This window comes from Salvelinus fontinalis, chromosome 19 (assembly GCF_029448725.1).
Source record: "Salvelinus fontinalis isolate EN_2023a chromosome 19, ASM2944872v1, whole genome shotgun sequence".
In the NCBI taxonomy this organism is placed as follows: Eukaryota; Metazoa; Chordata; class Actinopteri; order Salmoniformes; family Salmonidae; genus Salvelinus; species Salvelinus fontinalis.
In genome coordinates this window covers 42,571,955-42,716,133 of record NC_074683.1, presented here as the reverse complement: position 1 = coordinate 42,716,133, position 144,179 = coordinate 42,571,955, and the positions used below count along the sequence as shown (strand labels likewise).

The 144,179-nt window shown below is 43.6% G+C and overlaps 4 protein-coding genes across 9 annotated transcripts in view; 1 reads left to right on the top strand and 3 right to left on the bottom strand.

The window, feature by feature from the left end:
* The window catches only part of LOC129816771 (cytoplasmic protein NCK2-like), a 46,242-nt gene extending 32,550 nt beyond the window's left edge, over positions 1-13,692 (bottom strand). Inside the window, exon 1 of the mRNA XM_055871648.1 lies at positions 13,453-13,692. The gene's annotated coding sequence lies outside the window, so the exon portion shown is untranslated. The remainder of the gene's footprint in view (positions 1-13,452) is intronic.
* Positions 13,693-46,454: 32,762 nt separating this feature from the next.
* Positions 46,455-69,855, top strand: LOC129816773 (four and a half LIM domains protein 2-like). 3 transcript variants are annotated; one of them, XM_055871655.1, is made up of 6 exons: positions 46,455-46,520; positions 63,253-63,437; positions 63,559-63,733; positions 64,536-64,705; positions 64,794-64,980; positions 68,822-69,855. In XM_055871655.1, the coding sequence occupies exons 2-6, from the start codon at positions 63,282-63,284 to the stop codon at positions 68,971-68,973; spliced, it is 840 nt and encodes a 279-aa protein (XP_055727630.1). In that variant the 5' UTR covers positions 46,455-46,520; positions 63,253-63,281; the 3' UTR covers positions 68,974-69,855. The 3 variants fall into 3 exon arrangements, with proteins under 3 accessions (XP_055727630.1, XP_055727629.1, XP_055727628.1); XM_055871654.1 differs by lacking the exon at positions 46,455-46,520 and adding an exon at positions 50,611-50,842; XM_055871653.1 differs by lacking the exon at positions 46,455-46,520 and adding an exon at positions 62,033-62,442.
* Positions 69,856-74,745: 4,890 nt separating this feature from the next.
* On the bottom strand, positions 74,746-106,549 carry LOC129816772 (high-affinity lysophosphatidic acid receptor-like). Of its 4 annotated transcripts, none has more exons than XR_008753605.1 (3): positions 105,806-106,549; positions 78,203-78,490; positions 74,746-75,777 (listed from the first exon to the last, which is right to left on the bottom strand). XR_008753605.1 is itself a non-coding variant. In XM_055871651.1 (3 exons), exon 3 carries the CDS (start codon positions 92,324-92,326, stop codon positions 91,139-91,141), a length of 1,188 nt encoding a protein of 395 aa, XP_055727626.1. In that variant the 5' UTR covers positions 92,327-92,456; positions 93,194-93,386; positions 105,806-106,549; the 3' UTR covers positions 90,288-91,138. The 4 variants fall into 4 exon arrangements, 2 of the variants coding, with proteins under 2 accessions (XP_055727626.1, XP_055727627.1); XR_008753604.1 differs by having other exon boundaries at positions 74,747-75,777; positions 78,226-78,490; XM_055871651.1 differs by lacking the exons at positions 74,746-75,777; positions 78,203-78,490 and adding exons at positions 90,288-92,456; positions 93,194-93,386.
* Positions 106,550-116,599: 10,050 nt separating this feature from the next.
* LOC129816770 (POU domain, class 3, transcription factor 3-A-like) lies at positions 116,600-120,114 on the bottom strand. Its single transcript, XM_055871647.1, has one exon. The coding sequence runs from the start codon at positions 119,380-119,382 to the stop codon at positions 118,099-118,101; it is 1,284 nt and encodes a 427-aa protein (XP_055727622.1). The 5' UTR covers positions 119,383-120,114; the 3' UTR covers positions 116,600-118,098.
* Positions 120,115-144,179: the final 24,065 nt, after the last annotated feature.

The window sequence follows — 144,179 nt, the reverse complement described above, 5'->3', positions numbered from 1 at the left end:
CCACATGAGAAAGGTTGGAGAGTAACGGCAGGATCTGCAATAACCAGTAGGAGGGTATATTTCCTGGCTATCTTGATCTCTGGCTCCCTCAAGTCATTTGTGTCTGATGTCATCAAACAGTGCCCTTAAATTGTATTTATGTATTTTATTTAACCTTTATTTAACTAGGCAAGTCAGTTAAGAACAAATTATTATTTACAATGAAGGTCTACCGGGGAACAGTGGGTTAACTGCCTTTCTCAGGGGCAGAATGACAGATTTTTACTTTGTTAGCTTGGGGATTCGATCCAGCAACCTTTCGGTTACTGACCCAACGCTCTAACCATTAGGCTTCCTGCATCAGACAAGCTCAATGCATATATAATTGATTTTATTAAAAAACATAGGGTGTGTCCATGAAAAAATACAAGTTTTATCATTTAGACCATTAGATTGGTCGATACAAGATACGACTTTCGTTCGACCAAGTTATTTTTTAGTCGGGGACAGCCCTACCTCTATTACAGTAAAATAATGTCTCAATGTGTTTGTTTCAGTGTCTATATGACTGATTCTGTTGGGCCAAACCTCAAATGCAAATGTCAGAGAGGAAGAAGTGATCTCTCAACTTAAATTGGTGTGAGTGGCAGGGGGAGGGGCTTGGTGTGTGTGTATAAACAGAGAGGAAGAGGTGAAGAGAGAGGTTTCTCTCACCAAAATCGATCCAAAAGAAGCCCAATGCATTTCCATGGGCTTATTTTGGACCTAAGCTTGTCGCCTGCCTTCCCGACTTAGGGACAACGACTCCCATTGTTAAGGCAGAGAAATTAGCATCTCGTCATTATATGCAGATTTCTGGTGTAAATGGGAATGTGCACACAGCACAGAAGGAGACAAGACTAAAAAGACGACATGAGAACAAGCGGACAAGAAACGCACATAAAAACGAATACAAAAAAAAAACGTGATTCTTGTGATACAGGCATTTGGAATATCGTGCAAAAACATGAATTCAATATATCTCCCAGCCCTCCGTCTGACTACACAAGGCATTCGTGTACCCTTGCAACTGTACTTCAAGCCCTGAGGAAGATGCTCATTGCTAATAGCCATTGGGTTTTTCAACTTTTTCAGCACGGGACCCAAGCTTAGGAAAACATGCAACTATACGTAAATATGGGTACATAACATTGCCCTTATGCCTAAAACTAAAGCAATATAGACAATAACAATGTAATGAGATACCATATGAATAGCTATTGATGTTTATTGTTCCCCATTAAAAACACTGTTACATATTTGTCTAGGTTGGAACTGTTGCTGTTAAAATACAATAAGTAATTTTCATTCTGAACTGGAAGAATCTGATCGCAACACACAGATATCTAACAGAACACACACAGGCTCCGTTTGATCGTGCAACCCTAAGTAACAGTACAGATGAAAATGGTCAGGCCTATTGTACATCTTACTGTAGACATGATTGTTGGAACTGTGACTTAAAATACAATACATCATTGTTATTATGAACTAGAATAAACTGATCACATCACACAGATGTAGACCAGAAAACAAACAAACAAACACACTCCTAATAAGAGGTGTGTGGCTGGTTGAAGTTTTCAACAAGCAGGTCTATTCTGGGCTTCGTTTTTTAGGTCTGTTTCTGTACTTGTTCTTTTAAGTACGTCAGAGTTAAGAACCCTGACTCGCATAGGTATGTGGTGCCAAAACTGGATCAGAATATCTACTGCTTTCTCAGTCAGGCGGTAGACCGCTTTCTGCTGCAGATGAGCAACCCAGAACTGTGTGTGTGTGTGTGTGTGCCTCAAAAAGCATCTTGCTTCAATCAGTTTATTCCAGTTCAGAATAAAAAAGATTACTTGTATTTTAACAGCAACAGTTCCAACATATACTTGTTTTCAACAATAATACCGTAGGTAGGGATGCACCGATATGACATTTTTGGCCGATACCGATTTCCGATATTTTCCTTGGCAAAAAAAAAACGACACCGATACTTATAATATTTAGCGGCCTTTTAAGCATTTTAGTACAATTAAATAGTTAACACACACACAGACACAGTGGTCTAAGGCACTGCATGTCAGTGCAAGAGGCGTCACTACAGTCCCTGGTTCGAATCCAGGCTGCATCACATTCGGCCGTGATTGGGAGTCCCATAGGGCAGCGCACAATTGGCCCAGCGTCGTCCAGGTTTGGCCGGGGAAGGCCGTCATTGTAACTAAGAATTTGTTCTTGTATACGGCCATAAGCAAACAGGAAAACGCTCAACCAGAGGCGGCGCTCCTAGTAGCCAGGGACTTTAACTTTTTAGGGATAGGGGGCAGTATTTTCACTTTGGATGAATAGCGTGCCCAGAGTGAACTGCCTCCTACTCTGTCCCAGATGCTAATATATGCAAATTATTATTACTATTGGATATAAAACACTCTGAAGTTTCTAAAACTGTTTGAATGATGTCTGTGAGTATAACAGAACTCGTATGGCAGGCAAACACCTGAGAAAAAATCGTAACAGGAAGTGAGAATTCTGAGGCTGGTCGATTTTCAACTCATCGCCTATTGAAATCCGAGTGGGATATGGATCTGTTTGCACTTCCTACGCGTTCCACTAGATGTCACCAGTCTGTAGAACGTTGAATGAAGCTTCTACTGTGATGTTGAGCCGGATGGGAGCTGTTTGAGTCAGTGGTCTGGCAGAGTGCCAGGTCCTGGTCACGCGCATTCCACATGATATCGACTTGCATTCCATTACTTCTATAGACACAAAGGAATTCTCCGGTTGGAACGTTATTTCATATTCATGATAACAACATCCTAAAGATTGATTTTATAGTTAGTTTGACAAGTTTATTCGACCTGTAATATAACTTTTTGAAGTTTTCGTCCGAAGTCCGCCTGGACTTGCACGAGCGTTTTGGATATGCTTACTAAACGTGCTAACAAAAGTAGCTACTTGGACATAAATAATGGACATTATCGAACAAACCAACAATTTATTGTGGAACTAGGATTCCTGGGAGTGCATTCTGATGAAGATCATCAAAGGTAAGGGAATATTTATCATGTAATTTCTGTTGACTCCAACATGGCGGAGAAATGTTGTTTCTATCTGAGCGCCGTCTCAGATTATTGCATGGTTTTGGTTTTTCCGTAATGTGTTTTTGGAAAACTGACAGAGCGGGTGCATTATGAACAAGTGAATCTTTAATTCTATGTAAGATATGTATCTTTCATCAAAGTTTATGATGAGTATTTCTGTTATTTGATGTGGCTCTCTGGAATTTCTCTGGATATTTTGGAGGCATTTCTGAACATGGCGCCAATGTAAACTGAGATTTTTGGATATAAATATGCACATTATCAAACAAAACATATATGTATTGTGTAACATGATGTCCTATGAGTGTCATCTGATGAAGATCATCAAAGGTTAGTGATTCATTTTATCTCTATTTCTGCTTTTTGTGACTCCTATATTTGGCTGGGAAAATGGCTGTGTGTTTTTTGGACTTGGCGGTGATCTAACATATGTTGTGTTTTCGCTGTAAAGCATTGTTTTAAATCGGACACGATGGGTAGATTAACAAGATGTTTATCTTTCATTTGCTGTATTGGACTTGTTAATGTGTGAAAGTTACATATTTCCCAAAAATATTTTTGAATTTCCCGCGCTGCCTTTTCAGCGGAATGTTGTCAGGGGTTCCGCTAGCGGAACGTGTGTCCTAGAAAGGTTTGCAGGGAAACTTAAATCCGTTTTACCTCATTTCTACCAGCATGTTAAATGTGCAACCAGAGGGCAAAACACTCTGGACCACCTTTACTCCACACACAGAGATGCATACAAACCTCTCCCTCGCCCTCCATTTGGCAAATCTGACCATAATTCTATTCTCCTGATTTCTGCTTACAAGCAAAAACTAAAGCAGGAAGCGCCAGTGACTCAGTCAACAAGAAAGTGGTCAGATGAAGCAGATGCTAAGTTACAGGACTGTTTTGCTAGCACAGACTGGAACATGTTCCGGGATTCTTCCGATGGTATTGAGGAGTACACCACATCAGTCACTGGCTTTATCAATAAGTGCATCGATGACGTCGTCCCCCACAGTGACTGTATGTACCCCAACCAGAAGCCATGGATTATAGGCAACATCTGCACTGAGCTAAAGGGTAGAGCTGCCGCTTTCAAGGAGTGGGATTCTAAACCAGAAGCTTAAGAAATCCCGCTATGCACTCCGACGAACCATCAAACAGGCAAAAATAGAATCGTACTACACCGGCTCTGACGCTCGTCGGATGTGGCAGGGTTTGCAAACTATTACACACTACAAAGGGAAGCACAGCCGCGAGCTGCCCAGTGACACGAGCCTACCAGACGAGCAAATTTACTTCTATGCTCGTGTTGATGCAAGTAACACTGAAACATGCATGAGAGCATCAGCTGTTCCGGACAACTGTGTGATCACGCTCTCCATAGCCGATGTGAGTAAGACCTTTAAGCAGGTCAACATTCACAAGGCCGCCGTGCCAGACAGATTACCAGGACATGCGCTGACCAAATGGCAAGTGTCTCCACTGACATTTTCAACTTGTCCCTGACTGAGTCTGTAATACCAACATGTTTCAAGCAGACCACCATAGTCCTTGGGCTACCGCACAGCAAGCGGTACCAGGGCGCCAAGTCTAAGTCCAAAAGGCTTCTTAACAGCTTCTACCCCCAAGCCATAAGCCTACTGAACAGCTAATCAAAGGGCTACCCAGACACCTCTTTTATGCCGCTGCTACGCTGTGTGTATTATCTATGCAGACACTTTTACTCTAACTACATGTACATACAGTATTACCTCAATTACCTCGACAAACCGGTGCCCCCGCAAATTGACTCTGTACCCCCTATATATAGCCTCACTATTGTTATGTTACCTCTGCTGTTTAATTATTTGGTTATTTTATTTTCTATTTTTTACTTAACACTTTTTTTTAAACTTCTTAAAGCATTGTTGGTTGTAAGTAAGCGCATGTGACAAATAACATTTGATTTATTTTCTATTTGATTGAAGAGATCTCTTTGTGTGAGTGAGTGAGTGAATGAGTGAATGAGTGAATGAGTGAGTGACTGAGTGAGTGAGTAAGTGAGTGAGTCTGTCATGGCCTTTGCCCTGGTGAGCAGCGAGTATGTGCTGGGGGTGAGTCACTGCTGTCCTGCTTGCCTTGCCCAAGCGTGTGTGTGTTATATATACCGAAGCCCTGCTCTGACGTTGTGACAATGCCCTCAGACCCAGGGAGTAAGTCTGACGCACAATCAGAGAGAGAAACGGAAGCAGTCTGTGTGTGGTGGAACATCTCTGGACCAGGACAAAATAAATAAATGTCACGACTTGCTGCATCAACCTGTGTGTGTGTGTGTGTGTGTGTGTGTGTGTGTGTGTGTGTGTGTGTGTGTGTGTGTGTGTGTGTGTGTGTGTGTGTGTGTGTGTGTGTGTCGAGCTTGACATTTTTTGGTCAGGACAAACTTCTGGCATTACACAATAACAAGTTGTCACAGAATAACACCCCATGAAACAGATTCCCCCTGAAAATGACATGCTAAACAACCCAGTTCTTGACAACAGAAGTGTTTCTATTTTTTGTATTACCAGGCAGAATGGTGATGTCTCCTTCCACAGAAACCCTGTCACACAAAACACTGAACAGCCACATTCAACAGGCATCTGTGTGTCCACTGTGTATTTGTTTGGCCCTGGTAATCCCGAGGAACCTGTCACTCTTAAACCATCCATCTCATAAATAGTGGTTTCGTAATGCATCCTCAACATGTGTGAGTGTGTACGCAAAGGAGGCCATATTACACCTACAACATGTGTGTCAATTTACACTGCAGCACACAGCAGCTTGTTAGGCTATAGAGGCATACCAACAGAGGGAAGAAAGGGTGTAAGGGGCGTTTGACACAAACCCATTGAGACCAACGAAGAGGAAGTGTGATAAATAAGGAATCGTTTTCGTCCACTATGAACTCTGCAGGTGGACACTCCCAACACAGAAGGCTTTTCATATTACTTGATTGATTCATTGACTGTTGAAGTTAAAAGGTAAACTCCACGAAACAACACCGCAGATATTGAGATGAGTGAGACGCCAGACTTCGCTCTCACACAGTATCTGCGCATATGGATGGGTTCGCTGCACGCTATTCATAGTGTGGTAGCAAGGGCACCAAAACAGCAGAGAAACAGCTTTCAGTTGTTGTGGAAATTGACCGACTACGCCATTTACTTTCTGCATCTATGTCATGTCGCCGAGTCTACCTTTATATAAATAACCCATCACAGCTCCAGGCATGCTGTGTAGATAGAGTGATGGGTGGTCGGGTAGTTCAGTCACAACTTCCTCCAAACATTACCCATCAGCCCTAAGCTGCAGAGCATGCAATGACGTGAGGGAGACATTTGAATCTGTAAGAAGTCCAGTTCCTGTTGGTGGAAATCATTAGGGGCTCTATTATTTTTTAAGTATTTGAATACTGTGTATTGTAGTGCTATAGGGTAGTTCTACCAGTCTTACTGGAGAGGGGTAAGGGTCAGGGATAGGGTATAGCAGCCACGTCTAACCCTGACAGCTGTCTCATCATCAGGGTTATGGCTATGTGATCCATACACAGCCAGCGGGACAGAGGATCACATCCAACACAGTAATGGGGAGGTAAGAAGAGAAGAGGAGAGAAAAAAACTCTCCCTTTTCATGAGAGGAGAAATGCCATTTGCACCCCCAGAGACAGAGAGGCAGTTGGACAGGTGTGAGCCACTCATGAAAGCATTCTCCATCATTTTGGGACTGAGCCAAACTGATGTCCTGCAGCAAATCCATTAAAATATCACAACACGTGTGTGTGTGTGTGTGTGTGTGTGTGTGTGTGTGTGTGTGTGTGTATGTGTATGTGTATGTGTATGTGTATGTGTATGTGTATGTGTATGTGTGTATGTGTATGTGTATGTGTATGTGTATGTGTATGTGTATGTGTATGTGTGTGTGTGTGTGTGTGTGTGTGTGTGTGTGTGTGTGTGTGTGTATGAGAGAGAGAGAAAGAGAGGATTGCAATGTCCACTTAGAGCATGAAGGGCCTTCCAACATATCTACTAACTAAAGCAAAATGACAAACATCCCTCTTCTACCAGTTACTGCTGTGTTCATGGACCGTCCCTCCCTTCCCTCACTATTTAAATTTCAAGGACCTTGTCCTCTATCCTCCCTCCTTTAGCATGACCTTTTCCATTCCTTGTACCCTCCATCATCTTTCCCCTGTCTCCCCCCCCCCCCCATCTCTTTACCCTTCACTCGGTCTTCCCCCTCTCTCCGTAATGGCGGTCCAGCTCCTTGAGGGTTTGACCTCTCCTCAGGACACACGGGGGATCTGGGTTGTTATCTGAACATGACTGAAGCCAGGAGGCAGAGGGGGAAAATCACAGCTCCATGATACTTCTGGCAACCTGCCTTCTCTTTGTGACTGGCTGCTTTAAGCTGGCAGCAGCATATGACTGCTGCCTCTGGGGGGAGTCACACTAGTACCCCAGTGTTCAAGTTGAAAGGATGTTTTTCACAACTTTCACAGAACGGCACTGGCACGAGTTGCCAGGGAGAGTGCACAAGTTGCACGGAACTAAATTATGTTGTCTTTGTATTTCAGTTTTAGCTCACATGTTTTTTTTCGTCGTTTTTTTACCTTTATTTAACGAGGCAAGTCGGTTAAGAACAAATTATTATTTACAATGACGGCCTACACAGGCCAAACCCGGACGACGCTGGGCCAATTATGCGCTGCCCTATGGGACCCCCAATCACCACCTCCTCTCCAGACACCCTGGATTCGAACCAGGGTGTCTGTAGTGACGCCTCAAGCACTGAGATGCAGTCCCTTAGACCGCTGCGCCACTAGGCAGCCCTACAATCAGGCTGCACCTAGGGTGGCAAGTGCACACACACAGAATCCCGCCACCCACTGTATTTCCTTTGACTAGATAGCAAGCCAAGTAAATCCAGACCTTGATGCAGCGATTACCTAACTGTGTGTGTGTGGAGGTCCTGAATTGAGGACTCTTTCTTTCTTTCTCTCTCTCAGGGAGTGTTGGGTTTCGCTGCTAGCTCCGTCTTGCTCCACGGCCCAAAGTGGCAATTTTCACCGGGGTAATTCGAAGCCAGCCATGCAAACTGGGAGAGGGCACGGGAGTGCTTTCGACCCTTAATTACTCTTTAACGAGCACTTCTGAGGGTGTTTATGAATTAATGGCCTCTTGTCTGTCAGGGGGTGGAGAGGAGGTGGTGACATCAGTTCGAGGGGGACAAATAGGGAGAGTGGTGGTGGTGTGAAATCCTTCCCCCCGTCCCACCCCTGTGGAGTTTCTAAAGCTCTTGGACTTACACACTGACAGTCTGTATACTGTCTGTATGTAATGTCTTCATGATGCACCAAGTTTACAGATTTTCTTCAGTGACCCCCAAGCATGTTCAATTTCTTTTCCCTGTCCTCCAGCATCCATGGGAGAGGTCAGTCTTTTTAAGGGCCTATTTTAAGGGGCTGGGGGCAGGGGTTGTGGATAGGTAGTGAGAGAGACATACCAGTGCCATCTCCCCCTCCCTATATCAATCCCATTCCCTCTATCTGTCCCCCTCTCTGTCCATATATGCATCCCAGAACAGGATTAGGCTGGGTGCCCAGTGGTGACACAAGGCCATTGGAGGTTCAGGTGGATGCAAGCAGAGTGAGGGCCTGAGAGAGAGGCCAAAGAGGGAGTGAAGGATGGGAGTGGGAGCATTGAGACAGAAGTTAGATAAACAGCTTAAAATCATTAATGGGAGAATGAGTGAGAGAGCGAGCCAGGGAGAGTGAGTGAGCAACAAAGAGAGACGAAGAGGGAGAGCTGGTACACTGTGTAATGAAATAGAGGAAAGGTGAAGGCTGTGAAACCATAATTGATGAGAGGGCAGAATTAGAAGGTTCAGCCAAAGGCCAAAGACTCCTGGAACTGTCTGTGTCCGGAGAACTCTTAAAGAGCTCCAAGCTTGAAGGGCCGGTTCTTATGAGATCATGTATTGGGTGCCTATAATGACATGAATCTCTTCAACATTTGCTCTCACTATGTTATCATTAGGCTTGTGATGTGTGTGTGCACAGATCGATATGGCATACAGAACAAAACACACTAACACCACTGTTGATTGCCGTCCCTGTGTCTTGTCTTCTCAATGGAACAACAAATCCTCTTTCTCTTCCTGGGTCACAGTGTGTTCAGTTCCATTATTACTGTATCTGCTGCCACGGTTAACAGCTGCCCTGCTCTGACTGCCATGCTCCAGATTACCACAATGACTAGAGAATAACAATGAGAACCATTGGGCTCCCATCTCTCTCTGCCCGTATGAAATATTCTCTCTCTATGTCTGCTGATGATCCATTCATCTGAGTCTGTGCCCATCTAGTCCTCCCCTTTTGGGAAGATGAACATGTTTCAGTGGGAGAAAGAGGTCATAGAAAGACATTTTCAGCATTGGCTACTTTGCTACCAAATCAGTTGTGTTGTGATGCAGTGGTTTTCCAACATGACTTCTGATGTGGAGCTCGTTGATTTTCTCTCTAACAAGCACAACAGATGAGGTTTCTTTACCATTGCATGTAGCCTATATTTAAAAAATGTAAGAATCCGGTAGCTCGGACATGGAGACCGCCGCATTAGAGGTTTATATGTCTAGAAGCCTGAAAGAGCCCATGTCGTCAAGGGACAAATAGTGGTTTCTCTCACAGTGAGGTCAATACACCCTCTCTACAAACACACAGAGCAAGTGGGAGCTCCATACAGCTCTTTTGTGTAAAATCAGATAATGGCACTGAAGGGGCACAGTGTGTACACAACAAATTCCAGAGCTCAGTAGGATGGTGGGTTGTGATAGCATTAGGCCTAAATGTTCTGGCTATTTAAGAAAGAACACTGTCCCATAGTTGGTTTGATATTACAAAGCAGGTTTAAGGCGTCAGCATGCTTCAGTTTGGCTGACGCCCAGCCGAACCGAACGAGTGTGCTCACATACTCCCTTGAAACACCTTCCCTTGAAAAACTAAAATAAGGGACAATAGTGCTGTTTGTCCATTTTGAGACACCGTAGCCAGTAGACTTCCTCAAAATAGTCTGAATTAATCTAAGATAATTATTGACAGATTTGAGTTAAGTTTTTGCTGATGAGATCTTATTTGCACTATTTTATATCTATTTTTTAAATGAAAAATGTGCATGAAAACGAGTCGTCTCTGGTTGAATGACAAAGACTTTATTGAAGAATCCCTACTGTTGACCAATCACCGATGAAGGGGCATAATGTAAAGGCAGTCAATGTTGTTCTCCTCCTCAAACGAGGAGGAGCATGGATAGGACCAAGATGCGGATTGAGGGAAATAAGCCATCTTTTAATGAAAACAGCAAACAAGACACTACAAAACTACAAAACAACAAACGTGACTAACCTTCAACCGTCCATGTGTGGACACAGGAACAAACACCCACAAAACACCAGTGAAACCCTGGCTGCCTTTGTATGACTCTCAATTAGAGACAAACAATACACACCTGTCTCTAATTGAGAATCATACCAGGCCGAACACAAAACCCCACATAGAAATACAAACATAGACAAACCCACCCAACTCACGCCCTGACCAACTAAAATGAATACAAAACAAAGGAAAACAGGTCAGGAACGTGACACATAAACTAAATTTTAAAGCCGAAGTCTATCTCCAGAAAAAAATGTGTTCCCAAAAAGCCGAAAAAACCCTCATCAAAGTCTGAACAAAAACGGCACAAAATGTCGTAATATATGCATGAACTCTAACGAACTGTTTCGTATGGGAAGCATGCGGACGCCTTTATCCAGAGAGTCTTTCGTTTCACCGGACGCACATGACGTGGACGTCGATTAAGGTGGGTTGGGTTAAATGATGAAGACACATTTCGGTTGATTGCATTCAGTTGTGCAACTGACAACGTATCCCCTTTATCAGACCTGACGTGATTGAGTTTAAGACTGTTGTGTCGGCCTTTCTTAAACAGTTGAGTCAGCCATAGAAAACCAAACTGGGCTAGGCTACTGTTCGGTCTCGCTAACAAACTAATGATTTCTACTGTCAGCACTAAATGATTTAGCACCTTGATTTCCAATCAGGTTGTACAGTAGTGTTGCTCAATCTGTTTCTGTATTGTAAGTTTTAAAGGGATACTTTGGGATTTTGTCAATGAGGCCCTTTATCCACTTCCCCAGAGGTCAGGTGAACTGGTGGATAGCATTTTTGTCTCTGTGTCCAGTATACGAAAGAAGAGGTAGTTTCACGTGCACGCTAGCAGACACCCGTAAACTTCCAATCCCTGAGCTAACACTAGTTAACATTGACTCGCGAAACTACCTATAACTTCCTTCATACTGGACACAAAGAAATACAAAATGCTATCCACGAGTTCACCTGACTCTGGGGAAGTAGATAAAGGCCCTCGTTGACAAAATCCCGAAGTCTCCCTTTAACCCGGCACTAACACACCCCTTCAACTAATCAAGAGCTTGGTGAGTCGTTGATCATTTTAGGCGTGGATTGAGGGTAATGGTTGTGTGCTGAGAAGACTCTGTGGTAGTTTCTGACTTCTGTCCTTTAGGCCACGTTTCACCCCAACCAAAAACACAAGTGCAGGCCACACAGAGCAGCGGAATGGCTTGCCCTTCCTCAGTCAGCAAACAGTAGTTTACATAATGCCAAAATCAAACTGTTCCCCTCCCAAATTTAATAACAGGACTACAGAGAACGCCAAACCCTGCATTCCACATACATACCTGTCATTGCAACAACGGCAGCAAACCGTGTACCATAAAAACGGGGTTGCCATGGTGACCTACCTTAACACAGGGGTGTGGCGGCGCTGTAGGTGCGGCCTGAAACTACACCTTACCCCTGAGCGTCCGTACTGTCTGACTGTCCCAGATAGCCTACAGTACCTTGATCCGGCATCACATAAAACTATCTGATAAGGAGAAGAACACTGATGAACTCAGTTTCCATATAGGTCTCTTAATCACTAGAACATGTTCATGCTATTGTCCACATCTAGGAGCGAAATGTGGTAGTTTTGGCATTTATGCGACATTTGCAGTATAATGTGAGTAAAATAGGATTAGGGCCTGACTGTAAAGTACAGTATCTCTCAGCTGGAACCACTTCACACATCCGGAAGCCTAATGGAAGGAATAACATAAGAGAACTGTGGGGTGTAGGTGTTGCAAAGGGAGTGGATAAAAACTGGAAGCTACATTAGGCAACTCAAAACCATGTGTATTTCAGGCTATGAAACCGCACATTAGTTTTCAGAAATATCACAAATCGGCCTTGGGCTGAATGACAGTTTTTAAACTGTAGTAGACAAAAGAGTGGACACACCATGGTGGATTCTAATGGGATTTACTTACACATTGCTGTCATTGCTCTTTTGTCTGGGCTGTGGGTGAGAGCAGTTTATGAACTGCTCTGCCAGACTGCAAAACAGGCTACTGTATGTAAACCCTGTCGGCTACAGTAGCCTACAATGTGAAGCTCTTTTATTCTGGTAAAAAAACATCACTTTCTGCAATGTGTGAAAAAAAGTGTGCTATGAAGAGTGTTTAAATGTCCATCTAAGCGCAGCTGTTAAAGCAACAGTGTAACAACCAGCGATACAATAGGCTAACAATACTCATCCCAGCGAATATGAGCTGTGTGCGGGAATTTGATCTTTGGATCGTAGACCCATTGTGGAACAAGCCAATAGGCTATGGGATAGCATTTAGCAATTCCCCAATTGATTTAAGCACAAAACAAATTGAAACAAAGGGAAAAACTGGGAAGCAATTAGAATGATTTAAAGAAAACAGATAGCCTACGATGTAAACCAAACACGACGGTTTCAAACAGTGGAAGCACAAGAGACGTTAATGAATGAGTCGAAGGCTAGACTACTCGGTTTATTGTAGCATAATAACATATTCGAGCCTACTTAATATAATAAGTGCATTATTTAATGTAAAAGGAAAACATTACATTTGTATTTTAACCATATTTTCCTGGAAATCTGTAATAACGCACATATAGCCCATCAACTGCACCGTGTGGAGTGTGGACACAAAGACAGTGCCCTAAAGAATCAGAAAGTGGCGGTCTACTCTAGTGAACAGACAACATGGTCCATGGATATTGTCCACGTCTAGTAGGCCTTGTACCAAACAATGGATAGGCTACTTTGTATGTTTGTACCCACTGACGTGTCATAGTTTGCATTACTACATTTGTGAAAAGAAAACACAGCTGCTATAAGCCTATAGTTCACGCCACAAACATCAAGCCTGGTCGACCACACCAACTTTACGCTCAGTTGAAAATTGTCCTTACCTTGGTATTCACTCCAAGAACGGGCAACGGGGACTGGAGAGCCACACACACTGGGGAAGAAACAGAAAACCTTTTCACAAACCAACCGAGTCGTGATCAAAAGCGCAACAAAACTAAATTCACGTATTTTGTTCGGTTTCTCAGAACGATTCCTCTCTCTGGCCCAGCTATTCCACTCGCTGCTTGCTAGTTCTCTCCCGCTCTAGCACAAGCTTCCTCCACCACAATCCACTCGTTCGACTAGTGACGTCACCGCCGAGGGGGGAGACGAGGGACAATGCGTGGTATGACATGGAGATTGATTATTTCTACTAATCATACAATATACGTTGTTGAATGACTGGTTGTTTTGCATTCGGAAGTTGCCTTCATAATCAAGGAGGAAATTGAAATAGCCTACTTTAAAGGTATTTACCTCAATTTACACAGTGATATAACAAGTAATCAGCTTTATTCTGTTTTTATTTGCATTTGTGTGACATGTTGAGTTTCCAGGTTGCTGCGTAAAGGGCAAATTGCTGCTTTGGACTGGAAGCTAGGACAAACACTCCAATCTGACCTTTGTTCAATGTTTATTCTGCAGCACTGTTTCCTCATGAAAACATTATTTTTATTGTACCTTTATTTAACTAGGCAAGTCAGTTAATAAGAACAAATTCTTATTTACAATTACGGCCTACCCCAGTCAAACCCTAATCTAGCCCGAAAAATTATCAATTGTTATTTTGAGGAAGTCTGACTTTAACCAAACAAACAAATTAAATGGAGTTTGTGACCACTGAATGCAACCCACTGTGATGTTCAGTATTATTTTGTACAGAATTTCCTGTTTCACCCCATTTCAAAACATTTTTGTCACTACTGAACATGACCCATGTCTCAGGGAATAAAAATAAACATCACTGTGGAGGGCCAAAGCTAGATGTATGTTAAGAGAAGTTCAATATTATCATGTTAGGAGATCTGTACTTGCAATGTGGAGGAGGTCGAAGAGAGTGAGGGAGGTAGAGGGTGAGCTTGAATCGGTTGAAGATGGCAGAAAAAAATGAGTCACATTTTTGGAGAAAGTGGACCCCTGCCTTTTGGCTGATCCATATGTGGTTTCAGGGTGGGTGATAATGGAATTGGATGCTGTGGAATCGGTGAAGGTAATACGAAGTGATCTTGTGATAGGTCTTGTAGCTGTACATGAAAAAGTGGACCAACTGAAGGGGAAGATTCCAGGTATTTGTGAATCTCATTGTTTGGTGCGACGCAGACAGGGTGGCGTGAGTGGTTGAACAGAAGAGTAATTGTCTGTTCTTTTGAGTTGATGTTGCGTCTTTGCTCGTTATCTCGTACAAGCTTTTCTGTTATCCCATACGAGCTTTTGTGCCGAATCCATTACGTTGTTACAGGTGTCAAGCATATGGGCATGTGGCAGCAGTGTGTAGGAGGGAGCTAGGTGTGCAGAAGGGCATGAGACAAAGGAATGTGTAGTATTGGGGAAAGAAGTGGTATGTGTTAATTGTAGGGGTGCCCATGGGGTTAGGGATCAGAAGTGTACAGTATGAGAGAGGCAGTTTGAGGTTACCAGTGTTAGAGTAGTGCAGAGGGTGTCATATGATGAGGCAGTGAAGAAAGTTATATATGAGAACTTGTTCTTAACTGACCTACCTGGTTAAATAAAGGTGAAATAAAAAAATAAAAAATTAAAGTAGAGGAAGATGGGTCAATGGGGAGGGATCCTGAGAGGATTCGTGTGAGCAGTAGATCTGTGCCAGCACAGAGGGATAGGACCTTGAGTGATATATGCTTCAGTAAGATTTACTTTATAACGTTCATAGCAATAGTTATCAACTGTATCGCAGGGATGGAACGTAAGTTGCAGAAAATAGAGGTCGTGCGGTGGCAGCTGCAGAGAACAATTTGAGTGTAGGAGATTTGATGTCAGAAGAGTTACAGGGTGTGTTGAGTGGTTGAATCCCGTCTTCCCAGGCCATTGGCCTGAGCTAGGACCAGATAGGTTTAAATAGTGGAATAGGGTGGTGGGTTTTTAATGAGTGCAGGGTTAGATGGCAGGGTATTATTTCTATGTTTGTTATTTTTTCCCTTTCCCCTTTTTTCACGCAAAGTATAAGGGATTTATAACCCAGTCTAGTTGGTGGCGGCAATGCAACATGTATTGGATGCCAACCACCGTTAAACCTCATCAAAGAAGAAGAGGGCCAACCCTGCCTTTGACCAGCTCTTAATTCCAGTAAGGAAACCTTGCTCTCTGTGTAATTACAGAACAACTAGTCTGGTGTAGCCAGACCTACAAAATTAGGTCGTTGTCCCCCCTCCGTATAGGTAAGCCTGGTTCTCGACGAGGCTAAAGAACAACAAACTACTAGAAATAATCTCTCTGTTGCACTTCCATTTGTCTCCCTGGTCTGGTTTGGCTTTGCTTCTTTAGAAGTAAATAATTGCATTACATGCTCCATTTAATAGCATAGTGTAAACAAACATGACAACGATACAATGCAAGGAAGGAGACAATGTGAATTCCTCTAATGGAGATAATTTGAATGCAGTCATTGCAAAACGGGAGAACAATTAATTGGGTAATGGGTTCAATTAGACTGAATCGGCTCTCTCCTTAATGAGTGGTCCATACTGTGGCAACATAGGGCCAACAGATAATCAGTGATTTGAAGAATGACTGAGGAGACAATTACATTTGGAGAGCGCTGCAGACTTCGTTATTACTGTTACTATCCCCAACAGATGGAAGAACACTCTATGATGGTAACTGATCGACTGGCATAGCTGTGGGAAGTTGTGTGGGGGTGCTGTGAATATTTTGCGCGGGGGGGGGGGGGGGGGGGTTATGGGAGAAAAAGTTTTTTCCCCGCACTGCAGAAAGCTGTGTCAATCCAGATTTAAAAAAAATGCGCTGCAGAAGACCGCGATTAGTCTGCTAATACAGGCAAGGCTGACCCGCTCATTAGGCAGGATTAGGCGGTTTGAAGAGGGCGTCATTTTCTGAGCTAAACTGAGCAAGACGCACATCCAACAACACAAATCTCACAGAATTCTGCCCCAAAACAATGACAACCAGTGGCAAATGGGCTTTTTATGTGAACACTGATGCCGCCCTATGATAAGCAGTTCACACTTTATCAAAGGCAAAGGTGCAAAATATTTATCTTGTCCATTCCCAGCGTGCCTCTCCAGGGTGCTGCTGTAGGAGAGACGGTGGCGTGAAAGCTGGCGATGGTGTGAAATAGGCTTTTAGAAGTGCCGTCTTTATTTTTTGAACTTATCGTTAATGCCGTCTTTGGTGTGCTCACCAATGCACAATAACATTTTTACCCACTTCTATCACTCCTTATATCTGTGGAACAGCTTGTTGTGTTGCGGCCATAGACATATAATTCATAGAATTTTGGAACCTCTAAACCTGGCAACTTGACTGTTATCAATGTCATTTTCAGCCATTCCTGAACCTGAGACCAGAAACAGGCTACCTGAGAGCAATACCAAAACTAATGGTCTAATGATTCTGTATCCTCACAACAAAATCTGCAGAGCAGCGATGATTGTATGCCCCAAATATTCAACATTTTGTTGGTGGCAAGAATTCTGTACAATAATTTTTGATGAAAAGCACGAAGTCTTGAATCTTGTGTCATTTTAAATATCAATTCATACACCCTGTACCATGGAATCAGTACATCAAATATCTCTTCCCAACTATTTTGCAATCTTACGGCACAGCTGTCAACATCCTGGTCCTCAAATGAAACTGGTATACTTTCCTATTTATGCTATTTTTATTCCTCCGCCAGTTTTGATCCTTTATATTGGGCAGATAGACCAGTTCCCAACCTCCTCCCGCTGCCACCTGCCTCCTCCATTTTTGGGGTAATGCTGTTATCAATTGGTTGTAATCTTGGATTGAGCAGTCCTTCCTTTACAATTCTGATAACATGAAAGACATAACTCTACCATTCCAATTTGAAATAGAATTTAAAAACAAAATACCCTTTTCAAACAACATTTTTTATTTTCCATAAATACAGGTATTTTATCAACCAACACATTTGAGTTTAGCCATAATATTTGTTGTAATATTTGTTCTATCTTTTCAGGGGGATGATATTGAAATCGTAGCCAGCTCTGCAATGCTTGTTGGAAAAAGAGAGATACTTTGAAAAAAGTTTCATTTTCAATTCATCAAAAATGGGACATGGCAATCTGCATAAAGGCAAAAGGGACATTTTTAAACAATGGATGAGCTTTTCTTAGTAATCTACTTGAGAACCATTTAGGGTTCAAGTAAAACTTTTGGATAAGTTAAGTTTTTAGAGAGAGGTTTAGTGCTTTTATATTTAATAATCTCAACCAACCCAGTTCATATAATTATATAGATAGGCACACTTTATCTTGTCTGGTTTAGCATCCCATATAAAGCTAAATGTTTGTTGCTCATATGATTTGAAAAACTAATCATCAGGAGTAGGCAGGTCCATAAGTGAGTAAACTGAGATATGACTAAGGAGTTAATCAGGGCAATTTCTCCATAAATAGACAGGTATTTACCTCTTCATGATTGCAGGATCTTGTCTATTTTTACACATTTTTTATTGAAATTGAATGTGGGGAGCTCATTTATATATTTTGTAATATGAATACCAAGTATATCTACTTCACCATCAGCCCATTATATAGGTAAACTGCAGGGTAATGTAAAAGTTAGATTTTTTAAAAGATCCAATACATCATATTTTACACTTATCATAATGATGTTTTAGTCCAGAGAGTCCAGAAAAGTTATCTAGATCTTCAATGAGACATTGCAGGGATCTAGCTTGCAGACTTAATATAACACTTGAGTCATCAGCATACATGGACACCTTTGTTTTTAAGTCTTGGATTTCTAATCATTTGTTGTTATTTGATGGCTAGCATTTCAATGGCCATAATGAATAGATATGGTGACAGCAGACACCCTTTTTAACTCCTCTTGACAAATCAAAACTCTCTGAGCAGTAGTCGCTATTTACTATTTTACACCTGGGCTTGCTATACATTACTTTTACCCATTTTATAAGAGAATCACTGAAATTGAAACAATCCAGGAATTTATAAATAAAATGTGGTCTTACTTTATCGAAGGCCTTTTCAAAATCCGCTATAAATACCAGGCCTGGCTTCTTAGATGTTTCATGGTGTTCTATTATTTCTAGCAGTTATCGTATACAAGGATGGTACAATGATTCTTTACACTATACTATCTTATTTTGTCACATAAACTGAAATTAGGCGAACTATTAGAGTTTTAGCAACTAGGAAATGGTGGAACAATTTTCTGCAAAGTGCAACTCTAAATTAAGACCAAAAAGCACATTCTTATGATAAACCATTTTGACTTTGTAGCTGTAATAACTAGTATCTGCTCTCTCATTAGCTAGAATGGTCCCACCTGATCTTGCCTCCTTCCGACTGCCTTCCATAATCTATGTCACAGGTGTCAAACTCATTCCACGGAGGGCCGAGTGTCTGCGGGTTTTCGCTCCACCCTTGTACTTGATTGATGAATTAACATCACTAATTAGTTAGGAACTCCCCACACCTGGTTGTCTAGGGCTTTATTGAAAGGAAAGACCAAAAACCTGCAGACACAAGGCCCTCCGTGGAATGAGTTTGACACCCCTGATCTATGTCTATGGTTGATTGCCGCTGTCATTTGTCTTTTGCAAATTTCAAAATACCAATTGTGCGAAAAACATAGTTTGGGGGAAAAAATTGTCATTAAATGTGTCATGTGATAGGTATTATTATTTATATTGCAGATAGATTGTGGCTTCGATCAATGTAATTGTCTGCATCATTTCCAATCCCCCATATTTTATTTTGTCAACATTCCATCCTTCAGCTCTACTCAACGCCTCCCATCTATCTCTAAATACCAGTTTTGATTTCTATTTGCCATATATTTTCTAACTGTGCTGTGACGTTTCACAAAAGTTCTGAACCTTTGTATTCTCATAGATTCTACATATTGTAAATTAAATAAACATTTTTGCTAATGTAGCGTGGTTCATTCTGCGTTGTGTACTTTTAATTAGGACGCTGCCACAACTGACGGTCTGCTAGTTGAAATCTTTTTATTTGCCCTGCACACGAGGGAGACAACACACATTATGTTAACCCTTGGCTCAGTCCTAGCTCTCAGGCACCTGCGCAAGCACATGGACACTCACTCAAACACCGTCCCAAGTACTCACAAGTTACAATAGATACCCTAGTTAGCGAGCTTTGTGAAACTTGTTAACATAAATCTTTATATTATCCACATTGTAACAAACGTATGGTTGCATAACAGTACATTGTGTAACATGATGACGGTTTTATATTAAACAATTTCGGAGCCTTGCTAGCCGAAGGTCAGGCAAAAGAGAACAATAAGGGGGTACGGAAATACAGATAACCCGCGATGGGCCAAACCAAAATATACAAAACTTTTACAATCACATGTATGTACAATATTGATATGAAAAAGTGTTTGTACACCAAATAAAAACATTAGCTATGCAGCTGTAATTAAATAAAAAAATACACTGAATTATTATTATCAAATTATTAACACCCCCTCTTGACCTAGCCTATTTGAATTGGTCCTTGTGTGCAACTTGGTGCATAATCTAGGGGAACAACATCACACTGCTACATTCACCCCCACTGTTTTATACTAGATTATAGGCACAAAACAAAACACATTACCCTGAAGATAACAAAGCAAAGAAAGAAAAAAAACATTTCACACCCACAGGGCGACATAGTGACCCATTGTAGGCCCTTAATTCTAGACCCACAAATGGTCGATCAGCTGAAAAGCTATCCCGCGAAGGATTAGGAAAAATAAGGGGTAGCTAATCCCTTATTCAACCGTTTACGAAAAATGCAATATACATTTTATGCCGATGGACTACACACAAAGTTACATGAATTGTCAAATATATTAGACAAACCCACAAATCATTCTAAGACACGCTTAGATTACTACATACATGTATATATACATATATAAAAAGAAAATGTAGGCAATATCCTACCGTCACTGAGAAACCAAGAACTGTTTCATTTCCTGTGTAGACATAGTTTGGATTAGCCTATCCACTGGATTAATAAATCTACCTAGTCTAGTCCGAACACCCTCACCCAAAAACCTAGCAGGAATGTCACAGACATCACTAACCCTGCTCAGGGGTCTGACCTCAGGATGGGGAGTACTACAGATCCGCATATCCGGAGCCAGCACACTTTCAGTTACCGACTCAACACTAGTAGTGTCAGACGACTGATCAGAATCCTGGTAGATTGTCACAGACCACACTGACGAAGCATCTTCAACCAAGGTAACATCATCTGTCACAGCATCATCCACACTGAATGGAGTTTCGCAAACAGAACTCTTGTAGGCTTCGGGGATATCTCTCTGGTCCACTTCTGCTGAACACACCTCACTTAAGGGGACTTCATACGGTTGTTCCACCTCACTTCCATCAGCTGGGACTTCACCATCCTCTTGGAGTATCCTCCCAGAAGACTCAGGAAGGCCTGCTACTCAGTGGACAGTCCTGGCGTCACTCCCATCCATTTGGCTGGACTTTGCAGACATCTCAGAGATCACGTCACCTCTTGATAGAGATCTGTGACCCTCAGGTTCCTCCCACGAAGGCAAAGGCAGAAAGTTGACTGGCATAATCAGGTTCCTATGCAAAGTTTTGATGCGTCCAGTGGTAGGGTGTTGGATACGATATGTGTTCAGTGAGCTGTTCTTCGCAACCACTATGTACACCACACTCTCCCCGCGATCAGCCAGTTTCTTCTTGCCCCTCTCCCCCTTGTTAGCAAGTAGAACGCTATCTCCCTTCTGCACCGAGTGACCCTTAGACCGTCTGTTGTAGACCTCGGCTTGTCTCTTTTGTTGCTTACTGGCATGCTGCTGGGCCAATGTCATGGCCTCTCTCAGATCCTCACCCAGAGACTGGACATACTTATCCACATCTACTGTGTCCCCATCCAACAGCACACTTTCAAACATAACATCTACCGGCAACCTAGGGGTGCGTCCGAACATCAAGAAGAAGTGTGGAAACCCAGTAGTCTCATGAACAGTGCAGTTATAGGAGGATGTCAATGTGTTCAACATCTGAGGCCATTTAGCCTTGGACCTAGCTGGCAGAGCTCTAATCATCCCACCCAGTGTGCGATTCAGACGTTCTGCTTGACCGTTACCCATGGGATGATAAGGTGTGGTGTGGGACTTTTCAACACCAGATAACTGAAGTAATTCTGCAATAAGTAAACTCTCAAAGTTAGCACCCCTGTCAGAATGGATGCAATCAGCGAACCCATAAATGCAGAATAAATTATTCCAGAGAACACGAGCAACAGTCTTAGCAGACTGGTTTGGACATGGATACGCACAGGCCAGCTTAGTAAAGTGATCAGTCACTACTAACACATCAATAGACTTGTTGTTTGAATCTTCTGCAGTCCAGAAATCAATACACACAAGTTCTAAAGGTGCCGTTGTCACAATGGAGACAAGTGGAGTTTTTGCTTCAGGCTCAGGTGCTTTACTCAACACACATCTCTTACAGTGGGCCACGTATTCCTTAACATCCTTCTCCATAGATTCCCAGTAAAACTGCTGTCTCGTGAGCCACAATGTGCGCTGCTGACCCTGATGACCAGCATCATCATGAACTCTCTTCAACACAAGGCCTCTCAAAGACACAAGTACGACATACTGAAATATTTTCTTCTTACTCGCTGGGTATTTCGAGACACGATACAGAATCCCTAACCGCGTGGTGAGTTTTCCCCACTGTCTTAGAGTATAAACTGTTTCTTTAGCTTCAAAGACTCGCTCTCTCCTAGATGGGTGCCGGCCTCTATCTACAAAGAACATGACTCTGCTGATGATAGGATCCTGTGACTGGTTATTATACAGCTCTTTGTGTGTAAGGACAGGTAAAGGACTCTGACACATGGACATCAACTTCTCAAGGTGCTGCACATGTGAAACGGCCCTCACTGTGGCACCATCATCCCATCGGCGATGGGCATGGAGGACAGCAGACACCTCTTCACAGGAAACCAACCCACTGACATCGTCTCCAGCTCTACTCAACTCACTCCCAGGAGCCATAGACGTTCCACAGCCAGCCTCGGGCTGCTCACAGGAGAGACGGAACATGTCTTGTACATCATCCACTCGAAGACCTCTGGCTTCCTCCAGCAGCACATCATATGGAATTCTTGTCAGTCGGTGCAGAACTTTGGAGCGGACAAATGGCTCTCTGCTCAAAGCATCAGCAACGACAATCTTGGGCCCCGGTATGTACTGGATATCAAAATCAAAGGGTGCCAGCTTTGCAACCCATCTCTGCTCGCATGCATCAAGTCTTGGCTTTGTAAGAATATATTTGAGTGGATTGTTGTTGGTCCACACAGTAAACTTATGCCCTCGCAGCCAATGGCTGAACTTATCATGAATGGCCCATTTCATGGCTAGAAATTCCAGCCGGTGAGCAGGATACTTGGATTGTGCATGATTAAGAGATTTACTAGCAAAAGCTATTGGCCTGGCTATGGCCTTCCCATCTTGCACTTGGGATAGTACAGCTCTCAAACCACTAGTATATGCATCAACAGAAAGTAAAAATGGCTGAGAAAAATCTGGATGAGCCAGCAGTGCCTGGTCAACTAGTGCTGCTTTCAAAGCTTCAAAAGCGAGTTGACATTCAGCAGTCCAGTCTACAGCAGTGAGCCTGCGAGAGGGACCAGGCCTCTTTCTGCCCTTGCCTCTCCTAGGCTTCTTCTGACCTGTAGTCAGCTGAAAAAATGGCCTAGCAACCATGGAACAATTCTCAATGTAGTGTTGATAGTATACTACCATACCAAGGAAACAGATTTTGCTAGGAGACGGAGTGACACCATCAGCTTCCATCATCTCACTCTCAGTCACATTTAAAATGGTTTGAACCTTAGCAGGATCAGTGGCTACGCCCTCCTGAGAAATGATGTGGCCCAAAAACTTAACAGACCTTAGACGGAGACAGTTTAAGATTGTGCTCCTGCAACCGCTGAAAAACCATCTCAAGTCTCTACATACTCTCTTCCTCCGTCTTAGCAAAAACCATCAGATCATCCAAATAGCAAAGGAGACTTAGAAAGTTTTGGTCCCCAAAGATGGTCAGCATCATTCTCATAAAAGTAGCTGGGCTGTTGCAAAGGCCTTGAGGTAAATGATTGTACTCGTGCAGACCTAAAGGAGAGGAAAAGGCAGTGTATTTCTTATCCTCTTCATGCAGTGGCACATTGTAGTACCCTGATGTCAAGTCCATTGTGCTGAAGAAGGCATTACCTCCCAGCGCAGCCAGTACATCAGCCTGATGAGGCAGGGGATGAGCATCCTTTACTGTGCGGGCGTTTAACCACCTGAAGTCAGTACATAGACGCAAGTCCCCATTCTTTTTCCATACCAGCACCAATGGTGAGGCATACTCGCTGCTGGAATTTCTGACGATTTCCTTTTCCTCCATATCATCCAGTGTTTCCCTGAGTTTTTGGTAATGAGCTGAAGAAAGCCTACGATAAGGTCATCGAAATTGCCGGTCATCAGTCAGCCGTATGCGATGGCAGAACTCTTTTGCCTCTCCACAATCCAGGCTATGTCTAGAGAACACTGTGTCATACTTCTCAATTAAACCGACAAGTTTGTCTTTCCAGAACTGTGAAACTGGACACTCCTCAACAGACAGGCCTTGAAGTCCAAGATTGCTCAGTGTACTGTTGCCATTAACTACACTGCCACCAACTGAACTCTTAGCTGTAAGACTGCCACGTTCTGGTAAGCAGCTTGCTGCTTGACATCATCAAAATCCTCCAATGCAATACAAGGGTACACATCTGCCACTTTAGCATTTCGTCTCAGGGTAACTGGCGAAGTTGTTGGATTCACAATCTTCACAGGGAGCCATCCATCCCCCCACAGAGGCGTAACTACTCTCCCTACTAGTATGTGTCGATTCACACAACGAGACGTGCTGGGCTCGACAACAACAGTACTGCCCACAGAGAGTTTTGTCTTTGGGGGTAAGCGGCCCCACACCAGATGCTCACTCATGGGTTGGAGCGTTACTGCCCTCTTCAACTTAATGGTGCCCACTTTATCTGGGATGGAGTCTCCTCTCCATCTCTCCAGATTTGATAGGAGACCCAGGAACTGGCTGTCCTCACACTGGCCAGAGGGACCTGGCGTACCCACCACCCGCCAGTAGCTGTCATTTGATTTGAACTGTCTAATCAGAGACTTCAACACGTTAGTGCCCACCTTGAGTTCATCAACCTGCCCATCTACAATAAGCACTGGGACGACATAACTGAAGCCATGAAGCTGTAGTTTTAAGTCACACATGCCCACTGGGCTAGTTTGCTTCCCACCACAACCCACCAGAATGATGTCTGAAGGAGCTAGAAAGTTCCCCTCTACCACTCCCGCCTCCCTCAACCGAGGTACAATATCTGCGCGCAGAGTGGTAGCCATGGACCCACTATCTAACATCCCCTTCAGCTCAACTTTATCCTGTACTAGCACGGTAGTGTAAAACAAACTGTCATTCTGAGTAATTCTCATTGTGTTCTGAAAAAGTACTGTGTTGTTCTTGGGTACTGACTCACAAAAATAAGAATAAACAGATTGGATATCATCATCAGTGGAGGAAAAATTAGACTGCCCCACATTGCCCTCCTCAGAATGGAGGCTTTCTAGTTTTCCAGACCCATTAGTCTTTTGGCTGTTTTCACTGCCAATTCCACTTTCCCATTACTTTGCGGGTATCCTGGAGACTATGTTTTGTGTTTAAAGTCCCAAGCCTTGCTGAAACTTTGGAACTTGTCTGAAGAGTACTGGGGGCCAGTCTGAGTAAAGAATTGTAGGTATCCCATAGCGTGCAAAGTGTGTCTTCAGTTTTTGAATGACCGTTTTCAAATGTGTGTTCTCCAAATGGTCCACTTACCAGAAGTTTGAGAGATAATCAACTGTGACCATATAGTCTCTGTCGTTGAACTGGAACAGGTCAGTCCCTTTTTCCCAGGGATGCTTTGGTTTTTCGTGTGGCCTTGGCGTCTCTTTCTGCTGCTTCACACCCCATGCAGTGCAGGTGCTGCATTGTTCTATGTGTGTTCTCAGCTGTGCATTCATGCCCGGCCAGTAGACACACTCACAAGCTCTTCTCAGACATCCCTCGATTCCTATGTGTCAGGAATGGATTCTCTGCATTATGGGCAGTATGGATGATGACTTTCCTTCCTCTGAAGATTTTGCACACTCAGCTCATCTTTATCGTGAAAATACATGGCTACTTCCAAGGGTACATTCACTTCAGGCCACCCCTGCAGGATCACATTTTTCAATGTCTGGAGCTCCTGGTCCAGCTCAGTTGCTGGACTGGATGGCCTTTTGTCTCTCGCTTGACACAAACAGGTAGTGTACCATGTTGATTGATTCCACTTCTACCTCTACAGGGCCTCTGTTATCTTGTTCTGTGAGATACGCCCTTCTCAGAGTGTCGGCCAGCACCACATGTTTTCCAGGAACGTATCGGAAACTGACCTCATAGTTTTGAAGTCTCATGAGCATGCACTGTAGTCGCAGTAGCTGAGGAGAGGCTGTGTCATGTGATCTGACTGCACTTCAACAGGTCATCCATATGTGAATTGGTGGAACCTCTCCTTGCCAAACACCACTCCAAGCAGCTCCTTCTCTATCTGTGCATACTCTTTTTCAGTCTCTGTCAGAGCTCTGCTGGCGTATGCTATTGGTTGTCCTCCCTGCATCACGGCTGCTCCTAACCCACTTTCTGAAGCATCAATTGTAGTACAAGCTGCTCTGTTGGGTTGTAGTATTTCAGTACCGGGGTCTGTGCAATGGTATCCCAGATTTTATTGAAAGCCAGCTCATGTCTCTCTGACCACTCCCACAGTGAGTCCTTGTGTGTTAGCTGTCACAGTGTCATCTGCAAAGATTTTGACTCCTGGAAGACCTTCCATTGCCTGGTTCAACTTCCTTTGAAAGATCTATGGGGTTGGACTGATTCCCATGGGAGTAGAGAATGTGGTGAGATAGCTGGACTCCTCTTCCAGTTCTACATGCCAAAATCTGTTTTTTACATCACAAACAGAGAACACGCATGCTCTGTTCAGGTCTGGCAGAACCCCTGGTCATGAACGCTGCCAGACTGAAACCCTGGTCATCAACGCTGCCAGACTGAACCCTGGTCATGAACGCTGCCAGACTGATCCCCTGGTCATGAACGCTGCCAGACTGAACCCCTGGTCATGAACGCTGCCAGACTGAACCACTGGTCATGAACGCTGCCAGACTGAAACCCTGGTCATGAACGCTGCCAGACTGAAACCCTGGTCATCAACGCTGCCAGACTGAACCCTGGTCATGAACGCTGCCAGACTGAAACCCCTGGTCATGAACGCTGCCAGACTGAACCCCTGGTCATGAACGCTGCCAGACTGAACCCCTGGTCATGAACGCTGCCAGACTGAAACCCTGGTCATGAATGCTGCCAGACTGAAACCCTGGTCATGAACGCTGCCAGACTGAAACCCTGGTCATGAACGCTGCCAGACTGAAACCCTGGTCATGAACGCTGCCAGACTGAAACCCTGGTCATGAACGCTGCCAGACTGAAACCATGGTCATGAACGCTGCCAGACTGAACCCCTGGTCATGAACGCTGCCAGACTGAACCCCTGGTCATGAACGCTGCCAGACTGAACCCCTGGTCATGAACGCTGCCAGACTGAAACCCTGGTCATGAACACTGCCAGACTGAAACCCTGGTCATCAACGCTGCCAGACTGAAACCCTGGTCATCAACGCTGCCAGACTGAACCCTGGTCATCAACGCTGCCAGACTGAACCCCTGGTCATGAACGCTGCCAGACTGAACCCCTGCAATGCTGCTGGGTTTTTCATGATCAAGTTTCCCGTGTGTATCAAGAATGGTCCATCACCCAAAGAACATCCAGTCAACTTGACATAATGGTGGGAAGCATTGGAGTCAACATGGGCCAGCATCCCTGTGGAACGCTTTCGACACCTTGTAGAGTCCATGTCTTGCCGAATTGAGGCTGTTCGGAGGGCAAAAGGGGTGCAACTCAATATTAGGAAGGCGTTCCTAATGTTTTGTACACTCAGTGTAGTATGTCACTGTCAGAGGCCCTCCCAGTCAACACCACCTCATAAGATGGCCTGCTGCAGTTCTAGAGATGTCCAGTTTGCATGCAGCATAGAGAAGACCAGCAAGTGGGTCCTCATCATCTTTATGCAGACATGTCCTTGCTGTGAGCCTTCCTATGAATGGAACTGTATCCGGCCAGCAACCTTCCTCTGTCAGCGACAACAGCTTTCACAAGTTTATCAGTTGTACAAATACAAAAGGTAACCCACTTCATTACTTTGATAACCCAATTGCAAAACATAATTTATGCAAACTGACATTTGTTGCTTATTTTAGATACATATAATGTGCAGGGAATTACCTAGTCTGGTGGAACCAACCTGATCGCTGTGTTCACCATTCTATTTAACTTTTTATGATATCTGAAGTGAAATATGACGGTGAACGCAGCGATCAGGTTGGTTCCACCAGGCTAATCATAACCACCATTGATAATGTAATCAGTGTGTGTGTGTGTGTGTGTGTGTGTGTGTGTGTGTGTGTGTGTGTGTGTGTGTGTGTGTGTGTGTGTGTGTGTGTGTGTGTGTGTGTGTGTGTGTGTGTGTGTGTGTGTGTGTGTGTGTGTGTGTGTGTGTGTGTGTGTGTGACCGACCAGTACCTTTGTTGAGAGGCCAGGAGCTGATCTATACTGGTATGTCCATCAATGGGGCTCTGGCAAAAACCTCACCTCCAGCCTCACCTCTTGCCTGATCACCAATGGTTGTCGATGGGGAGAACAGAATTAAGTGGGTTTAATCTGACATGTACAAACTTCAACACAGTATATGTTTTTGTGTCGTATCACCCATGGCACACAGTGGGGGGTGCTGAGGAAGATAACTAACGAAGAGGCAACTCAAATTACATTTTATTTCAATTTTATTTACATATTCTTTTCAGGCCATGAGAGGTACTGGATCTGGCAAAATATGTCCCGGAACTAAACAGTCCAAAAAGAGGTGCCAGATCCTGTTCTGGCAGGATCCGGCATAAATTAAGCACTGGTTATGACCACTGACATGTTTACCAAGGTAGCCCCATTACCACCAGACAAAATGCCGATAGGCACAATATCTGTATTGGCTCGGAATGACAATGAAAGATGATTGGTGCACCCCCCTATCCACATCGATGGGACCGCAGTGGAGAAGGTGGAAAGCTTTGAGTTCCTTGGCGTACACATCACTGACAAAATAAAATGGACCACCCACACATACAGTGTAGTGAAAAAGTCGCAACAGAGCCTCTTCAACCTCAGGAGGCTAAAGCAATTTGACTTGTCACCTAAAACCCTCACAAACCTTTACAGATGCACAATTGAAAGCATCCTGTCGGGCTGTATCACCACCTGGTACGGCAACTGCACCGCACGCAACCGCAAGGCTCTCCAGAGGGTGGTGCGGTCTGCCCAATGCATTACCAGGGGCAAACTACCTGCCCTCCAGGACACCTACAGCACCCGATGTTACAGGAAGGCCAAAAAGATCATCAAGGACATCAACCACCCGAGCCACTGCCTGTTCACCCCGCTATCATCCAGAAGGCGAGGTCAGTACAGGTGCATCAAAGCCGAGAGACTGAAAAAAAGCTTCTATCTCAAGGCCATCAGACTGTTAAACAGCCATCAGATGCTGCTGGCTATAGGCATAGACTATAATCACTGGCCACTTTAAGGAATGGAACACTAGTCACTTTAATAATGTTTACATATCTGGCATTACTCATCTGGTGTATATACTGTATTCTATACTATTCTACAGTATCTTAGTCACTTTAATAATGTTTACACATCTTGCATTACTCATCTCATATGTATATACTGTATTCTATACTATTCCACTGTATCGTAGTCCGTTCCGCTCTTACATCGCTCGGCCATATATGTATATAGTCTTAATTCATTCCTACTTAGATGTGTGTATTGGGTTTACGCTGTGTAATTTCTTAGATATTACTTGTTAGATATTACTGCACTGTCGGAGCTAGAAGCACAAGCATTTCTCTACACCTGGAATAACATCTGATAATCACGTGTATGTGATCAATAAGATTTGATTTGACTGTTATATTAGCAGAACACTGCTTCTATGGTATTATGTAAAGGGTTGTTTATTCTACATTGACCTGTTACTACATTTGAAAGTTATCAAAACAATAAATTCAGCAATTGCATTCTTCTCATATTATTCTGTACGTTACTGGCCTATTCAAAGTTCCTCTGGCATCTCACCATACATCTGCAAGGAGTTATTGAACTCAACCTGCAGGAGGTTTGTTTGTTGTGACTGAGTGGGGGGAAACAGCTGCGGGCAAGGTTCTGACAGATGGGCGTGTCTATTGGTGCTAAGGACACACTCAAGAAACACCCACATCAAACCACACCCCCAACTCATCTCTTCTGCACTCTAAAAAATTAGGGGTTCAACAAGTGTTTTTCTGAGATACTCAAAGGTCTTCGAAGAACCTTAGGGTTCTTGGCACTAAAATGGCCCCCAAAAGGTTCTTCCAAGAACCCCATACGAGGTGGGCTTCATCGAGGAACCTCCTTAGTTGGTGGAGGTTCATGCAGGAACCTAAATGCCTAACAGAAACATTTGAATTTGAAAGAACAGCAGGTGAAGGCACTTAACTGAAAAATGTAAAGATCTCCTCAATTTAAGGTAAGGTTTGTCCCTTGTATGATCTAAATTGTTATTGTTTTATGATGATACCATCTATCTTTTCATATTTGTGCAAATCTTTCTAAAGCAGAGAATGGACACAGTTCAGGGGATATCAATCAACAAAGAGGTAAGAATATGCAGGCTATAAGAATATGTTGAAGGATAGCTGTATTGGGTGCAGATGACTGAACTGCTCTCTTTTGTGTCTGTGTCTGCAGGTATACAGACGAGGAGGCGTACAAAGGTATGTCTATTGGTATGTTATGCAGATCACATTTACCATCCTCCTACCTTACCTCTTCAATAAATATCCCATAGGCCTCTATATTATGGACAAAGTATGTGTATGAAAACCATTATCAAAACAGTTTTTTTCATTCACATTCACCACAAAAACCAATGTATGAATACTGTCATGTGGATATTTTGTTAATCATCTGTATAATGACAATTTTTGGGATTCACAGACTTTACCCTCCCTACACCTCTGATGAATAAAACAGGAAACCTGTTCAATTACCATCACTGCAAAGTCATTCTGGCTATGGATACAGAGAACATCAACACATTAACATCAACACGCCAGAGGATAAACCCAGTGGACTTGGGGCTCTACTGAGAGTTTACCTCATATTTAGATTTTTTTTATTCTGCTTTTCCACTAAAATCCTAATAAACACTGAGAACTAAAATATTGTTTTATTGTTGTTATGCATATTATTATTATTATTATCATTATTAATAATAATAATAATAACAGGATGGGGGTAGTTAAAAAATTAACCCCAAAAGGTTCTTCAAAAGGTTCTTTGAGGATCCATTAAAAGGGGTTCTTTGAAGAGTTTATAGGGGTTCCCCCCACAGATTAAATTTGAAGAACCCCTAAAGGATACTCCAGGAACCTTTTCTTTTCAGATTGTGTCATGGCCACCAGCGTTTCTTGATGAGCAAGCCAGAAAACGAGGCAAAATCAGCGGGACCAGTTCCCCTTTAAGTTATTCCATAAGATGATCTAATGACAGCATTATCACCACATGTAATACAATAACACAACAGCAGTAGGCCTACATTGAGAAAGAGGTGAGTTTTCAAACCTGTCAACTCACACACTGGTATGTTTCTTGTCCAAAAGCGTCCCCATGTGTTTGTCTTTAATACTCACACTCAGCGGTTTTTCTAGGTCAGGTCATGTGATCAGGAAAACTCCTGGATTGTAGTTGTAGTACATCTTTACACCAGAAGAGGGGACTGGATGACTGGAGGAATACCAGACGTTTTCCTTAATCGCATTCAAGCATTTCTTGGATCAATCAATTTTCAAAACAGAGTCGACAACACATAGAGCTCTTCCCTAGTTAATTAAAAAATGTAACTAGGGAAGTCTGTTAAAAAAAAATTCTTGTTTACAATGACAGTCTAGGAACAGTGTGTTAACTGCCTTGTTCAGATTTTTTTACTTGTCAGCTCGGGGATTCGATCAAGCAACTTTTCAGTTACTGGCCCAATGCTCTAACCACTAGGCTACCTGCCACCCCACTAAATCATGATGATCCAAATTGGAAGTACAACTATCCAAGGTGCAGAATATTGGCAATTACTCTCCTTTTATGAATGTTTCACCAAACCGATTCCTACATATCAAATATGATAAAATATAAAAGCACATTGTGTGCAGGATTCATTCATCGGTAGCTTCACAATAAAATTCCATATATTAAATACGTAGGCTGGTTTGCTCATAGTTTCGTAGACTTTCCATTGGCGCACAGAAACCCAATCCACAATAGAAATAAGGCAGGTTGAATACAATGGAGGAACAGAAGTGATATGAATGTATAGGCCTCAATCCACACCAAAGGAAAGCTCTATAATGGAAGGTCACAATGCTGGAGATGATGACTTAACCTAACTAGAAGAAAACCCAACTTCATTCTCTGCATCTTTGCATATCAGCAATATCATAAAAATTCTAGTCTAATTCTAATCTTTCCCTATATTGTACATGGTATTACACTGATGGGGTGATTTAGACTTTTGTGCACTAGTATTTACTGATTGCTGGAAACAGTGAATACAATTGCACACATTTCTCTTCCAATGAAAACCATGTGCTAATTTTCTGTGAACAAACACTTAACAGTGATTTATTTTGTTCATGGATGACATTTGTATTTCAAGTTCAGCAAAAGGGGGTCTAAGATATGCTACTCAAGCACAAAGGCAAGAAAATGATCAGAAGTTCGGTAGATGTATTTGAACATTCGATCATTGCTGTAGATACATTTCAGCACAGATCCCCGAAATGCTTGTACGCAATTGAGAAAAACTTTACTGCATTTAAATGATAAAAAAATCAACACTTTGTTTTCATTGCACCTCAATGCAATTCACTCAGCACCTTTGACAAATATTGATGATTGTATTGTCTCTGCAGAATACACACTAATAATACATATACCCTGACAGAGCATTTAGAATATTTTGTGTAATGTACACCAATGCCTACAGAGTGCACTATACTCTAACTATAATCCAAGATTCTATTTGTGCTGGACTCCAATTATTTGGACTCCAATTATTTGCTTTAGTTGACAGGGAGGTAAAAAAAAAATATTAAATCCTAACAAAGCCAAATTGGGCACAGCTTACTCTGCTTGCTCTTCCCTCTCGTGATGCACCTCAACAAGGAAGGATAGGATGATTAGATCTTGTGGTTAATATTGGGCCATTCCTATGCCTTAATACATTCTAGTGGCAATGAGGCATAATTACAAAACGTTTTACTGCATTAGTTTAATATATGGACAACTAAAGCAAATAATTGGTTGATTGATCAAATTCATATTGGTGTAATTGGGGTGCGTGTGTTCATGCATGCATGGGTGGGTGTGCGTGGGTGTGCGTGACATGCGTGCTTTCACCTGTATGTGCATCAGTCATAGATGTGGCCCCTCTCAACCTCAAGCCCCTCTGCCCTTGGGGAACCTGATAGGGATCGACCAATTAATCATAGTTAAGTAACTAATTTTAACTAATAACTAACACCTGCCCTCCCATGGCTGTATCCTAGTGGGAGATCTTCCATTTCATACCAACGCTCCACCCATCCACCACTGAGCAGCTTCTCCAAATCACCTCACTGAGTGACTTCTGGGAGTCCAGGGGCTAACTGCAGCTATACTTATGGTTTGGCCAGGCTGGACACCTGCTTTGGCACCAAGGAGCCCATAAGTCTTTGGGTGGTGACATACACCCTGTCCCAATGGGAATGACTGACTGGAAATGATACAATCTACTGCACTGGAGGAGATTCCCTCTCCAGTTACCAGTTATGGCAAATGCTATTTGGCTGAATATTTGACAGTATGCATAGGGGAGGGCACTCTCATACATTAGAGTTCTGGGCTGACAAAGATGACAAAGTGTCCAGTAAGAAGTTAAAGTCTATAAGCAGAAATCAGAACTTAACTAGCAGCACTCTGGAATCCATGACAAAATCATCAAGAGAGACTCATCCTTCTCTCTTACTGTATGTCAACGTCTTTACCCCCTCTGCCCCTTCCTTTGTATTCTTGTCCTGGAGTACCTTTTGTGAACTTGTCCTATTTAGGAAAAGGGCCTGTTGCATTATAGTAACAATAGAGGAGGGAAAGTGAGTTAGGAATTAACATGTGTTCGTGTGAGATTCAGTTATCTGTGTATCTAAGCGTACTGGTATGTGGGAATCAACACTGAGTGTACAAAACATTCCGAACATCTTCCTAATATTGAGTTACACCCCGTTTTCCCCTCAGAACAGCCTTAATTCGTCACGGCATGGATTCTTCAAGGTGTTGAAAGCGTTCCACAGGGATGGTGGCCCATGTTGACTCCAATGCTTCCCACAGTTGTGTCAAGTTGGCTGGATGTCCTTTGGGTGGTGGAACATTCTTGATACACACGGGAAACGTTTGAGCATGAAAAACCCAGCAACGTTGCAGTTCTTGACACATTCAAAACAGTGCGCCTGGTACCTACTACAACACCCCATTCAAAGGCACATAAATATTTTGTCTTGCCCATTCACCCTCTGTACAGCACAAATATACAATCCATGTCTCAGTTGTCTCAAGGCTTAAAAATCCTTCTTTAACCTGTCTCCTCCCCTTCATCTACACTGATTGAAGTGGATTTAACAACTGACATCAATAAGGGATCACAGCTTTCACCTGGATTCACCTAGTCATTCTATGTAATGACAAGAGCAGGTGTTCCTAATGTGTTGTACAGTCAGTGTATATGTACAGTCAGTGTTTCTTGTCACAATTACTTGAAACTGCAGTTCTCTGAATAGTTTGTTTTGGAATGGCTGGGTAAAATTGACTTTATTCAATTACCAAATTAAATCTTGATATAGTGTTCCAACTAATGATTATCTAGTGGCAGGTCACAAAGTTAATTCCCCGGGATAAGGTTTCGCACCACATCTATGGGCTCGGCCAAAATACATACAAACAACACAGGAAAGAAAACCATACAACCGGGTACTTCCAATTCCTTAAGAAAAATGATCGAAACATATTACTGGGTTAAGCATTATTTAGTTACATACTTGGTTTCTCTGATTTAGACATTTAGAACCTCTCCTTTATCAGTCCAGTGGACTCATGATCAATGCACCGCCTCGGGACTGTGGTGATTTTTGATAGTGTACACTAAATAGAAGCATGCCACTATTAGGAGCAGTTAAAGTTTGTCATTGAAAAATTGCACATGACAGAGTTTGCACTTAACCTACATACAATCCACTGTGTGTATCTATAGGATTGTTTCGTTCTGTCCTAAGGTAGGAGAGGACCATTAGCATGGCTCTACGTGCACAGCCTGAACCTTGACTACAATATCCACTATTAACTACACATACAAATATATTCTGTAACTCCATACTTACCTACCTACCCTCAGGCCTGTCGTCACTCTCTACTTATCCGTAAAGCGAGACCGAGAGGGTGATGAATATGGAGGAGCATGAAATGGTGTGAAATCCCCCCCCCCCCCCCTGTCTAGCTCACAGTACCACCATAGCAGAGGTCTTCGGTGGTATATGGGTCTACCCTGGTCCTATTCCTGTTTTGGGGTACTAGTAAGATCTCCTAAGATCCTTTTACTATGCCAGAAGCCACAGAGAAGGGACAGGGGTATATCCCTGCCTCTATGCCCTACTTAGGAGACTCAACTCACACAGCAAGGTTACAGTTATGACGCAAAGGGATCCAACCCTCCAAATCCCATCCATCAGTACCCCACCCACTCCACACACCGTCCCATAGCCTCTCCAGGGATGGCCTCAAATGATCGCCTCCCGTCTCCACCACTCTGTGGATGAGCAGGTGGGGATCTTGTAGCTGGCCTTGTGTATATGGAAAATACTAGTTCAATTTGGCCTCTAGTGTCAGTGAGCTCCTCTGGTTGCAGAAGTTATTCAACCATATGGTGTGGCTGTGATAGTCTGTCTGGTGATAGGCTACACAAGAGAAACCTCCAATAGGATCATGCATGTAGGAGTTTGGCTCGGCTCCAGAGAACAAGGGAAGAGGCTCTGTAGTGAGTCTAGCTGCTTACTCAGACTAAACGCTTATTCATGTAAGTCTGCTGGTTATCTTTATGTCATTTTGCTCCTCAAGGATGGATAATATTGCATCTAATTACATCAAGATATATTTCCGCAAAGAACAAGGTATTCATTCATTCATCAAATCGAAAAGATCTGATTGGAGCCAATTTACCAACGGAATAAAAGTGAAGTTGATATACCCCACTGGATGTGTGTGCGTGGGTGCGTCTGATGCTTCTGGCTCAATTACATCATTTGTTAAGGTGGTGTTTGTCTTTTCAATGTCTAAACCTTGTCTGTCCACCACACGACTACATGCCAAGGTAAATGTACTTTGACCTGGTCCAGTTTATTAGATGTAGGGCACACTAATTAGATTGCCCTAGATTATGTTGACACAGTCACCTGAGACTTGTAAAATTACTCTCAAGACTAGGCCAGACTTGGTGGCCATACTGAAACATGAGATCAAAATAAGTGCACCTGAGTGGTAAAGTTAGTTTGTTAGGAAGAGCAGTGTCATGTCTTGGTTATGCTTCTAGTGGCACAATTGAGACATTCATGGAAATCATTCATCGACATCTAGGGGAGACGTTGAATAACTTTTTAGTTAGTGAGTGCGGCCCATTAAACAAAATAAACCATCAAACAAATACAGCATTATATAAATAGTGCATTGAATAAACTAGTCAACACGCACACACAAACACCTATACATAACTTCAAAGACAGTCTCAATACCAACGTTTGAGGCCGCCTCTTCTTTGAAAGCGATAGCAAATTGGTAAAATGTGATGGTGCTTTTGCTTCAAGAAAAAAAGTATAATTAGCTGATGAGTTAGGTGGTAGGGTTCTTTTTCCGCAAACCTGTCTAGATCTTGAATTAATTTGGGCAGGCCCTTGAAAGAACCGTATTCAGGTGCACTTGCACATTAAATGCCCTGTTCTGAAGAGGAGAGCAATAGTAACATAGTGATTAGGTCCAGTCTGAAATCTCCTGGAATTTCCTGGAAATCAGATGTTCTCTGCTGAATGTGCTACAATCTATTTTCTTGAAAGAAAAAAGTGCTTTCTGGAGGCCAAGGTTTGAGTCCCAAAACTACTGTCATGAACACTATGTATTGGCATCCTTGCTTACAACTCTTCAATCATGTTGGATCAGTATAGCAAGGAGGGGAGCAAGATTATCACGATCGTTGTATGAGTGAGATCAAGGTGCAGCGTGAGTAGAGTTCCACATATTTTTAATAAACTGAAAACTCACCAAAACAAGAAAGCACAAACGAAACGTGAAGCTATACAAAATAGTGGAGACAGGCAACTTAACATAGTCAAGATCCCACAACTAACAATGGGGAAAATGGCTACCTAAATATGATCTCCCATCAGAGACAACGATAAACAGCTGTCTCTGATTGGGAACCATATCAGGCCGACATACAAAAACCTAGATGACCCACCCTAGTCACTATCACGCCCCAACCAACACAGAGAAAAACAGCTTACTATGGTCGGGGCGTGACAGTACCCCCCCCCCCCCCCCAACGGTGCGGACTCCGACTGTAAAACCTGACTCAATAGGGGAGGGTCCGGGTGGGCATCTATGATGGATGACGCAGGGCTCCGGGGCGCATCGCTGGAAGCTCCGGACCGTGGGTCGTCGCTGGAGGCCCCGGACCGCGGATCGTCGCCGGAGGAACCGGACCGTGGATCGTCGCAGGAGGCTCTGGACTGAGAACCCCTGCTGAAGGCTCTGGACCACCGACCCTCGCTGGAGGCTCTGGACCGCCGACCGCCGCTGGAGGCTCTGGACCGCCGACTGTCTCAGGAGGTTCCCGGACCGTAGACCGTCTCAGGAGGTTCCCGGACCGTAGACCGTCTCAGGAGGTTCCGGACTGTGGCCCGTCTCAGGAGGTTCCGGACTGTGAACCGTTGCCGGAAGCTCTGGACTGGGAACTGTCGCCGGAAGCTCTGGACTGGGAACTGTCGCCGGAAGCTCTGGACTGTGGAGGCACACTAGAGGCCTGATGCGTGGGAATGGTACCGCTGGCACCGGGCTGATGACACGCACCTCAGGGCGAGTGCGGGAAAGAGGCACAGGACGTACTGGACTGTGGAGGCGCACTGGAGATCTGATGTGTGGGACCGGTGTAGGTGGCACCTGGCTGATGACACGCACTTCAGGGCGAGTGCGGAGATGAGGCACAGGACGTACTGAACTGTGGAGGCGCACTGGAGGTCTAGAGGGCAGAGCTGGCACAACCCTTCCTGACTGGATGCTCACTCCAGCCCGGCAAGTGCGGGAAGCTAGCACAGGACGCACTGGGCTGTGAAGGTGCACTGGACACCTGATGCGTGGGACCGGTACAGGTGGCACCGGGCTGATGACACGCACCTCAGCACACCCGCTCTGCAGCGCTCTCAACGCCAGCACCTCTCTCCGAAATCTTCGGTCAAGCTCCTCACTCGACTCCCTGACTGGCTCTGGTTCACTCCTCGGCTCCGCCGACTGCTCCATGTGCCCCCCCAAAAAATGATTGGGGTTGCCTCTCATGCTTGCTCTGTTGAGCTCCGTTGAGCCTCTATCTCCTCCTTAGGACGGCGATACTCCCCGGCCTGCGTCCAGGGTCCTTTTCCATCCGGGATCTCCTCCCAAGTCCACTCCTCCTGTACACGCTGCTTGGTCCATTTTTGGTGGGATCTTCTGTCACAATCGTTGTATGAGTGAGACCAAGGCGCAGCGTGAGTAGAGTTCCACATATTTTTAATAAACTGAAAACAATAAGGCAGAAACGAAACGTGAAGCTATACAAAATAGTGCAGACAGGCAACTTAACATAGTCAAGATCCCACAACTAACAATGGGGGAAATGGCTACCTAAATATGATCCCCAATCAGAGACAACGATAAACAGCTGTCTCTGATTGGGAACCATATCAGACCAACATAGACATACAAAAACCTAGATGACCCACCCACTAGATGACCCACTAGTCACTATCACGCCCCAACCAACACAGAGAAAAACAGCTTACTATGGTCAGAGCGTGACAAAGATAGAGAAAATGACCTCTGTAAGTTCTGAAACATGGCTGAATACTATATGGATGGCCCTCTCCTTAGCCCATATAAATACTACACAACAGCCCCTACACTGGGTCAATGTAATATAATGGTAACACTATAATCAATGCCGTGCAGCTAGAGGTTGCGTCCACACTAGTAGCAGTACAATTGGAGAAGCGTGGGGTATGTTTGGTGAGAGGGGGATGGGGATAGGATAAGGACTTGACCAAAAGGGGAAGGAATGCTATGCTACTGCATGTGAACTTTACATTCCTCCCCCCTCATGACTGACCAATAATTAGGGTGGTGATCCTAATCAATGGTGACCTTTATGGTGCTGTTTCACTCAATGTGATCAGGAGCAGACGCCTCGGACCACAGACTACTCTGTCATTGATTATCTGTGGGTAAGACTCAAATAACAACCGTATGGTGGCTCTTATGTTTCAGTCTCCAATGATGTGCTGATACCACATCACAAGAACACAAACAAACCCATTATCATGATGAGGGGTGGTCTAAGGCCAAAACTATCCTTCCATCACTAACCCCCCCAACTCTTCCACACTCTCCACTAAAATAGTAGGGGGTACAGAGGGGCAGTCAAATAGCCTTTTGGTACTAGACTTGGCGCTCCGGTACTGCTTGCCATGGGGTAACAGAGAAAACAGTCTATGACTTGGGTGACTGGAGTCTCTGACATTTTTTTGTGCTTTCCTCTGACACAGCCTAGAATATACGTCCTGGATGGCAGGAAGCTTGGCCTCAGTGATGTACTGGGCCGTACACATTACCCTCTGTAGAGCGTAACGATCAGATGCCGAGCAGTTACCATACCAGGCGGTGATGCAACCAGTCAGGATGCTCTCGATGGTGCAGCTGCAGAACTTTGAGGATCTGCGGACCCATGCCAAATCTTTTCAGTCTCCTGAGGGGGAAAAGGTGTTGTCGTGCCCTCTTCACGACTGTCTTGGTGTGTTTGGACCATGATAGTTTGTTGGTGATGTGGACACCAAGGAACTTGAAACTCTCAACCCGCTCCACTACAGCCACGTCGATGTAAATGGAGCCTGTTCGGCCCGCCTTTTCCTGTAGTCCACGATCCGCTCCTTTGTCTTGCTCACATTGAGGGAGAGGTTGTTGTCCTGGCACCACACTGACAGGTTTCTGACCTCCTCCCTATAGGCTGTCTCATCGTTGTCGGTGATCAGGCCTACCACTGTTGTGTCGTCAGCAAGCTGTGTTTGGCCACGCAGTCGTAGGTGAACAGGGAGTACAGGAGGGGACTCCCTGTTCACCCCTGAGGGGCTCCGGTGTACCACCTGGGGGCAGCCTGTCAGGAAGTTCAGGATCCAGTTGCAGTGGGAGGTGTTGAGTCCCAGGCTCATTAGCTTAGTGATGAGATTTGTGGGCACTATGGTGTTGAACGCTGAGCTCTAATCAATGAACAGCATTCTCACATAGGTGTTCCTTTTTTCTAGGTGGGAAAGGGCGGTGTGGAGTGCGATTAGATTGTGTTTTATGTGGATCTGTTGGGGCAGTATGCGAATTGGAGTGGGTCTAGGGTATCCGGGAGGATGCTGTTGATGTGAGCCATGACCAGCCTTTCAAAGCACTTCATGGCTACCAACGTGAGTGCTACGGGGCGGTAATCATTTAGGCAAGTTATCTTCGCTTCCTTGGGTACAGGGACTATGGTGGTCTGCTTGAAACATGTAGGTATTACAGACTCGGTCAGGGAGAGGTTGAAAATGTCAGTGAAGACACTTGCCAGTTGGTCTGTGCATGCACACGTCCTGGTAATCTGTCTGGCCCCGCCGCTTTGTCGTTTGATGTCAGGCACAAGAGGGCCCTCCACCCCCCCCATCCATCCCCCTACATCTCTCTCATCCACCCCTCCTCTCACTTCTCTCCTCCCCATCTTCTTACCCTCCTCCTCTCATCTCCGCCCCTCCTCCTCCCCTTCTCTAACCACTGCTAGCTTTGGGGCATCCATGTCCTCTGCGTTGGACCTTGTTCCCAGTGTGTCACCGCCCCAGCTGTCCTCGCCTCCCAGCAGACAGAATTAGTAAGATAAACGCAGGCTGAGACGGAGGGGCCTGGCTACCCTCTGGGCCAGACGTGTCAAATGGCCCAGACAGAAGGTTAGGGACTGGGATCTGGGGCAGGGGAGAGACAGAGACTAGGGGAAGGGAGAGAGAAAACTGGGATCTGGGGTAGGGGAGAGACAGAGAGACTAGGGGAAGGGAGAGAGAGAACTGGGGTCTGGGGCAGCAGGGAAGAGGGATAGAGAGAGGGAGAGGGAAAGACAGGAGAAGAGGGGAAAGGAGAAGAGAGCGGATACAGGAAGATAGGGAGAGACAGAGAAGAGAGAGAGATGTCTTAATATGTGTGGGCCTCTTCTTTGTGTCTGATAAAGGGAACAGCATCTACAGTAATTGGCAGCACTGTGTGTTTTAAATAAAGCATCCAACCAGCTGCAGAACCATTCCACCAATCTGTCCAGGGATTTAACAGGCAGGGAACACAATGCTGGGTTAAATGACCAGGGCTTTTCTCCTTCATTTATAGACCTCCATCACTTTACTGCAGCATCACAACGACAGAAAAAGAAAGGAGATTTGACTAGAAAGAGATATGGAGATGTGTGTACAGTCGAGGGCAAAAGTGAGAATGACACAAATAGTAATTTCCACAAAGTTTGCTGCTTCAGTGTCTTTAGATAGCAAAAGTTTTTGTCAGATGTTACTATGGAATACTGAAGTATAATTACAAGCATTTCATAAGTGTCAAAGGCTTTTATTGACAATTGCATGAAGTTGATGCAAAGAGTCAATATGAGGCAGTGTTGACCCTTCTTTTTCAAGACCTCTGCAATCCGCCCTGGCATGCTGTCAATTAACTTCTGGGCCACATCCTGACTGATGGCAGCCCATTCTTGCATAATCAATGCTTGGAGTTTGTCAGATTTTCTGGGTTTTTGTTTGTCCACCCGCCTCTTGAGGATTGACCACAAGTTCTCAATGGGATTAAGGTCTGGGGAGTTTCCTGGCCATGGACCCAAAATATCGATGTTTTGTTCCCCGATCCACTTAGTTATCACTTTTTCCTTATGGCAAGGTGCTCCATCATGCTAGAAAGGGCATTGTTCGTCACCAAACTGTTCCTGGATAGTTGGGAGAAGTTGCTCTCGGAGGATGTGTTGGTACCATTCTTTATTCATGGCTGTGTTCTTAGGCGAAATTGTGAGTAAGCCCACTCCCTTGGCTGAGAAGCAAACCCACACATGAATGGTATCAGGATGCTTTACTGTTGGCATGACACAGGACTGATGGTAGCGCTCACCTTGTCTTCTCCGGACAAGCTTTTTTCCGAATGCCCCAAATAATGGGGATTCAATAAGGGGATTCATCAGAGAAAATGACTTTACCCAGTCCTCAGCAGTCCAATCCCTGTACCTTTTGCAGAATATCAGTCTGTCCCTAATGTTTTTCCTGGAGAGAAGTGGCTTCTTTGCTGCCCTTCTTGACACCGGGCCATCCTCCAAAAGTCTTCACCTCACTGTGTGTGCAGATGCACTCACACCTGCCTGCTCCCATTCCTGAGCAAGCTCTGTACTGGTGGTGCCCCGATCCCGTAGCTGAATCTACTTTAGGAGATCCAAGCACCACCCTCCTTTTGAAGCTTCCAGTCTGTTATTCGAACTCAATCAGCATGACAGAGTGATCTCCAGCCTTGTCCTCGTCAACACTCACACCTGTGTTAAAGAGAGAATCACTGACATGATGTCAGCTGATCCTTTTGTGGCAAGGCTGAAATGCAGTGGAAATGTTTTCTGGGGATTCAGTTCATTTCATGGCAAATTCATTTAAATTCATCTGATCACTCTTCATAACATTCTGGAGTATATGCAAATTGGCATCATACAAACTGAGGCAGCAGACTTGTGAAAATGAATATTTGTGTCATTCTCAAAACTTTTGGCCACAACTGTGTATGATATACGAGTATCCTGTTAGGTATCCCTGTTTCAGGGTTGATGTCCTCTCTGTTGTGCTCAAACCTGATAGCATCCTGAAAGCATTCATACAAACACCCATTCACTAATAGGGATCTAATTCAAATCTAAAGTTAGGGAATTTCTATTAGGGACTTTCATAGCTGGGTCGTTCCACAAAAAGATTGCCTTTTGCGTCATTTTGATATTATAAGTCGAAATTGTGCACCAATATTGAATTTTAAAAGCCTGTTATATTAAATTACGTGCCCTCTACTAGACCACACGGAGAATTCAATAAATCTTATTTTTTATATGAAAAAAGGCTTGCTGAAGTGCCAAAATGAAGCATTTGGACATCTCCCTCCATCAACCCTTTGTCACCTCTAGGAAGATGAACTGAATCCCAAAATGTCTCCACATTTCACCATCATTGTAAAGCCACAGTTATTTTTAAGTAATTTCTGAAGATGGTTCTTTATTTAATGTAATTAGTGATTTATTTACATCTGTCCCTCATTTTAAGGTCAACCCTGTTACGTGAACAGAACTCTCATTTTAATATGGTGAAACTATTCCTTTTTAAATATTTTTTTCAAAAGAAACATTGAACATCTAACAGTCAAATCATAATGTAAAAGCAGGCGTGCTGGTTCTACTCTTTTGGCCATTTTATGTTTTTTTTTGTGGTGGAAAACTGACCGGGTTGTGGATAATCTCCAACGTAGGAGTCAAGTTTAATCCTTCTCTGTCCTTCGATGCCCAAATAAAACAAATTTGTAAAACATTTTTCAGTCTTAAAAACATCACTCTCCCAGGATGACGCAGAGAAACTCATCCACGCCTTCATCTTCTATCGGATTGACTACGACAATGCGCTGTTTGAGGGCCACCCAGCCAAATCACTACAGAGGCTCCAACTAATCCAGAACAGCGCTGTCAGGGTCCTAACCAGGACCAAGAAGTCAAACCACATCACCCCGATCCTGGCCCAACTCCACTGGCTACCGGTCAACTACAGGATTGACTTCAAAATCCTCATGCTTGTATTTAAAGCCCCACCTACATTAGCAACCTCATCTCAATCAGCGAGCCCCCTCGCACTCTCCACTCAAGCCACTCTGTACTGATTCAAGTCCCCAAGACACGTTTCCGAACTATGGACAGAGCCTTCTGCTTCCAATGCTCTCCCTGACCATCTGAGAGCCACTCCTTCACTCTGAACTTTAAAATGGGACTTAAAACCCCCTTCAACAGACTCTTTTTCATAGTCCTAGTCCCAATCTAAAATGTATTTACCACCTAGCCCACTATTGCTATTTTACCCACCTTGATTCTAAATGCATGTCCTTTTATTGTATATAATGTTTGTTTTTTCCTCAGAGCTTTGAGAACTCTGTAATGAAAAGCTCCTCTACAAATTAAATGTATTATTATAATACGTCAACCCTGTTACCCGTAGATAGACAGGCTAGAAATGTTTTAGCAATTTGTTTTTGTGAAGCTTGCATTCAATTGCTTCTCCTTGTTGCACACAACAAGCTTCCATTCCCCCTGTCACGAGGGGATTTATAGCTGATTTCAGATGAAATCGTCAACCCTGTTACTTTATTTGGCACTTAATAGACACTTAGTATTGTAACGTTCATTCTCCTCCTCGTCTGAGGAGGAGCAAGGATCGGACCAAAATGCAGCGTGGGTTGAATACATAATCCGTTTAATAAAGAAAGACGAACACGAAGCACAACAACTATAAAATAACAAACGACGTAAACAGACCTGAACATGAGAACTTACAGACAACGAAGTACGCACGAACAGGAACAAACGAAACAGTCCCGTGTGGCACAAACACTGACACAGGAACAATCACCCACAAACAAACAGTGTGAACAGCCTACCTTAATGTGGTTCTCAATCAGAGGAAACGTAAAACACCTGCCCCTGATTGAGAACCATATCAGGCTAATTGAAAAGAACCCAACATAGAAACACATAACATAGAATGCCCACCCAGCTCATGTCCTGACCATACTAAACAAAGGCAAATGAAAGGAAATAAGGTCAGGAACGTGACAAGTATAGTATTGTTTTTCTTTTTTAAACCTATTGAGATAGGAAAAGGTGTTTTTTTATGAAGTTGAACATGGGCTTTTTATGACAGAATGTTAAAATGAGGAGAAATCAAACTTTTCTTCATACCAAGTCGCACTTCTGAATGAATTGCCACATTACTTTGTTTGTGTTGTGGCTGTAGGAGGAGCTCCCCTTCCAACAAGGTGATTCAATTATTTATATCCGGCATAAATTCTTACGGAAAAAACTAAATCAAGTTACATTAAATTATGCCAGTCATATGGTGGCCATATTATGAGGTAGCCTGTCCTGTTTAGACTTGACCACTTCTATCGTGACAAATCTAATGTCAAAGCCATTATGTGTTTGTTACCCGTAGCCTGATGTAAATGATTTAATTTAATCTATGTTTTTAAGAGACACATTTGTACAGAGAGAACACCATGTTAACTTGGCATGAAGCTAGAATGTGATACAATGCTGAGTATACATTGATACCCCTGATCACGAGGGACTGTTTTGTAGCTTGCAAGCTAACTAGCATGCAACATGTTTAGCCTTTGTTACATGTAGCCTTATATACTGACGAGCATGACAGATTCAAGAGGGCAACCTTACTCTGTTAGGGCTGGTGTAGGTACAGGCTTGATGAAGGTGAGGGCTTGGGGTGGGTGCAAACTTTTGCTTCAGCCAAGTAGTAGTACATCTGATTCTACTCAACTTTAATAAAAGGCTCAGGCCTGGAACAAAGGCCCACACCCACCCCAAGCCTGCACCCACACTGGCCCTCTCAAGGTCATGTTCTCCAAAATGAGTCCCTCAATATTCATCACCTCTGATTGCTCATTTTGCCCCTCCTCCTTGTGACACAACAGGACCATCAAAGCCATCTCTGGGAAAGGATCCATGTCAGTGTGGTGGAACTCTGGACCTGACGCCGGTTCAAAGGTTCTCTCCTTCCAGAGGATCAGCTGGGCTCTGGTGTGACCCGTAGAGGGTCCGGGGAGGGTCCGGCTCCATGGGCCTGTTGGTGGGAAATGATTAATGGTGGGCTGGTGATGACGGTGGCTGGGTGACCTGACCTTTCTGTCCTGGTTGTATTTGTGGGGGCGGTAAGCGCCAGGCTTTAAGAGCACTGTAGACCCTGGTAGTGCCCAGACAGCTGCAGCGGCTTATCGGCTGGGCTGGAAGCCCAGGGACGTGGGCCGGAAGCCCAGGGACGTGGGCCAGCGATGGGATGGGGTGATGGGTGATGGGTAGCATAGGGGTTAGAGGAAGGAGAGGGAGGCAATGAGGGCTGGGACGAGGATGTATTGGGCTGGGGACTAGCGAAGAGAGCGGTGGGGAGTTGAGGGGTTGGGAAGAAGATGGGTGGACTGGACCTGGGGTTACGGTAAGGGCAGCCAAGGACTGGGGCTGGGGCTGGGACTTAGGGGTTCAGGGTTGACATTTGGGAGTGATGGTGAGAATGTGGTAGGCATGCAACGAGAGCCACAATGCTACACTCGTGCTTTGAGCGTTAACTTACAGCTACACCATGTGAATTATGTCCTGTTAATATAATACAAGCATGCTGGTACTGGCAGCAATAAAACATGCCATAAAATCTATTTGTGAGTGTTGCAATTGGTTTGACTTTAATTCACATTTATCTAACTACTGCTTGTGTGACTAGACCCATAGTTCTTTATTGATGTACATTGAGTGATCCATGTGTGGGTAATTGGGTACAATCAGATGAATAAGATTAAATCCCAGCCCCCCTGAGCTGTGACTCCTAACATGACAACAGTACTGGAGGTAAAGACTATCATCTGACTTTCTGACATTCCCTCTCCCATTCCTTTCCACACAACAGTGATTCTCATCATAGTTGTCTAATTCAAACAGGGGCAGATTGGCCATCTGGCAATTCTGGCAAATGCCAGATGGGCTAGACTATTTTTTAAGTTGGGTGGGTTGGTTGAAATTGACACACACAAACAAACAAAAAACATTATGGATGGCGCTCATGGTGTTTTGGCATTTTATTAGGATCCCCATTAGCTGTTGCGACAGCAGCAGCTACTCTTCCTGGGGTCCACACAAACATGAAACATTACATTATACAGAACATTAATAGACAAGAACAGCTCAAGGACATAACTACATACATGTAAAATGGCACACATAGCCTTCATATCAATACATACAAACAGTATCTAGGTCAAATAGGGGAGAGGCGTTGTGCCGTGAGGACAAAACACACATCACAACAAGAGAGACAACACAACACTACATAAAGAGAGACCTAAGACAACAACATAGCAAGGCAGCAACACATGACAACACACCATGGTAGCAGCATAAAACATGGTACAAACATTATTGGGCACAGACAACAGCACAAAGGGCAAGAAGGTAGAGACAACAATACATCACACAAAGCAGCCACAACTGTCAGTAAGAGTGTCCATGATTGAGTCTTTGAATGAAGAGATTGAGAAAACTGTCCAGTTTGAGAGTTTGTTGCAGCTCGTTCCAGTCGCTAGCTGCAGTAAACTGAAACGGAAGCGACCCAGGGATGTGTGTGCTTTGGGGATCTTTAACAGAATGTGACTGGCAGAATGGGTGTTGTATGTGGAGGATGAGGGCTGCAGTAGATATCTCAGATAGAGGGAAATGAGGCCTAAGAGGGTTTTATAAATAAGCATCAACCAGTGGGTCTTGCGATGGGTATACAGAGATGATCCGTTTACAGACGAGTATAGAGTGCAGTGATGTGTCCTATAAGGAGCATTGGTGGCAAATCTGATGGCTGAATGGTAAATGAATGCTTCTACACCTGCATTGCTTGCTTTTTACGGTTTTTGGCTCAGTTTCTGTATAAGCACTTTGTGAAAACTGCTTATGTAAAAATGGCTTTATAAATCAATCTGATTGATTGATGATTTCAGTCCGACCAAATCATGGGCTCACCAACTGTAATAGATAGTGGCACTATCACTACACTATCACTACACACTACTTATGGTAGGTGTTGATTCAGGGGAACACATATGACAGGCACTAATTTGCAATATATCCTAAGTTGTTAGCTTGGCTTTGAAGTATAAGACTTAAGCAGACAGACAGACAGTGAACAAGAAGCACAGAGTGACAACAGAGAACATGCTGAGACAAATGGACAGCACAACAGGGAGGCAAACAGTTATAGTGGTGAGGTGTATCTCCAGTGGTTTTACATATTGTATAGGTTTTAAACAGGTTAAAAAAGAGGAGTCACTGGTACGGCAATAGTTGAGAAACGCTGTAGTGTACTGCCAATGTTATACGTCAGCATTACTGCCTGAGTCTAAGTAGGGTTAGTGTGTAGGGGTGTATGTGCGGGGATGTGGTGCGTGTGTATGGCTGGTAGCCTGCCATGGGGGTGATATGGTGGGGGAAGTGAATTGGCGGCGCTCGCAGTGATGTGCACTGGTGTGGATAAAATGCCAGGGCTGAATTCTTGTCCCAGTCCGCCCCTAAATTCAAAGATGAACCTTAGCACAAGCACACACACACACCACGTTACCTCTAGGATACGCTCCCATTTTCAATCAGTGATACTGTGGGCCACTCTTAACACACACACACCTGTTGATTACCATGTCTATAAGCACCACACTCTTTACGGCAGTCTACAAATAGAGCACTTGAGTCATACAAGGGGGTCTCTGACACATTCCCTCCCTTCTGGACAGTGTCCAGGGGCCTTCAGGACAGGAAAACCAACTAGCATCACGGGGAGAGAGAGAGAGGGGTCCGGGGTCAGATGTGGGTACTCCAGTGGTACCTGTCAAATTGGGAGGTGGCAGATTTGGATTGCAGAATAGGTATAGGGTGGGGAAAAGGGAAGGGGTGCTGCTAAGTAAACAAATATAATTAATCTCAAGCCAATCAAACAACAGGTTAAAGGTCCAATGCAGTGGACAGGAGAGTGTGAAGGTGCGAAACATAGCGCTACAATTTTCGTAGAAACCAAGCGGGTGGCTATCATTACCAGTCAGGCCTGGGGGAGAGAGAAGGACTGGCAGAGAACGTGAGAGAGGGTGAGCGAGGTGGGATGGATAGGGAGAGACGGCAAGAGCGAGACAGATTCCGTGAAAGCTATCTCAGAGGAGGAGGGTGCTCTATGACATTTAACCCAAGGCATACTTTCCATCCTAGCCTCACATCAAACAGCCACAATGTCATGGAGTATAATTTATGCAAACTGACATTTGTTGCTTATTTTAGATACATATCATGTGCAGGGAATTACCTAGTCTTGGAACCAACCTGATCGCTGTGTTCACCATTCTATTTCACTTTTTATGATATCTGAAGTGAAATATGACGGTGAACGCAGCGATCAGGTTGGTTAATCATAACCACCATTGATAATGTAATCAGTCTGTGTGTGTGTGTGTGTGTGTGTGTGTGTGTGTGTGTGTGTGTGTGTGTGTGTGTGTGTGTGTGTGTGTGTGTGTGTGTGTGTGTGTGTGTGTGTGTGTGTGCGTGCGTGCGTGCGTGCGTGCGTGCGTGCGTGCGTGCGTGCGTGCGTGCGTGCGTGTGTGTGTGTGTGTGTGAGGACAAGGCCTTGGTAATATTACACAACATTATGTACTTGGGGATAGAACAAAATACTAAACTGTTTAAATGAGTGTACTGTTGCAATCTGGACTCAAATCTAATGAAAAACCTCTCATGACAGGAATGTTCTCTGTGAAAACAAACACTAAAACAAAGTAAAAGTGGAGGGAGGTCTGTGAACTGGGATTCCGAAGCTAGTCCTGGGATATTTGTTATTTCTGGCTTTCCTCTTTGTGAAAAGGGTATACCGAGTTAGTGGGGGATGTTAGAATTAGGATGAGGCAGGGTTACTGGATCAGAATATTGAAAAGTGGAAGGAATGCTGGGAAGGGCTGGATCTGATAGCAGAAGGATACAGGGATCGAGGGAGAGAGAGGGGGATGCGGGGTTAGAGGGAGAGAGAGGGGCATGCAGGGAGAGAGGTGAATGTGATACATTTCAGCACCAGAGGGGTGTTAATAAACTATAGACCAGGACTCTCCAACCCGGTTCCTGGAGAGCTACCATCCTGTAGGTTTTTGCTCCCAACCCTAATCTATCACACCTGATTCTAATAATTAGCTGGTTGATAAGCTGAATCAGGTTAGTTACACCTGGGATTGGAGAGAAAACCTACAGGAGGGTAGTTCTCTAGGAACAGGGTTGGAGAGCCCTGCAATAGACACTGAATATCCTGAGCAGTTGATCTCATCTGTGTGTGTGTGTGTGTGTGTGTGTGTGTGTGTGTGTGTGTGTGTGTGTGTGTGTGTGTGTGTGTGTGTGTGTGTGTGTGTGTGTGTGTGTGTGGTTAGTTAACATCAATGCAATGCCTTACAAGGCCACAGGGCTGTTGGTGTGGCTGAGTGACTGTGTGTGTGTGTGTGTGTGTGTGTGTGTGTGTGTGTGTGTGTGTGTGTGTGTGTGTGTGTGTGTGAGGGTTTTATCTCTGTAGGGCCAGTGTATTTATAGCCCATTGAAAAAGAAAAGAGACCCCTGTCCCCTCCTACCCCCCTCCTCACCCACTCCCCAATTAGTCGTCTATTGGTGGGGTAATCCAATCAGGAGTGACTACAGCTCGCCCTCCGTCGCCCGTCTCAGTCTGAGCAGACTCCTCAAAGACACACACCCTCCACAGACAGAAAGGTAAGACTCAGCACTGTCCACTCATCCATCCATCCCTTCTTCACTCCTATTCCACTTCTCCAGCACTCCCTCTCTGGCATCCTCTTCCATGTCCCTTCTCTCTCTGCACCTGCACTCTTACCTCTACTTAATAATGTTCTTTCTTTCTTTCCACTGTTCAACTCAGCCCGTCTCCGTCCATTCCATTACCTCTTCTTCTCTACCACTGGAAACTATCCCCCTCACCTCAGCCCAAACAATATCACTCACCCTCCTCCTAAAACTCCACATCTCTCTCTCTGTTTATGGTTCTTCAGACTTTTATCACCTTGCACACGATGACAGAATTTTGGCATTTAAGCGTGACATGTGACCTAATTTCTCCACTGACTAACTCAACTGTGGCTTGATTGATAAAGGTAAATCAATTGTATGTCATCCAGAGTTGACTTAGCTGTCTTTATTTACTATTTTTGAAACCAAATTGTCACTTTGAATCAAAGGTAATCAGTTGAGCTTTGGTAGGGAACATTTATTTTCCCATGATACAGATTACATGATCAAAGGAGATATAACAATTGTTCTTGTGCCCTCAGAAAGCCTGACTCTATTGGCCTACATTCACCGTGCCTCTGAGAGAAAATGATTGGGGTTTTAGTGGACTTTATTTTAAATGCTCAAAGTGATCCTTTCAGCAGGTTAACATTGTCACAGTGCAGATCCAAGATCCATCCGTCATAGTGTGCGTGGATGTGTGTGTGTGTGTTGAACTTTAAACATAGACAGTGTGTATGCTGGGGGAAGGCTGTCTATGCTATGTTGTGATATCTAATCGATGATTTATATATACACTAGATGACTGACAGGGGCCCTGTGTTGAAGCCATCGTGCCCCCATCTTGGTACTCCCTCACCGTTGTAAAAATGTATTCATTTATTCTATTTCAGAGACCTTAGTGCATACTTTTAAATTACATGATGTGATCTAAACATACAAATATATATATATATATATATATATATATATATATATATTTCCTTAAAGTATAAGTACTAATGTTACTATCTCCACTACAACAGAAAAATACTTAAGACATTTAATTTTATCCTTACTGTAGAATTCCATTCATTCCTATGGAGGGCTGCTTCTTAAATATGACCGACCGGTGGCTTCAAAGCCTCTCATTGACAAATACATATCAAACCAGGTTTTATATACATCATTGTATCTAATGCTGGAGGACAAGTGGAGGTGTTTTCAGTGTGTCTGGATAAAGTGCTGATGGACAGGGCAGATAGGTTATATTCTCTGTGCCTTTGTTTCCAAGTATCTACACTCTATTGTTAGGGAAGAAGTGGGGAGTGGTGTGGGAAATGGGGGGTACATTCAGGGGAACAAAGTTCCACCCCTTTAGGCTAGGAGGTAGCATTAAGTGCAGTCATGGCGTGATGGAGCCAATGAAATAGTCCCAAAAGTACAAACCCTGCCACCCGGCTTATCTGGAAGACTATATGTGTATGTGTGATGGACTGTGCATGTCTGTAGTAGTTTGACATTGAGCTATTTTGAACCTGTCTAAACCCCTCTGTCGTGGCTCTTGAAAGCATTCCAGTTTTCTGGGAGGGCACTAGCTATCATTAGAGATGCATGTCACTGTGGGCCACTTCTGTCATTGTGGCTCAAGCCTAGTGCGATAGATCCCCTGTCAGCACTGACAGAGAGAGAATACCTGACCACTGTGACTGACTCAAAATTAAGGAAATATTTGACTACGTACAGATTCAGTGAGCATAGACTCGATGTAGGTAGATCTGGCTCTCAAAAAAAGACAGGCTACAGTATGTGCACACTGCCCACAAAATGAGGTGGAAACTGAGCTGCACTTCCTAATCTCCTGCCAAATGTATGACCATATTAGAGACACATATTTCCCTCAGATCACACAGACCCACAAAGAATTTGAAAACAAATCAAATTTTGATAAACTCCCATGTCTATTCTGTGAAATACCACAGTGTGCCATCACAGCAGGAAGATTTGTGACCTGTTGTCACAAGAAAAGGGCAACCAGTGAAGAACAAACACCATTGTCAATACAACCCATATTTATGTTTATTTATTTTATTTTATTGTACTTTAACTATTTGCACATCGTTACAACACTGTATATAGACATAATATGACATTTGAAATGTCTCTTTTCCTTTGGAACTGCCCCCGGGGTCAGATGTGGGTACTCCAGTGGTTCCTGCCAAATTGGGGAAGAGGGGAGGGGTGTAGGGTCTTTTTCTTGCTAAGTAAAGAAATATAATTTATCTCAAGTCAATCTAACAACAGGTTAAAGATCCAATGTAGCCACTTTTTATTGCAATATCAAGTCATTTCTGGGTCAAATTGAAGTACCTTAATGTGATTGTTTTGAATTAAAATGGTCCAAAAAAATTACTTCTTAGCAAAGAGGGGAAAACTAGCTGTTATTGGTAGACAGACAAAAAAGACAAATGTCCAACCTATTAACACATGTTTGTGTGATGTCACCAGGCAGGCCAAAACTCCATCTGAACCAGTTCTGGACTGCACTGGGCCTTTAAAGTATGCAGATGAAAAACAAAATAAGACTTAATCTTGTAAGGGGATGCATTCTGGACCATTTATAACACTTGCCTGGCTGTTTGTCAGTACCCCATACAGTTTTTAGGTCCAAGTTCTGGCAGGTTGGATGGTGGGCATCGCTGCACGGCTATTTTCAGGTCTAGAGATGTTAGATCGGGTTCATGTCCAGGCTCAGGCTGGAACACTCAAGGACATTCCGAGACTTGTCCCAAAGCCACTCCTGCATTGTCTTGGCTGTATGCTTAGGGTTGTTGTCCTGTTGGAAGGTGAACCTTCGCTCCAGTCTGAGGTCCTGAGATCTCTGGAGCAGGTTTTCATCAAGGATCTCTCTGTACTTTGCTCCGTTCATCTTTCCCTCGATCCTGACTAGTGTCCCAGTCCCTGCCACTGAAAAACATCCCCACAGCATGATGCTGCCACCACCAAGCTTTACCGTAGGGATGGTGCCAGGTTCAATCCAGACGTGACGCTTGGCATTCAAGACAAAGAGATCAATCTTGGTTTCATCAGGCCAGAGAATCTTGTTTCTCATGGTCTGAGACTCCTTCAGGTGCCTATTGGCAAACTCCAAGCGGGCTGTCAAGTGCCTTTTACTGAGGAGTGGCTTCCGTCTGGCCACTCTACCATAAAGGCCTGATTGGTGGAGTGTTGCAGAGATGATTGTTCTCTTTGAAGGTTCACCCATCTCCACATAGGAACTCTGGAGCTCTGTCAGAGTGACCATTTGGTTCTTGGTCACCACCCTGACCAAGGCCCTTCCCCCCTGTTCCTCCACTCATGCCTCCTCCAATAATTTTTAAGGAGGATGCAAGGAAATATTAATAAGGGCAGTGTGATGTTGTGGAACGCCATCAATAACATGTAATGCAATCATTGGTGGCTGTGTGCAGTATGACTGCTATGTAGCCCACCTGGAAAGGCACCATTCTCTCCTTCAGGGTTGTAAACTCATGGGCATAAACATCTAAATGAATAGGATAGACTTGGAACCTCTAAGTTGACTTGTCAACTCATGGGTACACTTGCAATGGCTGACTGCTGTTGTCATCAAATCAACTATTATTTGTCACATGCTTTGTAAACAACCGGTGTAGACTAAGAGTGAAATGCTTTCTTACGGACCCTTCCCAACAATGCAGAGAGAGAGAAAATAGAGAAATGGTAGAAAAGTAATAACATGTAAAAATCAATACACAATGAGTAACAATAAGATGGCTATATACAAGGGGTACAAGTACTGAGTCCATGTGCATGGGTACGAGGTGATATGTACATAAACTCTCCTTTTCAGGACCCTGTCTCTCAAAGATAATTCGTAAAAATCCAAATAACTTCACAGATCTTCATTGTATAGGGTTAAACACTGTTTCCCATGCTTGTCCAATGAACCATAAACAATTAATGAATATACACTTGTGGAACGGTCGTTACGACACAAACAGCTTACAGACGGTAGGCAATTAAGGTCACAGCTATGAAAACATAGGACACTAAAGAGACCTTTCTACTGACTCTGAAAAACACCAAAAGAAATATACCCAGGGTCCCTGCTCATCTACATGAATGTGCCTTAGGCATGCTGCAAGGAGGCATGAGGACTGCAGATATGGCCAGGACAATAAATTGCAATGTCCGTACTGTGAGACGCCTAAGACTGCGCTACAGAGAGACAAGACGGACAGCTGATCATCCTCGCAGTGGCAGACCACGTGTAACAACACCTGCACAGGATCGATTGGGTTTGTACATCTGGTTCAAACTCGTACAAACCCAGGATCTGGTACAAACCCACCATTGCTGGACCAGACAGGACTGCCAAAAAGTGCTCTTAACTGACGAGTCGCGGTTTTGTCTCACTAGGGATGATGGTCGGATTTGCGATTATCGTCAAAGGAATGAGTACACTGAGGCCTGTACTCTGGAGTGGGAACGATTTGAAGGTGGAGGGTCCGTCATGCTCTGGGGCGGTGTGTCACAGCATCATTGGACTGAACTTGTTGTCATTGCAAGCAATCTCAACGCTGTTTGTTACAGGGAAGACATCCTCCTCCCTCATGTGGTACCCTTCCTGCTGGCTCATCCTGACATGACCCTCCAGCATGACAATGCCACCAGCCATACTGCCCGTTCTGCGCGTGATTTCCTGCAAGACAGGAATATCAGTGTTCTGCCATGGCCAGCAAAGAGCCCGGATCTCAATCCCATTGAGCACGTCTGGGACCTTTTGGGTCGGAGGGAGAGGGCTAGAGCCATTCCCCCCAGAAATGTCTGGGAACTTGCAGATGCCTTGCTAGAAGAGTGGGGTAACATCTCACAGCAAGAACTGGCAAATCTGGCGCACTTCATGAGGAGGAGATGCACTGCAGTACTTAATGCAGCTGGTGGCCACACCATGTACTGACGGTTACTTTTGATTTTGACCCCCCCTTTGTTCAGGGACACATTATTCAATTTCTGTTAGTCACATGTCTGTGGAACTTGTTCAGTTTACGTCTCAGTTGTTGAATCTTGTTATGTTCATACAAATATTTACACATGTTAAATTTGCTGAAAATAAACGCAGTTGACAGTGATGGGACGTTTCTTTTTTTTCTGAGTTTGTAACTAGGAATAAAGTGACAAATAGTAAACAGTAGCAGCAGCGTATGTGATGAGACACAAAAGGGTCAATGCAGATAGTACAGGAAGCTATTTTGTTAGCTATTTAGCAGTCTTATTGTCACGATCGTGTGGAGGATTGACGGACCAAAACGCAGCAGTAGGAAAATAAGCCATATTCCTTTTAATGAATACGTAGGAAAAAATGAAACAAAAACACTTACACACTAACAAAACAAGAAAACGATCGTGAAGCTATGAACAAAGTGCACATACAGGCTACAAACGTATAACATAGACAACTACTCACCCAACAACCCCTTTACCATAGAAACACCCAAAACCAACAAAACACAAACATTCCCCATGTCACACCCTGACCTAACTAAAATAATAAAGAAAACAAAGAATACTAAGGCCAGGGCATGACACTTATGGCTTGGTGGTAAAAGCTGTTCAGGGTCCTTTTGGTTTTCATAGCATCGGTACCGCTTGCCGTGCGTGATGCAATCATTTCCATGGTAGTGTATAATGTTCATTCAAATGATGCTAAATGATGTGGCTCATGCATTGGAATATATGTTTTTTAATGTCAGTTGAGTTGATTTAACAAGTCACAGCACAGATTGATGGGTACATTTCCTGCTTTTACTTTATGCTTTTACTTCCTGCTTTGCTCCTATGGGTACACTCACAATGTCCTGCAGTCCACCCATTATGCCATTATTGTCTTGAATGGGAACACCCGTTCTATTCAATTAATCAGGCCCGGGTAGGTATGTTTTGCACCGGGTGAAGTTTTGGTACCGGGCAGCCTCCCAGGAGTGAGCCAGCACATGAAGTAATGAGTAGATTTCTGTGGGAAGATCGCAATTGCACATTCCTTGCGTCCTTTCTCCTCGTCTCCTTCTCAAAACACATTGGATGAGAAAGCCAGGTTGAGAAATGCAGGGCCTCTGGCTTTCTCATCAAAAATGTTTTGAGAAGGAGAGCGGACGTAAAGAGTATGCATTTGGGATCTTCCCTTTGTTTTACATAACCCCACGGTTCTCAAACCTTGTACCTAGTGAGCTACCATCCTATATGTTTCAAACCAACCCAACCCTAAATAAAGCTCAACACATGGACTGAAAACCTACAAGATGGTTGCTCTCCAGAAACATGTATGTAAATCACTGGTCTAACTAATGCTAAGTGACAGTGTGAATGGCATAGTAACTGTAATTGTTTTATATTATAAACTGGGTGGTTCAAGCCCCTAATATCAGACCTTATACCACGGTTATGGCAAAACATGTATTTCTACTGCTCTAATTACGTTGGTAACCAGTTTATGATAGCAATTAGGTACCTAAGCGTTTTTTTGGTATATGGCATATACCACGGCTACGGGCTGTATTCAGGCACTCCGCGTTGCTTATTAAAGAACAGCCCTTAGCCATGGTATATTGGTCATGTACCACACCTCTTTGTGCCTTATTGCTTAAATAACATTCAATTGTTTATTTAAAAAAATGGAAGTATAATGTTATTTATTGAACATTTTATTCATATAAGATACTAGGAGTCTCCTCAGCTTCCTGCAATTCAATTGATTCAATCATCCAATTAAAAAACAACTAGATAAAACCAGCACTTTATTATGTGTCAAAGCCAGGGACCAAACCATGAGACTGCAGATCATTTTCAGGAGTTCAGAGCGCATTTCTATTATAAGTACAAGTCTTTCCTCCATATTGAGGTACTCAATCTTTGTTGTTTGCTATGGTGGGAACCCAGCTAACAACAAACGTTCCCACAACTTTAGAGAACGTTCCCTTAAGAGCCTGATTAGGGCATTACCTAATGTTTTCATAGGAATGCTACAGTGACGTACAAGGATGATCCAAGAGACCATTCCCTTAACGTCGAACAGAACTTACCCAGAACGTGGTTACCAAGTTCCCAGAATATTCAATATTAATGTTCTAGACACGTTTCATGGGAACATTGTAAGAACATTCCTGTGTCCAGTTTTCTGAGGGTTAAGACAAGGTAGTACAGCCCAAGAGAAATCGTCCAACTGTCGAAAATGCACAGTCCGAGGAGACTAATTGAGACCATGGTCTGATTAACGGATAAATGACATGGTGGAGTAGTAGGAAGATCAGAATGCCTTTAACCAAGAGGTTAAGTTCAAATCCTACATTGTACTTAATATCGGAGTAGAGTTACTTTGTGGTTTTTGGAGTCATTACTCAAACTGAGAGTCACTGGGACCCTGTAAAGGGTCCAGGTTTGAATTATATCAGCTTGGGGAAAAAAAGTAATGCCCCCACTAAGCTATGCCTCCAATATAATTTCCCAGTGTGCCTTGCCTTTGAGTGAATTGTAGAGTTACCACCCATGACTATTTGTTAGTGACAGAGACATGGTTGTTTGAATTAATTCATTTTCACCAAGTGAGTTCCTAGGGGAATATTATCATTATAATTACTCTATGACAAAACATTACATATCTCATAAGGACTTGGTTCACAGGCCACATCAGGCCCGCAAGTAGGGTTACAAAATTCCACTAACTTCAGTAAAATCAAATCCAACTGGGGTTTCTGGAAAACGTACCAACATTTTAACAATCCTACCTGCAGGTCCCATTATGCTGGCTGGCAAACTGATGTGTAATTCCTAATAGAATCTAGCCAGAGTTAGGATATCCAACAGTTGCAATTTTTATTATCCCGCAACTGTCACGATCGTTGGAAGCATACTCGGACCAACGTGCAACGTGATCTGGGTTCCACATCTTTTATTAGAAATAAGTGAACCACACAACAAAACAATAAAGACTAAACGAAACGTGACGACAATGGAGTGCTAACATGCAACTACACATAAACAATATCCCACAAAACACAGGTGGAAAAAAGCTACCTAAATATGATCCCCAATTAGAGAAACGATTACCAGCTGCCTCTAATTGGGAATCATACAAAATCACCAACATAGAAAAACAAAACTACAACCCACATAGAAAATATAAACTAGAGTAACCCCTCAGTCACGCCCTGACCTACTCCACCATAGAAAATAAGGACTCTCTATGGTCAGGACGTGACACTACCCCTAGGATTAGGGGGGTGTCTAGTGTCGGTGGTTTCTCTGGTGCAGGACGAAGAACCCACTCATCCCGCGGATTTGCCAGCATCGGAGGCAGCTCTGGTGCGGGACGAAGAACCCGCTCATCCCGCGGATTTGCCAGCATCGGAGGCGGCTCTGGTGCGGGACGAAGAACCCGCTCATCCCGCGGATTTGCCAGCATCGGAGGCGGCTCTGGTGCGGGACGAAGAACCCGCTCATCCGCCAGCATCGGGGGCGGCTCTGGTGCGGGACGAAGAACCCGCTCAGCTCGCGGATCCACCATCTTTGGTGGCGGCTCTGGTACGGGCCGAAGAACCCGCTCATCCTGCGGATCCAGCCATGGACCCAGGCTGAACACTGTGCCTGGACTGGACCTAGATGCCGAGAAAGGCTCCTGCCATGGAGCGGGACTGGACGCCGTGTCTGGACTGGGCATCGGCGCAGAGGAGGGCTCCTGCCATGGAGCTGGACTGGACGCCGTGTTTGAACTGGACTCCGTGCTCGGACTGGGCATCGGCGCAGAGGAAGGCTCCTGCCCTGGAGCTGGAGGTTCCGGACTGTGGACCGTCGCTGGAGGTTCCGGACTCTGGACCGTCGTTGGAGGTTCCGGACTGTGGACCGTCGCCGGAAGCTCTGGACTGGGAAGCGTCGCCGGAAGCTCTGGACTGGGAACCGTCACCGGAAGCTCTGGACTGGGAACCGTCGCCGGAAGCTCTGGACTGGGAACCGTCGCCGGAAGCTCTGGACTGGGAACCGTCGCCGGAAGCTCTGGACTGGGAACCGTCGCCGGAAGCTCTGGACTGGGGAGACGCACTGGAGGCCTGATGCGTGGGGCCGGCACAGGTGGCACCGGACTGGTGACACACACCTCAGGGCGAGTGCGGGGAGCAGGCACAAGACGCACCTGACTGGGAAGATGCACTGGAGGCCTAGTTCGTGGAGCCAGCACAGGTGGCGCCAGACTGGTGACACGCATTTCAGGGCGAGTGTGGGGAGCAGGCACAGGACGTACTGGGCTGTGAAGGCGCACTAGAGACCTGGTGCGTATAGCCGGGATCAATTGTACCGGAACTTTAACACACTTCGCACTGTGAGTACGAGGAGTTGGTACAGGACGTACTGGGCTGTGAAGGCCCCCCCCCCACAAAACATTTGGGGCTGTCTTTTGGGCTTTCTCTGCGGCCGCGAACCCCGGCGTTGTCGCTGTCCTCCCTTCTCTCCTTGCGTCTCCCGCCAAGGAAGGCGATCCTGTCCTGCCAGGATTTATTCCCAAGTCCAGGATACCCTCTCCTCCTAGGCACACTGCTTGGTCCTGTTGTGGTGGGATATTCTGTCACGATCGTTGGAAGCATATAACAATAAAGACTAAAAGAACTGTGATTACAATGGCGTGCTAACATGCAACTACACATAAACAATATCCCACAAAACACAGGTGGAAAAAGCTACCTAAATATGATCCCCAATTAGAGACAACGATTACCAGCTGCCTCTAATTGGGAATCATATACAAAATCACCAACATAGAAAAACAAAACTAGAACCCCACATAGAAAATATAAACTAGACTAACCCCCAGTCACGCCCTGACCTACTCCACCAAAGAAAATAAGGACTCAGGACGTGACAGCAGCCTGCATTCATAATGACTGCCAGGGTTAGGAAGTGTGAGTTGACTACGTAAGCCATCTAAACTGGAACAACCATTTCAGTAATGGGTGCAAAAAATCCAACTAAATGATTGGATTTGTTTAGAAAAATTTGTTATTTATCTTTGTGTAGCATAAGATTAATAAATCTATCACTTAATGTACATGCAAAAACGGATAGTAAAAACAATTCCAAAGATCTCAACCTGCAGTAGAGCATGCTGGGTAAAAATATAATTTATCATAACTTAAAAAAAGTGAGTTGATGTGACTTCTCATTTAGTTTGAGTCAGTACCACATGTAATTAAGTAATAATGACTTTTAATTTACTCTGAGTTCAAATGCCTTGGCGTTTATAGTGCAGGTGAGGACATGCTGAATCATAATTACTGTATAAATGAACATGCACAGTGTAATCATGTATGTAAAAGTGTGTAATATTGTAAGTTGTAAGTTTTGTTTGTACGTTCTGTTTGACATTTAGGGAATGTTCTCCTAACTAATGCCAAAACTGGACACAAACATCTGGGGAATATTATGGTTAACATTACAAATAGTTCTCTCTCCCTAGAACTGTTAGCTGGGAAACAATGTTATCAAAATACTTGATAGGTGCCCCTTGGTGCCTTTGAGTCTCCAGATGTATTAGTCTGTCTTTAATTTGCTTGCCGTTAGTGTTGCTGGGACGGATGCCATCAAAGAGAACACAGAAGCCCAGTCTCCAACAGATGTCCACCTTTTTAAAATAGCTGAAAATTTGATTAGGGTAGAGTAAAACTTTTTATTTTAGGAACAAGATGAATCCTGATTAAAGCTAGGTGAGTTAAAGTGATGGAGAGACTTTGTGAAGAGGGGTTAAAGAGGGAGAGTAAATATATTCATTCCTCTTTCAACTTAAAGACGGAGAACAGAAAATTCCTCTGACTTCCTTTTTCGATCTAATTTGGACCAGTACACCAAGACCTTTCTCCAGCTCTTTTACTAAGCACTCTTGTCCCCCCTACAATTGAGTAAGCGGTGGTATATCTGAGGTGCTTATGCACAAAGACCATACATAATGCAATGACATCAGGAACATACCATGATATTATAGGGGGTTTAGTCCAGAGAAAGGGGGACCGAATGAGGAAATGCAAACAACCCATTGGGTTGGAAAAGCAAGGGAAAGCAAATGGAGAGAAAGACAGAGGGTGGGGGGGTGGGGGCAGGGAGAGAGGGAAGGAGCGACGGGTAGAGCGAGAGAGAGAGATGAGGGCAGCTGGATAAAGGAGTTTTGTTGTTGAAAAAGCTAAAGAGAATAAGATGGGAAGAGAGAAGGAATTTAAGAGAGTGAGGGGGGACATTCTCTAGTTTTCCAGCTTTTCTTTTGCCTCCTTATATGGTCAAATGATGACTGTGGAATCAATGGGCAGAGGGGAGTGGGTTGGAACTCCGAGAGTAAGAGAGAGGGAAAGAATGAGAGGGGAAAGAGGTGAGAAGTGTAGAGGAGAGGGGTGTTCAGTGTCGTGTGCTTGGGACACTGGGGACTTCCATGAGAGGCAGCCGGACACAAACCACTGGTCAGCAAAGCGAGACAGGCCAGGCACAGAGAGGGATAACCAGGAGTCTTATCAGGGCTGAACTGCTAACAGCTACAGAGCGTGAGTAGCCATTATTCTGGTGTGCCGTCATACACACACACACGCACACTGCGGGATGCTGAGCTGTGTAGAGGTCTGGTGCGTGATACTGACAGCTGGAGATGTGGTTATGGATTGCTAACTGCAGGGTGATATAGTGAGTGTTGGTATGCGCAGGAGTGAAGGTCCCCTGTCCCTCTCTAAGCTTGCCTGATAGAGCTATTAATATCCCTCTCATCTGTAACCAGGTGGTTGTCACACCAACAGACAAGACTGGATGCTGATAGACACACAGAGGCCAAAGACTAAACCCTAGAGAGAGTCATACTGTACACAAAAGTACAACTTGATACTACAACTGTTGGCCTTATAACACTGTCTCAAAAGATGACAGGCAGCTGTCTATTGAGATGTCCTGAATGTCTTATCAGAGATCTCTATTGTACTTGTTGTTGTGCTTGTGTTCCCTCCACTCTGCTTAAATGTGAAATGCACTTGTGGATATTCTATTCATTGCAGTAACAGGCAAGTCAATTTACATCCAGTTCTCATTACCTATAACAGACTGATTATGATGTATGCTCTCTGCTACTGCTCAGTGTCAGGGAGCGGATATCTCTGTATAAACACTGGCACACAGACAAGGCAAACAGACAGACTTGGTTCCTCCAATGTGAATTCTGTTTATCTAGCTGAACTCTTAAAAACCTTACAAATGTACTGTATGTATGCAGTTCATGCATCCGGGTTCTTGACCATAACTTGAAGAAACCGTTTTTATACAGTATGACAAATGTCATTCCCAAACCCATCCTCATCCCCTCTCCTCAGTTTAGCGGGGTGGGATTCCTGGTGCCAAGATGACGGAGCGCTATGACTGCCACTACTGTAAGGAATCCCTGTTTGGTAACAAGTACGTCCTGAGAGAGGAGAACCCATACTGTGTCAAATGCTACGAGAGCCTGTACTCCAATACCTGTGAGGACTGCAAGAAACCCATCGGCTGCAATACCAGGGTATAATACACACACGCACAAACTACTAACACTGTCTCATTTTTTAGCCTCCACCCAAGAATATTGTCAAAGCGTGCCGTCTGATGTTCAGATTCGGATTGTCCCTCTGTTGTCACCGTAGGACCTGTCCTACAAGGACCGCCACTGGCATGAGGAGTGTTTCCAGTGCTTCCAGTGTAAACGGTCTCTGGTGGACAAGCCCTTCTCCACCAAGGATGACCAGCTGCTCTGCACTGAGTGCTACTCCAATGAGTACTCCTCCAAGTGCCACGAGTGCAAGAAGACCATCATGCCTGGTGAGAACCTACACCTAGATCCATCTAATCTATACTAGACACACACAAACAGGCGTGTACACAGATTACTCTTGCACTATCACAGATGACACAAACCTTCAATGGTTGCAGACACAATTTAGATCTGTCAAAATACCAACACACACAGCCCCTTATGACAGAATAATCTATTTCACGTTATAATGCTCCATAAAAATATTCAAAATGAAATCATCTTTATCAGAGCAGCCATGAAATGTGTTGATTTGTTTGAACCAGCGTCCATATTAGTAATATCATTATTATCGTTATTACACGCACACACACATTAATCACTGTCGTAGTTCACGAATAGACAGGACTAAACTCAAACGTTTTTGGATGATTCTAACTAATCTACATGTCTTTGAATGTCCTCATTCACATAAGCCCTTGCCTAGTTAAATAAAGATTAAATAAAATAAAATAACAAAAAAAATGGTGCTTCTCCCAGACAGCCAGTGTAACTATACGCTGAGGTCTGGAGTGCAGCAGAGCCGGAACACTGAACGTAGATCGAGATGAACTCCAGACCTCCTCTCTGTGTCCACTCTGTTTCTACACAAAGACCACCACGCAGTATTTACAGTGAGGGAATGTGTGTGAACCCAAGGAATGAGTAGTGTGTGTGTCCTTTATCTCACTCTCCATCCCTTATCCTTTCCCAATTTACCCTTATTAATCTACCTCTGTCTCTCCATCCCTCTCTTATTCACTCACCCTCCCCCCTGCTCCCTCCCTCCTTACTTCCCTCCCTCCCTCGGTCCCTCCCTCCCTCATGCAGGCTCCAGGAAGATGGAGCATAAGGGTAACAGCTGGCATGAGACCTGCTTCACCTGCCAGCGTTGCCAGCAGCCCATCGGCACCAAGAGCTTCATCCCCAAGGAGAACCAAAACTTCTGTGTGCCCTGCTACGAGAAGCAGTTTGCCATGCAGTGTGTGCATTGCAAGAAAGTAGGTCAAGGGTCATGACAGTGTACTGTAGTGTTTTCCCCTAAATTTTGTGCCTGTATGCCTAACCCTTTCTCTCTCCATTAAATAGCCCATCACTACTGGTGGGGTGACCTATCACGACCAGCCCTGGCATAAGGACTGCTTCCTGTGCACCGGCTGCAAGCAGCAGCTGTCAGGCCAGCGGTTCACCTCCCGTGATGACTTTGCGTACTGCCTCAACTGTTTCTGCAACCTGTACGCTAAGAAGTGTGCCTCCTGCACCACCCCCATCAGCGGTAAACTATCTATCTATGTGGTTGTGTTACAGATACATGTTTTCTGCTCAGGTCATGCACAGACTATCAGAGGCCAGAAAATGGCTCCGATAGAGAGGGCCGCTGAGCAACTAGCCCCTAGTCAATTTTGCACTATTTTGTTTTTTCCTGTGTTATTTCTTACATTATTAGGCCAGAACATTTTTTGTTGTTACTACATACAGCCGGGAAGTACTTTTGGATATCAGAGCGGCGGTAATCATCATTACCAGCATTACAATCAAGAATACAACTTTCCCGAGTCGGATCCTTTGTTCGTGCCCACCAGGGCAATTGAACTGATTCCAGAGGCTGACTCAAAACACTGCCGGCGGAGAAGAGGTACTCGGAGTGGACTTCCAGTCCGACTCAGGAGGCGCACACACCACCCACCGCTTCCGAGTATATTACTCGCTAATGCTCAGTGTCTGGATAATAAAGTTGACGAGCTGATTGTAACATACTCTGTTTCATAGAAACATGGCTCTCTCTGGATATACTGTCTGAGTCCGTACAGCAAGTTGGGTTCTCAGTTCATCGCACAGACAGAAATAAATCTCTCCGGGAAGAAGAAGGGCGAGGTTGTATGTTTCATGATTAACTACTCATGGTGTGATTGTGACAACGTACAGGAACTCAAGTCCTTTTGTTCACCCAAACGGAAATAAATCAAATCAAATGTATTTATATAGCCCTTCTTACATCAGCTGATATCTCAAAGTGCTGTACAGAAACCCAGCCAAACAGCAAGCAATGCAGGTGTAGAAGCACGGTGGCTAGGAAAAACTCAAAGCCAAAACCTAGGAAGAAACCTCACAATCAAATGCCGACCGTATTGCCTCCCAAGAGCATTCTCTTCGGTTATAGTCACAGCTGTGTATATTCCTCCTCAAGCCGACAGCCCTCAAAGAACTTCACTGGATTTTTTGCAAACTGGAAACCACATATTCTGAGGCAGCATTTATTGTAGCTGGGGATTTTAACAAAGCAATTTTGAGGAAAACGCTACCGAAATTCGACCAACACATTGACTGAGGTACTCGACCACTGCTAAAACACGACCACTGCTACTCCAACTTCCAGATGCCTACAAGGCCCTCCCCCTCCCTTTGACAAATCTGATCACGACTCCACTTTGCTCCTCCCTTCCTATAGGCAGAAACTCAAACAGGAAGTACCCATGCTAAGGACTATTCAACGCTGGTCTGACCAATCGCAATCCACACTTCAAGATTGTTTTGATCACGCAAACTGGGATATGTTTCGGGTAGCCTCAGAGAATAACATTGACAAATATACTGATACGGTGACTGAGTTTATCAGGAAGTGTATAGGAGATGTACCCACTGTGACTATTAAAACCTACCCTAACCAGAAACTGTGAATAGATGGCAGCATTTCTGCAAAACTGAAAGTATTTTTACAGACATATTCAATTTCTACCTATCCCAGTCTGCTGTCCCCACATGCTTCAAGATGGCCACCATTGTTGCTGTACCCAAGAAAGCAAAGGTAACTGAACTAAATGACTATCGCCCCGGAGCACTCAGTTCTGCCATCATGAAGTGATTTGAGAGACTGGTCAAGGATCATATCAACTCTACCTTACCTGACACCCTAGACCAGGTCTGCCCAACCCTCTTCCTGGAGATCTACTGTCCTGTAGGTTTTCAGTCCAACCCTAATTTAGCAAATCTGATTCAGTTAGTTAAGGTCTTGTTGAGCAGCTAATTAGTAGAATCAGGTGTGCAAATTAGGGTTGGACTGAAAACCCACAGGACGGTAGATCTCCAGGAAGAGGGTTGGGCAGCCCTAATCTAGACCCACTTCAATTTGCTTACCGCCTTAATAGAGCCACAGACAATGCAATCGCCATCCCACTGCACACTGCCCTATCCCATCTGGACAAGAGGAATATCTATGTAAGAATGCTGTTCATTGACTATAGCTCAGCAGTCAACACGATAATACCATCCAGGCTCACCATTGAGCATGAGGCTCTGGGTCTGAGCCCCGCCCTGTGCAACTGGGTCCTGGACTTCCTGACGGGCCGCCACCCCCAGGTGGTGAATGTAGGAAACAACACCTAGACTTCGCTGATCCTCAACAATGGGGCCCCACAAGGGTGCGTACTCCCTGTTCACCCGTGACTGGGCACGCCTCCAACTCAATCATCAAGTTTGCAGATAACACAGCAGGCGGCAGGTAGCTTAGTGGTTAGATTGTTGGGCTGGTAACCGAAAGGTTGCAGGATCGAATCCCTGAGCTGACATGGTAAAAACCTGTCGTTCTGCCCCTGAGCAAAGCAGTTAACCCACTGTTCCCTGGGCGCTGAATACGTGGATGTCAATTTAAGGCAGCCCCCCGCACCTCTCTGATTCAGAGGGGTTGGGTTAAAAGCAGAAGACACATTTCAGTTGAATGCATTCAGTTGAACAACTGACTAGGTATAGTAGGCTTGATTACTGACAGGGAGGAGGTGAGAGCTCTGGGAGTGTGATGCCAGGAAAATAACCTCTCACTCAACAAAACAAAGGAGATGATTATGGTCTTCAGGAAACAGCAGAGGGAGCACCTCCACATCGACGGGACTGCAGTGGAGAAGGTGGAAATCATCAAGTTCCTTGGTGTACACATCACTGACAAACTGAAATGGTCCACCCACACAGGCAGTGTGGTGAGGAAGGTGCAACAGAGGCTGAAGAAATCACAAACTTTTACAGATGCACAATTGAGAGCAGATGCACAATTGTATCACCGTCTGGTACGGAAACTGCACCGCCCAACCGCAGGGCTCTCAAGAGAGTGGTGCGGTCTGGCCAACGCATCACCGGAGGCAAACTACCTGCCCTTCAGTACACCTACAGCACCCAATGTCACAGGAAGGCCAAAAAGATTGTCAAGGACAACAACCACCCGAGCCACCCCACTATCATCCAGAAGGCGAGGTCAGTACAGGTGCATCAAAGCTGGAACCGAGAGACTGAAAAGGCCATCAGACTGTTAAATAGCCATCACTAGCACATTAAAGGCTGCTGCCTATATACATAGACTTGAAATAACTGGCACTTTAATAAATGGAACACTAGTCGCTTTAATAATGTTTACATATTTTGCATTACATACAGTATGTATATACTGTATTCTACTGTATCTTAGTCTATACCACTCTGACATTGCTCGTCCATAAATGTATACATTCTTAATTCTATTCCTTTACTTAGATTTGTGTGTATTGTGTGCATTGTTGTGAATGTTTTAGATATTACTTGTTAGATATCACTGCACTGTTGGTGCTAGAAAGATAAGCATTTCACTACACCCGCAATAACATCTGCTGAACACGTATATGTGACCAATAACATTTTATTTTATTTTATTTTATTTGAGATGTTTACAACATGTGGAATAGTGCTTAGTGTATCTGGAACTACACTAACATGCTAACACAATCCAACCATCTGTGCAGTCCTGCGATGAGATTGTGTGTACCCGAAAGCACCCTGTGTGTATCTAACAGAGTGTCAGTCAGTCAGTTAGATGCTCATTTCCATCAGTTCTAACTTCTAATGAGTCAGTCAGTCACTTATTCACTCACTCACATCACGCCATACACTGTGCCCTGTTTTAATCCTTACGGTCTCCTTTCCTCCCTCCTCAATCACAGATCTATGTAATTTGATAAGAGAAAGCAAGGTATATCTGTTCTACTGTTTCCTCCACTCTGATCTGTGACAACTTCAATGAAGGATGTATTTAGGATGTACAGACCTCTCTCACCTTTGGATAACAGTATGTTTTTATCTCTCCCTGTCTCTCGCAGGTCTGGGTGGCAGTAAGTACATCTCCTTTGAAGAGCGTCAGTGGCACCATGACTGCTTCAACTGTAGGAAGTGCTCCGTCTCCCTGGTGGGCCGGGGTTTCCTCACCGAGCGTGACGACATCCTGTGCCCTGAGTGTGGCAAAGACATCTGATTTGCAGGCAGCGAGTGGCCGACAAATCTGATTGGATAGCAATGAAACAACCAGGAAGAATGTTTTAAAATAATAGATTTACAAAATCAGCGAGGAACCATAGCAATGAGTCCCAACAACAATCCGTCAGAGCACAACTGAATATATATATCATAATAGCACAATATACTATTAGGCTACTAACCCAATATGCTATTTGAGTTCTAAGATATCTATTTGACAATCATAGGTTTTTGTGTCATTGGTCTTAGATTTTTTGGTATGCAACAGCAAATATTGCTTTCTGTATTCCCTGGCTTGATATCCAATATCAGTTTGAGGTTTTGCGCAAGAATGTCTGCTGTCCTAATCTATTATATGCTGGTAAGATTCATATATTCAGAGTTTATGCATTTAGAAAGGAAAGTCTACCGAAATTACACAATTACTGCAGTCTATGGAAACAAATATGTAATTCTGTAATTTGGTTGGAATATCCCTTTACGTTTTGAAAGGTTATTTTGTGGTGCGTATGAAGGAGCACCAGTTTCTAAGTAAATGAGCTCCAAAGTAAATGTGAACTAACACAAAGGAACAGGTTTACCGGGCTTTTACACTGGTGCAAAGTTTGTAATGTTATTCAGATGGGAATAAAACATAAAAGCTACAACTAAAGAAAAATATTAAATGTTAATAACAGAAGTGTAAATAATGACAGTTTGATAAGCTCAATTTATCATCCCAAATAAATGTCAAGTATACATTTGAGGCTGGTGCAAATGCCTGGTAACTCTATGTGCCTATAAACGTAAGAGCCGACACAGCACTGTCTGTATAAGTCATTTTCCAAGGGCGCCGATGAAAAGTCTGTGTTTGAAATCCAAATAAAGAACTACAAAAAGACCCATTGCTGTTCACCTTGTATTACTGTAAGGAAAGGACAAGAAGTTAACAACAATGTCATCCTTTTCTAAAGGAGTTGGTAGAAGGTAGAAGCCCCAAATTACTGGTCCAGGGTCAGATATCAGTGGCTGTCAGTGCCGTTTATTTATTTTATTTAACAAGGCAAATCAATTAAGAACAGATTCTTATTTTACAATGACAGCCTACCCCAGCCAAACCCTCCCCTAACCCAGACGACGCAGGGCCAATTGTGCGCCGCCCTATGGGACTCCCAATCACGGTCGGTTCTGATACAGCCGGGGATCAAACCAGGGTCTGTAGTGACGTCTCTAGCACTGAGATGCAGTGCCTTAGACCGCTGAGCCACTCAGGAGCAGCGATGTTTAAGATGATTGAGCATGGACTTATTTCTATTACAGCATATTGGATGATTGCCGTACATATTCCATTCACCCAATGTAACAGCGATAGGTTGAGGCTACCACATGATACTCAAATTTTCCCTATACCCATCATGAGGTTGCTACACCCTAGCCTATGAATTAAAGTTTACAAAGTAGGTGCACACAGGTCGAGAGAACAATTTGAGGTGAGAGACAGTGACACATCGACACTTTCAATACACACTCTTGCCTGCATCTAGCTGATATAGGGTGTAATCATTAGTCCAACAGTAGCAAACGAGAGTTTCTATTGGACAAATTCAGGTATGTTTATAAGAAACATTTTTCAACAGAATCATCGGAAAGAATACACCACTGAACATGCGTTAACACAGTTCACATTCATAACAGCCGTGTTGCATTCCTTCTCTCATGTATGTGCTCTCCTCCTGGCATCTTTTCCCTTCGTCGCTTGTGGATTTCAATACACAACACATCAGCTGTATGTGACCAGGCAAAAAAAACTTTCCAAGTCAAACCATATCATAACCTCTACACAGCTTACATTTTTGTCACCATATTAGCTGAAGTAGCGTCATAGTCAACATAGCTAATAGAACTAATGTGTTAGTAAACCTGCTACAATCATGTCGTAACTGTCACGCCCCCTGACCATAGTAAGCTGTTTTTTCTCTGTGTTGGTTGGGGCGTGATAGTGACTTGGGTGGGTCATCTAGGTGATATTGTATTTCTATGGTGGCCTGATATGGTTCCCAATCAGAGGCAGCTGTTTATCGTTGTTTCTGATTGGGGATCATCTTTAGGTAGCCATTTTCCCCATTGTGTTTGTGGGATCTTGTCTATGTTAAGTTGCCTATCAAAACTATTTGTATAGCTTCACGTTTCGGTCATTAATTTTGTTGTTTTTTGTTCGGTGTTCATTAATTAAAAGGAATATGTACGCCTACCACACTGCACCATGGTCCATTCCTTACGACGATCGTGACAGAAGATCCCACCAAAAATGGACCAAGCAGCGTGGCCAGGAGTAATGGACCTGGGAGGAAATCCAGGAGAGAGCAGGACTGGACAAGGGCCGGGGAGTATCGCCGTCGAAAAGAGGAGATAGAGGCAGCGAAAGCGGAACGGCGACGATATGAGGAGATAGCTCAACGAAGCAAGCACGAGAGGCAGCCCCCAAATTTTTTGGGGGGAGGGCAAACGGGGAGATTGGCGGAGTCAGGGTTCAGACCTGAGCCAACACCCCGTGCCTACCGTGGGGAGCGAGTGACTGGTCAAGCACCGTGTTATCCGGTTCTGCGCACCATGCCTTCAGTGCGCATCCACAGCCCGGTGCGCTCTGTGCCAGCTCCCCGCATTTCCCGGGCGGAAGTGGGCATCCAGCCAGGACGGGTTGTGTCAGCTCTACGCTCGAGACCTCCAGTGCGCCTCCACGGCCCAATGTATCCGGTGCCTGTTCCACGCACCAGGCTTCTAGTGCATCTTCCCAGTCCGGTGAGACCTGTTCCGGTTCCACATACCAGGCCTCCAGTATGTCTCCCCAGCCTGGTAAGCCCTGTGGTAGCTCTACGCACCAGGCTTCCAGTACGTCTCCTCAGTCCGGTGAGACCTGTTCCGGTTCCACGTACCAGGCCTCCAGTATGTCTCCCCAGCCTGGTAAGCCCTGTGGCAGCTCCACGCACCAGGCCTCCAGTACGTCTCCTCGGTCCAGGATATCCTGCGCCGGTTCTACCCACTGTGTCGTCAGTGCGCCTTCACAGCCCAGTGCGTCCTGTGCTAGCTTCCCGCACTTGCCGGGCTGGAGTGAGCATCCAGTCAGGAAGGGTTGTGCCAGCTCTGCGCTCTAGACCGCCAGTGTGCCTCCACAGTCCAGTGCGTCCTGTGCCTCCTCCTCGCACTCGCCCTGCGGTGCGTGTCATCAGCCCGGTGCCACCTGTACCGGTCCCACGCATCAGGCCTCCAGTGCGCCTCCACAGTCCAGTGCGTCCTGTGCCTCCTCCCCGCACTCGCCCTGAGGTGCGTGTCATCAGCCCGGTGCCGCCTGTACCGGTCCCACGCATCAGGTCTCCAGTGCGCCTCCACAGTCCAGTACGTCCTGTGCCTCTTCCCCACACTCGCCCTGAGGTGCGTGTCATCAGCCCGGTGTCACCTGTACCGGTCCCATGCATCAGGCCTCCAGTGCGCCTCCACAGTCCAGAGCTTCCGGCGACAGTTCACAGTCCAGAGCTTCCGGCGACGGTTCCCAGTCCGGAGCTTCCGGCGATGTTTCACAGTCCGGAACCTCCAACGACGGGCCACAGTCCGGAACCTCCAATGACGGGCCACAGTCCGGAACCTCCAACGACGGTCTACGTTCCGGAACCTACTGAGACGTTCTACGGTCCGGAACCTCCTGAGGTGGTCTGCGGTACGGAACCTCCTGAGTCGGTCTGCGGTCCGGAGCCTTCAGCGACGATCTGCAGTCCAGAGCCTTCAGTAGGGGTTCTCAGTCCGGAGCCTCCGGCGACGATCCACGGTCCGGTGCCTCCAGCGACGACCCACGGTCCGGAGCTTCCGCCGATGATCCCCGCACCAGAGCCGCCGCCATGGAGGAAGACGTATCTGCGAGCGGAGTGGGTGCTTCGTCCCGCACCGGAGCCGCCCCCGACGCCCAGCGTCATCCATCCATCGTCATCCGTCATCCATCACCCGGACCCTCCCCTATTGAGTCAGGTTTTGCGGTCGGAGTCTGCACCTTTGTGGGGGGGGGGAGGGGGTACTGTCACGCCCTGACCATAGTAAGCTGTTTTTTCTCTGTGTTGGTTGATAGTGATTTGGGTGGGTCATCTAGGTGATATTGCATTTCTATGGTGGCCTGATATGGTTCCCAATCAGAGGTAGCTGTTTATCGTTGTCTCTGATTGGGGGATCATATTTAGGTAGCCATTTTCCCTATTGTGTTTGTGGGATCTTGTCTATGTTTAGTTGCCCGTCAGAACTATTTGTATAGCTTCACGTTTCAGTCGATTATTTTCTTGGTTTTTGTTCGGTGTTCATTTATTAAAAGGAATATGTACGCCTACCACGCTGCACCTTGGTCCATTCCTTACGATGATCGTGACAGTAACATTACAGTTTACAGTCAGTGATCAGTTTAGCAGTTACACCGGCGGGCCCAGTGGAAATACATTTGTAAAACCAAAAGCTTACCTTGACTTGGAAGAGTTCCAGTGTTGTGTTGGATAGTCATAGCCAGCAAGCTAACATCCTCTGTTTGAGCAGGGTGTGTTTGAGTAGGCTAAACTAGCTAGCTGCTTTTGCTAGCTAAGTAAGTGACACTGAACTTTTTTTTAAAGGAGGAAATCTATCTCTATCTCTCTCTTGCTTCTCCTTCATTTAGGAAGAAATTAATGTGTTAAAAACTGTTCAACTATTGTCTTTCTCTCTCTTTATCACGTTCCTGACCTGTTTTCTGTTGTTTTGTATGTGTTTAGTTGGTCAGGGCGTGAGTTGGGGTGGGCATTCTATGTGTTGTGTTTCTATGTTGGGGTTAATGTGTTGCCTGATATGGTTCTCAATTAGAGGGAGGTGTTTGACGTTTCCTCTGATTGAGAACCATATTAAGGTAGGCTGTTCTCACTGTTTGTTTGTGGGTGATTGTCTTCCGTGTCTGTGTATGTCGCACCACACGGGACTGTTTCGTTGTCGTTCGTGTATGTAGTCTGTTCCTGTTCGTGCGTTCTTCGTGTTTATGTAAGTTCTCATGTTCAGGTCTGTTTACGTCGTTTTGTTGTTTTGTAATCATTTCAAGTGTTCTTCGTGTTTCGTCTTGTTTAAATAAATTTTGTTATGTCTGCATACAACGCTGCATTTTCGTCCGACCCTTACTCCTCCTCCTCATCCGAGGAGGAGGCTTTAGACGAGCGTTACACTCTTTGAGTCAACTACTCACCTTATTTTATTCACTGCAGTGCTAGGTAGCTGTAGTTTATGCTTTCAGGACTAGATTAAATCTCGGATCTTTTGATTGGGTGGACAATATGTCAGTTCATGCTGCAAGAGCTCTGTCATAATTACATGTCATAATTACTGTATACGTCTATGGAAGGGGGTGAGAACCATGAGCCTCCAAGGTTTTGTATTGAAGTCAATGTACCCAGAGGAGGATGGAAGTTAGCTTTCCTCCGGCTACACCATTGTGCTACCCTACAGAGTGCTGTTGAGGCTACTGTAGGCCTTCATTGCAAAATTGTTTGTTTTAATCAATTATTTGGGGATGTGATTATATTTATAATAGTTTTATCTAAAAAGGACAACTTAAATTATTTACAATTTTTTTTCTTCTGAAAATCACTGAGCAGGATGGTCCTCCCCTTCCTCCTCTGAGGAGCCTCCACTGTCAGATATACTTTAATGTGCTAATAGTTAAGTATGATTCAAGGTTGGCTAATCTGATCCTAGATTAGGCGCAATTTCCTTGTTGTGCTCTTGCAAATCATGCAGGACTGATGCACCATCTAGTGGTGGACTTCTGTTTTATTCAAATGGACACACTCAAGGCTTCACAAAAGACAATTCACACTAGCTAAATATCTCATTACAAATGAAAGTGTCAGTCACAGCACTAATACATTAACAATCAGTATCAAAACCCTTCAAAATCCCTAACCTGTCATGACCCACTGTGGTCGCAATACATGTGGATTGGTTACCGGTACCCTGTGTATATAACCTCGTTATTTTATTGTGTCACTTAAAAAAAAAAAAAAAACTTTATTTTATTTAGTAAAAATGTTCTTAACTCTATTTCCTGAACTGCATTGTTTTTTAAGGGCTTGTGAGTAAACATTTCACAGTAAGGTCTACACCTGTTGTATTCAGCGCATGTGACAAGTAAAGTTTGATGTGATTTGGTACATTACGGCTACGGCCACACACAGAGGCATGAAGATGTATGAAAAGGCATATATGCATTCAGCTTTGTAGACCTTAAGTTTTCCTATTACGCTTTAAGTACCATCAGCTTCCATCACTCTAGCTCTATAACCAGTACTGGGAGACTGAACGCTGAAACAACTACTGTAAGAGGATTGCAGGTAGGTGGCAGCATCACAGAAGTATAATGCATGGAGTAGCATAGAGGGTTAAACTGCGTATTCCTCGCAAAATACCTGCTTATTCCAGAAAGTAATCCTGGACATATATTGTGGTGCCATGTGTGCAGTAGGAGTCAATAGAGTCACAGTTCGCTCTAGCTCCATGGGAGGGTGCTGGAGGACAGGAGAACTCACTGTAAGGACACACAAGGGTCAGGTAAAGGGTCAGAGAGTTCTAGGGTCCAGGGGGACAGGTAGGTAGATGAAGACACATGTCACCATCCCAATGTTGGTATTATTGTGTGGCTGTCCTGACTGGTAGAGAATCCCCCGCGGTGTGAGGCTGCTCCCCTCCATAGTGGGCTAGTGGGTCTGTACGTTCAAGGATCAGGGCCATTTACCTTTTTTATATTTTTCTTCACCTCTGGAGATTGTAGTTCCCCCTTGGAGGAGACAGTGACATTTACAGAAGACATTCACAGATCAGATTGACATAACAACAACATTCCCAAAAATTCTTCAGGACAGTAAACCAACCCTGGTGCTGGAGAGCTACTGAATGTGTGAATCAATTGTTTTAGTGTTGGGCTGGAATAGGGCTGTTATGGTGACTGTACTACCGCCACACCGGCGGTCACGAGTCATGACGGCGATCAAATTCCAGGTGACCATTTATTCAAGGTAATTAGGCTTCTCCAAGATCTGATGCTGCTGGTGGTCATTAGTAGCCTACCAAACTTTCTAACTGCCTGGTACTCAGCACTTTATTGTCCCTCTAATCACTCTGACGTCAATGCAAATGTAATCTAAAATCTAATCAAACACTTCATGAGGGCCCATGAGCACATGATGCAAGCAACATTTCTATAGGCTATGCAATTGCATGAGATAACAGAGTGATGGCCTCTACTAAAAAGAGGAGGATCCCATCAGCTTTCTATAGGCTAGGTCTACTATATTTATTAATCAACTTTTCTAATATTAAGCACATTGCTTCTCTTTACGACAGGAGTATAGCCTACCTGGCCTACATGAAAATTAACCACGGGAAAAGCGTCCTCTATTCGCTATTTAAGTGCATAGATGGCATATTTTTTCCACCTGCCCCTTTTTCGAGACAGGTGCATGATAATGGTCCATTCTAAACCAAAACAAATGTCACATATATAGTATTATTTAGTATATGTAAAGACAAGACTAAATCAAGAATAGTGTGATGGGTGACAGTATTAGCCTATCACTTGTGAATGACACCCAGCATAGTTGCACACCTCATGTAGCCTAGTCCATAGGCCTATATATTTTGATAAGGTTTGTAATCACAACTAAAGTGGCCAAATAGCTTCTTAAAATGAAGCACATTAATCCGCTTTGCAATGGATGTAGAGCCTAACTGGCATACACAGCGTGTGAGTTTCAAGTTTGGGTAAGATCATTTTCACCATAAAAATGCACTTTTATAATAAAAGCATTACATGCATAATTGCATTTGTGTTCACTTTTGAGAATAGTGTTTTCCTGCTAATGGAGAATTTGCTCTTATAGCCCACTGCCGTGTGCGCATTGCTGAGCTTATAATGTTAAGAAATAGCCTGAAGGTTTATCAACATTTTTATCAACATCTGTTGCATCAGGCTCATTGCTTAAAACAGGTTTTTTGATACTAGTTGTTGTATGAATTTGGGATCTATCGCATCCCACAATTGTCCAGACTATGTTTAGAATATTTATTTCTCCCACAGAATAGAATAGGTTAACTTTTGTACTGTGGGGGATAGTAGTTTGACATAGGTTAGCGCTTTTGCTGTTTGTTAGACCTACTCATCTTGTTATCTGACTAAAAGTAAATGTGGGCATTTCCAATATCATCAATATGCGCCTTGGAATTGGATAAGGACATGCGCAGTTGCATCCCAGATATGTCTGTCTTCACTTGTTGCCTGTAGAAAGACCCGATCACGTGACGGAGAGCCATGTGAGTGAGGTGTGCTTCAGCAAGCAGGGGAGAAGGTAACTATAATTATTATAGTCAGCCCAAGGTCACAACGGCCACTGCCGCAAAAGACAGGGAATTTTTCAGGGTTCATTACGGCCACACAAACGGGATGCAGCCGGGAAATTTGAGGCATTATCAAGGGCTTGTCAAATTGTGAATGAGAGACTGAGGATGTGTGTACAGCCTGTGCAAAAAAACAAAGCAGAGCTCAGGTCTTTCATGCAACTTTTTTCAAATCATCACATCGTTGCATCATGCAGCCTTAGAATGTATTAATAATCAAAACATATAGCCCAACAACTAAAGTTACACAAATAACTCTAAATTAACCATTTAGGAGTACTTGTTTCTTTAACCGCTCAACACAGAATAGCCCATGGGCACACTTCCTCAAATGTTTGTAGAAAATATCCTTTTTATTTTATTCATCTTTGTTCAATTGTATTCTTCATACTATAAAATAATATAAAATAATGCCACGGAATTCTAAGCAAATCGTGTCTACTAAATTAACTAGAATAGCCCACAACCATATGGCATAGCCAGATCAGGGCCAAACATGAGGACAACTCAGAGTATGCTATTCTGTTCTTCTGTAATAGACTACACTTTCGTCATATCATGTTTCTTAGGACCTGTCTAAAATAAATAATGGATTTATTGTCATGGTGTAGGCTATATTACATGGATATATTAGTGCCAGGAGATGCTACATGTGTTAACGGTCAACATTTATTAGCTTGATAATCACGTACTGACAAAATGTCATGACCGCCACAGCCCTAGACTGGAACAAAAGCCTGCAACCTGTAGCTCTCCAGGACCAGGATCGGTGACGAATTATTATCTTTACAAAGATGTTTCATACAGACCAGTAGATACTAAGGTCCCATACCGAGCTGTTTTAGATTAATCGAGGGGGCGGAGGATGTGGGGGCTCCCCAGACATGGTCAATGGGAGGACGAAGAGGGGGTAGCTTGCGTATGGGGATAGAGGGTTTCATGGAGGGAGGGGGCTTGAGTCTGTCTGTCACCCCAGACCCTGACCCCCTGGTTTCTTCAGTCTGACAGGGCCACTTATAGAGGAGCTGCCATCGAACACGACCAGAGGCCTCTTCCTGTTGTGGTCATTACTCTTCCTGTTGTAGTCGTTACTGGAGCTGCAAGACAAAACAGAAGATACTGACTGAGGCTACAGTAGCAGTATCATTTTGGAGTCATTGGCTTGTACTGTGGTAAGAGCATCATCAGGAGCAAAATAACTCATATATTGAGCCTGTCAGTCTGTGGCCATTCAACTGCGGAGAGACATACTTAAAGGTAGACTCAGCAATGCATGACGTAAACAGCAAACAGCAGCTGATTTCTGCAACAACTAGGAGTGTTTAAGCGCAGGGTTGTGGAGTAACGGATTACATGTAACTAATCTGTTACGTTACCAGGTAAAATATTGTAATCAGATTACAGATGCTTTGAAAAACTAGATGATTACTTTGAGGATTACTTTTAAATTCAGAAAGGATGTTTGCGAAAAGAAATGGACACTTCTCTGTTTTCTCAATGACATTCAAATCAGCATTGAAAAAAGGCGCAAGTTTAAATTTGTGCAACGTGAGCGAGTCTGACCATAAATCAGAGACCATTGTGATGACACACCAAATGTGTTTGATGGATCGCGGGAAAAGAGCAGAAATAGGCTTTTGTAGGCTATAGTCCAAGCTATGTCTTCCAATGGTGTGACTGCTGTCGGAATCCAAAGATTATCTAACTTGAATAAACACTTGGAGGTAAGGATGACAGCAGTGGTGTAGTCTACGGTGATACAGATATCACTTATTATTGATGCCTACATAGCGCATTGATGTGAATCACACTGCTGTTCTCTCATTTAGCTATTTGCACCTTATGGATTGTGGTTGTTGTGGATGGATCTTCACAAATCTAAATGTGTATTTGAACGCAATAATGGTTGAATTCAAGAAGTTTAAGCTGCCTAAAAAAAGAAATAATTGAAACCAGTGGACAGCCAGTGAAAAATGCGCTCTTGCAACAGCTGCATAGTGCGGATCCCAGCCTATGGAATAAAAGTGAAGCTTTTATTGCTCAATCTAACTCATGTTGACAAAAAAAATAAAAATCCATATGCCTAATGAACATATGCTCAAACTCGTACACTTTTGATAGACTTAAAGAGGCAATCTGTAGTTGCAACATCCATTTTTGGACTTATAAATGATATATATATATATATATATCCATTGATTCATGAAGAATGCCACATGAGCTTAATCCATGAGAACCCAAAAAATAAGCTTGTATTTCCCAAATGTTTGTAAACATTGTAAATGTAAACGAACACTGTATAGCCTCATAATATGGTTCAAACAATAATTTCTATATCATGGATGGTCAGTCCTTGCATCCATAGCTCTGTCTATTCATCTGAGAGTGGTTACATTTCTCCAGGCCCATCCCTCAGCTTTTTACCAAAAGAGGCGGCGCGGCCGTTTTGTTATTGGTTCATCTGTGAATTTGCTCTTTAAACAGCTGCATATTATCAAGTAATCAAAGTGTCACCAACAGAAAGGTAAACAATAGGTCTATAGCAAATGCAGCATATGCATTCATTTTCACATGTAAATAGCACTTTTCATTAGAGCTCAAAGCATGCCATTCCATGAGCACAGCATTTATTTTTCAACTCGAATCAATAAGCCCAATCAGTCCTCCATGACAACAAAATCATAAACAACAGAGTAGGGCTGGCTAATAAGTCCTTAGTTGTGGGGTTATGCTCAGGTAAAACAATTTGGCTAATCTGTATTTCCATATTTCCAAGTCTTATTCTTGAAGATCAAGGAATATCAGGGGCAGCAGGTAGCCTAGTGCTTAGAGTGTTGGGCCAGTAACCGCAAGGTTGCTAGATCGAATCCCCGAGCTGACAAGGTAAAAATCTGTAGTTGTACCTCTGAACAAGGCAGTTAACCCACTGTTCCTAGGCTGTCATTGTAAATAACAAGTTGTTCAAAACTGACTTGCCTGGTTAAATCTTTTTTTTTTTTTTACAAAATAACATTTATTGGAATTCTGATTGACTTTGGTTTTTAATGTAAAGATATAAGTTAATCCTATTATTATATGTAGTAGAAAGCGATGGGTTAGAAGAAGCCTACATAACCAACCCATAAAGTAAAATGTAACATTCATATATGGCCAGCTATGTAAACTTTTACATTGATTTATCCTGCAATAGATGTTGTTCAATTGGTAACATACATGTTTGTCTTCTTTTAATGCCTCTTAAAACTTCTTATGGCTGCAATCCCGGTAACGGGATGATATGACCACAGCCAGTGAAAGTGCAGGGTGCCAACCCTTAGCCGTGGTATATTGGCCATATACAACAAACCCGAGGTGCCTTATTGCTATTATAAACTGGTTATGAACGTAATCAGAACAGTGAAAATAAATGTTTTGTCATACCCGTGGTATACGGTCTCATACACCACAGCTTTCAGTAAATCAGCATTCAGGGCTCAAACCACCCAGTTTATAATAATGAATACAACCTGGGTACTGGCGTTACAAACCGTGAGCCACGTATTTTGAAAAGTTGGTAATGATACTTTTCTATGGAAATGTCCAACAGTTTATTCATCATTCTGGCTTTGCATGGAACACTCGAGGCTCCCGAGTGGCACAGCGTTCTAAGGCACTGCATGTCCGTGCTGGAGGTGTTACTACAGACCCTGCTTCGATCCTGGGCCGTATCACAACCGGCCATCATTGAGAGTCCCACAGGGTGGCGCACAATTGGCCCAACGTCGTCTGGGTTAGGGTAGGGTTTGGCCAGAGTAGGCCGTCATTGTAAATAAGAATTTGTTCTTAACTGACTTGCCTAGTTAATTAAAGGTTCAAATGAAATGTATTGTTCTGACGCTGGCTTTGCAAATAGCTAAATCAGCGGAACATCTTCTTAATCTACTTCTTCTTCGATGAGATTTAACTGCGGTTGGCATCCAACAAATGTTGCATTGCCGCCACCAACTAGACTGGTGTATAAATCCCTTATACCTTGCGTTGAAAAAGAGGATAAAGGAAAAATCTAAAATACATAAACAAATACCCTGTCATCTAACCCTATACTCATTAAAAACCAACCACCTTATTGCACTATTTAAAACTATCTAGTCCTACCTCAGGCCAACGGAGTGGACGGACGGGACACCACCACTCAACATACCCTGTAACTCTTCTGACGTCAAATCTCGTACACCCAAATACTTCTCTGCAGCTCCCACTAAAACCTGTATTTTCTGTAACTTACGTTCCATCCCTGTGGTACATCTGATAGTCATTACTATGAACACTAAAAAGCCAATCTGTTCCACCACTCACGCCACCCTGTCTGCATCGCACCAAACAATGAGCATCACAAACACCTGGAATCTTCCCCTTCATTTGGTCCACTTTTACATGTACAGCTACCCCAGTATTCACTCCTTTCAATGGCACTCTTTTTTGAGAACAAAACAAGTCACAGCTATTGACCTCATTCATGTGGCGCGTAGCGCCTGGTCCCTCTGACTGGCAGAAACACAAACAATTATCACAAGATCACTTTGTGTTACCTTCAACAATTCCACACCACCCAACTCGGTTGACACCCACCCTGAAACCACATATAGTATGGATCAGCCAAAAGGCAGGGGTCCACTTTCTCCAAAAATGTCACTCCTACTGTGACAGATTCATCTTTATCCTGACCATTGGTGCAAGCCTCGGGCTCCAAGAACCTCACCACAACTGCCACCACCGATAATTTGCCCTCATTCACTTCCATTTCGCCTCCAGACCTTGATCTGGCGTGCAACTCACTCTGCTTACACTTTCGACCATTCTTCTTCGACAAACATCTCCCTTTTTTCTGCCATCTTCAACTGATTCACTGTTACCCTCTACCCTCCCTCACTCTCTCTGACCTCTTCCGCCTCTTTTTCCCTCCATTCCTCCGGATTCCAAGTGCATGATTACCAGCAACAGTGTGTGAAAACCTTGTGAAGACTTACAGAAAACGTCTGACCTCTGTCATTGCCAACAAAGGGTATATAACAAAGTATTGAGATAAACTTTTGTTATTGACCAAATACTTATTTTCCACCATAATTTGCAAATAAATTCATTAAAAATTCTACAATGTGATTTTCTGGATTTTTTTTCTCATTTTGTCTGTCATAGTTGAAGTGTACCTATGATGAAAATTACAGGCCTCTCTCATCTTTTTAAGTGGGAGAACTTGCACAATTGGTGGCTGACTAAATACTTTTTTGCCCCACTGTATGCATTCACCACACTCATGCCATGCCTTCATTCGCTGTATTACTTGTCCCTCGGACTGATGGCCTTTCTTTAAAACCCAACTTCTATTCCTTAGACTAATTTCCAAGTCTGTCTATCTTTGGCACTCTCTTCTACTTCTCTTCTATCGTTCGACTAGACGCTTTGTTGCGTATTGCTCCTTTTCACAGTTCGGAAAGTGCATTGCACATTTGTTCACAGAAAAGCGAAATGGGAGAAAAAAATATATATATACCACTATCCCCAACACACCCCACCACCCCTTCCCACTACTTTGGCCCTAACATATCCTACACCAAGGCATCGGCCTGGGAGGCTGGAACCCCTTCTCTCAAAACCTCCTGTAGTTTTTCTGCACTAAAATCTCTGACACCCAAAAACGTATCTGTTGCTGCTACTACCAGTTCAATCTTCTGAGATTTCCTTTCCATCTGTGCGGTACAATTAATGACCATAGCAATAAACGCAAAGAAGCCAACCTTACTAAGCACAGAACATTTTCTGATCCCCAGCAACATGTCCACACCCATAATTGAAACACACCACTCTTTCCACCAAAACTACACGCTTAGAAAAAAAAGGTGCTATCTAGAACCTAAAAGGGTTCTTCGTCTGTCCCCTTAGGAGAAACCTTCGAATAACCATTTTTCCTTCCAGGTAGAGTGTTAAAGAGATGCACCGATAGAGATGTCAGTTTCGCTTCAAGTCCTCAGTATATTTTAAATGTATTATTTCTTACATTGTTAGCCCAGGAAACCTGAAGTGTTATTATATACCAGCACAACCAGCAATACGACCAGGAATACGACTTTCCCAAAGCGGCTCCTTTGTCTGCACCTCCCAGGTCATTTGAACTGATTCCAGAGGCCGACCCAAAACAACACAGTCGGAGGAGAGGGTGCCGGAGCGATCTTCTAGTGATGCTTCGGATTCGCGCACAACACCCACCGCTTCCGAGCATATTACTCGCTAATGTCCATTCCCTAGTTAACAAAGTCAACGAAATTAGGACAAGAGTTTATTTCCAAAGAGATTCTTGTAACATACTCTGTCTCACAGAGACATGGCTAGCTGGGGACATGCTGTCGGAGTCTGTACAGCCAACAGGATCTTCAGTGCATCGCACCGACAGGAACAAACATCTCTCTGGTAAGAAGAAGGGCGGGGTGTATGTTTCATGATTAACGACTCATGGTGTAATTGTGACAACATACAAGAACTCAAGTCCTTTTGTTCACCTGACCTAGAATTCCTCACAATCAAATGCTGACCGTATTATCTCCCAAGAGAACTCTCCTCGGTTATCGTCATAGACTTGTATATCCCCCCACAAGCGGATACCAAGATGGCCATCAAGGAACTTCACTGGTCTTTATGAAAACTGGAAACCGTATATCCTGAGGCTGTATTTATTGTAGCTGGGGATTTAACAAAGCTAATCTGACAACAAGGCTACCTAAGTTCTATCAGCATATCGATTGCAGTACACGAGCGAGTAACACACTCGACCACTGCTTGCCTAACTTCTGAAATGCATACAAGGACCTCCCCTGCCCTCTTTTTGGCAAATCTGACCATGACTCCATCTTGTTGCTCCCCTCCTATAGGCAGAAACTAAAACAGGAAGCGCCCGTGCTTAGGTCTATCCAACGCTGGTCTGACCAATCGGATTCCACGCTACAAGATTGCTTCGATCACGTGAACTGGGATATTCCCAGCCGCGTCCTCAGAGCATGCGCAGACCAGCTGGCTGGTGTGTTTATGGACTTATTCAATCAATCCATATCCTAGTCTGCTGTCCCCACATGCTTCAAGATGGCCACCATTGTTCCTGTTACCAAGAAAGCTAAGGTAACTGAACTAAATGACTATCGCCCCGTAGCACTCACTTCTGTCATCATGAAGTGCTTTGAGAGACTAGTCAAGGATCATATCTCCTCCACCCTACCTGTCACCCTAGACCCAGTCCAATTTGCTTACCTCCCCAATAGATCCACAGACGATGCAATCGCCATCACTATTCCATCTGGACAAGAGGAAGAATGTAAGACTGTTGTTCATTGACTACAGCTCAGCATAGTACCCTCCAAACTCATCATTAAGCTTGAGACCTTGGGTCTCGAGCCCACCCTGTGCAACTGGGTCCTGGACTTCCTGACGGGCCACCCCCAGGTGGTGAACGTAGGAAACAACATCTCCACTCCGCTGATCCTCAACACTGGGGCCCCACAAGGGTGCGTTCTCAGCCCTCTCCTGTACTCCCTGTTCACCAACGGCTGCGTGGCCATGCACGCCTCCAACTCAATCATCACGTTTGCAGACGACACTACAGTGGTAGGCTTGATTACCAACAACGACGAGACAGCCTACAGGGAGGAGGTGAGGGCCCTCGGAGTGTGGTGTCAGGAAAATAACCTCTCACTTATTGTCAGCAAAACAAAGGAGATGATCGTGGACTTCAGGAAACAGCAAAGGGAGCACCCACCTATCTACATCGACAGGATAGCAGTGGAGAAGGTGGAAAGTTTGAAGTTCCTCGGTGTACATATCACGGACAAACTGAAATGGTCCATGCACACAGACAGTGTGGTGAAGAAGGTGCAACAGCGCCTCTTCAACCTCAGGAGCCTGAAAGAATGTGGCTTGTCACCAACCCTCACTAACTTTTACAGGTGCACTATTGAGAGTATCCTGTCAGGCTGTATCACCGCCTGGTACGGCAACTACACCACCCATAACTGCAGGGCTCTCAAGAGGGTGGTGCGGTTTGCACAACGCATCACCGGGGGCAAACTACCTGCCCTCCAGGACACCTACAACACCCGATGTCACAGGAAAGCAAAAAAGATCATCAAGGACAATAACCACCCGAGCCACTACCTGTTCACCCCGCTTCCATCCAGAAGGTGAGGTCAGTACAGGTGCATCAAAGCTGGGACCGAGAGAATGAAAAACAGCTTCTATCTCAAGCCCATCAGATTGTTAAATAGCCACCACTAGCACAGAGAAGTGGCTGCCTACTTACAGACTCGATATCATTGGCCACTTTAATTAGTGGAACACTAGTCACTTCAAATATTCCACTTTAAGAATGTATACATCAACTCAGCAAAAAAATAAATCTCCTCTCACTGTCAACTGCGTTTATTTTCAGCAAACTTAACATGTGTAAATATTTGTATGAATATATCAAGATTCAACAACTGAGACATAAACTGTGTGACTAACAGAAATGGAATAATGTGTCCCTGAACAAAGGGGGGGTCAAAATCAAAAGTAACAGTCAGTATCTGGTGTGGCCACCAGCTCCATTAAGTACTGCAGTGCATCTCCTCGTCATGAACTGCACCAGATTTGTCAGTTCTTGCTGTGAGATGTTACCCCACTCTTCCACCAAGGCATCTGCAAGTTCCCGGACATTTATGGGGGAATGGCCCTAGCCCTCACCCTCCGATCCAACAGGTCCCAGATGTGCTCAATGGGATTGAGATCCGGGCTCTTGGCTGGCCATGGCAGAACACTGACATTCCTGTATTGCAGGAAATCACGCAGAGAACGAGCAGTATGGCTGGTGGCATTGTCATACTGGAGGGTCATGTCAGGATGAGCCTGCAGGAAGGGTACCACATGAGAGAGGAGGATGTCTTCCCTGTAACACACAGCATTGAGTTTGCCTGCAATGAAAACAAGCTTAGTCCGATGATGCTGTGACACACTGTCGCAGAGCATGACGGACCCTCCACCTCCAAATCGATCCCGCTCCAGAGTACAGGCCTCGGTGTAACGTTCATTCCTTCGACGATAAACATGGATCCGACCATCACCCCTGGTGAGACAAAACCGCCTCTCGTCAGTGAAGAGCACTTTTTGCCAGTACTGTCTGGTCCAGCGACGGTGGGTTTGTGCGCATAGGTGACGTTGCTGTCGGTGGTGTCTGGTGACGACCTGCCTTACAACAGGCCTACAAGCCCTCAGTCCAGCCTCTCTCAGCCTATTGCGGACAGTCTGAGCACTGATGGAGGGATTGTGCGTTCCTGGTGTAACTCGGGCAGTTGTTGTTGCCATCCTGTACCTGTCCCGCAGGTGTGATGTTCGGGTGTACCGATCCTGTGCAGGTGTTGTTACACGTGGTATGCCACTGCAAGGACGATCAGCTGTCCGTCCTGTCTCCCTGTTGCGCTGTCTTAGGCGTTTCACAGTACAGACATTGCAATTTATTGCCCTGGCCAAAGCTGCAGTCCTCATGCCTCCTTGCAGCATGCCTAAGGCACATTCACGCAGATGAGCAGGGACCCTGGGCATCTTTCTTTTGGTGTTTTTCAGAGTCAGTAGAAAGGCCTCTTTTAGCATCCTAAGTTTTCATAACTGTGACCTTAATTGCCTACCGTCTGTAAGCTGTTAGTGTCTTAATGACCGTTCCACAGGTGCATATTCATTCATTGTTTATGGTTTATTGAACAAGCATGGGAAACAGTGTTTAAACCCTTTACAATGAAGATCTGTGAAGTTATTCGGATTTTTACGAATTATCTTTGAAAGACAGGGTCCTGAAAAAGGGACGTTTCTTTTTTTGCTGAGTTTCTTTCATATTACTCATCTCATATGTATATACTGTATACTGTATCCTTCACTATCTATTCTTTACTGTCTATTGCATCTTAGCCGCTCTGTCACTGCTCATCCATATATTTTATATTTATATATTCTTATCCCATTCCTTTACTAGATTGTGTGTATTAGGTTTTGTTGTGGAATTGTTAGATATTACCTGTTAGATACGGCTGCACTGTCGGATCTAGAAACATAAGTATTACGCTACACTCACAACAACATCTGCTAACCATGTGTATGTGACCAATAAAATGTGATTTGATTAGAACCCTTTTGGGTTCCAGGTAGAACCCTTTCCACAGTGGGTTCTACAAGGAACCCAAAAGAGTTCTACCTCAAACCAAAAAGGGTTCTCCTACGGGGACAGCCGAAGAACCCTTTTGGAAGCCTTTTTTCTGAGAGTGTACACATTCCTTTGTCCCATCCCCTCACGCACATTTTTTACACCGCGGAATATCCCTCCTACATACTGCTACAAATTGACCATAAACTTGGCACCTGAAACACCATAGTGGGTTCGAAACAAAAGCTTTCATGAATTTATCTGGCAAACAGTCTGCATCAAAACTCAGAAGGACAGACAGGGTTTCTTCAGTCTCGCACTCGCCACCAGGTATGAGTCGCACTGAACGGCGTGCATCACAGACACCTGTGATCCTCAACTTCAGTCGATTCACCTCAACACTCAAAGCCACCCCAGTTATCACTCCTTTCAGTGGCACTCTGCTCAGGAGAGCAAAGCAGGACACAGCTTTTGTCCTGAGTTGTGAAACGCACAGTGCCCTCTCCCTCAGGGCAGCAGACAGACAAAAAATCAACAATCTGAAAATCGAAATACTTTGCCCGAACTCACAGAACCCAATTCCTTCTTCATCTAACCTTGTACCACAAAAGACATGGATCCACTTTCTCCATGAATCGTACTCACACTGGGCCAGAGTCATCTCAGGAATTCTCCTAATCATTAGGGTGATGCTCGTAAGCCTACACCTCACCTGTCAGCGCAGGTTCTTCCTCTTCACTTGTCAGGTTGAATTTCTGAGATTTCACTATCCGTCGACTGGTCAGGGTTTTCAAGAGAGAAACATGTAATTATCTCTCTGTTACTTGACAAGGAGAAAGTACTCGGTGTCATGACTGGCATGTTCGTGTCAGGTTACCGTGGATCACAGTCCTACAGAGACATCTCTCACTCCCGCAGAGGGGGGGAGGTATAGAGGGATTGATGGGGGGGTTGTGACACCTCACGCCCATTGTAAATCTTAAGGCAGCAGACGAATCCTTTGTCCTCTCAGTGTGGAGGATTGGAATGTATGGTGGGCCTATGGAGAATCTACCTCAGAACGGTAACATACAATAAATGGACTTTGGGACATTATATTTCATCAGCCAAAATGGTGGTAACAATGATAGATGGAATATGAAAATGTATGTCATTTTTGTTATGTTATTAAATGTTAAATGACAACGTTATAACAAAAACTTTGTAACTTGAAGAGTTTTCATAATATGTTCATGATGTTACAATACTGTGCGTTGTGTAGAAAATATCCAGATGAAAGAGAATGCTTCTATAACAATGAACTATGATTTTAGTTGTCTAACGAGATCATAGTACATTGTGATACCTTGCTTCGTAACTAGATACACCCCAAAGAACTTGCCATAAAGACAGACACACCCCTTTGTGACCCGGGGGTGTAAAACATGTGAGTTAAGAATTCAAGAAGAACCAGACAGTTATTCTCTTCAAATCATCGGTTGTCTACACGGCCTTCCTACCCAAGCTGGGAGTGTTGAGACGGCTGATTAGCCTCCTCAGAAGTCCACTCTCACAGAACGAGTGCAAGGGAACAGACCACTAAGAGAAAGGACACTGACATCGTGTGGATGTGTATCTTATATTATCATTTAACTTGTTAGTAAATAAATAGTCAACTCAACTGGTGTGGTACGGAATGATTTAGTGAGACCCGGGTTTGTGCAGATTTAGGAATTATGCGACGTTCAGGATGAGACTGATTAGGAAACGAATGAATTATCGACTGTTATGAAATCGATATTCTGATATTTTTTGAGTTAATTTGGGAAATGGTAATTCATTAAACAAACTTTTTCTATGGTGCCCCAGGTTACTGAGTTAGTGGTTGCCTGATTAATTTAATAATGTAATTATAAACACAGTTCATTATTCGATAAACAGCAGTCGCCACATGAATGATACCAACGTTCACGACATCGGCTTGTATTTTGCAGACGTCTGTTTGTAAGGTTTGTACCTCACGCTCTGTCTCGCGTCATCTTGCCATCCGCCATCTTCGCTCTCCCCTCGAAGCCTACCAATCATCAAGGTAAGGAGACTAAGGAGGAGGCTAAAATGGGCTACGTCTCAATCAACTCTAGTGGCTTCCTTTGCTTATGTCCTGCTTATGTCCTTCCACATTGTCTATGTGTCCTTCAATTGATCTAAACCAGTGATAAACATGATTTTATAGCTACTTTTTTTCTGCTCTGTTAAAAAAATCTAACAAAGATTCGTAGAGGTGTTTTCTCTCAGTCAATTCTCGCAGCTCAGTGTGGACGATGGAAAGGAGCCGCTGAAAAAAGTAAGCAATGTCCCTTCACAAAGATCTGAGGCCTGTTTCGTGATCTATTTAGGTACTATCCTAAGGTTATTATGACTACGAGTTTGGGTAAGGCAAGCTGATGCTAGATCTGTGCCTACTACCTGGGCATTGATATGTACATCCAGTACATGAAGTATACATAGTACATATGTTTTTTCTTTCAACTAAGGCAGCATAATTGAGATAATCACACGTTACGCAAAGTGTATGAGTTGACATGGCATGGCCTAGAACTACTCTCAGTAAATAGTATAACTACTGTACAGATGGAGATGAATTCAATACAGCACAGACTGTGTGTTCTGCTGTGGAAGATATGGGTCAGATATGGGTTTCACACACATAAATACACTCCGCAACCTACAATTAGTAGAGGTCTTTAGTATCCCAGCAACACAACCATTGACATTGTAGAGGCAGGGGACTGCTTAACACGGTCTGTGTTCGACAACAGGTTCAACCTTTGTCAACCAGCATGCCCAACATACAATATTTTTGTTCCAGTATTAGGAAGGTACAATGCTATTACAGTGTATGTACACAACATACAACTGTTATAACTGTGTTTCCATGAATTGATAACTTTCATTTATACTCAGTCTATATGCTTTATCTGCATAGTTGATGTCAACACACGTGTTCAATGGTTTGTTAGTTAATTCATTAAATCAATTATCAAATTCACTGAAACAACCATTTTTATATTGATCAACATTTCATTGCAAGTTTTATCCAATCTTTTCATTTACTTTCAGTATCAGACATATAAAAGAGCCATCTGGGTAAACGATCACCAACAGTACTCAGCCAATTATACACCAGGGAAATGGTTCAATAGAAAACTCTGTTCCTGGTTGTGCATCCTTTTCACTCTCTTCATGTCTTTTTCGGGGGAGGCATAAAAAGACAGTCAAAAAAAGACAGAGGGTTCTTCTGTTCACGCCTGTCCAGTGTCCACAGCACTTTAGACAAAACACAAGGATGTACTGTCCTGATTGCTCTTACTCAGATGCCCCCAAAAAATCAGAAGACAGTAATGCTTCAGCAGCAAGCTGTCTATGCTGTTGACATGTTGATGTCTTAACAAATCATATAGCAGGTATAGCATGTCCTTCACACCAGTGGAGCACCCTTTTGCTCTTCAAGACCAGGGTTGGTGAACACTGCTTTACACTGTTGCCAGAAAGTGTTCTCAGAGGGAGTGTTAGTTCCTCACACAGCCGACTGGATCTCGCTGCACACGTAGATGTTACTGGGCCTCACCCTCCTGCGGCTCCGGCCCGGCAACCTGGGACACAGCCTGCAGCTCTTGGGCATAAATTCTAGACACGCCTCCCGGAACTTCCTGATCCTCCAGCAGTAGATGACGGGGTTAAACACCGTCTTCAGGTAGCTGAGCCAAAGTGCCCCCACACTGACCGGGTAAAAAGCCGGGCTGAAGTAGAACCTTTGGCTGAACACGGCCAGCAGACTGACAACGGTGTGGGGTAGCCAGCACACAGAGAAGCCGATGAAGAGGATGAGGATGGTGGTGAAGGCACGAGTCTTGAAGCTCATGTCCACATTGACCTGGGGGGGCCGTTGCAGGCCGGTAAGGCCCAGCTTGCTGACCTGGTTGAGGGCCGGAAGGCTGGCCTGGTCGTAGGTGTGGTTGTGGATGCGTAGGGCATTGCGGCGCACCGTGTTGAGGATGCACAGGTAGGAGTACAGCATGATGCCGAACGGCACAAAGAACACAGCCACAACCAGCAGCACCGTGTAGCTACGGTCGGACAGCGACTCACTGTAGCCCAGCACGCACTGTGGCGCCCAGGCCTCCCCAATACCCATCACACCCGCCGTGCCCGCCCGCCAGCCGATCACAGACGGGAGTGCCACGCAGAGGGACAGTGCCCAGGAAGCGACAATGAGCAGCTTGGCGCGATGCGGCGTCAGCTTATCCTGCCTCTGAACAATGATTAGGAAGCGGTCTACGCTGATGATGAGGAGGATGTACACGCCTTCCAGGACGAAGAGCCAGTAGAGCATAACGGAAGCACGGCAGAACCCTCCCCCGAAGTGCCAGTCGGCCGTAACCATGGTAACGGCAGTGAAGGGCATGCAGAGCAGCGAGAGCATGATGTCAGAGAACGCCAGTGTGGCGAGGAGCAGGTTGATGGCAGAACGCATGGCAGGCTTCTGGTAGACGATCAGACAGACGATAGCGTTGCCCAGGAAACCAATGGTGATCATGAAGATCATGATGGCGGCCAGCATCACACGCAAGGTGACAGGCATGAGGGGACTAGTAGCCCTAACCCCTGGCGGCGACGGCGGTGGTGAAATCACCACCCCTTCCTCCTCGTCCAGCTCCATCAGGGGGGCACACCTAGCCAGCAGGCTGCCATTGCAAAATGCCATGGCAATGGTTACCAGTCTACCAGTCAGTCTGACCCTGGATACGCATCATTGTTCTTTCGTCTGAGGTTGTGTTGCTGTCAGAGCTTCCTCGGTCAGTCACAAGTCCTGGTCTCCTCATTCATGGCAAGGTCTGAAACAGGAGCAAAATGAAACACGTAAGAAACATGTAGGAACAAATCCTGCATACCAGAAACATTTTGACTGCAATATAGTTCCTTAAGAACAAAACAGACTGCACCGACTTGTTGAATAGCCACTGTTCATCGACACCCAGCAGGTGATCTACTGCGCACAGCCGACGTTCGCTATGGTCTTGTCCAATGTGAATTAATAGTAATGCTATGGGCTGTGGACAAATACCTTGTACCCCTGCACATCAACTCGGTACTGGTACTCACCGTATATAGCCATGTTATTTTATACTCTCTATATATAACTATGTCATTTTTACTCTTTATTTTTATTTGTTATTCACTCTGTATTTATTCCTCAAGTCACTATTTTTATTTTAAAAAATTGTCTGGATTATTGGAAATGAACCCGCAAGTAAGCATTTCACTGTTAGTCTACACCTGTTGTCTATGAAGTATGTGGCAAAAACAATTTTATTTGATTTTATAACTTAAGTCCATACTTGTAGCATTATCAGAGTTGTTGTTGTTTTCTATATTGGGGAATCCCACACAATCAGGAATGAAGCTTGTGATTGGCTAGGAGCGAGGGTAGGGCTCATCAGCTTGTCACAGAGACTCAGCTAGAGTCTGTTCTCTGGTTAACACAATGCAACAAAATCTCATCTGCTGGTGCAGCTCCACTACAGAATGTAATCCAGATGAAAGTGTGGCATCTTCAAAAGAGCTCACTCACAGGACACGGCGGTTGCTATGGTTTCAACCCTTTCTCTCGCTCTGGGGGTGGTGTGGAGGACCGGGTTGGGGAAAACTCTGGTTTTCAGCACTCCATCATGATGCACCAAGTGGTTCCTTTCCCCCTTAAATGTACCCTGTTTCACAGAGCCCTTCTCAACAGCTACGCAGCTCTCAGATAGGAAGGTGACGACCTGGAAGACAGGATCACTGTGTCAACATTATGGATCTCACCAATTAATATGGAGGTCACATTTTGTGTGTGTGTGTGTGTGTGTGTGTGTGTGTGTGTGTGTGTGTGTGTGTGTGTGTGTGTGTGTGTGTGTGTGTGTGTGTGTGTGTGTGTGTGTGTGTGTGTGTGTGTGTGTGTGTGTGTGTGTGTGTGTGTGTGTGTGTGTGTGTGTGTGTGTGTGTGAACATATCACTGCCTCAAGTTTTACAAAGGAAACTTCTATATGAACTACTCCTTGGAAAATGGCTGTGGATTCTCGTACAAGACCTTGCATCAAAGTGTAACTGATTGTTACTGAGGCAAACAGGTCATCAGTTCCACAGCAACAAGGACCCCCCCTCCCCATCCCTTCTGTTACCTAAAAATGTCTGTGACATTACATTGTCTGTGAGAGGGGCTATTGCGACTCACATACAATCTCGGTCTCAGAGATGTCTAACTCTAGAAATCCCTTTGGTCTCCACTGAGTTAGGTAAATCAGCTTTTAGTTTTCTTGCACCTTATTTGTGGAACAATCCAAATATCAAACCGTCACTTCAACACTTACTTATTAGTCTATTTCCTCCAGTGCCGGAGTGAAATGACTCTCTGGTATAAATACAGGAATGTGACAGGAATGAGTAGAGCCCGTTCTGAAGAAACATAGCTTTTCTGCTACCAGGCTGCCCTCCCCCATTTCACCGTCCCTCCATCTCTTGTTGGATGAAATCCACCCACTGCTAAATGCCCGCACGTGGCCCGATGGAGAGAATAAATATGGCAATATAACAGAGAGATGAAAGACAGAAGGAAAGACGGAGAGAGAAAGGGGATAGAGAGAGAGACGGCAGTGCATTCTCACAGTTGATTACACGCCTCAAGAACACTTAATCTGTTCCGAGATGAAAAGGTGGTACTTTAGATATTTGTATTTAACCTTTATTTATACAGGGAATCCCAATTGAGACCAGGGTCTCTTTTTCAATGGTTCCCCGTGTCAATCAACAATCCAAACAGCTTGAACAGATACAATTACATAGAGAGCAAAAATGATATAAAGTGCAAAATGTATTAGATTTAACAAGTGAACAATGAACAAGTCTTGAAGTGACCAAATCAAATCAAGCTTTATTTATACAGCAAATTTCAGACATGGAATGCAACACAATGTGCTTTACAGGGAAAAATATAAAAAACAATTAAAATGAAAACTGAAATATTTACTACACAACAAACATAACAGGATTAAAAAAAATAAAGAATAACAAAAACTGAACGATTAAAAAGCACCCTAGGAAAAGCAAGTGGCCAGACGGAAGCCACTCCTCAGTAAAAGGCACATGACAGCCCGCTTGGAGTTTGTCAAAAGGCCCCTAAAGGACTCTCAGACCATGAGAAACAAGATTCTCTGGTCTGATGAAAGCAATACTGAACTCTTTGGCCTGAATGCCAAGCGTCACATCTGGAGCAAACCAGGCACCGCTCATCACTTGGCCACTACCATCCCTACGGTGAAGCATGCTTTGGCAGCGTCATGCTGTGGGGATGTTTTTCAGTGGCAGGGACTGGGAGACGAGTCAGGATCGAGGGAAAGATGAAAGGAGCAAAGTAGAAAGAGATCCTTGATGAAAACCTGCTCCAGAGCGCTCAGGACTTCAGACTGGGGCGAAGGTTCACCTTCCAACAGGACAATGACCCTATGCACACAGCCAAGAAAGCGCAGGAGTGGCTTCTGGACAAGTCTCTGAATGTCCTTGAGTGGCCCAGCCAGAGCCCGGACTTGAACCCGATCTAACATCTCTAGAGAGACCTGGAAATAGCTGCGCAGCAACCTAACAACGTTTGAGAGGATCTGCAGAGAAGAATGGGAGAAACTCCCCAAATACAGGTGTGCCAAGCTTGTAGCGTCATACTCAAGAAGACTCAAGGCTGTAATCAATGCCAATTGTGCTTCAACAAAGTACTGAGTATAGGGTCAAAATACTTATGTAAATGTAATATTTTCGTTTTTTATTTGTTATACATTTGCAAAAATAAAAATATGGGCTATTGTGTGTAGATTAATGGGGGGGGGGGGGGGGGATATTTAAACCATTTTAGAGTAAGGCTGTAACATAACAAAATGTGGAAAAAGTGAATGATCTAAATACTTTCCTAATGCGCTGTATGTTCACTAAGGGTGACAAAAAACTCTTGACCGGTTAAATACATCATAAACCAATTAAGAACTGGACCGGAGTGGTCAACCCACCTCTCCAGTCTGTCCAGAAGAACATCATGGTCAACAGTGTTGACTGCAGCACTTAAAATAGTACAACAACAGAGAGCTGTTTGGCATCTGTGTTGGCTCTAAGATCATTTACCACTTTAACTAAGGCTGTCTCTGTGCTGTGGTGGGCCCAGAAAGCAGATTGGATTTTTTTTTAAATACAGTTGGCACTTAAAAAATAATTGAGCTGTTAGAAAACCAATTCCTCCAGAATTTTGCTTAAGAATGTAAGGTTGCAGATTCAACAACAATTGTCAAGAGCTGAAGGATCTAGATTACTTTTCTTGAGAAGGGGTTTCACCATAGCAGTTTTTAGTGCAGTGGGGAAAGTTTCTGTGAACAGGGTGTGATTAACAATAGCTTGCACTTCTTCAGATACGCAATGAAACACTTTTTTGAAGGTGGTGGGGATGTGATTGAGAAGGCAGGTAGAAAGCTTAAGTTGTGATACCACTTTCCTTTGCTTGGTAGGCTAGGGCACATATCATCAAACTTCTTATCAGGTCTTGCTTGACTGATACCCAGCCTAATGTTTGTTATCTTATCTCTAAAATATGCAGCAAACTCATCACATTTCGATATGGAGATAAGTTCACATAGGTTTGCGGGGGTAGGATTTATGAGGCTAAGAAGAGAATGGTTAGGAAGAGCACACTGAAATGATTCTGGTTATTAGTGGCCAAGTTAGAAAAATGAGCCCGCATGGCATTTCTAATTGCCTTGTTATATATGCCAAGTTGATCTCTCATAATATCATAATGGACCTGCAACTTTCTCTACTTCCATTCTGCCTTTTTGCAATTTGTCTTTCATTTATTAGTTTCCTCACTCATCCAAGGGTGTGGCCTTTACTGGAGCTAAGGCATCAATGGTTGCCCTTAATTTGCTATTAAAGTTATCAACTAAATCATCACAAGTGGAAAGTGACCTAATGAAACAAGGACACCCAGCTCTGAAATACCCTTACAGAAAAACCACATGAATTTCAAGTAATCGCATGTGATCTTATGTGAAGTTAATGTGATAACATGAAACTACACAGGTGAAAACAGGATCTCATGTGAAATGCTGTAAATGTGACAACATGGGCATGCAGAATTTCAACATGTGATACCATGAAACTACACCGGACAATATTTTAAAGTTTTTCACACATAAAACATGCAATTCCACGTGAGCCTTTTTTGTTTTCACGTGTGAACATTTCAGCTACAAATGAAAACATCTATTTCACATGTGAAAATATTATATGACACTGCACATTTCGCAATGTGTTTTATGTAAGGGATGCAATAAAATAGTATGGGGGTTTTAAGGTAAGTGATAAGCAGTTCAGCTAAAATAGTGTAAACATCTTTGATCAATGTGAATACATTTGACATGATCACTTAGTGCTGACTTTTCAATATGACCCCACCTGGGATTTGAACTGACAACCTCTGGATTTGTTGCTGATATTTCTGTATAAACATACACAATGTAATCACGTATGTCAAAGTGTGTCAAATATGTAAGTTAAAAACACTGAGACGTCGTTCCGGGGACATCCTAATGGAAATTTTTATTTGCAGTTGAAATATCATCACATGTAGTGTTTCAAAACCACATTTTCACATTTTATTTTATTAAGATCCATATTAACCGATGCCAATGGTGGCAGCTAGTCTTACTGAGGTCCAACACATAACGAAAAATACATTACAGACAAAAGACTTTACAATTTATAAACACTTTAAAATGTAGAGTGTGTGTGTGTGTGTGTGTGTGTGTGTGTGTGTGTGTGTGTGTGTGTGTGTGTGTGTGTGTGTGTGTGTGTGTGTGTGTGTGTGTGTGTGTGTGTGTGTGTGTGTGTGTCGCGCGCGTGCATCTTACAGGTACTGTCACACCCTGATCTGTTTCACCTGGGAATGTGGTTGTTGGGTGGGCTATTTACAGATAGGCTGTGTACAGGTGCAGTGATCGGTAAGCTGCTCTGACAGCTGATGCTTAAAGTTAGTGAGGGACATATGAGTCTCCAGCTTCAGTGATTTTTGCAATTTGTTCCAGTCATTGGCAGCAGAGAACTGGAAGGAAAGGTGGCCAAAGGAGGTGTTGGCTTTGGGGATGACCAGTGAAATATACCTGCTGGAACGTGTGCTACGGGTGGGTGTTGCTATGGTGACCAGTAAGCTGAGATAAGGCGGGGCTTTACCTAGCAAAGACTTATAGATGACCTGAAGCCAGTGGGTTTGGCAACGAATATGAAGCGAGGGCCAGCCAACGAGAGCATACAGGTCGTAGTGGTGGGTAGTATATGGGGCATTGGTGACAAAACGAATGGCACTGTGATAGACTACATCAAATTTGCTGAGTAGAGTGTTGGAGGCTATTTTGTAAATGACACTTCGGCGGTCAAAGAACGGTAGGATAGTCAGTTTTACGAGGGTATGTTGAGCAGCATGAGTGAAGGAGGCTGTGTTGCAAAATAGGAAGCCAATTCTAGATTTCATTTTGAAATTGGAGATGCTTAATGTGAGTCTATATGGGGAGTTTACAGTCTAATCAGACACCTAGGTATTTGTAGATGTCCACATATTCTAAGTCAGAACCGGCCACAGTAGTGATGCTGGACGGGTGGGTAGGTGTGGGCAGCGATCGGTTGAAGAGCATGCATTTAGTTTTGCTTGCATTTAAGAGCAGTTGGAGGCCACGGAAGGAGAGTTGTATGGCATTGAAGCTCGTCTGGAGGTTAGTTAACACAGTGTCCAAAGAAGGGCCAGATGTATACAGAATGGTGTCGTCTGCATAGAGGTGGATCAAAGAATCACCAGCAGCAAGAGCGACATCATTGATATATACAGAGAAAAGACTCGGCCCGAGAATTGAACCCTGTGGCACCCCCATAGAGACTGCCAGAGGTCCAGACAACAGGCCCTCCGATTTGACACACTGAACTCTATCTGAGAAGTAGTTGGTGAACCAGGCGAGGCAGTCATTTGAGAAGCCAAGGCTATTGAGTCTGCCGATAAGAATGCAGTGATTGATAGAGTCGTAAGCCTTGGCCAGGTTGATGAAGACAGCTGCACAGTACTGTATTTCATCAATGGCGGTTATGATATCGTTTGGACCTTGAGCGTGGCTGAGGTGCACCCATGACCAGCTCGGAAACCAGATTGCATAGCGGAGAAGGTACAGTGGGATTCGAAATGGTTGGTGATCTGTTTGCTAACTTGGCTTTCAAAGACTTTAGAAAGGCAGGGCAGGCTATATATGGGTCTGTAACAGTTTGGGTCTAGAGTGTCTCCTCCTTTGAAGAGGGGGATGACCGCGGCAGCTTTCCAATTTTTAGGGACGATCTCTCAGACGATAAGAGAGGTTGAACAGGCTAGTAATAGGGGTTGCAACAATTGCGGCGGAACATTTTAGAAAGAGAGGGTCCAGATTGTCTAGCCCAGCTGATTTGTAGGGGTCCAGATTTTGCAGCTCTTTCAGAACATCAGCTTTCTGGATTTGGGTGAAGGAGAAGTGGGGGGGAGGGGGGCTTGGGCAAGTTGCTGCGGGGGGTACAGAGTTGTTGGCAGGGGTAGGGGTAGCCAGGTGGAAAGCATGGCCAGCCATAGAAACATGCTTATTGAAATTATCGATTATCGTAGATTTGTTTCCTAGCCTTGTTTCCCAAAACTTTGGGGAATTTGTGCTACAGGATGCAAATTTCTGTTTGAAAAAGCTTGCCTTTGCTTTCCTAACTGACTGTGTATATTGGTTCCTAACTTCCCTGAAAAGTTGCATATCGCAGGGGCTATTCAATGCTAATACAGTACCCCACAGGATGTTTTTGTGCTGGTCAAGGGCAGTCAAGTCTGGAGTCAACCAAGGGCTATATCTGTTCTGAGTTCTAAATTTTTTGAATGGGGCATGCTTATTTAAGATGGTGAGGAAAGCACTTTTAAAGAATAACCAGGCATCCTCTACTGACGGGATGAGGTCAATATCCGTCCTGGATACCCGGGCCAGGTTGATTAGAAAGGCCTGCTCGCTGAAATGTTTTAGGGAGCGTTTGACAGCGATGAGGGGTGGTCGTTTGACCGCGGACCCCTTACGGATGCAGGCAATGAGGCTGTGATCGCTGAGATCCTGGTTGAAGACAGCAGAGGTGTATTTAGAGGGCAAGTTGGTCAGGATGATATCTATGAGGGTGCCCATGTTTACGGATTTAGGGTTGTACCTGGCAGGTTCCTTGATAATTTGTGTGAGATTGAGGCATCTAGCTTAGATTGTAGGACGGCCGGGGTGTTAAGCATATCCCAGTTTAGATCACCTAACAGTGCGAACTCTCGCCCAATGCTCTAACCGCTACGCTACCTGTCACCCCAATCTAAGGTAACACCAAGTAATTTAGTCTCCTCAAGTTGTTCAACAGCCACACCATTCATTACCATGTTCAGCTGATTTCTAGAACTCTTACAATTTTTTATTTAACCTTTATTTAACTAGGCAAGTCAGTTAAGAACAAATTCTTGTTTACATTGACGGCCTACCCCGGCCAAACCCTAAACGACGCTGGGCCAATTGTGCGCTGCCCTATGGAACTCCCAATCACGACCGGGTGTGATACAGCCTGGAATCGAACCAGGGTCTGAGATGCAGTGCCTTAGACCGCTGCACCCCTTGGGAGCCCAAGTTAGGCAATGATTTGTACCGAATACAATGCTCTTAATTTTAGAGATGATCAGGACCCGTTTTTTACTACCCATTCCAATACAGACTGCAACTCTTTGCTAAGGGTTTCAGTGACTTCATTAGCTGTGGTTGCTGATGCGTACAGCGTTGAATCATCAGCATACATGAACATTTTACAAAACGTGGAAATTTCACATGTGAAATCATGTTGTTTTTCCTTAAGGGTTTGCATATATGTACTTCTTCCTTCCTTCCTCTCTTCTTTCTGTCTTTCTTTATCTCTTTCTTTCCTTCCTTCCTTCCTTCCTTCCTTCCTTCCTTCCTTCTAACGATCAGAACCTTTTAAAATCTTCGCCTAAAATGACATACCCAAATCTAACTGCCTGTAGCTCAGGCCCTGAAGCAAGGATATGCATATTCTTGGTACCATTTGAAAGGAAACACTTTGACGTTTGTGGACATGTGAAAGGAATGTAGGATAATATAACACATTAGATCTGGTAAAAGATAATACAAAGAAAAAAACAACCGTTAATTTTTATGTATTTTGTACCATCATCCTTGAAATGCAAGCGAAAGGCCATAATGTATTTATCTAGCCCTAGATGGCAGCAGTGTATGTGCAAAGTTTTAGACTGATCCAATGAACCATTGCATTTCTGTTCAAAATGTTGTATCAAGACTGCCCAAATGTGCCTAATTTGTATATTAATAACTTCTCATGTTCAAAACTGTGCACTCTCCTCAAAGAATAGCATGGTATTATTTCACTGTAATAGCTACTGTAAATTGGACAGTGCCGTTAGTTTAACAAGAATTTAAGCTTTCTGCCAATATCAGATATGTCTATGTCCTGGGAAATGTTCTTGTTACTTACAACCTCATGCTAATCGCATTAGCCTACATTAGCTCAACTGTCCAGGGGACCCACGATCCTGAAGTAGTGCAGTTATGTGCCGTTCATATGTGCCAGTGTATTCAACACGGGGCCTGGAATGGCACAGAGTATGACCAGGAGGATGTCACACAGATATGACAGGCTGACTGACTGACTGACGGCAGCAGGTGTCATTATTACATGCTCAAGATGACCTGGCCACAGGTGTGTCATGTCACCTAGTCTGGCACTCACTCATGTTTCTCCTGTTAATAGCTACATTGACATCAATTGGATTCAATAAAACACACTGTTTTGTTGATATTTCCTATGATACATATTAGGCTTTGCTCTATACTGCTACCCTGCCTGCACTCCTTACATCAACAGATTGTCTGAGCATCGAAGTTCCAACTACACAATCAATATGTTGTAAATATATAATCTGGCTGTGTTTTTATCCATCCACTGTTTGGTGTAGGCTACTCACATCGATGAACTCTATCCAATGAGATATCAGAAAACTGTTTGGTGTACTTATGCCACTTCAATGCACTCTATCCAATGATAATGCAGATTACAATTCAGGCAACACAAAGAGAACAGCCCTCTTCTTCATCAGGTCAATATACAGTTGCTGGGATGACAGACCTGCAATGATTGAGAGTAGCTGTGTACTTAAAGTGGAACTGACAGCGTTTTAACGACTTTGCAGATATGAAACAAACAGACAATCAATCAATATCAGTCAAAAATATTAAACTCCCAGTTTATGCTACAAACCCAACTTTATAAGAGGTTTTAAAAATAGGTTCTATTTGGCTCAACGTTCCATGATGTACACTAAGGCATTGTTGGCAGAGTAGATGGAAGCAGTTCAATGCATGATTAATATAATTCACCAATACATTTCTTGGTAGTTAAAAATACATTGCTACCAGGTGGTAAATAACAGCTGGCCTGGTACATTGTTGGCTGCCTCTATTCGGGATGCATTCGCAAATTCACTCTGGTTAGCTATCTACTCCGATTTTAGTGCCAGAGCGCAGAATAACTGATGAATTTACAAACGTGCAAGACCCGCTGAAATCAAATCAAATTGTATTGGTCACATACACATATTCATCAGATGTTATTGCGGGTGTAGCTTGTATGACCGGTATCAGTAAACGTAGGCAAAAAAAGTAATAGTCACTAACACTCTATATAACATATACACAGCCTAACCAACTCTGCTAGGGCAAGTAAAATAGTCAGTGAGGAGTTCTCTCATTTGTGTCTGGAAGTAGCTAACTAGCAATGTAGCCAACTTAAGCCAGTTAGCTTGGGTGGTTGGTTGGGACAACGCATACATTGGCAGGCAAGCTGCAGAAGAATGAGCAGGCCATTCCCCATCATTTATCAGTGCAATTTTGACAGCCAACTAGCTTAAAAAGTTTAAGAGGGTTTATCAGGACAGATGGTTTATTTAAGCAATAAGGCCCGAGGGGGTGTGGTATCTGGACCATATACCACGGCTAAAGACTGTTCTTATGCACAACTCAACGTGAGTGCTTGGATACAGCCCTTAGCCGTGGTATATTTCCCATACAACACAAACCCCTGAGGTGCCTTATTGCAATTATAAACTCGTTACCAAATTAATTAGAGCAGTAAAAATAAATGTTTTTTCATTCCCATAGTATACGATCTGATATACCACAGCTGTCAGGCAATCAGCATTCAGAGCTCGAACCACCCAGTTTATAATAGGTTTTATTTACTGCAGTGTCTATTAATTGTCCAAACGCACAGCCGCTTTCCCACTCTATATTGCTATAGAATTTTCACAAATGCCTTAGTATATGTAATTCCCAAACATTCTAAGAATTTATTAAGTTAAATGTGAAAATGACCATATCTAAGTCTCAAATTCTTCCTGGGGGTGTACAGTGCATTCGGAAAGTATTCAGACCCCTTTACTTTTCCACATTTTATTACATTACAGCCTTATTCTAAAATAGATGAAATATTTTTTTTCACACACAATACCCCACAATGACAAAGTGAAAACAGTTTTTATTTTTTATTTTAGCAGATTCATTACAAATAAAAACAGATATACCTTATTTACATTAGTATTCAGAGCCTTTACTATTAAGACTTGAAATTGAGTTCAAGTGCATCCTGTTTCCATTGATCATCCTTGAGATGTTTCTACAACTTGATTGGAGTCCACCTGTGGTAAATTAAATTGATTTGACATGATTTCAAAAGGCACACACCTGTCTTTATAAGTTACCACAGTTGATAATGAATGTCAGAGCAAAAACCAGGCCATGAGGTGGAAGGAATTGTCCGTAGAGCTACGAGACAGCATTGAGTTGAGGTACAGATCTGGGGAAGGGTACCAAAATATTTCTGCAGCATTGAGGGTCCCCAAGAACACAGTGGCTTCCATCATTCTTAAATGGAATCATTTTTAAACCACTAAGACTCTTCCTAGAGCTGACCGCCCAGCCAAACTGAGCAATCGGTGGAGAATGGCCTTGGTCAGGGAGGTGACCAAGAACCCGGTGGTGACTCTGACAGAGCTCCAGAGTTCCTCTGTATAGATGGGAGAACCTTCCAGAAGGACAACCATCTCTGCCGCACTCCACCAATCAGGCCTTTATGGTATGGTGACCAGAAGGAAGCCACTCCTCAGTAAAAGGCACATGACAGGCCGCTTGGAGTTTGCCAAAAGGCACCTAAAGGACTCTCAGACCATGAGAAACAAGATTCTCTGGTCTGGTGAAACCAATATTGAACTCTTTGGCCTGAACACCAAGCATCACGTCTGGTGGAAACCCGGCACCATCCCTATGGTGAGGCATGGTGGTGGCAGCATCATGCTGTGGTGAGGTTTTTCAGTGGCAGGGACTGGGAGACTAGTCAGGGTCGAGGGAAAGATGAACGGAGCAAAGTACAGAGAGATCCTTAATGAAAAACTGCTCCAGAGCGCTCAGGACCTCAGACTGGGGCGAAGGTTCATCTGCCAACAGGACAACAACCCTAAGCACACAGCAAAGACAACGCAGGAGTGGTTTTGGGACAAGTCTCTGAATGTCCTTGAGTGGCCCAGCCAGAGCCTGGACTTAAACCCGATCGAACATCTTTGGAGAGACCTGAAAATAGCTGTGCTGCGACGCTCCCCATCCAACCTGACAGAGCTTGAGAGGATCTGCATAGAATAATGGGAGAAACTCCCCAAATACAGGTGTGCTAAGCTTGTAGCATCATACCCAAGAAGACTCAAGGCTGTAAGCACTGCCAAAGGTGTTTCAACAAAGTACTGAGTAAAGGGTCTGAATACTTATGTAAATGTTATATTGCCGTAGTTTTTTTATATACATTTGCACAAATTTCTAAAAAACAGTTTTTGCTTGTTATTATGGGGTATTGTGTGTAGATTGATGAGGGAAAAAAACAACTGAATCAATTTTAGAATGAGGCTGTAATGTAACAAAATGTTGAAAAAGTCAAGGGGCTTGAATACTTTCCGAATGCACTGTATATGAACAGATTTTAATAAGATTTGATGTTGCTAAAATGCTGTCAGTTCAACTTTAAGGAGTCTGTGTGTGTGTGTGTGTGTGTGTGTGTGTGTGTGTGTGTGTGTGTGTGTGTGTGTGTGTGTGTGTGTGTGTGTGTGTGTGTGTGTGTGTGTGTGTGTGTGTGTGTGTGTGTGTGTGTTTGTGTGTGTGTGTGTGTGTGTGTGTGTGTGTGCGTGCGTGCGTGCGAGCGAGCGAGAGAGACCAGCATGTCTGAAAAACACTCCAGTTACATACGACAGAATGTGTTTGAAACAAGCAATTGCTTGACTGAATATCTAATTATTGATGCAATATACATAGAACCTTTGTTTCATCCTTTTTGTTGTGCAAACTTGTCACCATACAACAGAGAGGAGCACATCCAAAAGAAGATACCCAGTCAGACATGTTGTAAGAGCCGAGACAGACCTGAACAGAAGGCCTACACTGGTTCGGGATAAAACCAAAAAGGGTTCTATGCTTTCTATATCGAAATTGGTTCCATATAGAACCATATATGGAACCAAAGGGTTCTATATAGAACCACTAATGGTTCAGTGAAGAAGAAGAACCAACCTTACAAAAGGGGTCTATATAGAACCTTTAGGGATGCCTTCTATGAAGCAGGCAATAGAAACATTTTTTGGTTCAATCCAGATCCTTTTTTTCTCCTTTAGTTTTTTTCTAAGAGTGTAGGCTACATGTTCACCTCCCCATACCATATTAAGGTATCCAGTAAAATGCATTCTGATCGAGATTTCCTATTTAAACACCATGCTATCATTATACGAACCCATTCTTTCTCCATCTTTAAAATTCTGAATACCTTTATAGCTGATTAAAGATTCACTTATTCAGTCAAGCAATTGACAATTTCGCCCGCATTCAGTCTTATGTAACTGACTGTTTTGTCATACATTTCGCTAAATAGGCTACACCATAATCATTATTCCTCTCTATTCTCAGCAAGTAGACTAGAACAATGCGCTTCGAGCGCCTTCATTATATAACCTAGAAATTGTATTAAATTACTGATGACATACCTTTAATCACTGCGAGTCACAATTCCCTTGATGATGAGTCTGACTGAGGTGGCTTGTTCAGATGTCCTATGCCTGTTATCAATAGAAGACGTATAGGAAGACACGCCATCCACAGAAGAAACCCATTCCCTCGCCTCCTTCCATCCAGAATCCATTCCAAGCCTCTTTGCTTTTCGCAATCGGTAATCAAAACCTGTCCAGTCGCTTGCTGACGCGCGAGGCGCGGAGCGATCCACTGGTTTCAAGGTGTTGCGTTGAAGATGAACATCGACTGGCCGAATATTATTATTCATTTAGCTAGCAAGCACATATTGTATTGAAAAAAACGTATGGAAGACATACTACCAACGATGCAAACAAGGAATTCCACAGCAGATCATCTATCATAATACATACCCTCGTTCGCTAACCGAGACTGAATAAAGTGAGAATGAACAGACCTCCCCACATGTCAATAGGTCTACCTGGACAACAGACATGTCAAAAGAAAAAGCAACTACATTGGGACTACACACACCTTATCAATCCCCTCTACAATCTATTAAATGTATTCAAGAACACTATAGCCTACATGAGATCAATAATATTCTTTAGACATGCCTACCTACTTCGGCTACCATGTGTAGAACATGTTCATGTCTTTTTCACTTGAGATTAGTACCCTGTCACACACGCGCACACAGGAAGACATACAGTACTGTGAAATTCTCCGGCGGATGTGCAGGCAGACAGGCGGAGCTGGGGATCATGGGAGGAGAGGAGAGAACAGGATTAAAAGAAGACTATTGGAAAATAGTCATACATTATATCACTGACATGTACCATAACTGTATTATTCCCAGTAGATGGCAGTATTGTCATAGTGTTTATTAGTACTTGGATTTACACCCAGGAGCCTTTAAGAGGTCAGTGGAGATACGTTCCCATTTGCAAATAGGCATGCTCATACACACACACGTTTTCATATTGTAACAGCTCCACACACACACACGTTTTCATATTGTAACAGCTCCACACACACACGTTTTCATATTCTAACAGCTCCACACACACACGTTTTCATATTGTAACAGCTCCACACACACACATTTTCATATTGTAACAGCTCCACACACACACGTTTTCATATTGTAACAGCTCCACACACACACACGTTTTCATATTGTAACAGCTCCACACACACACGTTTTCATATTGTAACAGCTCCACACACACACGTTTTCATATTGTAACAGCTCCACACACACACACGTTTTCATATTGTAACAGCTCCACACACACACACGTTTTCATATTGTAACAGCTCCACACACACACGTTTTCATATTGTAACAGCTCACACACACACGTTTTCATATTGTAACAGCTCCACACACACGTTTTCATATTGTAACAGCTCCACACACACACATGTTTTCATATTGTAACAGCTCCACACACACACACGTTTTCATATTGTAACAGCTCACACACACACGTTTTCATATTGTAAAAGCTCCATACACACACACGTTTTCATATTGTAACAGCTCACACACACACGTTTTCATATTGTAACAGCTCACACACACACGTTTTCATATTGTAACAGCTTCACACACACACATTTTCATATTGTAACAGCTCCACACACACACGTTTTCATATTGTAACAGCACACACACACGTGTTCATATTGTAACAGCACACACACACGTGTTCATATTGTAACAGCTCACACACACGTGTTCATATTGTAACAGCTCACACACACACACACACACGTTTTCATATTGTAAAAGCTCCACACACACACGTTTTGATATTGTAACAGCTCACACACACACACGTTTTCATATTGTAACAGCACACACACGTTTTCATATTGTAACAGCTCCACACACACACGTTTTCATATTGTAACAGCTCCACACACACACGTTTTCATATTGTAACAGCTCACACACACACACACGTTTTCATATTGTAACAGCTCACACACACGTTTTCATATTGTAACAGCTCCACACACATGTTTTCATATTGTAACAGCTCCACACACACACGTTTTCATATTGTAACAGCTCACACACACACACACACACATGTGTTCATATTGTAACAGCTCACACACACACACACATGTTTTCATATTGTAAAAGCTCCACACACACACGTTTTCATATTGTAACAGCTCACACACACACACGTTTTCATATTGTAACAGCACACACACGTTTTCATATTGTAACAGCTCCACACACACACGTTTTCATATTGTAACAGCTCCACACACACACGTTTTCATATTGTAACAGCTCACACACACACACACGTTTTCATATTGTAACAGCTCACACACACGTTTTCATATTGTAACAGCTCCACACACACACGTTTTCATATTGTAACACCTCCACACACACACGTTTTCATATTGTAACACCTCCACACACACACGTTTTCATATTGTAACAGCTCCACAAACACACACGTTTTCATATTGTAACAGCTCATACACACACACGTTTTCATATCGTAACAGCTCCACACACACACACGTTTTCATATTGTAACAGCTCCAATCACACACACATTTTCATATTGTAACAGCTCCACACACACACGTTTTCATATTGTAACACCTCCACACACACACGTTTTCATATTGTAACAGCTCACACACACACGTTTTCATATTGTAACAGCTCCACACACACACACGTTTTCATATTGTAACAGCTCCACACACACACACGTTTTCATATTGTAACAGCTCCACACACACACGTTTTCATATTGTAACAGCTCACACACACACACACGTTTTCATATAGTAACAGCTCCACACACACACGTTTTCATATTGTAACAGCTCCACACACACACGTTTTCATATTGTAACAGCTCCACACACACACACGTTTTCATATTGTAACAGCTCCACACACACACACGTTTTCATATTGTAACAGCTCCCCACACACACGTTTTCATATTGTAACAGCTCCACGCACACACGTTTTCATATTGTAACAGCTCACACACACACACGTTTTCATATAGTAACAGCTCCACACACACACGTTTTCATATTGTAACAGCTCCACACACACACGTTTTCATATTGTAACAGCTCCACACACACACGTTTTCATATTGTAACAGCTCCACACACACACGTTTTCATATTGTAACAGCTCCACACACACACGTTTTCATATTGTAACAACTCCACACACACACGTTTTCAAATTGTAACAGCTCCACACACACACACGTTTTCATATTGTAACAGCTCCACACACACACGTTTTCATATTGTAACAGCTCCACACACACACACGTTTTCATATTGTAACAGCTCCACACACACACACGTTTTCATATTGTAACAGCTCCACACACACACACGTTTTCATATTGTAACAGCTCCACACACACACACGTTTTCATATTGTAACAGCTCCACACACACACACGTTTTCATATTGTAACAGCTCCACACACACACACGTTTTCATATTGTAACAGCTCCACACACACACACGTTTTCATATTGTAACAGCTCACACACACACGTTTTCATATTGTAACAGCTCACACACAGTATGCATCCCCTAATGTGTTTAGTATAAAAGTTCTGAATCACCATCTCCCTGTTCATGGAGAAATCAATATCGTCTTGAGATTTAATCGAGTGAAATTTTGAGTACATTTCTACCAGAGGAGGCTGGCGGGAGTAGCTATAGGAGGACTTGCTCCTTGTTATAGCTGGGATGGAAGAAATGGAAAAGTATCAAACACATCAAACATATGTTAACTTATTACAATGAGCATGTCCTCCTACAGCTCCTCCCAACAGCCACCACTGATTTCCACATACCACACCCACAGGTCTCTGGTCTTTATATTGTACTGGAGCATGAATGATAAATTAGTGATACTCTGTTTATAGGCTCCTGAGCCAGTGCTGTTGGGTGAGAATGTCCCCGGTAAAGGGTAATTTAATTTGGATTGGTAAGACACTGTATCAGAATTCTCTCTCTCTCTCACTCGCTCTCCCGCTCTCTCTCACATACACAACCCCTCCCCCTTCCCCCCACACTTGCCGTTCACGGGCATGCATGCTTGTCTAAATTGGCATCACGCCCACGTGTCGAAAGTACCCATCAAGCTCGTTCCACTCCGCCGGCCAGGCACATGTATGCTGGTCACGTTCCATGGCATCCACACGGCATGGCACGCTGCTCACTCACTGGTGAGAGAATTCATTTCCTCTTCCATGAGATTCCATCCTTCCCTCTTGATAGAGAGTGCTGGATACTCCATCACATCACTCACTACGAGAGCGAACATAGAGTAGGTTAGACAAGAATCATGTTCAACACTGAATCTGAGTATATAAAATAGAGGAGTATTGTTGGCAGTTTGTAAAAAACTCTTGCTTCGTTGGTTTCTAAAGGGTACTAAAACACACTAATGCTAGGTAGTAGAATGTGGTCAAACCACAATAAGCTCTCAGTCTCACATCAGAATTAGACATTCATGCATGTTTCTCAAACGTCAAATTTCGAAGTGTTTAAGGTTAATTGTAGACATTAATTCCACATTTTTTAAGGTTAGGGTTAAGTTTAGGCTTTAACGTTAGGCCTTAACTCAGAATGGTTACGGTAAGGGTTAAGGTTTGGGAACCAAAATATATTTAGTAAAAATGTTTGCGCTGTATTCGAACTTGCAACCTCTTGGCTCTTTGCACCAGAGGAAGCTGCTTACGCCCATCCACCATCCCCCTAGCAAAACCAACACTTTCTTGAAGGTTAACAGCGCTCACCGTTGCCCCAGTGGCCAGTTTCCACGTCAACTGCCGACGTGGATGGATGTTGAATACTGACTTGTATCACAGGTGACCTGCCTGCAAACCATGCCATAGTTTCACTAGAGAGATGTTGGGTGTGTCAGGAGAGACAAGGCACAGAACAGGCGCATACATGCATGCACACACACACCACACACGCACATTGACACACACATCAACCTTCAAGCATTCTTGAAACAGCCTCAGACACTCAAAGCCAGGATGAGCCTCTATCTCGCATTGAAATTATTTCAAGACCTTCCTTCGCTCTAACCCCTTCCCTCCCCTTTCTCTCCCTTTCTTTTCCATCCACAGCACCTCTAGTCGGTCTGCAGAACAGAGGATCCATCCTGAGGACTGAGAGGCTCCCTGTGGTGCTGCTAAAACTATGATGAAAAGCAAAACTACTCTTGCTCTCTTCTTACATCTTATCACTCTACCTTTTCCCATATACTCTCCTGCCTTCTCTCTCACTAGCTCTCTTAATTTAGCCCTTGCAGAGCTGGGAAGATCTTGGGAAACCTCCTTCGTCTGTGGAGTGGAGGGAAACGATTATTGATTTGACTTAGCTCTCCTTCCACCTACTGTACTCCTGTATGGATGGGGATAGACTTCTGTTTGTGGTTTGATGTATGACCAGCATTGCTTTTCCACTTTTTTCTCATGTATTCAATGGACGGGGCAAGATGGTGATAGTAAACCAGGATGGAAAAACATTGGTAGAGAGTCAGTCTGCTGCTCCCAGTTCGTGTTCCCCTCTGTAGGTATCTCTCCTCTCTGTAAGGTGGCCTGGGGCTGGTCCAGGGAATTCAGCCACAGACACATCAAATGGGAGGATCCCTCTGAGGGAGCTGTAATGTGTTAATCAGTGTTAGTCGTTGGTGGTAAACCTGCCCTCGCAACGTGACAATAATTAACATCACACACCAACTGGTAATGAGCGTGTGTGTGTGTGTGTGTGTGTGTGTGTGTGTGTGTGTGTGTGTGTGTGTGTGTGTGCGTGCGTGCGCGTGCGTGCGTGCGTGTGTGTGTGTGGTAGTAGAGACCATGTGTACAGTGTATAAAGTATATGTCTATTGATATCCATGCTTTGATACACAGTTTCAAAAAGCTGGAGTATCAAACAAGGGAATATTGTGTGATGCATTAGACTGTGTGGTGAAACGTACCTCTAAACAAGGTTCGTAGAACAGTTACAGTATGTGCTGCGGTTATTCAAAAATATAATTATGTCCTTACCATGTAGCACCAATTAACAACCTCTATTTCAGTTGTGAATCACTCACTGTTATATATAGGGTAACGATGCAATGCATTTAATACACACACACACAGACTCACACCTCAGGTTCTGCTCTCATTTCTTTCTGTGAGAGGGGATAATACGATAAACAGTGCAATTAAAGGGGGAGCTTCCATCTGAGCTGTAAGGCTTATATTGTTTGACGAGTTTAAAAAAAAGTTCTCTGGGCGACTGTAACAAATTAACACATGGCCCACACACAGACACACACACACACACGCACGCACGCACGCACACACGCACGCACGCACGCACACACACACACACACACACACCTTCAGATCCCAGCATTGAGATTCAGTGAGAGGCTGGCTATAGCGTACGCGAGATGAGAGAACCCTTTAAAGGGGTCCTTTCATCCTGTAATACCAGCTTTATCTCCCATCTTTACATCACTAAGCTGCTGCCAGGATCACGTTACAATCCAATGGGCTTAACTTTGGGGGGGGGGGGGGGGCTCTGGGGGTATACAGTAGTATGTGCTGCACATGCATGATCAGGGTGGGTGGACTCTCTCTATCTCGCACATTCCCACCTCTGCATGGTATTTGGCCCTGTTTGAACAAATTATTCAGCCATACTTAGGACGATGGAGGTTGAATAAACATGGTGTCTTTATTGTTGAAAATCGACATGTGTCATCATTACGGCCTTCATCAGGGTGCTTCAGGTTGTCTATATTATTGTAAGCATTCATTCTATATATAATAGTGCTTTTGAGCTCTACCAATGTCTTCTAAATTGTTCCCATATGTTCTTCTTATCCATGATACCAAGTCAGACTTAGGACTCCTACAAGACCATACTCTGACAGTAGATATGCTGTACATGATCAGGCTCTACAGAGCTGACCTGGTGTGACTGCTGAGTACCTGAGCAGGCTGGCTGGCTCTGAGCTCTGAGTTGAGCCCACAGTCAAACAGGCCATTCATAACTCAGTTAAGCCAAAGAGAGGGATATTTATAACCAAAAGGCCAGAATTTCCTCTGAACCCTGCCAATGTACAGCAGAAAGGGCACACACATACGCCCATCCGCACACACACACACACACACACACACACACACACACACACACACACACACACACACACACACACACACACACACACACACACACACACACACACACACACACACACACACACACACTTACACCTCAATTTCTCACCCTCTCACTGTCTCTGGAGAACTCCAAGGCCAAAGGTATTGTATCGTCAAAGCGGGTGAAAGTGGTTCTACAACAACATAAGAGAAGAGGACTGGTCACCACTCAGAGCCTGGTTCCTCTCTAGGTTTCTTCCTAGGTTCCTGCCTTTCTAGGGAGTTTTCCTAGCCTCAGTGCTTCTACATCTGCATTGCTTGCTCTCTGGAGTTGTTGGTTAATTTCTGTTTAAGCACTTTGTGACAACTGCTGCAGAAAGGGCAATATAAACGAATGTGATTGATTGAAAAATGTGATCGTGTGAGTGTCTGTAGTCTATGTGTGAACCAAGACCCATGTTTGTTGCTCCCATTGCGTTACACTTTTTCCTATGAAGGGCCCGGGGTAATAATAGGTAACTGTGTATACCAGTGTACCTACTGAAGATAAGGTATTAAACCCAGAGCCCTGTTCTAGTGTCCTCAGTCAGTCAGCCAGTCAGGTCCACAGGTTAGCCTGACAACTACTGGAAGAGCAGCTAGACCTTCCTTTCATTTTTTCTCTTTCTCTTAATCCTAAAAAAGAAACAGTTAAGCAAAACTGTGTGTATGTGTATGTTTACCAGAGGGAGAAAGGGAGATGCCAACTGTCCTCATATACAATAGTATTCCTGACAAACCCATCATCTGATAGATCTGATCCCATCTCAACACCTTGCGCCACTCAGAGGGGGCTCTGACACGCTGTCACCTTGACAACCGCTGCTGAGGTGAGCAGCCAGCTGGTATAGCCGACCTCTGCTGGCAGCGTGCCATGGAGCTGCGGTGCGCGTCTGTCAAGAGGGCGTCATGCTGCTGGAGGAAACAGCGAGCGATAAGCAAAACACAAACAAGCATCCGAGATGCAACTAATCGGCCAAAACAAAACCGTCAATATACATTCTTATATGCTAATTTGCCTATCGCAATGAAATGTAGCCTAGGGTAGGCCTATTCCTGCTGTGCATTGGGAAAGTATTCAGACCCCTTGACTTTTTCCACATTTTGTTATGTTACATCCTAATTCTAAAATGGATTAAATAGTTGTTTTCCTCATCAATCTACACACAATACCACATAATGACAAAGCAAAAACTGTTTTTTAGATGTTTTTGCAAATGTATAAAAACAAAAAAACGGAAATATCACATTTACATAAGTATTCACACTCTTTACTCAGTACTTTGTTGAAGCACCTTTGGCAGCGATTACAGCCTCAAATCTTCTTGGGTATAACGCTATTTGGGGAGCATCGCAGCACAGCCATTTTCAGGTCTCTCCAGAGATGTTCGATCGGGTTCAAGTCTGGGCTCTGGCTGGGCCACTCAAGGACATTCAGAGACCCGAAGCCACTCATGCATTGTCTTGGCTGTGTGCTTAGGGTTGTTGTCCTGTTGGAAGGTGATCCTTCACCCCAGTCTGAGGTCCTGAGCGCCCTGGAGTAGGTTTTCATCAAGGATCTCTCTGTACTTTGCTCCGTTATTCATTCCCTCTATCCTGATTACTCCCAGTCCCTGCCACTGAAAAACATCCCCACAGCATGATGCTGCCACCAACATGCTTCACCGTAGGGAAGGTGAAAGGTTTCCTCCACACATGGCACTTGGCATTCAGGCCAAAGAGTTCATTCTTGTTTTTATGAAAGCAGAAAATGTGCTTTTTACTGAGGAGTGGTTTCCGTCTGGCCACTTTACCATAAAGACCTGATTGGTGGAGTGCTGCAGATGGTTGTCCTTCTGGTTCTCCCATCTCCACAGAGGAACTCTGGAGCTTTGTCAGAGTGACCATCAGGTTCTTTGTCACCTCCCTGACCAAGGCCTTTCTCCCCCAATTGCTCAGTTTGGCCAGACAGCCAGCTCTAGGAAGAGTCTTGGTGGTTACAAACTTCTTCCATTTAAGAATGATGGTTGTCACTGTCTTCTTGGGGACCTTCAATGCGTCAGGAATTTTTGGTACCCTTCCCCAGATCTGTGCCTCGACACAATCCTGTCTTGGAGCTCTACGGACAATTCCTTCAACCTCATGGTTTTGTTTTTGCTCTGACATGCATTGTCAACTGTGGCACCTTATATGGGCAGGTGTGTGCTGTTCCAAATCATGTCCAATCAATTGAATTTACAACAGGTGGACTCCAATCAAGTTGTAGAAACATGATCAATGGAAACAGGATGCACCTGAGCTCAATTTTGAGTCTCATAGGAAAGGGTCTTAATACAGTATGTAAATAAGGTATTTCAGTTTTTTTTATTTTGAATACATTTGCTAAAATTAAAAAAAAAACTGTTTTCACTTTGTCATTATGGGATATTGTGTGTAGATTGATGAATGAAAAAATATGTTTATCCATTTTATAATAAGGCTGTAACATAACAAAATGTGGAAAAAGTAAAGCGGTCTGAATACTTTCCGAATGCACTGTATAGGTCAATAGTTGCAAAGCCTAACTAACCCTGTCATCCTTACTATTAGACCTAATAAAGTATATAGGCTATTTGTAAAGTAAAAAAGTATAGACTAAAGCCTACAATGTAGGGGTTATTGAACACAGAACTGGGTTCAATCAGAGAACTAAGAGCCTAAAACAAAATCAAAATTGGCTATAGGCTTTAACAAAATAATAACGGTAGTAGTCAAACTCATACTGTAGGCCTAATGTAGCCTATTATTTCAGGAATAAGCCATTTTTGTCTATTTTACTGACAGGCTTCATAATATAGCTATACATAACGTATAAAAACAACATTCACAATACAAGAAGGAATAGCAAATGTTAAGAGAAAATGAAATAAATTGTTACAATTCTTTAAGATATGAGGAATTAGCATATCACAATTTCAGGCTACCAGAAATTTGTGAAATTCAAATTATGATGAAACTCCAAACCACTTCAGAACAAGCATAGGCTAACCCTTTCAAATGAATATGGGTCAAATATATAAATAAAGCTATATATATATATATATATATATATATATATATATATGTGCTATGCTATAGGTTAATCTCTGAGTTCTCTTTTACACCAATTGCTATTCTATTCTGTTCAGTTTTGTTCTGTGATTTTCTGTTTAGTATGTTCTAGAATTTTCGGTTCTGATATTCTGTTCTAGGCCTTTCCATAAGTGTAGCCTAAATAAGTACTTTTAAGCCGACATGTTTCCTAACAGCGTGTGAACTGACTAAAATAAGTAGGCCTAATCTAACCGACTAACTTGTCGGTTTTAATTGAATGCAGAAGACAGAGTGAAGTGCGTGCTTTTTACCACGGGTTCAATTGAGTTGCTAAGCAACAACCTTGGTATGGCAAATCATCCGTGAAATGTAAGTCTTCCAAAGCTGGATAGTGCGTTTTGTCCCACGCCATGAAAGAAGTTTGAAAGTCTCAAAACTAGGCCTAAGCAAAATCGAATAGCCTAATAAAGTGGAAAAAAACGAATGCATCATTAGTTCTAAGAAAGAAGGCACACAAAAACTAAAATGTAGACTTTATTTAAATTGCACTAAAAGCGCATAACCTGTAATATAGAAATAAGCCTATACAAACATAATTTCACTAGGCTGTTGATTACGATTTAAATGTGTTATCAGACCAAAACACTTCAAGAGTTTACACGAAAAGTTGTTCTTATTTCAGAAATTGCCTATTGACCTTTCCTATTCATGTTTAGCATATAGTGCATTCATTCGATCCAGTTGTACTTTTTTAGGTCGGTGTTGGACGGCAAGGTTTTTTTTCTTGCTTTGAAAAGGTCAGACGGTCAAGAGTGAGCCCCCTGCCTGCAGTTTCCTCTCAGTCTATTGGCCTATATTATAGATCAATTAATTATATTGTCATTGAATAAAGATTGTAAATCATAAACTCTCACATCGTAGGCATCGATTAGGCCTATGCCAAATATTCTGCGTATCAGATATTCAGAATTGGCGTATACTTCTTTCTGTAAACTGACAATGACATTGAAAACACAATGGTAGGCTATCCGCTATGACAAATGTATTGTTCTCAATAATCCTTCATAAAATAACCACTAAAAATAAATGACTGTCAAAGTCATCACATAGAACTATACAAGGTTACAATAACAAACGACACCGACGTCAGCTTTTGGGAATGTGTGTTCCTTTGAAAATATCATCATTGAATAAAACGGTAAAGTCATGAATGACAAAATAACACAGGCCTAATGCAAAGTTGAGGGGAAAGACATTATTGCTCAATATAGTACATTAATTATAACAGAAAGTCAACATGGTGAAGACAATTCCAATTGTTAAAAAATATTGTCATTATAACTTGTTTGTAAAAAATAAAACAAAAAACATATAAAAGGACTGCTTGGGAATGTCATGTGAAAACCACAAGCATCTTCAACAACTGCAGAGGAGAACATTTACAATAGCATTAAGTGCTGCAAAGGGGACAAAAAAGTGTGTTTGATTTATTTTGTTCTAAAATATGAAATATTACACAATGTGAAATATTACACACAAAACAAAGAAGGGCAATCATGTTAAAGCTTATCATTGGGCCAAAGAACTGCCATAATCCTTTTGGTGAAAGCATGGCATGTTTCAAATAAAATAAAAGGTAAATATGCTGTACATACACACATTTTATTGGAATATATTTCAGGCTGAAAACTGATTAAGATTATTTCTTAAATCCTAATGCGCCACACATTTACATGAAGAAACATCACTTGAAGAGTTGACCCTCTCATTGCGCGGGCCATTCGATCATGTGTAACGTCGCATATGTTTTAAGTTAGGCTACTCCTTTCCTAAAGATCACACCGTTGGTCTGTTGGTTGGTCAGGTTGGAGTAATGTGGATAGGAACGATTTGTGTCTTGTTTCATTGTTTATCATGTAAAAGGTATTATTCCCACTTGCTATTGCTAGTATCTTCTCGGCCTAGACAGTGTCTTATTGCAGCCTAAAGAAATATTATTGTCCTGTGTTTTGTTATTTTCTCACGTATCGCTGAACATTCGCTTGCAGTCCATTGAGGGTGACGGTGTGTCTGAGCTCATGTTGCCGACCTGAGAGTACTCGTCCTCCGGGCTGTGTGGCAGCCCCGGTGGCGTCATCCTCTTTTCCTTCTGCCTGCGGTTGCAGAACCAGACCCGGACCACCTCCTTCTCCAGCTGCAGACTGTCCGCCAGAGAGGTGATCTCCTGGCCAGCGGGTTTGGGGCTTTTGAGGAAGTGGCTCTCCAAAGCTCCTTTGACGCTCACCTCGATGGACGTGCGCTTTTTCCTCTTCCTGCCCTGCGCCGCGATCTTATCGATGCTGGTGGGGCTACCGGTGGTCGAGTCGGCCTCTTCCAGCCATTTGTTGAGCAGCGGCTTCAGCTTGCACATGTTCTTGAAACTCAGCTGCAGCGCCTCGAACCTGCATATCGTGGTCTGTGAGAAGACGTTACCATACAGGGTGCCTAGTGCCAAGCCCACGTCCGCTTGCGTAAAGCCCAGTTTGATCCGGCGCTGTTTGAACTGCTTGGCGAAGTTCTCCAGGTCGTCCGAGGTCGGCGTGTCCTCGTCGGACTGTGGGTCGTGGCTCACCCCGGCGTGGTGCTGCTGGTGATGTGGATGCTGGTGGTGGTGATGGTGATGATGATGACTGCCGTGGTCGAGATCAGGGGAGTCCCCCCTCACCATCCCCGGGTGCATTAGGCTCCCCGGTGAGTTGAGCATTCCGTTAACCGTGAATCCCCCGGGCTGGGAGTAGATCAGCGACTGTTGCTGCTGCTGCCCTTCGGAAAGGGAGGCTATATGCGTGGCTGAGGTGCTACCCCAGGCTCCTGGGTGTTGTGCCTGGTGGGAGCCCAGATGCAGAGACCTGTGGTGTAGAGCGGAGCCTGAGTGCATGTCCTCCCTGTCGGAGTTTCTTTTCACATCCTGCGGCTGCGGGCTACCCGTCATCCCAACGGGGCCGGAGGACCAGGGAGAGCCGGCGTCGGCAGCTGCCACTGCGGCTGCAACCGCAGCGGCGTGAGGCAGGGATGTCATCCACTGATGGGCATGGCTTAACATGTGTCCCCCGTTGCTCGTTGCCATAGCGCCCTGCATAAAGTCACTCTGCATCATCTTCACGGAGGGGTCCCCTCTGTATCCACCAGACACCGAGGTGACTGCGGTGCTGCCCCGCTGCATGCCACCGACCCCCCGGTCGGAGTGAACGATGGAGCCGGTGGATAGGATCCTATTGCTGGCCAGGTATGGACTGGAGGTGGCTGTTGCCATTCCCCAAACCATAAAGCCTGTGAGTTATCGCCCTCTTCCCTCGTTGGATCAGCTTCTCTTCTCAAACAGAATGCTCTTATCCAATAATAAATCAAAACTATGAGAAAACGTGGTGAATGTTGCGTTACACTATATACCATAAAATGGAGATAAAAATAATTCAAAAGTAATCCAACAAAAATGTTCACAAAAATGTAAATGAAAGTTAATGTTTTGTTTATCAATTAATGGAATGAAATAGTATTTACGTTCCACCAGTAAAAAGTCGGAGATTGGTGCATAAAGAGTCTTTACGCATTCTATTTAGAGATTTTTTTGTGTGAATATATGAATAAAAAAGGAAAAGTTTTTTGCGTCCTGTAAAGTTCTACTGGATGTTTAGATTTAGTAATCTCCCACAAACTGACGCTCTCTTCTAGGATCCCTGTCGAAGTAGGCTTGTTGGAGAAGGACCATTCATTGTCACTTTTTAAACACTCCTGTGGCTTCTCTGCTGCTTTTCTGAAGTATTTGAAGCTGCACAATTCCGAATGATACAACTGTCTACGTAAATGCTTGTATCTATTTTCTTCCTTCACTCTTTCTCGCCTTCCATCTGACACTTGTATCCGTTCCTCCCTGGAAGCGCGTGGACACGCGAGTGTTTACCCTGTGCCAAGCGTGCGCACGCCGTTCCCATCTTCCCCCAATTACCAGCGGAAGTGGAGAGCAGGACTCCCGCTGATTGGACGATACACAGAGAGAGGGAATGGCACATCTCGAGAGCTCGGTGCGCTGCGTCGGGTGCTCGAGGAAAGGTTCCCTTCTCTGAGAAAAACAACATATTCATTGATTAGATGATCATAACAATAACAGACTGATATTGATCATATTGGCATTGTAATTGGTAGGCTATTATATGGCTCCTCAGTGGCGCAGCGGTCTAAGGAACTGCATCTCAGTTTGTATCACAACCGGCCGTGATTGGGAGTCCCATAGGGCGGTGCACAATTGGCCCAGCGTCATCCTGGTTAGGTTTTGGCTGGGTAGGCCGTCATTATTAATACGAATTTGTTCTTAACTGACATACCTAGTTAAATTTTAAAAAATAGCGTAGCCTACATTTGAATTAATATAAGTAGCCACAAAACCAATAATAGTCCTAATAGGCCTAATGATAATAGTATTTTATAATTTATCATAACACAATTATCGTTGTCATAATCAAAAACAATCATAGACTATAAGACCCCAATATCCATAATCTCACTTGCTTATAATCAAATGGCCTAACATGCGTCCACTAAACGGTTAACGTGGAATTGATGGTTTGATGAAGGGGGTTTCCAGGTGGAAACAAGCAATCTCGCTGAACCGCGGAGAGAGAGAGAGAGCACCCCCACGAAAACAATGCCAAATTGAGCAGTCCATTGGGGATTGAAGGGATACACTGACTCTCGCCTTTCTAACGCCAGTCAGGGATGTCAGGCCCGAACAACGCAACATATCTGGGTTTTTCCTCCTCTGTCAAATAGCGTAGCGGCGGGGGCCTGTGCCAATGATACTCAGGTCGGCTCTGGATAGACACTCAGGGGTTCTGTACGCCACTTGCATCTTAATGCTCTCTCCTTTTCATACTGAAGCAAGACCCACTGGGCGTGAACCGGGTGCACTACATTTCTACATGAGGCAAGCCAGTTAGTTTTTTTTCTATCTTCGGGAGAAGTGTTATTTTAATAGAATGTTTCCAGGGTGTGTGCGAGTGACGGTAAGCTAAATCATTAGCTTTCTCCTAATATTCATAACCACAAGATTTTCCCAGTCTTAAAAACTAGAACTCTTAACACACAGAGCTTTCTTTCAATTGAAAGAAGAGAAACTTTGCATGGAGACACAACCAGGTGCAGCCAAAACTCATGTTTTCTTTCCTGGAAGATTTCTCGTGGATTTGATTCAAATAAGTTTTGGGGAAAAGTAATGCAAAAAGTAAACATTTGTGTGTACATGGGCTCGAAGGATACTCTGCATGCCAATTTGCGTGAAAGTTCGAGTTGTTCGCTCAAGGCCTTCAAGTCCCAGTGCAGTCAAAAACGAAATGTTTCTGTGTTTAAAAAATATATATTTCCACACTATGGGATTATAATGTAAAATTGTTAAAATTATGATAATGTTATTTTAGTATAAGAGCGGAAATGTCACCCTGTTTTGGTGGGATCGAGTTTTGGCATGTCTGATGACATCACCAGGCAGTAAATTAAGTTAATAGACCAATAACAAAGAGCATTCCACACCTCTCTGCCAATAACAGCTAGTTTTCAGTTTCCCCCTCCCTACTCAGACCACTCTCAGACAGTCCTAGCAAAATTATTACTTGAGAAATTGCTAATTTCTAAGAAGATTGCTATTTTTTTTAAACATTTTAATTTAAGTTATTGTCAAATTGTATTCCAAGATCAATTGTCGGAATTATAGTGTAGGCAAAACGGATTCCAATGCACAATATGACCGACCGCGGTACCCCTTTCTCCTATTCAGATCACCATGGAAACCGGGTAGGGGTGTTAAGTATGTCTCTCCGAGTCCCTATCAATTCGGTGAGCTGCCCTCCCGCATTCAGTTTTAACCCGCGAGAGACACAGCAGCATCATAGGGCCCCACAGGCGACACAAGGATTCAATGCATGGATAAAAACAAAAATACAAAAGTCATCAATGTTACAAACCCCGGACTTAGTCTAGTTTATAGCCTAGACCTAGGCTGGTATGTTGTAAGGCTATTCGGTATTTCGTTACAAATCAAATGGCATAGCACGTATGCTTTTTTTTATATTATTATGAGAATAATCATTTTTTTAAACAAGTTAATGAACATGATCTGGAAGAAATGTAAATGAAAATGTAGAGGGGTAGGCTATTTCAACCCATAAAACAATATCACAATAATACAATAATAGTATGTGTGTGTATTTACAGGTGATATAGGCCTACGTCAACGTGTGTAGTACAGTGTCCTCCTGGATCAAGACAATTTCAGAATGTTTACATCTTTTTTTTCTCCCTTGCATGAAAACGTGTATCATTGCTACTTATGCCCGTCATCACCAAGACGAAGGCCTGAATCATCCAAGCGAAATGCAACCAGAAAGTGCGGTTGTCATTACATTTTTTTAACTTAATTACCGACGACCAGACAGACACATTTTATTGCACTTATGGAACGCATAATGTACTGCTCTCACCTCGTTTACATGCGCTTTTGCTTATCTGAGTTTATACGTTAAAAAGCCGCCCTCATAAACACAGGGATAATTTTTTTTATGCTGTAATTTCCACTAGAGGCCTTGTCCTAACGTGCGGTATGCAACATGTCTAACGGCAACTGACAAAACAGAATAATATTGGTTTAATGACCTTTGTTAAATTATATAAACCTCTGCAATCACCAGTACATGAATACCATAGTTAGATATCTGGGTCTTCCCTTTCAGGATTACCCAATGTACAGTAGTAGCACAATGCAAACTCCACCTCACACTCTATAACAGCCTGCACCCCTCTCATCACACATATTTAGGGCCAGGAGTTTTTCCCTGCCAAAAGACCTGTAGTCTATAATAGGGCCCAAGGTTTTCACAGGTCAGGTGGTGTAGTCAGGAGAAACTGGCACTATACATAATGTGTTTCTCTGGGATCAGTAATGTTTATCATGTGTTGTGTTGGCGTGGTGTGGAGCAGGCCAGTGTTGACTGTTTGATATTCATGGAGGAAGCTGGGTGGAGACCTTCTTGTGATGCACATATTTTAGCCCTTTCTTCTCTCATTTGCTCTCTCTGGCTCTTCATGTCTCTCTTTGGCTCTCCCTCCCGCTCTCCCTCTCTTCTCTCATGAGTTTTTCTCTCTGTCTATCTGCTCCCCATCTGTACTGAGGGCTGCAGAGAAGAGGTGCACTACACACTCCAGTCCTTGAGGGCAGCAGGAATTTCCCAGGTCCCATGCTCCATCTAACCTTCTCTTTGACTCGCTCTCTCTTTCCAGGTTCTGTCTTCCATGGTTTGTCTTCATTTCCCTCTTTCACTGTCTGCAACCCTCCCTCCCCCCTCCAGCCCTCTCTCCGTTCTTCTCCCTCTGTTTCTGTCTCCAATATGCACAGCGGTTGGGCTACTGTAGCTGCAGGCTATTTTCTTTGGTAGACTTTAGCGATATGCAAATGCGGCAGTTCCCTTAACAAAAAAACACATGAATATCACATGTGATCACGTGAAATAAATGTCACGACATGGGGATGCAAAATTTCAACATGGAATACCATGAAACTACACATGACAACATTTGAATGTTTTTCACATGTAAAACTGCTCATTCAATTTTCACATGTGAATGTTTTTCATGTGATGCAATTCCACATGTGAGAGTTAGATATTTACATGTGAAAGTGCAAATTCAATTTCCAAATGTAAAAGTGCAAATTCAATTTTCACGCGAAAAACTTTCACATGTGAAAATACAATTCCAGTGTGAGAGTTAGGTTTTCACAAGTGAACATTTTTCATGTGAAACTGCAAATTTCGCATGTGAATCTGTAATTCACGTGAGGTGAAAACGTTATTCTCCTAACTTGTGAAAGGTGGTGTTAACATGTGAACTGAATTTAATACATACAGTTTCACATGTGAACAACTGACCTCACATGTGTCACTTTTGTTTTCAGCTCAACATATGAAAACAGCTATTTCACATTTGAAAACAGCTATTTCACATGTGTTTTTTGTAAGGGAAGTAATAAAATGGTATGGGGGTTTTAAGGTAAGTGATAAGCAGTTCATCAAAAATAGTGTAAATATCTTTAAACAATGTGAATCTATTTCACATTTGACATGATCACTTAGTGCTGACTTTTCAATATGACCCCACCTGGGATTTGAACTGACAACCTCTGGATTTGGGAAACACGGATCTTTCTGCTGTACCAAAAAGTGTAGCATTCTCAGAATTTCCCTACAGATTCATAACCTATAATACATAGGTATTTAGCAAAATAGTGCCATCTGCACTTATTTATTAATTAATCTGACTATTGTCTCATCATTGATTTAATTGACTTATTTCAGCAATTTCAGTTTTTTATGAATAGTTGTCTAATGTTTGTGGGGCATATTACTCTGTTTTAATGACACTCCTGAATCACTATACTAAATATAATCATTTTTATTAAGTGTACCTTTAATAACTCTGAGATCTACTTTGAAGTCCAAAGTGTAGGAATACAGATGAAATCAGTGATTGACACAGACATGGTGGCATAGCAGGAAGATAGGAACACTGTGAACCAAAAGGTTGTGAGTACAAATTCCAGGTGAAGACATGTTGAATAATAATTACTTTATAAAAAATACATAGACAATGTAATCCTGTGTGTCAAATATGTAAATTGAAAACAACGCTACTTTGTGATTTTCTGGGAGATCCAAACAGCTTGTTTTTGTTTGCCATGCATCACCTGTGAAAACTGGTGAAATATCATCACATGTGAAGTGTTCCCAAACCACATGATTTCACATGTGAAATAAAATTGTACATGTGAAATCCATTTTTTTCCCCGTAATGGTTGAGAACTGCAGAGGAGAAGAAAAGAGGAGCACTCTGCATCGTGTTCATGGAGTTTTCAGCTCTGAGAGACACATGGTTTGCCTTTCTCTGTACATCTCTTTATCAAAGGAGTGGTACAGGACTTACCGACAGGAGGAGTGAGAGAGAGAAAAAGGAAGGAAGAGAGAGAATTTAGTTGTTATTCATCCTCCATAGTTATTATGGCTCATTTGGTTATTCCCTCCCTCTGCTGCTCTCTCCTGTATCTAAAAGAGATGGCGTCAAGACCAGATGGGACCCCTGCAGGCCCAGACCCAAGACCCCAAGTGGTTGATTCATCATGGAGAGCTTGACTGGTTCATTAGTTCATATATGACAATGTGTTGGCATCTCTTCCAGTATCAATGAATGGTACTCACTTCCCTTGTTTCACTCCCTCCTCGACCCTCAGGTTGACCACAGTTGAACCTCTCTCCCTCTCCCTATGGGGGGTTACTATTGCTTCTCTCTGCCCCATCATTCACACATACACAGCATCTGAGACTGATACAGGAGATTACTGTATCCATGCTCATCATGCGCGCTCTCTCTTTCGCTCCTCATTCTCCAAGTCGCTCTCTGAGAGCTGTCTTCTCTCTTTCTCCCACACGTACATGGACTTCTTTCATTTGTCTTTCAGTCCCAGGAGTAGAGACTCAGGCTCACCTTACTGCTCTCTCTCTATCTCTCTCTCTCCACACCTTTTCTCACTACACACACATACACCCACTTTCATCTTATTTTTACTCCATTGTAATTCCTTAGAGGCTGCAGGATTCCTATCCCCATTCAGGGATGGCCCCTACTCTTTGTCCCCTTGTAAAGCTCAGACATGCCGGTAGGATTGTCAAATGTTTGCCTGCTGACAGTACTCAGCACCTCTGAACAGAGTGTCGGCAGTCTATCTCTTTTGTGTTCACATAGCAAAGACCTTGGAAGTCGTCAGCCACTCAGCCTTGTTAAAATACTCTAAACCAGAAGATGTCAGTAGCGTTGTTTGGCAATGCATATCCATGCGTATTACTTATTGTCTAGATTCCTTGCTATCTGTGCTAATGTTCCTATTTTGTAGAAAGTCCTTGTTTATACTAGCCAGATATCTACAGCTAGATAACTACCTAGCAAGATGAAGAAACAATTTAATTCACTCTCCATAATCCCACACGGCAGTGCCAGCCCATAGCCAAATGTTTAGCTAGCTGGCTAATGTTAGCATATAAACATAGCTAGCTAAGGACACTGCCTACATTGGCTCCATCTCGTGGGGGTTTGTGCTCTCTGATTTGCTCAAAGTCAAGTTGTTGGCCACTGACGAGCATTGCGATTCTACAAGTAGAATTGGTAGGTTTGTTGGCACCTAGTCGGCACGCAGCAGGTACCGCTTTTGTTCTAGCAAGAAAAGGAAGGGCCTCCTACTGTGATAAGAAACTGTCTGCAGCCTATCGGCGATGAGATTCTCAGTGTGTTTCATGCTTTAGAGAGTGTGTGTGTGTGCGTGTGTGTGTTGAAAGAGGAAAATAAAAGACACTCTTTCCCACAGAGCTCTTCTGCCCTTCCCAGCTGCCCTTCATGGTGTAATGTTAATTAGCTCATTCATACATACAGTTTTAGTGCACATAGACAGTGATGTCATAGTGATGTCACTGAGCAGTCAAAAGGCGTGTTCCTATGCTTAAGCGTTGCTGATGCCTGCCAGATCTTACAATGCTTTCATAAGTATTTGAAGTATCAGCTAACCACACCATAGAGTATGTTATAGCAATCTGTCAGTCGATGACACAGTCGATGATGTGGCACGCAACCATTGGTTGTTGCATCACCTCGCCTTAGCTGTGGAACACGTCCAAAGTCATGGGGTCAATAAAGGTGTGTGTCAATCAGAGATGTATGAACACTGTAATTCAGTCAGTCTCTCTCTCTCTCTCTCTCTCAAAATAGTTTGACAACACTTTGAGGAGTGAGGAAGAGGAGGAGGAAGACAAAGTGAAAGAACTATATTGATACGTTTCGCTCTGTTTTTAAACAGATAGAAATCTATCACTCTTCCTCCTCCTCCTCCTGTTCTGATTGGGAGTGTGTCCGACCTTCATCTCATCCCTGAGCCAGAGACAACCCTCACAGTAGGAGACGCCTTCTACCCACAATCCCCTGCTGCGTCTTTCTACCACAGACAGAGGGAGTCACAGAGAGAAAGGGAGAGAGAGCGAGAGAGAGAGAGAGAGGGAGGGAGAGATGGTGGAAGAGGATGAAAGGGAGAGAGAGAAAGAGAGAAAGAAAGAGTAAGAGAGAGCAAGAGAGAGAGGAAAAGGGGAAGCTCTACAGTGATTATAACACCAGTGTGAATAGAAGAGAAAATAGAGCATGTTCATTAAAATGTACTAGAACTCCCAACAGACATCCAGAGAAGAAGGAGTGGAAGTGAAGCCATAGTCTAGCTTGGTTGTTTGGGATGTGTCAATATCATTGATGTATATAGGCTACCTCTTCTATCTTGTCAATAGTTCATCTAGAAAATATCTGTACATCTTCAAGTGGGTCCTCAAAGAAGAACATTTGGGAAGCCCTTGAAATACAGCATTTTGATGTGAACTAATTAGGGAAGGAGGGAACAAGGGAACGAGGGAGGACAGGAGAAGAGGGAATCCTATTTATAGCTCTGATTGGAACATAGTCAATTGCCACCCACCGCTGTGGCCCAAATGATCAGGCCAAATGGACAGATGCACTGATTAAACGTTGTTGTGGCGTAGTCCATTATGTGTGGATGGGGGTGGCTAATGTGTGAAAATGACATTCATTAATTTCACCACATGATTTTCACAAGGGTAAGGGGAGCTTTGAGGTATGACGAGAGAAAGACACCATTCACTGTATAGTGTGTGCGTGTCACACCTGATGGCAGATTATGTAAGGAATAATCATCGAGGAGCTATGCGTCCTCTGGCAAATAATGAATGGCATCAAATCAAAATCAAATTTTATTTGTCACATGCACCGAATACAACAGACCTTACTGTGAAATGCTTACTTACAAGCCCTTAACCAACAATGCAGCTCAAGAAATTGAGTTTAGAAAATATTTACTAAATAAACTAAAGTAAAATAAAATAAAATAAAAAGTAACACTATAAAATAACAATAACGAGACTATATGCAGGGGGTACCGAGTCAATGTGCAGGGTACAGGTTAGTCGAGATAAATTGTACATATAGGTAGGGGTAAAGTGACTATGCAAAGATAATAAACAGCGAGTAGCAGCAGTGTAAAAACAAAGGGGCGGGGGGGTCAACGTATATAGTCCGGGTGGCCATTTGATTAATTGTTCAGCAGTCTTATGGCTTGGGGGTAGAATCTGTTAAGGAGCCTTTTAGACCTAGACTTGGCGCTCCTGTACTGCTTGCAGTGCAGTAGCAGAGAGAACAGTATATGACTTGGGTGACTGGAGTCTTTGGGGAAAACAATTGGGCCGTCCTCTGACACCGCCTAGTATATACAGTGCTTTCTGAACGTATTCAGACCCCTTGACTTTTTCCACATTTGTTACGTTACAGCCTTATTTAAAAATGTATTACATTTTTTTTAAATCCTCAACAATCTACACACAATACTCCATAATGACAAAGCGAAAACAGGTTTTTAGACATTTTTGCAAATGTATTACAAATAAAAACATAAATACCTTATTCACATAAGTATTCAGACCCTTTGCTATGAAACTCGAAATTGAGCTCAGGTGCATCCTGTTTCCATTGATCATCCTTGAGATGATTCTACAACTTGATTGGAGTACACCTGTGGTACATTTAATTGATTGGACATGATTTGGAAAGGCACACACCTGTCTATATAAGGTCCCACAGTTGACAGTGCATGTCAGAGCAAAAACCAAGCCATGAGGAGGAAGGAATTGTCCGTAAAGCTCAGAGACAGGATTGTGTCGAGGCACAGATTAGGGAAAGGGTACCAAAAAATGTCTGCAGCATTGAAGGTCCCAAAGAACACAGTGGCCTCTTTTACTCATAAATTTAAAATGTTTGGACCCAACCAATACTCTTCTTAGAGCTGGCCACCCAGCCAAACTGAGCAGTTACCATACCAGGAAGCGATGCAGCCGGTCAGGATGCTCTCGGTGGTGCAGCTGTATAACTTTTTGAGGATTTGGGGACCCATGCCAAATCTTTTCAGTCCCTTGATTGGGAAAATATGTTGTTGTGCCCTCTTCATGACTGTCTTGGTGTGTTTGGACCATGATAGTTTGTTGGGCATGTGGACATCAAGAAGGTTAACTTTCGACCCGCTCCACTACAGCCCTGTCAATGTGAATGAGGGCGTGTTCGGCCCTCTTTTTCCTGTAGTCCACGATCAGCTCCTTTGTCTTGCTCATGTTGAGGGAGAAGTTGTTGTCCTGGCACCACACTGCCCGGTCTCTGACCTCCTCCCTATAGGCTGTCTCATCATTGTCAGTGATCAGGCCTACCACTGTTGTATCGTCAGCAAACTTAATGATGGTGTTGGAGTCGTGCTTGGCCATGCAGTCGTGGGTGAACAGGGAGTACAGGAGGAGACAAAGCACGCACCCCTGAGGGGCCCCCGTGTTGAGGATCAGCTTGGCAGATGTGTTGCTGCCTACCCTTACCACCTGGGGACGGCCTGTCAGGAAGTCAAGGATCCAGTTGCAGATGGAGGTGTTTAGTCCCAGTGTCTTTCACTTAGTGATGAGCTTTGTGGGCGCTATGGTGTTGAACGCTAAGCTGTAGTCAACGAACAGCATTCTCACATAGGTTTTCCTTTTGTCTAGGTGGGAAAGGGCAGTGTGGAGTTTGATTGAGATGGTGTCATCTGTGGATCTGTTGGGGCGGTATGCGAATTGGAGTGGGTCCTCCGTTAAAGGTGTGTTCCCCACAGTGGCGGTCAGTGCCGTTTAAGATCAGGAAGTGCATTTTTTTTCATGAGCATGACCTTATTGCTATTACAGCATATTGGATGACTTTCATTCATATTCCATTCATAGTTCAATGTAACAGCGATAGGTTTAGGCTACTACATGATACTCACATTTTCCCTATACCCAGGCTAGGTTGTAGCAACCTCATGATATGTATGAACGTTTACAACGTAGGTCCACACAGGTCGAGAGACATATTTGAGGTGACAGACAGTGACACATGGACAGATAGTGACATTCAATACCACTTTGCACACTCTTGCCTGCATCTAGCTGATATAGGATGTATAGTAGTCCAACAGTTGCAAACAAGAGTTTCTATTGGACAAATTCAAGTATGTTTATCCCCGTTTTGTTCCATTTGTTTCCGTTTAAGAAACCCTTTTTAACAGAATCGGCTAAATGAATACACACCTGATCATGCGTAAACATACAGCCACGTTGTCTTCCTTCTCACATTTATGCGATCTCCTCCTCTCACCTCTTCCCTTTGCTTGTGGACTTCAATTCACAATACATCAGCTGTATGTGACCAGGCAAAAAAAACTTTCCAAGCCAACCCGCTACACACAGCCTAAATCATTGTCACCATATTAGCTAAAGTAACATCATAGTCAGCATAGCTAATAAAACGAATGCGTTAGAAAACCGGCTACAATCATGCAGTAACGTTACAGTGTAAAGCCAGTAAGCAGTTACACCGGCAAGCCCCAGTGGCAATAAATTAATAAAACCAAAAGCTTACCTAGACTTGGAAGAGTTCCAGTGTTGTGTTGGATAGTCATAGCCAGCTAGCTAATATAGCATCACTCTGTTTGAGCAGGGTGTTTCAGTAGGCTAAACTAGCTAGCTGCATTTGCTAGCTAAGTAAGTGAAACTGAAAGTGAAAAATATATATATTTCTCTCTTGCTTCATCTTAATTTCGTATGAAATGAATTTGTTCAAACCTGTTCAATTATTGTCTTTCTCTTTGAGTCAACTGCTCACCACATGTTATGCACAGCAGTGCTAGCTAGCTGTAGCTGATGCTTTCAGTACTAGATTCATTCTCTGATCCTTTGATTGGGTTGACAACATGTCAGTTCATGCTACAAAAGCTCTGAAAGCTTGGAGGACATCCTCCGAAAGTTGTCATAATTACTGTGTAAGTCTTAGGGGGTGAGAACCATGAGCCTCCTAGGCTTTGTATTGAAGTCAATGTACTCAGAGGAGGCCCGGAAGCTAGCTGTCCTCCGGGCTACACCATGGTGCTACCCTACAGAGTGCTGTTGAGGCTACTGTAGACCTTCTTTGCAAAATAGTCTGTTTTAATCAATTATTTAGTGACATGACTATATTTAGTATAGTTTTATCTAAAAATGATAACTTTTTAAATGTTTTACCATTTTTACTTTTAGTAAATTCACTGAGAAGGATGGTCCTCCCCTTCCTCCTCTCAGGAGCCTCCACTGGTTACACGAAGTGCTAGCGGAGTGGAACTAACCTTCCACAGAGTTGCATTATTTTCCAGAGAATGCATAGAGCCCCAAGTTGGTTATCCCTTTTATACCATGGCTATAATTTAACACATTTACTGCTAGAAATGTGTTCATTTGCAGGTAGAAATATGTTCAACATCCACTGAGGTAGTTTGCAAGTTTACTAGATAGCGACAGTAGTTGCCTTGGTAACCAAACAAACAGATTGGCTAGTTTACTAGTTTAGCTAACCAAACCATCAGTCCTTGCTTGCTCTTATGAAAATCGAATTCAACAATGCCAGTAATGTTTTCAATTTTACGTTTGCTTTCAAAGGCAGCTCAAACATACGACATGTAAGAATTAACTATAGCCATTGAATTTTACAATGCAAATATACTGTCACGTTCTGACCATAGTTCTTTTGTGTTTTCTTTGTTTTAGTGTTGGTCAGGACGTGAGCTGAGTGGGCATTCTATGTTGTGTGTCTAGTTTTCCCGTTTCTATGTGTGGCCTCATATGGTTCTCAATCAGAGGCAGGTGTTAGTCATTGTCTCTGATTGGGAACCATATTTAGGTAGCCTGTTTTGTGTTGGGTTTTGGTGGGTGGTTGTCTTCTGTCTTCGTGTGTCTGCACCAGACAGAACTGTTTCGGTTTTTCACATTTGTTGTTTTGTATTTTGTAGTGTTCACGTTTATCGTCTTTATTAAACATGATGAACACTAACCACGCTGCGCTTTGGTCCTCTCCTTCGTCCACAGAAGAAAGCCATTACATATACCGTGTGTTATAGGGAAATAATGCATGATCTAGAATGCCCTTCAAGCACAAAAGGACAAAAATAACAACTAAACTGGACTGAGACATGAGGTAAACAGTTAGACTCATATTCAGGCAGTGTAGAGGAAATTGGAAGAGAACTAGACTTCTGGTTTATATAAAAAGATGAAGGTCTTGTGCAGTGCTGGATATGGAGAAGAAATGCAACAGACACAAATAAAAGGGAAAAGAGAGTGATTTGTTTCCTTCTACCCTCTAAATCAGATTCTTTTTTCTCCTCCCCCCTCTCTCAATTAAATTAAATTTAAGAGTCTTTATTGGCATGGGAAACATATGTTTACATTGCCAAAGAAAATTAAATAGATAATAAACAAAAGTGAAATTAACCATTTTTTTAAAGTACACTCTCTCTCTGTATATATACAGTAACAGTCAAAAGTTTGGACACACTTTTATTTCATTTTACTATTTTCTACATTATAGAATAATAGTGAAGACATCAAAACTATGAAATAACACATATGGAATCATGTAGTATCCAAAAAAGTGTTGAACAAATATATTTTACATTTGAGATTCTTCAAAGTAGCCTCCTTTTGCCTTCATGACAGCTTTGCACAATCTTGGCATTCTCTCAACCAGCATTATGAGGTAGTCACCTGGAATGCTTTTCAATTAACAGGTGTGCCTTGTTAAAAGTTAATTTGAGGAATGTATTTCCTTAAAGCGTTTGAGCCAATCTGTTGTGTTGTAACAAGGTAGGTGTGACATACAGAAGATAGCCCCATTTGGTAAAAGACCAAGAACAGCTCAAATAAGCAAAGAGAAACGACAAAAACATGAAGGTCAATCAATCCAGAAGAATTCATGAACTTTGAAAGTGCAGTCGCAAAAACCATCAAGCGCTATGATGAAACTGGCTCTCATGAAGACTGCCACAGAAAAGGAAGACCAAGAGTTACCTCTGCTGCAGAGGATACGTTCATTAGAGTTACCAGCCTCAGAAATTGCAGCCCAAATAAATGCTTCACAAAGTTCAAGTAACAGACACATCTCATCATCAGCTGTTCAGAGGAGACTACGAGAATCAGGCCTTCATGTCGAATTTCGGCAAAGAAACCACTACGAAGGACACCAATAATAAGAAGAGACTTGCTTGGGCCAAGAAACACGAGAAATGGACATTAGACCGGTGGAAATCTGTCCTTTGGTCTGAGTCCAAATTAGATTTTTGGTTCTAACCACTGTGTCTTTGTGAGACTCGGAGTAGGTAAACGGATGATCTCAGCATGTGTGGTTCCCACCGTGAAGCATGGAGGAGGTGGCGTGATGTGTGGGGGGGTTTTGCTGGTGACACTGTCAGTGATTTATTTAGAATTCAAGGCACATTTAACCAGCATGGCTACCATAGCATTCTGCTGTGATACGCCATACCATCTGGTTTGCGTTTAGTGGGACTATCATTTGTTTTCAACAGGACAATGACCCAACACACCTCCAGGCTATGTAAGGGCTATTTCACCAAGAAGGAGAGGGATGGAGGGCTGCATCAGATGACCTGGCCTCCACAATCACCCGACCTCAACCCAATTGAGATGGTTTGGGATGAGTTGGACCGCAGAGTGAAGGAAAAGTAGCCAACAAGTGCTCAGCATATGTGGGAACGTCTTCAAGACTGTTGGAAAAGCATTCCAGGTGAAGCTGGTTGAGAGAATGCCAAGAGTGTGCAAAGCTGTCATCAAGGCAAAGGGTGGCTACTTTGAAGAATCTCAAATATAAAATATATTTTGATTTGTTGAACACTTTTTTGCTTACTACATGATTTCATATGTGTTATTCATAGTTTTGATGTCTTGACTATTATTCTACAATATAGAAAATTGTAAAAATAAAGAAAAACCCTTGAATGAGTAGGTGTGTACAAACATTTGACTGGTACTGTATATACAGTTGAAGTCAGAAGTTTAAATACACCTTTGCCAAATAAATATAAACTCAGTTTTTCACAATTCCTGACATGTAAACCTAGTAAAAACTCCCTGTCTTAGGTCAGTTAGGATCACCACTTTATTTTAAGAATGTGAAATGTCAAAATAATAGTAGAAAGAATGATTTATTTAATATTTTACAGCTTTCATCACATTCCCAGTGGGTCAGAAGTTTACATACACTCAATAAGTATTTGGTAGCATTGCCTTTAAATTGTTTAACTTGGGTCAAACGTTTCAGGTAGCCTTCCACAAGCTTCCCACAATAAGTTGGGTGAATTTTGGCCTATTCCTCTTGACAGAGCTGGTGTAACTGAGTCAGGTTTGTAGGCCTCCTTGCTCACACACGCTTTTTCAGTTCTGCCCACAAATTTTCTATAGGATTGAGGTCAGGGCTTTGTGATGGCCACTCCAAAACCTTGACTTTGTTGTCCTTAAGCCATTTTACCACAACTTTGGAAGTTTGCTTGAGGTCATTGTCCATTTGGAAGACCCATTTGCGACCAAGCTTTAACTCCCTGACTGATGTCTTGAGATGTTGCTTCAATATATCCACATCATTTTCCTCCCTCATGATGCCATCTATTTTGTGAAGTGCACCATTCCCTTCTGCAGCAAAGCACCCCCACAACATGATGCTGCCATCCCCGTGATTCACGGTTTGGATGGTGTTCTTCGCCTTGCAAGCATCCCCCTTTTTCCTCCAAACATAACAATGGTCATTATGGCCAAACAGTTCTATTTTTGTTTCATCAGACCAGAGGACATTTCTCCAAAAAGTACAATCTTTGTCCCCATGTGCAGTTGCAAACCATAGTCTGGCTTTTTTTATGGTGGTTTTGGAGCAGTGGCTTCTCCCTTGCTGAGCGGCCTTTCAGGTTATGTCGATATCGGACTTGTTTTACTGTGGATATAGATACTTTTGTTTCCTCCAGCATCTTCACAAGGTCCTTTGCTGTTGTTCTGGGATTGATTTGCACTTTCCGCACCAAAGTACCAAAGCACCAAAGTTCATCTCTAGGAGACAGAATACGTCTCCTTCCTGAGCGGTATAACGGCTGTGTGGTCCCATGGTGTTTATACTTGCGAACTATTGTTTGTACAGATGAATGTGGTCCATTCAGGTGATTGGAAATTGCTCCCAAGGATGAACCAGACTTGTGGAGGTCCGCAATTTTTTCTTTGAGGTCTTGGCTGATTTCTTTAGATTTTCTCATGATGTCAAGCAAAGAGGCACTGAGTTTGAAAGTAGGCCTTGAAATACATCCACGGGTACACCTCCAACTGACTCAAATGATGTCAATTAGCCTATCAGAAGCTTCTAAAGCCATGACATAGTTTTTGGGAATTTTCCAGACTGTTTAAAGGCATTGGCAACTTAGTGTATGTAAACTTCTGTCCTACTTGAATTGTGATACAATGAATTATATGTGAAATAGTCTGTCTGTAAACAATTGTTGGAAAAATTACATGTGTCATGCACAAAGTAGATGTCCTAACCGTCTTGCCAAAACTATAGTTTGTTGACAAGAAATTTGTGGAGGAGTTGAAAAACAAGTTTTAATGACTCCAACCTAAGTGTATGTAAACTTCCGACTTCAACTGTATATATATATAATCTCTTATATCTCTGTCTCTCCTTCCCTCCTTTTCCCTGCCCCAACTCTCAGTCTCTCTGCCACAAAACACAAATCACTGCCATCCAGCCTCTAGAAAATAGACTGAAAAACGACCAGGGGAAAATGGGTCAGGAAATACCTCCGGTTCTCCAGGCTGGAAGTATGGACAACCGTCCCCCTGTACCCAAGCCCCGAGGCTGGCCAACTCAAACAACCTGGTGTCCCTGAGGACGAAACTGGTCAAACAGACTCTGACCGGGAGATTATAGAGGCCCTCTGTAGTTAAGGAGCTTTCCCTGGTGGGTTCACTAGGATTTGGAACATGTATCAAATGAAGAATAACTGCAACTGCTCATACCAGCAGTATTATTATTTACTGTTTCTCCTGATATCCAACTGTTGTTAGAGATACTTATGATATGCTGCAATTCATTACTTGCCCACAGGAGACCCGACAAATCATTCAATATACTCATTTTGACAAATGTTACTTTTGTAATCATAAACTAAAGATCAACATCTCCCCAAATTAAAATACAACAAACACTAATAATTAACAACTACAGCTAATGGAGTTTCTAGGGTCTCTGGAAAAATCTGGAGATATTTACATTGGGTTGAAACAAACAACACGTTGTTACTACAGTTTTGCTGACTCAGAACTATCAAAACGGTGCTCTTGGGCATGGCAATCAAGTTTATGCCCACAGTAAGCAATTCACATAATATATTTTTTAGGCCTATGTTTATCTGACTTAATTTGTGACTTTCATTAAGTGAAATATTTCTGTGGGGCCTTTTGATTTCTTAGCATCACAGACAAGATAGCTCGGAAAGGGTGAGGGAGATGACGATTTAACGGAATCCACTGCAAAACAAGCTATCTCTCCCTCCATCCAAAGCACTTTTCCTTTTTCCCTTTCTAACCCTCTCTTTTTTTGTCATTGCCTCATGGACAGTATCTGCATGTGACAGATGACTGCCAAGATTATCCCATCGTTATTATTTTTCCCATAAGAGGAGATCATAGAAGGGATAGAGGAGTGACTTGAAGGAGCAGTTACACTGAGAGAAACCATTCTGAGGTGCCTCATTCCACCAGAGAATGGTGAGCTCAGTGAGTGAGCCAAGTGCTATTGTCCCCTCCCATTTCAGACACACTGCTCTCCACAACTTCAATGGGACCCCCGCTAAACCAATTAAAGTGATATGTCCCACTCAACCTGAATATCTCTTCCTGCTGGAGCTCTGAGTGGTACCGCCCGCTTTGATACACAGCTGGGCTCCCTCAACTGTAGTGTCACGCACACACACACATATGCACGCACATGCACGCCCACATACACACATACACACACATACACACACTGTCCTGGCTGAGTGGGATGACCTGCTTCGACACAGCAGTCACATTCAGAGTGAAGGAGCTGATGGGTGCTATTCAAGCCATTGCTTTGTGCTTTTGTTCCACATGGGGTATCCTTTACTTGTGATTCACTCTTCCACTCTTTTACTGCAATCATGCAACAATTCCATTTCATCAGCCTCAGTTACACACGCGCACGCACACGCGTGCACGCACACGCATGCACGCACACGCACACATAAACACACAGGGTTGCGAAGAGAGGGTGGATGAGTGTAAACTTTTTAAGTTTACCAGTAAGCTACCAGAATTTTGGTATCTTTCAAGGATTTTATGTAATCTATCACAAGACATCTAGTGGCCCTTTTGGGTACTTCAGATTATCACAGGTGTCTGTAATTATCTCTGGCCCTATGTGTGGCCTTATCATACTGAAAGTAAAATATATGAAATAATTAAATAAGATGATAAAAAAAATGGAATGACAAAGCTACAAAACATGATCCTAAATATAAACCATTAAATTAGTGAATACCATTGGTGTTTAATATGAGGGTTTCAGCAATAAATTGTATATTTAGGGTGCCTCCCGAGTAGCGCAGTGGTCTAAGGCACTGCACCACAGTGCTAGCTGTGCCACTAGAGATCCTGGTTTGAGTCCAGGCTCTGCTGCAGCCAGCCGCAACCGGGAGACCCATGGGGCGGCGCACAATTGGCCCAGTGTCGTCCGAGTTAGGGGAGGGTTTGGCCGGCAGGGATGTCCTTGTCCCATTGCGCTCTAGCGACTACTGTGGTGGACCGGGAGCAATGCGTGCTGACACGGTTGCCAGGTGTACGGTGTTTCCTCTGACACATTGGTGTGGCTGACTTCCAGGTTAAGTGGGCATTGTGTCAAGAAGCAGTGCGGCTGGGTTGTCTCCCGAGTCCTAACGGGAGTTGCAGCGATGGGACAAGACTGTAACTACCAATTGGGGAGAAAAAGGGGTACAAAAAAATATGAATTTATATTATTTTACACACTTTTATTTATATGTATTTGTTGTCAATGCTTCAGTTTCAAACTGGTATCAGATGTGAAAAAAGTCTATATTTAGAAGAGTGGCAGAGTTAATTGAAAATAATGCCATTGTTGATTAAATGCCTTTTTCATTAATTAGGCAATTGTCTCTTGAACCTATCTATTAGAAACTAATGGACAATATGGACACAGATATATGAAAAAAATACTATATATGAATTTAAAAAAATACCATATATTTTCTATTAATTACCAAAATGATTGAAGATTCCAGTGACTTTGGTAAATTACTGGTAGCTTTGCACACAGAGAGAGAGAGAAAAGCACTTACTGATTGTGGAGTCATATGCGGTGGCATTGTGAGTCTGTTGAGACACAGGAAAGGGGAAGAGGTAGGCGTGTGTGCAGACTTTAGAGTGGGGCTGATTGGCTAGGGAGAGACAAACAGGCCCATTGTTAGATACATTAAATCATATCACATTATAGAACTAATAAACAAAGCAAAGGGTTGTGGCACTGGCATTAGCAAATACTGGTAGCTTTGCACACACACACACACACACACATGCACGCACATACACACACACACACACACACACACACACACACACACACACACACACACACACACACACACACACACACACACACACACACACACACACACACACATACACACACACACACACCCACTGAGATGAGTTTAGATCATAAACTCCAGCAGCAGAATTTTAGAAGGCCACATATTTATGACATCACAGCATCATCAGAGTGATACAACATGATCCAAGCAGCATCTTCTAACCTTAGAAAACAATTGCCCTCCTGTCCTGTTTAACCCCTCTGAACCAGGTCTACAGATCCAATAGACCTGACCTACTCAATGATTGCAAATTAACGTACCCAGCACAGGCAGGCAGACTGACCTCCCCATACTGCTAGCTCCACACAGTCAGGCAGGCTGACCTCCCCATACTGCTAACTCCACACAGCCAGGCAGGCAGACTGGCCTCCTCATACTGCTAACTCCACACAGCCAGGCAGGCAGACTGGCCTCCTCATACTGCTAACTCCACACAGCCAGGCCTCCTCATACTGCTAACTCCTCACAGCCAGGCAGGCTGGCCTCCCCATACTGCTAACTCCACACAGCCAGGCAGGCTAGCCTCCTCATACTGCTAACTCCACACAGCCAGGCAGGCTAGCCTCCTCATACTGCTAGCTCCACACAGCCAGGCAGGCTAGCCTCCTCATACTGCTAGCTCCACACAGCCAGGCAGGCTGGCCTCCCCATACTGCTAACTACACACCCAGGAAGGCTGGCCTCCTCATACTGCTAACTCCACACTGCCAGGAAGGTTGGCCTCCCCATACTGTTAACTGCACTCAACCAGGCAGGCTGGATCAGAGAGGACCTTGGGAGGCCGAGGGACGGGATGAAAACACACAACGGTCTACTTTACTTCTCCTCTTTGATCTGCACTATCAAAGACACCTCCCCTCCTCCCCCTTTTCTCATTTCCTCCCTGGACTAAAGGCTACACTGTAGTTGTTGTTTGTTGTTGTTGTTATTGATATTGTTTTCCCCCTTTGTAACACAAAGCCAGCTGACCATGACTCTGATGCTAATGTGAAGGTGGAGAGGGTTTTTTAATGAGCGCCAGCGCAGATCAGAGGGGCTCGGGCCGGGGGGAGAGGAGAGGTGAGGAGATTGTAGCATTGAACATCAAACCCACACAACTATCAGAGGAACTTCTGTCTTTGACCAGCCATGACCTCCTTTACAGTACAAGGCCCCAGTCTCAATGATTTCAGGGGTTAACTACAACATAATCATTTCGCTATATGAAATCAAATAAAAATTGCCATCGGAAAAATAACAAACTTTTTTTTACGGCTGTTCTGTATCTCATATTTGCTTTTTGCTTTTGTGGATTCACACCATCATGGTTTTTATTTTTTATTTTACCGTTATTTTACCAGGTAAGTTGACTGAGAACACATTCTCATTTGCAGCAACGACCTGGGGAGTAGTTACAGGGGAGAGGAGGGGGATGAATGAGCCAATTGTAAACTGGGGAATATTAGGTGACCATGATGGTTTGAGGGCCAGATTGGGAATTTAGCCAGGACACCGGGGTTAACACCCCTACTCTTACGATAAGTGCCATGGGATCTTTAATGACCTCAGAGAGTCAGGACACCCGTTTAACTTCCCATCCGAAAGACGGCACCCTACACAGGGCAGTGTCCCCAATCACTGCCCTGGGGCATTGGGATATTTTTTAGACCAGAGGAAAGAGTGCCTCCTACTGGCCCTCCAACACCACTTCCAGCAGCATCTGGTCTCCCATCCAGGGACCGACCAGGACCAACCCTGCTTAGCTTCAGAAGCAAGCCAGCAGTGGTATGCAGGGTGGTATGCTGCTGGCATACTGAGTAGTTCCAGACCACCTAACCTGACCAGGATAAACTCGGGCTCGTATGGGCTATAGAGAATGGAGTTTTTCCTGGTTAGGCCACAGTTATTGGATTTGTTAGCCCGCTTTGCTCCTCAAGGAAGTGTGTCTCCTCTGTTTCAATTGGTTTACCTGAACAGGAAATTGATGCTACATTGGTTGCTCCGCTATAACCATTGAAAACCGCATCTGCAATCTGAACCAGGAAGTGCATGCACAGTTGACCCTCATTATTTGTAGGGACAGAAATAACAGAGGATGGGGAAAGGGAAAGATGGAGAGAGGAGAGCCTGAGAGGGGGGGTTGAAGAAAAGAAAGGGGAAATGGCCAAACCCTCTTCTATGTCCACCTTTCCTTTTTCTTCTCACCCTCATGACGTGTAATCATTAAGGATCGGCAATGAGGAAAGAAGAAAAAGAGGATAGTTAATTATGCATACAGACAACACAAAGGAGAGGAAGGAGAGAGAGAGAGAGTGTGAGAGAGAGAGATTTGTTTACCTTACCCCCTCTTCCACCAGTAGAGAGGGGGATTCATTAGAGTCTTGTGTAAATCAATCTGCTTCTCCTTAAAGTGCTGTCAATTACAGCCATGACGCCTGCCAGCCTGACATCACTCTGTGGAGATTTAACTTGAAGGCCAATTAATCATCATGATTAATTCACTCACAAACCAGGTGCAACTGTTCGACTTGTGCTCACACACACACACGGGTGACTCGCATGGACGTACACACACACACGGGTGACTCGCATGCATGGACGTACACACACACACGCGCGCGTACTCACATGCACACGCACACACACACACACACACACACACACACACACACACACACACACACACACACACACACACACACACACACACACACACACACACACGCGCACACACACACACACACACACACACACACACACACACACACACACACACACACACACACTAACGAGGGGAGGTCCTCAAAGGGGGAGAGCTAAAGTGCCCACATGCTGCTACAACAACCCACCTGATACTCTACTTTAGCTCAATACTACTCACACATTAAGAAAGGGACATACAAAAATTGCATATGTTTGGAAGCACATATGTACAAGCCGGCACACACACACATGAACGCTCGCACGCACGCACTTACCATCAGCCACCAACCTTTGTCCAAGGATATAGGATCCTGTTTGAGATTGGTTTACACTGCAGCAGTGCAGCAGTAATGTTGACACAGCCTTGATAGTTGAATACAATTCGCAGGAATTAGCTTGCTCTCATAATGAATTATATCTTCCATTACACAAGGTCCCGTGTCACCCACTGTTCAAGTGTGACATGCAGACAGGGTAGGCAGGGTAGGCAGTGCTTACCCTGTGATAATCTAAGAGAAAAATGTATTATGAAAGCCCACGTTTTTTTTATAACATATACATAAAAAAATCAAAAAACAATTTTAATAAAAAAAGAATCTCAATGATTCTGGTGTTTTTATGCTCAAAATCAAAAGATTTGCTAAAACTGCATCAAAACTGCCAGGGTATGCATGCCTTCCTTTCCACCCATTGAAATTCATTGAAATTGTTTATGCGTGCGGCCGTTCCTAACTTCAGTCACTGTTGATGGACAGGATCAGCATTGGCCTCGCTGCTTTGCATAGCTTCATTCATTGAATTGAGCCAATTTCATATTTTGCGCATTCACATTTGGGCATGTCTACATAATTTGGCGCTCACATCCCTTGAACTGAACAAAGCCAGCTAGCTAGCAAAAACAACCTGACAAATGGACACTATACTGCACCTCAAACTATTTTCCAATAGGTTCACCCTGAAGGACAGATAAATTGACTTAATTTACAGGTAAAGGTAGGCCTAAATGCATTTTCCTTGGCAATTTACGGTTTGGCTACTGTTCAGTTTAGTTTAGTTCATTAATTCAACCATTTTTAAAAACAAGCACACATAACACTTGAAAAAGCCATACATGCGCATGAGAAAAATCATGGAGGATATCACACAATAAAGTCTGGGACTTATTTCCATTGTGGTCCTCTTGAGATAAGATGGCTAGGAAAGATCGAACACGGTTGAACACAGTACGGCAGTGAGATAATAAAACATAAAAACAAAGAAGAAAAAAATCTATCTCATCATTGCAGTTACATCGTAGGGTACATTCACATGGGCACAGAAGACATCACATTTTTAAAGCTGCCAAGAAGTACCTTCGAATGAACATGAGAATAGACAGCTTCCCTTTGATACATTTGATTGATCAAACTTCACCACCTGACCAAAAGTAAGTGGACATCTCGTTCCAAAATCATGGGCATTAATACGGAGTTGGTCCCCGTTTTGTTGCTATAACAGTCTCCACTCTTCTGGGAAGGCCTTCCACTAGATGTTGGAACATTACTGCAGGGACTTGCTTCCATTTAGCCACAAGAGTGTTAGTGAGGTCGGGCACTGATGTTGTGCGATTAGGCCTGGCTCGCAGTCGGCGTTCCAATTCATCCCAAAGGTGTTCAATGGGGTTGATGTCAGGGCTCTATGCAGGCCAGTCAAGTTCTTCCACACCGATCTCGACAAACCATTTCTGTATGGACCTTGCTTTGTGCACGGGGGCATTGCCATGCTGAAACAGGAAAGGGCCTTTCCCAAACTGTTGCCACAAATTTGGAAGCACAGGATTGTCTAGAATGTCATTGTATGCTGTAGCGTTAAGATTTCTCTTCACAGGAACTAAGGGGGCAAAGGCCGAACCATGAAAACCTGCCCCAGACTGTTATTCCTTCTCCACCAAACTTTACAGTTGGCACTATGCATTCGGGCAGGTAGAGTTCTCCTGGCAATCGCCAAACCCAGATTTGTCTGTCGGACTGCCAGATGGTGAAGATTAATGCATCACTCCAGAGAATACAAATCACAGGTCCACTGTTCCAGAGTCCAATGGCGGCATGCTTTATATTACTCCAGCCGACGTTTGGCATTACGCATGGTGATCTTAGGCTTGTGTGCAGCTGTTCGCCTATGGAAACCCATTTTATGAAGCTCCTGACGAAAAGTTATTGTGCTGACGTTGCTTCCAGAGGCAGTTTGGAACTCGGTAGTGAGTGTTGCAACCAAGGTCAGACAATTGTTACACGCTTCAGCACTTGGCCATCCCGTTATGTGAGCTTGTATGGCCTACCACTTTGCAGCTGAGCCGTTGTTGCTCCTAGACCTTTCCACCTCATAATAACAGCACTTACAGTTGGCCTGGGCTGCTCTAGCAGAACATCCATTTGAAGAACTGACTTGTTGGAAAGATAGCATTCTATGATGGTGCCATGTTGAAAGTCACTGAGCTCTTCAGTAAGGCCATTCTACTGTCTATGGAGATTGCATGGCTGTGTGCTTGATTTTATACACCTGTCAGCAGCAGGTCTGGTTGAAATTGCCTAATCCACTAATTTGAAGGGGTGTCCACATACTTTTGTATATATAGTGTAGAATATCGTTTTGATGAGACACTTTTTTAATGTTTTGAACTGTATTTTTCAGTCATTTTGATTGTTGATATGGACATTTTGTTAGAA

What these genes read in the sequence shown, in the direction of transcription:
- LOC129816770 (XM_055871647.1), bottom strand. Translation starts at nt 119,382, where the DNA reads ATGGTTTGGGGAATGGCAACAGCCACCTCCAGTCCATACCTGGCCAGC.
- LOC129816772 (XM_055871651.1), bottom strand. Translation starts at nt 92,326, where the DNA reads ATGGCATTTTGCAATGGCAGCCTGCTGGCTAGGTGTGCCCCCCTGATG.
- LOC129816773 (XM_055871655.1), top strand. Translation starts at nt 63,282, where the DNA reads ATGACGGAGCGCTATGACTGCCACTACTGTAAGGAATCCCTGTTTGGT. An exon ending in CCATCGGCTGCAATACCAGG is followed by an intron (nt 63,438 to 63,558) that starts GTATAATACACA and finishes TTGTCACCGTAG; the next exon opens with GACCTGTCCTACAAGGACCG. An exon ending in CAAGAAGACCATCATGCCTG is followed by an intron (nt 63,734 to 64,535) that starts GTGAGAACCTAC and finishes TCCCTCATGCAG; the next exon opens with GCTCCAGGAAGATGGAGCAT.